The 144,179-nt window shown below is 40.4% G+C and overlaps 7 protein-coding genes across 14 annotated transcripts in view; 3 read left to right on the top strand and 4 right to left on the bottom strand.

Moving 5' to 3' along the window:
* The window catches only part of LOC143037901 (serine/threonine-protein kinase SBK1-like), a 55,782-nt gene extending 41,269 nt beyond the window's left edge, over positions 1-14,513 (top strand). The window contains exons 3-6 of the mRNA XM_076206551.1: positions 3,431-3,533; positions 7,384-7,686; positions 8,892-9,813; positions 13,359-14,513. Coding sequence (XP_076062666.1) covers positions 3,431-3,533; positions 7,384-7,686; positions 8,892-9,764 — 1,279 coding nt within the window. The 3' untranslated portion in view covers positions 9,765-9,813; positions 13,359-14,513. The remainder of the gene's footprint in view (positions 1-3,430; positions 3,534-7,383; positions 7,687-8,891; positions 9,814-13,358) is intronic.
* A 5,362-nt stretch (positions 14,514-19,875) lies between these two features.
* Positions 19,876-28,793, bottom strand: mip40 (Myb-interacting protein 40). Its single transcript, XM_076206552.1, has 6 exons — positions 28,656-28,793; positions 26,592-26,712; positions 24,914-25,129; positions 23,777-23,987; positions 20,845-20,990; positions 19,876-20,214 (listed from the first exon to the last, which is right to left on the bottom strand). The coding sequence occupies exons 1-6, from the start codon at positions 28,699-28,701 to the stop codon at positions 20,199-20,201; spliced, it is 756 nt and encodes a 251-aa protein (XP_076062667.1). The 5' UTR covers positions 28,702-28,793; the 3' UTR covers positions 19,876-20,198.
* Positions 28,794-29,158: 365 nt separating this feature from the next.
* LOC143037904 (uncharacterized) lies at positions 29,159-43,251 on the top strand. The gene is made up of 5 exons (XM_076206558.1): positions 29,159-29,365; positions 37,018-37,137; positions 37,371-37,855; positions 39,593-39,723; positions 41,483-43,251. Exons 1-5 carry the CDS (start codon positions 29,237-29,239, stop codon positions 41,602-41,604), a joined length of 987 nt encoding a protein of 328 aa, XP_076062673.1. The 5' UTR covers positions 29,159-29,236; the 3' UTR covers positions 41,605-43,251.
* Positions 43,252-43,423: 172 nt separating this feature from the next.
* LOC143037905 (solute carrier family 25 member 35-like) lies at positions 43,424-68,565 on the top strand. Of its 2 annotated transcripts, none has more exons than XM_076206559.1 (8): positions 43,424-43,609; positions 46,459-46,629; positions 47,341-47,550; positions 52,385-52,451; positions 55,804-55,955; positions 62,184-62,298; positions 67,820-68,001; positions 68,278-68,565. In XM_076206559.1, exons 2-8 carry the CDS (start codon positions 46,465-46,467, stop codon positions 68,296-68,298), a joined length of 912 nt encoding a protein of 303 aa, XP_076062674.1. In that variant the 5' UTR covers positions 43,424-43,609; positions 46,459-46,464; the 3' UTR covers positions 68,299-68,565. The 2 variants fall into 2 exon arrangements, with proteins under 2 accessions (XP_076062674.1, XP_076062675.1); XM_076206560.1 differs by lacking the exon at positions 43,424-43,609 and adding an exon at positions 43,648-43,839.
* On the bottom strand, positions 65,214-82,371 carry LOC143037903 (uncharacterized). Of its 5 annotated transcripts, none has more exons than XM_076206554.1 (3): positions 82,043-82,370; positions 77,962-78,055; positions 65,214-65,465 (listed from the first exon to the last, which is right to left on the bottom strand). In XM_076206554.1, the coding sequence occupies exons 1-3, from the start codon at positions 82,187-82,189 to the stop codon at positions 65,218-65,220; spliced, it is 489 nt and encodes a 162-aa protein (XP_076062669.1). In that variant the 5' UTR covers positions 82,190-82,370; the 3' UTR covers positions 65,214-65,217. The 5 variants fall into 5 exon arrangements, with proteins under 5 accessions (XP_076062669.1, XP_076062670.1, XP_076062671.1 ...); XM_076206556.1 differs by having other exon boundaries at positions 65,309-65,526; positions 82,043-82,371; XM_076206557.1 differs by lacking the exon at positions 65,214-65,465 and adding an exon at positions 68,321-68,457 and having other exon boundaries at positions 82,043-82,364.
* Positions 82,372-85,670: 3,299 nt separating this feature from the next.
* LOC143037906 (tRNA (guanine(37)-N(1))-methyltransferase) lies at positions 85,671-87,243 on the bottom strand. The gene has a single exon (XM_076206561.1). The coding sequence runs from the start codon at positions 87,034-87,036 to the stop codon at positions 85,699-85,701; it is 1,338 nt and encodes a 445-aa protein (XP_076062676.1). The 5' UTR covers positions 87,037-87,243; the 3' UTR covers positions 85,671-85,698.
* Positions 87,244-120,605: 33,362 nt separating this feature from the next.
* LOC143037907 (very long chain fatty acid elongase AAEL008004-like) overlaps positions 120,606-144,179 on the bottom strand; it is a 118,956-nt gene continuing 95,382 nt past the window's right edge. The window contains exons 4-11 of one of the 3 annotated variants that reach the window (XM_076206562.1): positions 143,180-143,370; positions 137,843-137,923; positions 132,317-132,397; positions 128,145-128,201; positions 127,707-127,812; positions 123,635-123,807; positions 122,579-122,698; positions 120,606-121,529 (exon numbers count right to left, since the gene is read on the bottom strand). In XM_076206562.1, the coding sequence (XP_076062677.1) occupies positions 121,248-121,529; positions 122,579-122,698; positions 123,635-123,807; positions 127,707-127,812; positions 128,145-128,201; positions 132,317-132,397; positions 137,843-137,923; positions 143,180-143,370 (1,091 nt within the window). In that variant the 3' untranslated portion in view covers positions 120,606-121,247. The remainder of the gene's footprint in view (positions 121,530-122,578; positions 122,699-123,634; positions 123,808-127,706; positions 127,813-128,144; positions 128,202-132,316; positions 132,398-137,842; positions 137,924-143,179; positions 143,371-144,179) is intronic. The other 2 variants (XM_076206563.1, XM_076206564.1) reach the window with 2 other exon arrangements.

The raw sequence follows: 144,179 nt of genomic DNA on the forward strand, positions 1-144,179 counted from the left end.
GAGGGGAGAGTGCCAGAGGATTGGAGGAGTGCCAGTATAGTTCCGCTTTACAAGGGAAAAAGGAACAGATGTGAGTAGTAATTTCAGAGGGATCAGTTGGTGATTTGTGAGAAATCTTTGGGCCTTTGTGGATTTGGAGAAGGTTAATGGTAGGGTAGACAGGAAGGCACTGAGTGGTATTGCAGATGTATGAGATTCAGGGAAAACAGCTAAGAGCAATTTAGAATTTTTAATAGATTAATAAAGCATGTGCCAGGATCAGAAGTGAAGAGGGCGAGTTGTTTGAGGTAAAGTTGGGGCTGCCTTATGTCACCATGAATGTTCAATGTATTAATGGTTTGGGTGGTACGGAAGGTAAATGCGAGAGTAATGAGCAGGAGATTGATGATGACTAGAGATAGTGGAGAGAAGTGAAAGGTGAGCCAGCTGTTGCTCGCAGATGACACTGCGCTTGTGGCAGGTTCAGAAGAAGGTTTAAGGTAGTTGGTGTCAGAGTTTGGGAAGGTATGCGATAGGAAAAAGTTGAAGGTAAATGTGGGTAAAAGTAGGGTGATGAGATGTACAAAGGAAGAGGACAGCAGCGAGTTGGAAGTAAATCTTAAAGGAGAGAAGCTGGAGGAAGTAAATAGTTTTAAGTATTTGGGGTTATTTGTGGCAGGAAATGGAGGAGCGGGGATAGAGGTAAATTGTAGATTAAGAGAACCAAATAAAAAAACTTTTAATTGGAAATTGTCATGAGAAATGGGCATCTGGGAATAAATGCAAAGAGAAGATTATGTGAAGGGGTGATTGTGCCTACGAATTTGAGAGAGGGAGAAAAGAGAAGTTTAAATGTGTTTGAGACGAAGTAACTGGGGAGTATGATAGGGGTCACAAGGTTGGATAGAGTGAGAAACGAGGAGGTGACGGGGAGAGAGTGGGCGGAAAGGTAACTGGCAGATAGGACTGATGAAAGGGAATTGGGATGATTTGGACAAATGGAAAGAATGGGTGAAGAAAGGTTAACAAAAGATGTGTGGAAAGGAGAGGTGGATGGAGTGAACTTGAGGGGACAACCGAGGATGAGATGAGTGGATGGGGTGGAAGGGGCTTTGAGCAAGGGGGGCATGTCTGTTGTGCAGGAAAGGGAGAAGGCAAGTGATAGGACTGGGTGGAGAATGGCTGTGTATAGATAATATTTTGATGCAGCCCAAGGGGATTTCTCCCGCTCTTTATTTTCCGCATGAAGGGACGGGGAGGGAGGAGGGGTCGCTGTGTAGGTGAAGCGGCCCTGATCTGAATGTGCTGTGTCTTGCTGCATTGCTTCTGACCCAGGCAGTGGGCAGGAGATGGAGATAATCCTTAATCCACTAGGAGCTAAGGGAAGAGGGAGGGAGGGGTGGTGGGTGGGAGTGGAACGGGTGGGAGTGCGTGTCTTGACTTGGCTACATCTCTTATAAAGGGGTAGAAGCCTTGGCATGTAGATAGATAGATAGAATTCTATATATATTTCTTTCCTTTTGTAGAAAGAAGCTACGTAGGAAAGATCAGGGAAAGTAACTAAAGTAGATGTTCCATGACATTTTGCCAAATTCCCACTTCGCCAAACTCCCGGTCCTAAGCTAAGTTCTGGGAATTTGGCGAGATGACTGATATAAGGGAGTTTGGCGAAATGCAACATGGCAAAACGTAAATTGGTGAATGTATTTCACCAGGAGGTGTTTGGCTGCGGCCCAAACCTTGCGGGGAGACCATTCTCAAGTTCAAAGATGTGTTGTTGTTTTTCTGTATTAAAAAAGTGGAGTTGTCTACACAGAGACACACGCACACCCAAAAGGACTGTGAAAGATCGATGGACTACATATCTTGAAAAGATAAACATTCTGACAGACAGACAGTTTGGCTTTAGATCTGGGAGGTCGTGTGGGTCGAACCTCTCAAGCTTTTACTCAAAAGCGATTGATGCACTGCAAGAGAAAGAGGAGTGGGTGGACTGTGTGTACCTCGACCTAGATAAGGCATTTGATAAAGTACCTCACAATCGACTTATGTGGAAATTGGAGCATGTCGGAGGACTGAGAGGCAAACTACTAGAATGGATGAGATTTTTTTTTTTTTTTTTTTTTTTTTTAAGAAAAGACATGAGGGTTTTAGTAAAGGATGTCAAAATGGAGAGTAGTTACGAGCGGAGTTCCACAAAGTTCAGTGTTTGCACCAATAATGTTTTTTGTCTATGTCAAAGACATAATGGAGGGAACAACAAGCTATGCCACCATATTTGCATATGACATAAAACTCATGACAATATTTTTGCATGGAGCCAAGAATGGGAAATGAACTTCAAAAAAAAAAAAAAAAAAAAGTTCTGGAAATGGGTAATAGGGGCAAAAGGCCATCCTTAAACTAATCCTTAGGAAGTGAACCCATTACAAAACCAAAAGAGGAGAAAGATTTGGAAGTCTTGAGGAAAGACAACCTGTCACATGACAGACATATCAGCAGAATTGTGAGAGAAACATACGGATTACTGCAGAAAGTTAAAGTGGCGTTTCACTATACAGATGAAGAGATGATGAAAAACTCGTCGAAACCCTGATCCGTCCAAGACTGGAATATGCGTCAGTGGTATGGTCCCCACACAGAGTAAAGGATATAAGCAAGATCGAGAGAATACAAAAAAACAACGATCAAACTGGTCCCCAGCCTGGCAGATAAATCATATGAGGAAAGACTAATAGCACTGGGCCAAGCAACTTTGAAAGATCGAAGAGGAAGAGGTGATTTGAATACAGTAAGGGGATAGATTGCATTGACAGAAGACATCTCCTGATTAAAGATGGGAGGGCTTTAAAGAGGTCATGAAATCAAATAAAAACTGCATTTCTAAAGGATGTGAACAAATAGTTTTCCATATACATCCATAAATACTTGGAGCTTAGGAAGTGATAAAACTCAAGATCAAACAATAGTTCAGATCTGAATGTGATAATTGGAAGTCAATTATATAGATCAAGTCGGAACTGTACATGAATATGAGTCTAGGTATGGTAAAGAAAAAAATAGAGAATAGGAGACGGGACCCAACGATCTTTGCTCCTTTCCTGTATACTACAATTAGGTAAACACACACACACACACACACACACACACACACACACACACACACACACACACACACAATGTGTGTGTGTGTGTGTGTGTGTGTGTGTGTGTGTGTGTGTGTGTGTGTGTGATGAGGGGGAGTTGGAGGGGGATTGAAGGTGGGTGCATGGAGAGTAAGGGGGTGAGTAGAATGAGGAGGGAGATCATAAATCCAAGGCACTAAAGTTTAGTGGAAGAGGGGGGGGGATCTCGTGCTAAAAGACCTTTTCGTGTCGTGGTCCTGTTTACAGTTCGTGGGACCATTTTTGTGCTTCTGATCAAAGCTCTTCTTCTTCTTCTTCTGCTTCAGAGTGATCATGATGGTGGGTGGCGGTGACCTGCACATCCCTGAGACCTCCCTCAGCGCCAACTACGACATCCTGACCACACTGCATCAGGGAACCATGGGCAAGGTAAGTCCCCGCCCACGTCCTCTTCCTACGTGACGCATGAACGTGATGGTATGAGCGATTGCAAAGGTTCTTGCTGACGTCATTACTCACTGTGACGATTTGATTGTGCTTCATGTGACCGATGTCAATTAAGAACGACCAGACACGTGGGTTGAAGCCTGGCGCCAACGGCAGTTTCACAGAAGGAGAAGAAGAAGAAGAAGAAGAAGAAGAAGAAGAAGAAGAAGAAGAAAGGCAAAAAGAGAAAGAAGAAGGGAGAAAAAGAAGAAGAAGAAGAAGAAGATGAGGAAGAAGAAGAAGGAGAATGACGAAAGGAGAAAAAAGAAGAAAGACAAAAAGAGAAAGAATGAGAAAAGAAAGACGGAGATGTGGAAGAAAAGAAAGGGGTCCAAGAAAAAAAGAGAAAACGAGATAGAATAAGAAAAGAGAGGAAGAAAAAATAACAAAGAAAGAGAAGAAGAAGCAGTTAATATTGATGATAACGAAGTGAGAACAGACAAAGAGAGGGGGAGAAAGGGGGGACATAAGGAGAAAGGCTGAGAGAGAGAGAGAGAGATGGAGAGAGAAAGAGAGAGAGAGAGAGGGAGAGAGAGGGAGAGAGAGAGAGAGAGAGAGAGAGAGAGAGAGAGAGAGAGAGAGAGAGAGAGAGGCGTGAGGGTACAAATTGATCGTAACCTAACATGTTATTTGTAAACAGAATTCAATACCGATCAAACTTGGGAGTCAGATTTTCGATGACTTTTCTTCATTTCTTCATTCATGTCAAGGAAAGCTACTCGTGTGTACCTCAGCAATTCATATCTCTCTCTCCTGTCGCTACAGGTTTTTATTTTATTTATTTATTCATTTATCTATTGTTAATCTATGTATATACCAATTTATTAATTAATATATTTATTCACTTATTTATTTATTCATTTGTTTATTTATAGATTGAGTTATTCAACTATCTACTTATTTATTTTTATTAGCTGACACATTTTGATTTACAAATGCACCAAGGCCTTTTTTCTCCTTTATTTTTGCATTTGTCTCATTTCCCAGTTTATGATAGGTTCCACCCATTCCCAATATACATACATATATATATATATATATACATATATATATATATATATATATATATATATATATATATATATATATATATATATATATATATCGCGGTCCTCACTCCCGTCCTCACCTCTTCTCTGGCCATCCCACGACCTTACTGTACCGCAAGTGGTCCCATGGGACACGCTCGCGCGACCCAGCCACATGACTCGACCCAGAACTTCCTTAAGGCCCACGGGTGGGACAAAGCCTCCTCGAGGAACACACGTACAGTAATAGCATCGGCCAGCGATGACTAACCTGCACCTCGACCAACCACGTGACGGTGAACACTGGATTCATTGAGGAACGCATACCCCATGTCTTCGTGAGTCACCGGCTTCAGAACGTTTTGCCTCCGACTTCCCGCGTATCACATCTGACCTCACGCCAATTAGGAACACGGGTCATGACCTGCCCGTGTGTATAAAGGCTGGATGAACGCCGAAGATGCAGATCGCTTCGGAGCATCATACATGAGCCTGTCTCGCGTTTCCTTGCTTTCTCAGCTTCACCCCTCCCCCGCAAGCAGATCAAGTTGGGACACGACTTGAAAGTCATAGGCGACCCACCTCTCGCCGTCCCCTCCACCTTTTATCGCCCTTAGAAGCGAGCTATCATTATTGGAGCCCAACATTCATTTCTAAACAAACAAATTAATTCTCTACATCAGAGTTTGCTTCAAGCAGTCTAATATATATACATACATATATATTTTTATATATATATATATATATATATATATATATATATATGTGTGTGTGTGTGTGTGTGTGTGTGTATATATATATATATGTATATATATATATATATATGTGTGTGTGTGTGTGTGTGTACATATATATATATATATATATATATATATATATATATATATGTATATATATATATATATGGACTTAATATCTCGCTATCGGATAAAAGAAAAATATTTGAAGATACGTATATTGCGATCACTAACTATACGTATCTTCAAATATTTTTATTCTTATAATGTGATATTCAGTCTTACCAATGTGTTAGAACATTCACTCGCTTTATATATATTCTATGTATGTTTAAGACAGACTGAATCTTTAGAAGCTCTGCCAAGGGATTCGAGCCCTGACCTGTGCGTGCTTAATCACGAAGCCAAGATGCTAGCAACTGAGCCACGTACGATGCTACAAAAGGACTGTACAAGTCCCCGAGCACACTCTACATGGCTACAGCAGACGTAGTCTCATTTTCATCAATTTCCCATTTAGGCAAGCCCTCTGACAAGTTGTGTATGTTTAAGACAGACTGAATCTTTAGAAACTCTGCCAAGAGATTCGAACATAATCACGAGGCCAAGACGCTAGTAATTCTCTTATGTGGCTTGAGTGTTAGTCGACTTCTTGGAGGTCCCAAGCTACCTTCCTGAACTGGTGAAGCACAAGCTCAAGCTAAAATTGATACCCTACATGAATGGGGAGTGTCTGAAGCAGTGGCAGCAATGTACTTTGACACAACAGCTGCTAACACAGGACGTCGGTGCAGTACATGTGTTCTGTTGGAACAAAAACTTGGTGGAGATTTGTCGTGGAGCTTCAAATTTTAGCAGCCGTTTTTGAAGCCACTATGGGAAGAAGATCTAGACCTGACGTTTTACTTTTCAAACGATTTCAAGCTCGATGAGAATCTATTGATCCTACATCTCTTGAAGCCAAGGATCGCAGAAGAGAGTATCGTGCAGTGATTACAGATGGCATTTGACATCAAACACTAAACGTTGCAACTGATCAACTAAAGAAGATGTAACCCCGTGATGATTACCTTGAGCTTCTGGAGCTTGTTTCTTGGAGACGTTCCACTTTGCAGTGTAAAATTCATGGCCCTGGACAGGTACATCATGCACGTTGGACTAGTAAACTTCTGTAGGTTTCCAAAATCTAAATATTTCTGAAATAGTCCGGACTCACGGCCAAAGAGGAGAAAATTTTAAGGAGCTTTGTGTTTTTAGAAATCTGGTTTATATTGAAGCATGGTTTACTGCCCCAAATGCATTAGAAGCAACTCGACGTGATTTGACTTTAATAAAGTCCCTTCTTCAACCTCCCAATACAGCAATCTTCAAAGCTACATCAAACAAGCTGTCGAAACATCTCTGATATCTGTCTCAGGAGCTAATAGCACTTTGTTTTTCGATGAGGCTATTACTTCCGAAGCAAAGCAGCACATGATTACCAAGCTTCAAGGTGAAGACAATGAAGAGAAACCTCTTTAAAGACCTCAGTATCAGGCTTCTTTCCTAAAAGAGAAACCTCGAAGATTTGATCACTTAAAAGACAATGAGATTCTTCGATAAGCTTCGATTGGATACTAACTTCCTCAACGAAAATCCAAGCTCCTGGTCGACAAGAGAGGGCTTCCAATTCGCTCAATCGATCGCAAGGAGCTTGAAAGTAGTCGACAATACAGAACGCAGAACAGAACAGCAGTATTTCTGGACCAAGTGTATCCTATTTACAGTCGAAGAGCTGTTACAAGAATATTTTCAAATTTTACCCCCATATAAGGGCCACCCTAATATATATATATATATATATATATATATATATATATATATATATATATATATATATAATGTTGTGACACCCCCCCCTAACTACATGTGTGTGTGTGAGAGAAAAAGGGGGAGAGGAAGGGAGGGAGAATGTTCACATTAACCTCAAACTATCAATGCCACCCGTAGACAGATGCCCCTCATTGACATCCCCCTCTTCACCCGCAGGTCTACCTGGCGGCTTGGGCGGGAGGCTCCTGTAGCGGCGGCGGTGGCGGCGGCGGTAGTGGCAGTGGCGTTGCCGGGGGCGGCGGCTGCGAGGAGGTGGTGGCCCTGAAGGCGGTGCACCGAGACGTGGTCAAACGCCGCCAGGTTCTTCGCGAGTACCACTACGCCTCGAGTCTCCTTCACCCGAACATTGCCCATACGACGGGCCCGCTCTTCCAGACGGACCTCTACCTGGTTTACCCTCTGGAGCACGCGCGTCTCGGCGATCTGGGGTCCCTCCTGCGCAGTCGGTCCCTTGAGGAGGTATGTGCTCCACAGCAGGAGGCCCCAGTAGCCCCCTGGAGACATCGCTTTCTGTTTGTTCCAACATGGCCGCGCGGTTTACTGGCATACGAGACTCATCTTCAGAATAACAGCTTTATCTAAGTTCACCCACTCACTCCTTCCATACCAAGAAGCACTTTGCCTTTTATTCCAATCACCACCAGGCTATTTCATTCACCTCCGTGGCACACCCTTGGAGCAAAGGAACTGTGGCTTGTCTAAGTTCCTCTTTTCCATTCATGCTGGGTGGTATTCATTTAATCCGGGCTGGTGTCAAACTATTTCCTCTTCTCTATGTGCCATCCCCGTATCACCAAATAGCTAAGAAGGAAGGAATGAGGAAATGATGGAGAAAGAATTTAACCTGAAAATTACAAAACAACTCCTCGGTTACTGCAGGGATGCAATTTTCCTTTTCACAAAATTTGAGTTGGCAATTACCATTATCATTATTTTTATTTTGGGGTGGGGATGGACCCTTCTAAGCCAAAAAGGGACCTTTACAGGATCATTTGAATTGCACCCGAACCCCAATCTTTATTCGCATTTACCGGAGTAAATTGTGTACAGTGTGTCACAGGAGAGTCGAAGTTGTCATAGGACTTGGAAACAGCCAAAACAAGAATATGGGATGTCATAGTGTTTTTGGGAGGCGAGGTTATGGACTTATAACATCACTAACATCATGCTGTCAGGTGTCGTTCATGGTTATATGTATATATTCTTTAAATATCTCAAGTCAGTGATTCTTGACTGGATTCCTCCATACGTTATTATTCTCAACCTCTTGGACAGCATTTCAACCCCCACCCCCGCTATTTCTGTGATTGTTCATTGGGAATCATTATAATCCAGATGGTAATTATTCCCTGTATTATTATCATTTGATCAGATGTTTCGTATTATAAATGGTAACAATAATCATATTGACTTTTTTCATCGTCTGATTCGTTTATTAATTTCTACTTTAAGCTCATCTCGCATTTGGGAACAGTGCCTTATTTGTGTGATGGCATTTTGTCAGATATCAGTTTATTACTACGAACAAAATGAGCTCATCTGTTTGAGTTACATTCTCTTGTATCACTTAAAAATCTGAATTTTAGTCGTTTCTATTTACAAAATGAACCGACATGACGTCATAGCCTTGCAACGTCTCTCTGATGTCCTTTTGTCTACCGCAGGGTCCAGTCAAGTGGATCGGAGAGCAGGTGGCATCAGCGCTCTGCTACATCCACAGCCACGGACTGGTGCACGGGAACATCTGTCCAGAGAATCTGCTCATCTTCAGGAAGGACCTTTCAGTCGTCAAGGTGACTGACTTCGGGTCCTCCTGTCGAATTGGAACGTTCATGAAACGACAGACGAGAAGCACCGCTTACACGCCTCCCGAACTGGCCCGCCTGGCAACAGGCGAGGGGTTCTACACCTCTCTTGCACAGGATACCTGGGCCCTTGGGGTCCTCCTCATCAACTGCCTCCATGGCAGCCCTCCCTGGGCCTCCACCGATCTCAACGATCCAGATTACTCGAACTTCCGGGACTGGCAGAAGCGGAAATCGACCCGCGTCCCCCGACTGTGCCGGAGGTTCACGGTCAGGCTCCTCCGCCTGCTGCGCCGCCTTCTGGAGCCCAAGGGTTATTCACGCTACGAAGCGAAAGAGGTGTTCAAGTACCTCGACGACGACTGGGTCATCAAAGCCCGAGGAAGGAGTGGCAGCAACGACCTGGAGGGGGAGGAGTGGCATGCCTCTCCCAGCGACTGCCTCCTGGAGGCTGCCGTCCGTGCAGCCCTCCCGATCTCAACCCCGAGCAAGATGGTCGGGAGCTCGCCCTCGGTGGCCTCCGTGCCCTCCGTGCCCCCGAGGGTGGCAAGCCCCCGCCGGTTCCTGACGGACCTCCTCAAGAGCCACGGCTTCAATTCGCCCTCCCCGGACCGCGGGCGTATCGGGCGCGTCCACGCCTGGCTCCACGGAATGTCCTCCACATCGTCCTCCTCGTCTTCGTCCTCGTCCTCGGCCACAACCACCTCCTTGTCCATGGGTTCTGTCGGCTGAACTCGTCAGGCTGCATGGGGCCTTGTTCCTCGGAGTTTTGTCTTTTAAGGTACAATAATATAGGATTTTATCTTCACACCTGGAGGGTGGGTTGTCATTGTTTGTATTTACCTAGTGTATTTACCTAGATGTATTTTGCGGGAAGGGGAGCTATGCTCGTAGTGTCCCGCCTTTGTATCTCGCAGTGTCTAGTTTGCTTTTAAACTCATGAATGGTTTTTGCGCATACTATTTCATTGTCCAGTTTGTTCCAATTGTCCACTACCCTATGTGGAAAACTGTTTTTCTTCATTTCTCTTCTGGAGCTATGTTTTTTTTCCATGTCCTCTTGGGTTTCTCTTGTCCCAGTATAGTAAGTCCTCTCTATCGAGTATCTATGTGCCTTTCATGATTCTGTAGATGGTCAGTAGGTCACCTCTCTCTCCTCTTTGCCCCAGCGTCGGTAACTGCAGTTTAGCCAATCTCTCTCCATATGATAGGTTTGCAAGTGCAGGTGCCATTTTTGTTGCTGCTCTCTGGATTATTTCTATTTTCTTTATATTCTTTTTGGTACTGGGTGACCACAATGTCGCTGCATATTCTAGTCTAGGCCTTATCAATGTAACCAATATTTTTTTATCATGTCTTCGTCCAAGTATGCAAATGACACTTTTATTGATCTTAGCAAGTTGTATGCCTCCCCGACAATTTTGTTAATCTGTTTGTCATAGGACAAGTCGTTTGTGATAATTACCCCCAAATCTTTTTCGGATCCTTCCTTCTTTACCTCCTTGGTTCCAATTGTATATTTTCCTGATATTCTGTTTTTGCTTTTTCCAAGCTCCATTATGCTACACTTCTTAGTATTAAAGTCCACTTCCCATTTCTGACTCCAGTTCCATACCTTATTCAGGTCTTCCTGCAGTGCTTCACAGTCCTTATCAGTTTCTACTTTCCTTAACAGTTTGGTGTCATCTGCAAAGAAGCTCATGTAAAATTTCACATCCTCATCCATGTCATTCAAATAAATAGCAAACATTATTGGTGCCAATACAGATCCTTGCGGTACTCCACTGATCACCTCTTTACAATCTGAATATTTTTCTCTGAGCACTAATCTCATTTTTCTACCAGTCAAGAAGTCCTCCATCCATTTTAGTAGGTTCCCTTGTATTCCTTCTATGTGTTCCAGTTTTTTTTTTTGTTTTTTTTTTTTTGTAATTTTCTGTGTGGTACTTTGTCAAAAGCTTTTTGCAAGTCAAGGAAGGCACAATCAGCCCATCCATTTCTTTCTTGTACTATGTCTATTAGTCTTGAGTAGAAGCATATTAAGTTTGTGGTGCATGATCTTCCTTTTCTGAACCCAAATTGTCTTGGGTTTATTATGTTGTTGTCTTCCAGATGTTTTACCCATCTATTCTTGATTATTTTCTCACAAATTTTGGCTATAGTGCTTGTTAGTGATACTGGCCTATAGTTGGTGGGTTCTTCTTTGTTTCCTCCTTTATATATTGGTACAATGTTAGCATTTTTCCAGTCTTTAGGTATCTTTCCTTCTTTGAGTGAGCTATCTATTATGTTGTGTATTTTGTCCACTAGTTCTTCTTTGCATTCCTTTAGAATCCAATTTGCAATTCCATCCAGGCCATGTGATTTTCTGACGTCAAGGTTTGATAGGTGTTCTGATATTTCTTTTTGTGTTGTTGTAAACTCACTCATGGGGGGAGATCGCTTGTTATTATCTTCATCACAATTTTGTACTTTTTCTTTGGTGAAGACAGATTTAAAGTGATTGTTCATGACTTTGGCCATTTCTAATTCTTTTGTGTATTCTATATTCCCTTGGCGTAGTTTCACCATTTCCTGTTTGTTTTTAAGTTTACCATTCACATATTGATAGAATAGTTTGGGTTGCTCTTTACATTTATCTATAATATCATTTTCATGGTTCCTTTTCTCCTCTCTTCTCACTTTAACATACTCATTTCTATAGTTTATATAAATTTGTCATTTACTAGGTTTTTTATCTTTTCTCCACCTTCTCCAAGCTCTGTGCCTTCTGTCTTTTGCCTCACTGCATCTTTTGTTGAACCAACATTTAATGTACACTCTCTCTTGCTTTTATCTTGGTACATGCCTGTTTACCACTTCATTGTAATTTTCCATCAAGATATTCCATTTCTCTTCCACTTTTGTCTCTTCCATGTAGAATTTTTCCCAATTTGCATTCTGGAAGAATATCTTTAGTTTTGCAAAATCCGTTTTGTTGTACATCAATCTTCCTTTCCTATGCTTTTCATTTCTCTCTATGTCTGTTTCTTCCTTTAGCACAGTTTTGATGAGTATATGGTCACCCTTTCCAATTGGTGTCTTGTAATGGATTTTGTCCACAATTTCAGGTTCGTTTGTAAATATTAAATCTAGTATTTTCACTGACCCATTGGGTCATTGTGTATTCCGTACTGCTGGACATGACCATATGGTCATGTCCAGCAGTACATTACCCCACAAGTCATCTCCTCCTTGCACTGTCATGTTTTCCCAACAAATTTCTTTGCAATTGAAGTCCCCCATAATTACCAGATTACCCCTGCCCATTAGTATCTCTTTTAGTGATTTCCTTGTATCTTCTAGCATTTTTGTATGCTCATTCTCTTTCCAAGTGTTCGTTTTTAGGGGCACATAGGTCACCACAAACTTTCTACTTTTCATATTCTTGTCTTCGACTTTTATCATGATCAGTTCAACATTACCTTTGCCCTCCACAATTTTTGTCACATTTAAGTCTTTCTTGGCCAAGAACATGATTCCTCCTCCCTGTTTCTTGTCCCTGTTTTTTATCCAGTAATTATATAGTCCTTGTCCAATATCGATGGATGGTATTTCACCTCTTAGTTTAGTCTCTACAATTCCCATTATGTTTGGTTTTTCTTCTAGCAGGTAATCATTGAGTTCGTTCAGACCTGAAATTAATCCGTCAATGTTAGTATAGGCCACTTTTAATTTTCTTCTTTCTCTATTTTTTTTTCTTTCTGTCTTTGGTTTGTTCGTTTTGATGTGCCATTTTCTCAATCTCATGTCGATTACTCTCCAACAGAATTCCTTGCTTTCTGTCTCCGTTCTCTTTGAGTTTTTTCCTTTGTTTCTTCTCTTAGTGACTTTTCTTTTTCTAATTCCTCAGTATTCATTTCTCTTTTTATCTTGTGTGTGTGTATGTGTGTGTGTGTGAGAGAGAGAGAGAGAGAGAGAGAGAGAGAGAGAATTTTTTTTAGCTTGGTTTGAATCAGGTGATGGACTCATAAACAACAGCCACTAACCTTACAGAAAAGAGGTCAGACCTCACATATTGCCGGAGACAGCTACTCTATAGATAGATATTCAGCAATGACCATCATTTATCTTTTTCTTTTTGTTGTTTTCGTCCTTTTTTTCATATCAAATCTAAATCTCATACCCTCAAAACCAGAACTCTTGTGCATTTGATCCTCAGTTTCTAGCTTAAAAAGAATTTGGTGCTATACAATTATATATGGTTTATTGTAAATGCATGTAATATATCTTTATATGACAATTCTTTTTATATTCCTGGAATTAATGTCAAATTCTATTGTTCCAGCTGTTGCTACTTCTGAAGAAGCCATCTGAAGGATGCATGCATGTAGTCCGTGGTACCTTCAGCATTGCCCAACACCTTAAGTAATTATATTGTTCTTCCAATAAAACTGCAACTGCTCTGATGGCACCTTGTTCAGCTGCTCATTTAGACTCAAGTACAAAAGGAAATGTACTGAATCAGCTGTACAGTGGAAAGATGTCATAGAATTATTACAGGTGTTATGGAGGATGCACCATGGAACAAGTAAAACTGACAATATGAAGTAATATTCACTAATCCCCATATTTACCTGCAGTGTACCTGTTTAGTGATGGAAGACATGAAAAAATATATCTCTGATCACTGGAATGTGTTCAGACATCTATGGAAAATGTATATGTGGGGACAGTCAGTGGTGGGTTTTGGAATGTGACAAGTGTTCTGCTGTACCAGGCCTTCACATGATGAGTCCACAGCTATAAGGCACACTTGTAGATTCAGGGCAGAAAAATGGACAGCCAGATATATATTCAACTTCAATATCATATGTTGTCCTCGGATTATACAATTGCAGTGTAATTATGTTTTCAACCACTGGTGTTATGTTGATAACTAGTTTGTTACTGTGTATGTGAAAGCAACTAGTGTCACACAAAGGAGCCCCACAGGCATAAACCTGGCACTGGTCACAATTTAAGATAATCAACATATGTCGAAATTCCCCTTGTAATAAGAAGTCCCTCTTTAACTCAATTTTTCTGATGTATGGGTAAGGTTTACTAACAGCTTTAATGATTTTAGTTAACCTTATCCTTAACCATCTCTCATTTTCATATCAGCTGTGGACTTCCTCCAATGTATGTCTTTAACAGACTCAGATTGTGGTGCGTGGTAAATGCCATCATAATAACTGTGGCCTTAACAAATGCGTCCAATCACTCTTATGGCTCTTGTTGAATGTGTCCAATCTTTAGTAAGTGTGTCATGATTTTCCTAAAGCAGATATTAAATGCCTCCATGTATTCTAGCTTCACTTAACAGATTTTTCTATTATTCCTACAACTATATAAAAAATATTATTCCTTCCTCTCAAGGTAAATCTTTTGTTTTATTCATTTCAAGGCTTTATCCAGCCATGTAACTATTTCAACTTTTCTTCTCAAATGCTTTCTGTTAACATTTAATGTTATTCTTTCAGCTATCAACAAATGTATTTAATAACTAACAAAGTGATTTCCAAACTTTTTGGCACTGTTACCCTTCATTCAGACCTGTGTGCATAGCACTCCCCCATTCTCAAAGTTTGTACTAGTTCCATATCCACATGTAGAGAATGATAGTTAAACCATGAATAGTTAAAGTTTATACAGTCATTAGAAAATTCAGTAATTCTCTAGGTGGAAAAACTCAGGTGTACTGATGGGAATATATATTCATTAACCTTTTCTCTCAGTTGAATAAAATCACCTGGCAGCAGCCATAATAAAGGCTTAACAAAGGGTTAATTGAGATATGTCCTTTTTATTGAACAAAAGGTTTCCTTTGACTGAATACGATTGCCAGGTAGGGGCCAGAATAAAGACACAAATCATCATTAATTGTAAGAGGAGAGAGCTATGGTGAACAGCTTGTACACCATTAGAAATCTCATTTATCCCCATTTTTGGAACTATTGTATTGACCAGAATGTTAACTATTAACTTTTGGCATATATGTACCCATAATCATTTAAATTTTCTTTTTTCAGTTTGTTATCCAAAATATCTAAGAACCTCACCAGTCTGGAAATCATTCTTTTCTTTATCTGTATTGTAGTGTTGCTAAACCATCCTCTTTCTTTTATACCTAAGAACCCAGTATGTTTCACCTTTACTAACACCTCCCTTATACAGCAGATAAACCCTTCATTCCTCAGGTGCTGATATAGGTAGGGCAAGTGAGTGGGTATTTTCTCATGGGTGTGTACTTTGACTCAGCCATTCCATGGGGAGAAGGGCAAAGGTACAAACATCCAGAGTAGATCTTCCCATGAAAGTGATCACAAACTTAATAATAATAGGTCCTTCCAACTACCCTCCCCCACTCAAAAAAAGGGAGGTGAGAAAGAAACATAGTTGCCATTTATTGCAATAAAATAAAGCCAGGAGGTGCTTGGATGAAATAGATGCCAACATCATCTTTGTCCTGTATGTATAGACCACTAAGACAAATGGCAGTCATTAGTGGCTGATTGGGACTGACATGAAGTCTATGCATGTTTAAGGCAAAATCAAAGTCTAGAATGCAACAGAATCAAACAAAACTTTAATGATTGTTGGCTTGGATTGCATAAATTTTATGTAGCCATTACTTGAGAAACTTAGTGACGACCTTACGGACAAAAGTTTCACAATATTTCTTTATAATTGGCGACTACTGTAATCTCCACTCACAGAGAAATGCTGGGTCATACTCACTTTCTACTATCCATTTTTTCTCCTACCCTCCTTCAGTCTCTCCTTTAACTCCACTTCTTTATTTTCCAGTAACACCATAGTGAGGCCTGAGGTTAGGGTCAATAAAGATACAACCCATGTACTCCCGGGTGTACCATAGAAGGAATACTAGAAGAGATAGGGGTCATTGAAGGTTAGCAATCTCATCTCCTGAAATAAAATTTGCTGTGGAAGTGTCCAGGGGATTACACTTACATGATCTGGACAGTTACCAGGTGATCTCTGGTTCAATGTAGCCACCCTGCTTTGCAGGTAATGGTGAAAAGAAAGATGAAATAGCTTTCTCTCAAATTAACAAAAAAAAAAGTCTAAAGGGGGTTGGTGCTCCTCAATGGTTTAACACAAGTCCATCAAAATTTTTTCGCATCTCATTATCAGTGTCTTCCCTTCATCTTTTTTCTCTTCTTCCTCAACTATTTCCAGACTTCTTACAAAATATTCATTAAACTTCCAAATTAAATGGTACATATATACATATATCAAAGGCTTTTTTTCCCCTTATAAGGGAGGTAGCCAAAAAACAAAGGCATAAAAACCATTCCCACCTATTCCATCCCTCTTATCTTGGCACCTCCTGGATGACAGGTCATCCCTACATCTCACCCACTGCCCTGGGTCAGAAGCAGTATTACAAGACACAGCACATCCACAGCAAGGCCACTTCATTAAATTGGCAACCCCCCCCCTCTCCGTCCCCTCATCAGATGGTATTTTTTTTTATCTTATTTTGGCTGCCATCATCCTATTTTGTTTAACTCTGGCATTCTTTCAGTATTGGAAGGGTTATAACCTATCTCAACCCCTTGCATACTTGGTCATATTTCTTCTTTTACTCTGACTGTTGCCAGCATATTTCTATTCATCTCAGTAGCATCCTTCCCCCGTTGGCAAGTAAGGTCAGAGAGTCAATCTATTGCCCTTGATCTTTCTTGCAGGAGACCTGTGGCCCTCCTGAAAACCAGCTATAAAAGTCTTGTTTGCCTCATAAGTCACTCAATGAAGAGACTTTATGTTGCTGTCAGAAAAGCGTGAATATAGGACAATGTAATATAATGTGGTCTCTGTTCTCTCCATGGTAGTTGCATCTGAGACAAATGGTGTCTGTTGCTGGGCCATTATTGTGTTGGTGCCATTGTAAGTCAGGGTGGTGACCTGAATGTAGACAAGCCTGTGCAATTCTTACTTGTCTTGGGGATGATTTCTCTATTGCGTTGAATTCTGGGAGAGTTTAATAAGGTATACAATCTGGCGGACTATTGTCAAGTTCTTGTTTTATTACCCGAGTGTACACATGTTTTTGTATGGATGTATTGTGGAGTACTGGGGTAGGTTATTACAGATATTTGAGTAGAATACAGCTGGGGTTGTATTATGTTGCATATGGACTTTATACAATGTGATGTACAGGGTGGATGGGTACAAGGGCTCTTGCAGTAGAATGTGTGTGCCTACCATTCTCATATGCTGCTCCATGGAGAGGATTTTTGTTTTTGAGTGTAGATATTCTATTGATGTTATTTTAGTGCAGCCAGTTATTATTCTTAACATTTTATTTTGTGTTGTTTGTGAGACGTCCTTTTTCTTAATTTGTGAAGGGGTGAAAGGAATGCAGTCTAAAGATGACAGGGTCAAAGAGAATTGTTTATTCCACTTAGATCAAAATAATATTGTGATATCTGTATCCTGTTAATAAGAATAATTGTAACACATGTTTGTTGACCTGTCCAATACGTAGACAGTGAAATGCTCCCTAATTTGGTCCTCTTTCATACCTCATGACTATGTGTTCAGTGTAACTATTTGGCCTTTGATATTCTAATTTATGTGAATATATAAGTAATATAAGGCATCATGTCCTAGTTACATTTAGACAAGTTATAGTAATTAATTTGTCACCATTATCCTGAAGACATGAATGATGTAATATTCAAGTGCTTGTTTTATAGGAACCTGTTTTATGTATATGTAACATGATATAAGGATTTCAAGTTTTTGGAATGCTTAACTGTATAGTACAAGCATCCAGTTCCACTGAAACAATGATGAGAGTATTTAATGTCATTCAAACTGATATTCCAATGGTGTCAGTACACACCTGATGAGAAATCTCCTTTATAAAGTTCCTTTTCTAAGCAGTTTATTTTCTTAGAACTGGAATAAAAGTGAAAATATATCCATTTCATTATATATATATATATATATATATATCAATATATGTATGCATTCCTTATGTCGCCATGTATTCAATACATGAACCAACATCAGTCAGCCTCAGAGAAATTAAAAGTAACAATGCTCAGCCTTAAGTGTCCACTACAGGACCACCTTCCTGTCCCTTGGAGGATGATACAGCCTCTGTACCTCACCCCAGTGGCTTAATCCAGCTTGGTAAGGTGGTATGGATGGTGAGACGTACATGCGAAGTGTCAAGTGTCGGAATGGCGGTGGTTGTGAATCGAGTCTAAAATCAGTGTAATCAGTTTGATCATACTGATTAGGATTTGAGTCAAATATCTTGGAAGGAAGCATTGCTGTATGAATTGAAATATCTTTCATTGACCAATCCGATCTGCCCAAGACTTACATGGCAGTGGTGTGGTCTCTACACACATGGAAGGATATGTACAAGATCAAAAGAATACAATGAAGAGCAACCAAATTGATCCCCAGCCAAGCAGACAAAGCATACAAAATAATTAGCTGCATAAAATGTCATCATTAAAAGAGATGATAGGCGACTTGATCAGTGTTTATGTTAATTAATCAATTGTTGCCTTGAGTTTCACTATGTGGAAAACCCATAGCCCTACAGTGGCTGGCAATGGTCCTTGGGCCCTCCTACAGATCTCTCCGGGAAGAAACTTTGGATTGCTGTCTGTGTTGTATTAGTATATGACTGTTTCTATGTCACTGGCTGAAACTAGTAAGGGGAAGGGAACAGCTGGAAGATATCAGTTCTTCATGGGTGAAAAACGGTAAGAAATATTTTAAAGTGTTAGAGAGAGATCATGGGCCCAATTCAGGGACTGAGTGTCAGCCCCTCAAGGCTGCACCTTCTGATAGAGGTGAAAGGGTTGATGGGTTCTGAAAATGGGCAGCTTTGCTATCTATCTTGCAGGACCACCATGTCCATTACCTGTATTGGTCCTTAGCATTCAGGTCTATGAAAGGAAGAAATAAAACTACCACAGAGGCTTGCTTCATTCAGGACAAGAAGGGGTTATGAGGTCATGTAAACATATTGAAAAATAATCTGCCTGAAGTTTATCATGAAGCACAATTTTCCATACAGAATAACCTGGAATAGCCCATAAAAAAGACATAGTCCAACACAAAATCATAAAGAACTTAAAGCTTGATATGATAGACTGAGAAATAAAAACAAATTACAAAACATGACTCCATAAGCATAGTTCTTTCCCTGTATACCACAATTTGGTAAATACAAATACAAAAGAGCAGCCTAAAAAAAGATCTAAATAACATTTCTGTCTAACAACATGTATTCATTGTCATTAAATGCATTTATTACATGTGGGGACGTTACGTGTTACTCAGTATATTATGTGTCTTATGTAACATCCAAATGCATCTCAGTCCCTTTAAACCATTTTGAACCTGAACTTCAAAATAAACGCTTGAGTTTCTTCTTTCATTACTTTCATAATTGAAGAAATATCATGTTTCTTGTTTTTGTTTTGTTTTTCTTATGACAAAATTAGTTACACTGAAACATGTCTGCAGGGCAGGGAAATTTGAGAAGCTACAAGTAAATATATGTGGCTTCTTTATTACTGTAGCATGTGAGTGGATCAATTCACTTTAGTGCTCATTTAACCTCCTGTTAGTCAGCTGTCATGAGTGGGTCCTACTTCACAAAAACTCCAAAACAATGTTGTAGTTCGACTTTATCTCCATGCCACTCAAAAAGTATATTTTACTAAATAAATGTTCCTTAAAAAAACTTGCTTGTATTTTCCATCCAACTCCTTACTTCTTCTCTCTTATATTATGGAGGGCATTAAGAATCAAATGCATACAAATAATTTTCTAAAATATTTATTCATATCATAACTACAAGATTTTGACATTCCATATATGCAGTTCAACAGACAAAGAAAACTTATTTTTGCCTTTGTCACGTAAGAATAAAAATTCTATTATTGTACAAATGACTGTATACCCTCAAGAAAAAATAATACTAACACCCTCTTTGCATCAATATCTTACACATTGTACTTTTTACAATATTACATGATATTGTGACAAATGTACATAGACTGGTTTTTGTCCTTTTATGTATTGACAAGTACAGCTTTCCCGTAAAAGAATGACAGTTGTCCAAAGCTAACAGTTTCCAAACAGTTCAGTTTTCTTGTGTTCTGAAAATAGTAAATACATAAATAAGTAATCACAACAAATGTTGGTTGCATATGTTATTGAAATTGGTGGAGTCAGAAATCTTGAACCTAGTTGAGAGCCCAAGTGACAGCTCCTCAGGTCAGCAACTCCAGATGGAGATGAGGGTACTGACAATTATGAAGATGGATGACAGGCGATGTTCCCTCTAATTTTTTGCTGTGAGTGTGTGCAGAAATTTGTTTGTGTGCAAACTTTGCCTTCTCTGTGTGCATCTGATCATTTAAACAAATATGCACAATTTGTAAGTTTGTATAACATATTACCTCCACCAAAGCAATTATTGTTTTGATGGTTGGCAAGTTACCATATTTTTAGAGCTTTTATAAGTTGATGTTTGGGTGGAAGTTCTTTACTGAATGGATTTTAATATAATTTGACAATTTTGTGTGCACTAGTTGTAAAACATATGCACACACATATGCACACAGCTTAGAGGGAACATTGGTGGTAGGGATATGATTCCCTCTCATTTCTGTCTTACAGAACCCATATTTGCATATACTCAACACTGGACCCTACAGTTTTCTGCACTTCATTTACAATTATTTCAGTGTGAATGACAATATGAAAAATTGTACTGCGGCTATTACCTATCAAACATTGATCTCAGAATTGTGTATGACTTGTGATAGCGTTGGTCATTTTCTCGGGCAACATTCCTCCAGGCAATGCGAATATTCTTCCAACGCTCCAAGTGATCTGCTAACATCTCACTCATAGAATTGGCTTCATCAATCTGAAAGACATTCATATCTGAAGAAGAGGCAACTATTCTATGATTTCCATCTTCCCATAACTTCTGGTTGGAATAAAGTTCATGGGAATTGATACGTCTAAAAACTCTTACTCTCTCATGTTTTGCATTTTTTGCCTGCATACATCCATACATATACCAAAGGCTTTTTCCCTCTTATAAGGGAGGTAGCCAAAAAACAATGGCATAAAAACCACTCCCACCCATTCCATCCCTAACATACTTCACTCCCCTCCACCCTTATATCTTGGCACCTCCTGGATGAGGGGTCATCCTTGCATCTCACCCACTGTCCTGGGTCAGAAGCAGTGTCACAAGACACAGCACATCCATAGCAAAGAGTTTTGCTTGCAATACATGCATAGTCTATCACAGAAGTTCAAGAGGTTGTAGGCATGATCCCCCACACCAAAAACCAAATTACTAATTCAATACTTACTGCTTTTTATATGAAATATTTTTGTCAGAACATGTTCTCTCAGATCTTTCCCACTTTACCTGAGAGAAAACTAGTCTGTTAGTGAATAGATCCTACCTCCATTCTTAAAAACTAGACCAAAACTGGAAGAGATGTTGTGAAACTACATATAATAAATTTTCCTACAGCATGCTGTCAAAGTGAGTAGATAATGTCCCAACTTGATATCTTCTGCCCCTGACTGCTGGTCTCAATATCTTCTACTAACCTAAAAAATAAAAGTTTAAAAGTGATCAATCAATCAGTTGCCCCTGATCTCTCTTGTAGAAGACCAGCAGCCTCCAGGAATCCAGCAATAGCCTCTGGGTGGGACTGTAATTAACTCAAGAGATACTGAGTTGTTATGTAGTGTGGGGCATAGTAGTATAAGATGTTCTATGTCTTCCATGTGGTTGTTGCATCTGGGGTAGTTTGAATTTGTGGCCAAACCTATTTTGTGTTGGACAGTACTGTCTTAATGACAGATGGTGTCCTAAGTGCAGGTGTGCTACTCATAGTGTGGTTCTTGTCTGGTGTGGGAGGAATTTGTCTGTGGGATTTATATCTAGGGGTTGTTATTGTTGAGTTTGGTGGTCTTTCTTGAAAGGTTTGTCTAGTTATCTGAGTGCAAATATATTTCTGTGTAGATGTTTTGTATGGTTGGTTGTGGTTGGAGATGTAATGTGAAGGGTATGTGTTCTTTAGGCTTATGGCATAGAATTGAGTCAGACTGGAGGGAAATGGGAGATGATCCAATTGTTGTTTGCTGATGAAACTATGCTTTTGGCTGGGTCAGATGAGAGTCTGAGACAGCTAGTACTTAGGATTGGGAAGAAGTTGAAATCAAATGCAATTAAGAGCGGAGATAAGATGTACAAAAGGTGAGGATGGCAGCAAACTAGAGATAAGTCTCATAGGAGAAAGGCTACAGGAATTGGATAGTTTTCAATAATTTGGGTTACATATAGCAAGGAATGGAGGTAAACTGTAGAGTGATAGAAGAAAGTAAATGTCTTGGAGGAGTGAAGTGTCAACAGAAATATGTATCTGGGGATGGAGAAGACTGCATGAAAGGGTGATTGTGCCTACAACACTGTATGGGGGCAGACTTTGAATTTACAGGAAACAGAAAGGAGAAATTTACCTGTGTTTGAGAAGTATGGTGGGAGTTATGAGAGTGGATAGAGTGAGAAATGAGGTGAGGAGGAGAATGGGGGTGAAAAGGGAGTTGGCAGATAGGGTAGATGAAAAAATACTGGGATGGTCTGGGCACATGGAAAGAATGAATGAAGGAAGACTAACAAAAAGAGTGTGGAAGGCAGAGGTGTATTGAGTGAACCTAAAGGTTAGAACAAGAATGAGATGGATGGATAGGGTGAAAAGGGCTTTGAGTAAATGGGGAATATCTGTTGAGCAGTAGAGGGAAATTGCAAGAGATAGATGTGAGTGGAAAATGGTTGTGAAGGGGAAATAATTTGATACGGTCTGAAGGGATTTCTACTCATTTTCTCTATTTCTGCATGAGGGGATGAAGAGGGAAGGTCACCATGTAAATGAAACAGCTGGCCCTGCTGTGGATGTATTGTCTTGCTTAATTGCTTCTAACTCAGGCAAGGATCCAAGATAATAGAAAAATGATTGACAAGTGGAAGTGAGATGGGTGGGGGTGGGTACATGTCTTGGCTGGCTACTTCTCTTGTAAGGGAGAAGAAGCCTATTGGTACATAGATTGATAGACAGAGATATTGGGCATGTGTAGGGGCCTGGACTGGTTTCTATATCTCTGGCTAATAGGTGTGGGAGGGCAGGCACTGAAGTACTGACTTTCTTATATGAAAAAATGGTGCATTATGAAGGTAAATTGTTGGTAAATTTGTAAGGTGAATAGAGTGAGTTTCCAGGCATCAGCCCCTTGAGGCCACACCTCCCTGTACAGGTGGGAATAGCGTGTCCACTTGTGATGAAGTGACATTGAACACAGTGGAGTGACAGTCATTTTCTCATCTACTTCGCCACTTCACTAGCAGAGAAGGTGTGGGTAGAGTAGGCACTGCATCTTCATATTTTTCATTGCATAAAACACTTTTTTATGCAAATATCATCTAAAAAATACATACATGTATTATTTGACATTTTGGCCAATTTTATCATCTTTTCCTAATCATATAAAACTAACACCACATAAGGGAATTTTGTTTAATATGAGGGATTACTGTAAATCCAAGTTCAAAACAAGAAAACAGAACCACCTGCATCCTTGACAATGGAATAAAATGGAACTGACTGAAACCACTGCTTTCTAATGACTTACTTTCCTTATTATTGGTTGATCCAATTGCTCAGGTATCCTTGGGTCTCTGGTCCTGATGACGTTTTCTTCCCACAATTCAGGTGGTGGCATTCGCTTGACAGTTGCAAGGGGTGTAACCTGGCCATCAGACAGGACTTCAGTCAAGTTATCAGGGTCCTGACTCGAGTCTCCGCTTTCCTGTGTTTCATCTGTTGGACTTTCAGGTTCTTGCCTTTTGAGCAGGAAGAGAAGGAGGAGATATACATATACAAGGATGCTTCTTCCCCGTCACAAGAGAGGTAGAGAGCCAAGGCATGCATTCATCCTCCAAAAATCCAACATGCAATTGTTTTCCTTTGATAAAATCTCTTTGCTCCTCGTGAATGAAGGTCCGTCACTGTTTCCTACCCACTGCCTGGGTCAGGAGCAATACAGCAAGACACAGGGCCGTACTTTTAAATCTTCTGCCAGGCTTAGCAGACATTCTCAAACAACAGAAAGTAGAACTTTAGCTGATTTTGTTACAGATTTTCTGATTTTATTGGCTTATTTGTGAGATCTACTGGTGATTTTCATACAATGAGTTAATAAAATTAGATTTTAGATCGGTAGAAAGAGTTTGCCAGTGTTGGCAAAAAGACTTAAAAGTATGGCCCACAGTACCTCCACAGCAAGGACTGACATTTGAAGTTGGTTTACCCTCACTGTTCCATTGGTGATACTCCCACCTCATCGTCACATGAGTACACAGAGAAGACAAAGAGAAATGATTTCAAGCCACAACAGTTTATCATGTAATAAAAACCATTCTCCACTCACTTCCCTCTTGTCCTCTCTCTTCCCTGCTCAACAGACATTCCCCTTATACTCAAGGCCACCTTCACCCCATTCACCCATCCCATTCTTGGTCTTCCCTACAAGTTCATTCCATCCAACTGTGCCTTACACATTCTTTTTGCTAGTCTTTCTTCACTCATTCTCTCCATATGTCCACTAACTTCATATATTTTCTAAAACTTTACTTGTATTCTCATCATTATCTTATGTTACCAATTCAAATTTTTGGTTTGTAATCTCAAGTAAAATGTTGTTTATCTCTTCCCCTTCTCTATCTTGTTTACTCTATTCCACCAAAGTATTTACACATGTACCACTTACTTGACATTAAGACTGGAGTTGTGCGGTTGATTGATCATCCATGCTCGACAAATTGGATAAAGAGGAGAAGTTTCATCAAACTGTGCCAAGTCAACACTACGGTCAAACATGCGCATCACAAAGGTGTGGTGGAAACCAACATCACGAGGTTCTGTTTCCTTGCGTCGCCGTTTGCGAGGAGGTCGAGTCCCCTTCAGAGTTGCAATAGAGCCTTTCCTATGAAGGGGAAAAAATGCTTAATGCAATCGTAACTGTACGATGATCAATGGAAGAAATATAATGTACAGAATTGTATAACAATACAGAAAATTATATACAGAAACCCATTTGTAATACCATCTACTGAAGTTTGATTCAACTATTATTGGATTCACCCAGCCCTTAAAAAAAATATATATATATATATATATATATATATATATATATATATATATATATATATATATATATATATATATATATATATATATATATATATTAATATAATGTCAAACAAAAGTGGGGCATGATGAAGGGCACATTAGAAACCATACTTCTTTGGAGAAATGAATTGTGAACCCTGGAGTCAATTCTATGGTATACATACATACCAAAAGGCTTTTTCCCTCTTACAAACATGGGATGGCATAAGATTCTATGGTAAAGAAAAGTAATGAAGGATATGGACTATCTGTGGTTTGTTTGTAGTACTGACAAATGGTGAAAGATTTTAAGTATGAACATACACAAAAAATGTAGGGAGGTGTGTGTAGAGGATATGATGAACACAGCCCTACTGAGGTAACACGGCCACATAATAATTATAGCTTCAAGTTAAACTGACTGGAAAGCCAAAGCCCTACAGCAAATGGCAATGGTCATTAGACTTTCAATAGATCTCTTTGGAAAAAATCTCATGGCTGATGTCTGCATTTTAATAGTGTGGACTGTTTCTATGGCAACAGCTTGCAGCAGGAGGAAGGGCACAGTTGCTAACTAATAGCTCTCCTTGTGTGAAAAGGTGAAATAAGGATACACACACACACATATATATATATATATATATATATATATATATATATATATATATATATATATATATATATATATATATGTATATGTGTGTGTGTGCATATGTAATACATATGTATATTTATATACATAAAACACATGCACACATACACAAACATCTGGCTTGATGGTGTGGTGGTACAGTGCTGGAACACTAATTCAGTGGTCCAAGTTTGACTCCCACCTGGGACTAAAAATTTCAGTTATCACTGCACCATCAGCCAGCACTCCAACTCTAGTGGGCAAGGAGTCAAGGGTGTGTGCATGTAAGGTCACAGAATTACCCAGAGATCAGGCCATACATACACTCTGAGCTCTCATCCAGGAGGGTAATAGCTGTCAATCACAAGTCCAACACATTATCCAAGATAGTGGTAAATCACATGGTGGCTAAGTGGATTGAAGTGCAAGAATCTGGTAACAGAAGTTAGACGAACAGTGTCTGAGTTCTGCTAAAGCCCGTAGGAAATTGAGCCTCAAATCTTCAAGCACATGCTAATAAAATGACTACAAAGAACTTTGACCTTTGTAGCTGAGACAAAAATCCTGGAGGTGAAACAAAAATGCACGTGGACTTAAGATACGTGCATACATTATAATAACTATAGTACACAAAACATTTCCTTACATGAGATTTCGTGTCTTGCTCTCTGAATCTGACTCATTGTCAGTATCTGATTCATCATCTTGAAGCAGAAGATCTTGCAGGGCTGATTCAAACCTGACACGTGCAACATCCACATCCCCACCTGAAAGTTTTGTTTTGTTTAACATTTACAAATAAAATATTATCTTATTTACCTATTTTGTTTGACAATAACAGGTTCATAAGGGAGTTAAAAGAAACAAGGGCTGGAATAAGATTCTGAAGAGAAGGGAAAAAGATAAAAGGATCTTCATTCTGAGTGTTGCAAATACCGACTCGTCAACATGATACCTTTTATTTAACGCAAGTAATTACTGAGTAATCAGTCTTACTAACTTTGTGCAATGCATGTTACAAAGTGGATTACACTGCATCTCAGCCCTATAAAGCAAAATTTTCATATGAGTAATATGATACTTGGGTTTTCTGAATACAATTTCAATAAAGAGACACCTGAGACAACAGAATATAATACAAGAATAAGAACAAATGCACACAAAAAAGTAACTGCATGGATTATCTTTGGTAAGTAAAAGTAGTTATTTCAAAGATAACTTTCTTAGTTATATGGAGTGATAAATAGAAAACTATGACATCAGCTGTTAGTAGTAGGGAAAAAAAAGAGACCATTCACCAGCTGTCAGCTCCCCATGTTTGAAAGCTTAAGAAATACAGCTGAACTTAATGAAGATAACATGGGCCTAGTCCAGAGACCAAGTGTCAGCTACTCAGGGTTGCACCTACTGATGGAGGTGAGGGGGTTGTCAGGTTTTGAAAATGGATTTTTTTTTTTTTTTTTTTTTTTTTTTTCCATCTTGCAGAACCAGCAAGTATCTGTCACTGGTCCCTCACACCTCGGATCTTATTTCATATTACTCAACCTTATTTGTCAAAAATTTACCATTTTCCCATTCATCAGCCTCTTGAATACAATGATCCCTATGTATGCATCATGAGCCACGAGTGGGGTATGCGAGAATGTCGGCGTTTGCTTTCTGATTATATTTATTTTTTTGGAGCCAAGTGACCCCTGTATTCTGTGAACAGGCTTGATCACATTCTTTTTGATATTATATTTATTTAGAGTGAAAGAGAATAAGTATAACAACAGTAACTTTATATTTTGCAATGTACGTATTGTGATACATCATTGAGTATCAGGCAACCTGATGTGTGTGCAAATATTTTACTTGTATTGAAGAGCTTAACGTAATGCATTGGAAGTATTTATGAGAAAATAACCTTCCTCTTTAATTTCAAGAAATTAAGAAGAAATACCCATAATATGGTATCATCTACATTTGGTACTTTTACTTTCCATGACGATACTGCACCATAGAGGTGTAGTAAGAGAGATGGTAATAAAAGATTCAAGAAGGATAGTAAAAAGAAAAGAGGGATATATCATAGAAGAAATTAATATTGGTCAACATTCCTCCTTGAATAGAGATTATTTGCTGGCCGTGAAAGAATGCTAGATGACACCGGTTCTTAGGAATGTTGCTAAAACCCTTAAAGTATGAACAGCAGAAAACTTATGCATCCAATTCCCCATGGAGAGCTGCAACTGCAGTATAAAATAATGGGTAAAATGCTAGAATAACAATGTAATTTGATACCAATAAAGCCTGAAATTGTACCATTGTTATAGCTTTAAAGTCAGAGTGTTTGACATTCTTTCATGGGTTTCAAGTAACAAGTAACTATAAGGAATTTACACATTAATAGGAACAGTATTATGTACAAGTAACAATACAATAACTTCCAGTTATTATACAAGTTATCTATCATCAAAAACTCAGGTGCATACTATTCTTACTCGCTGTCAAGTGTTTTCAGATACAATATTTAACATTGCTGTACTTTTTAAGTACTATGTAACTATGACTCAAATACAAAATACAAATACAAAATAATTATAATTATAATACAAAAAAATCCAAATAAGCAAGTTTATTCCTTGACCTACATCTTCTTTCAGCAGAATATGACCCAATGGTTGTACTTTCAGCTTCAATCCACTTGAAATGACTAATTTATTCTTACCCTGGTCATCTTTTTCAAGTTTGATACGGACAGCCGACGACGTCATGGTTAAGAACTTGTCAAAATTCGTGCAGGTTCATTTGGCAAGTACAGCCGCGCGTGCTTTGTTCGAATAGTATAAGACTGGCATGCCTCACTTAAAAATATTTCTATATTCTAAAACAATACACATTAATATTTCATATCTAATATCATATTATTTAAGGTGTAAATAAATAACCTGAATAGGTATTAAATACTTATATATGATAATGACATATATAGACAGATATATTTTAGGACTAAGTCACTTCAAAGAATAGAACAATTCAGATTCATGTTTACAAATAGACAGCAACTAGTATATATGTATAAAGGTAAATTTTATTCACGATCAATAAATGTTTTACCTTATATTGTAACTTAAGCATAAAATAATTTTGATTATATAGAATTATAGTTTTATATATCTTATATTATCACATATATTTATATCTATATCAGTTTCCCCTCCTGGCGCTCAAGACAAAAACAGGAAAAAACAATACTTCGTTGTACACAACTACCATGAGAAATAATATTAGTTTATCTCTATAGTTGGTATGGAACTAATAGGAGACTGGAAGCTGAGAAGATATGGAAGATGTGAGATTGACAAAGTATCTTCAAAATCCTCATGGAAAACCGTTGATAGTTGTGAAAACAACATCCTAATCTTCACTGTTTTCAAAGTGAGTGAAATCGATGTCGTTTCAGTATATACATCAGCCTCATTCTTCTTCCTTTATTCCATAGACTAAATACGTTTTTCGAGGATTGAACCCCTAACTGGTATGAACCATTTTATTTTATTGTTCCGTGAAGAACATTTATAGATGCCCTCATTTGTTCTCGTGCAACACATTCTTTTGTAATTAATGCTCCTAAAAATAACATGTACGTTGCTATGTATGTATATATATATATTATATAAGATAAGTGATAGTGGAGGTAAGTGTAAGGCGAGCCAGTTGTTGTTTGCTGATGACACTACGTTTGTAGCAGGGTCAGAGGAGGGTCTAAGATAGTGACGGAGATCGGGAAGGTATGTAAGAGGAGGAAGCTGGAAGTAAATGTGGGTAATACTAATAGCGAGGTGATGAGATGTACTAAGGGAGAGGGTGGGGTACGTATTACGTAAGAATGGCGAATCGGAATCGATTTGTTACGAAACTGAACATGTACTATGCTTTCTATGCTTTTAGATTATCGTCAAAATGAATCAGTAGGAGTGTTGTTTGATGATATTTAAGCAGGACATTTCAGATTGAAAACAGAAAACATTAATTAAAATCTGCCCCATTTCGTCAAACTGGAAAAGTCCTTGGCGATGGCGAATCGAGACATGTGAAGCAAGGTACGAAACGATATATTTTTTTTTAGCAATTTTTTTTTTTTTTAGCAAAAAGGTCAAACAACACTCCTATTAAATCATATTGACAATACAGTATTTAAAAGCACAGCATTATAGCATAACACAATTAGATGCTCTGTATTGTAACAAATCGGCTCCGTTTTTTTTCTGTTTTAATTTTGAAATGTCTTGCAGAAAAATGATCAAACACTCCTATTAAATTATTTTGACATACAGTTTAAGATCGCAGCATAACAAATAGAAGCTCGTTTTCTTGAACAATTGTACTTTATTTCCGTTTTCATTCTGAAATGTTTTGCACAAAATTTATCGAACAACACCATTGAATGAAATTATGCTCCGTTTCGTGACAAATCGGTTACGATTCACTAATTCCCACTTCGATTCGCCAAAACGTGTTCAATTCGATACCGCGGAGAGAGTGGCAGCAAGTTTGTACAGGAAGTACATATTTTTGGAATGAAAATTGTCACGTGAAATTGTCATCTGGGAATGGGTGCAAAGAGAAGATTATATGAAGGGGTGATTGTGCCGACGACACTGTATTGCCGAAGACTTGGAATATAAAATGCAGAAAGAAGTTTAAATTTTTTTGAGATGAAGTGTCTGAGAAGTATGGTGGTAGTTACAAGGTTGGATAGAGTGAGAAATGTGGAGATGGCTGAAGAAATATTATTGTAATGATTTGGGCACATGGAAAAAATGAGCAAAGGAAGATAAACAAAAAATGTGGAAAGCAAAGGTGGATAGCGTGAACTTGAGGGAACGACCAACAGTGAGATGGGGTGAAGGGACTTTGAGGAAGAGGGGAATGCCCATTTAGCAAAGGAGGGGAAGAGCAGGGTGGAGTGGTTTGAATGGAGAATGGTTGTGTATGTATGGTGTGTTAACGCGGCCCAAATGTATTTCTCCCCGTATTCTCTATTTTTTGCATGAGGGGACGGAGAATGGGGGTGGGGGGTCGCCGATTAACTGCTCGCGTCTAGTGTCCGCGCGGGGATTCGGTTGCAGTTCGAATCCTGGCTGCACCGCAGAGGTTAGGAAGGGCATCCACTCTGAGCAATTACCCTCCCCCCGCCGCCGAACGCTGTTTACCTTTAACCTGAGGTGACTTGGTGACTTCGCTGTGTGTGTGATGCATCAGTTTCCTCCGGGTATCGTCACTTCAAAAATGGCATCATAGCGCGGACTCGCCGTCTATCCTGCGTTCGAACAGTTCCGTACCACCGGCAAAGCTGAGGTCCAAGCGGGTACCAGCCACGCAAACAACGTAATAAAAATAATAATAAAACATAAGAAGTGAAAAGACCTTGCTGTGGATGTACTGTGTCTTGCTGCATTACTTCTGGCCCGGGCAGTGGGCAGGAGACACGGATGACCCTTCATCCATGAGGAGCTAAAATGAGAGGAAGACAATGGGTGGGGGTGGGTGTAAATTTTGGGTGGCTACCCCCCTTATAAGGGGAAGAGGCCTTTAATATATAAATAGATACACACATTTGTATTATATGTGTCTTAGTAACGTCATCGAAAGCGTGCTGTTCTCGCAATCGCTAAGTTGTGGGTTCGAATCCCGCACTTCTCTCCAATTCCCAGCAGTGACTGATACCTGCCCCAACAGTCCAAGCGCATACACATAGGGCAAAGTTGACGGCTTCGGCCGCAGTTACTCAGCGCCTCTTGGCGTATGCCCCTCACTACTACTACCACTTTGTATGGTTTTCATCTCTGGGTATCCATACCGACATTAGAAGAATGTTAATGTGCACGTAAATTGCCACAGGCAGTATAGTAATTCCGTGAACCCAGTAGGTAAATGGTGTAAGGAGCAACCCTGCCCTTGGAGATAATGAAGAAAACACCATTTGGATTATATGTTCAATGTATTTTCAAAGACACCAGATAAAAAATCGCAAGGGTTATTAGTTTACATACGCACATTATATACATATATATATATATATATATATATATATATATATATATATACACACACACTCTTACTCCAGTGGCTACCAGGACTGCAGTCCCTTCACCGCTTTCACTATGCCTCTCCAGACCAATCTGTCCTCCGCTGTTTCCTTCCAATTTTATAGGTCAGGGTTAATGCGGGCCACGTCATTCGCCACTCCATCGCTCCACCGGTACCTAGGTCTTCCCAGGGGGTGTCTACCCTTTATACTTCCCTCCATCACCATTTTTGGCCATTTTATTGGTTTCATCCTGGCACAGTGACCGGCCCACCTTGTCCTTCTCCCACTTGCAACATTATACAGCATTTGTTGTCCTGTCTGTTCTCTAATTTCCCTATTGTGGCTTCGTCTCCATTCTCCCGATTTCGCATCATACACTGGGCCCTGAATTCTTTTAATAATGGTGTTTTCAGAGACTTCAAGTTTTCTTTTTCTTTGTTTGGTTAATGTCCAAGTCTCACTGTTTGTCTAATTACAATGTTGTATGTTCTCGTTTTTTTGTTTTCTTGCTAACCTTTCTGCTTCTCATGATGGTAGAGAAAGCACGGTAGCATCTGTTTCCTGCTGCAATCCTTTCATTTATTTCAAAGTCCATCTCACTTCTTTCCGTTACAAGGGCTCCTAAATATTTTAATATGTCTGTATATTGCACATTTAGGGTTCCGACCTGCATGTTGCCTCTATTGCCGCCTTCTTTACTCATTTTCATGATTGCTGTCTTACTCTCGTTGCACACCAGGCCTACTTGCCCCGCTGTGTTCTTGAATGGTATGAACATTTCGTCAATCTCATCCATATTCTCGGCTATCATCACAACGGCATCTGCATAGGCTAAAAGTCCTATATTTCTTGTGTCAAATATCGCTCCTGGGTGGTTAAGACTCCCCCATGGCCGTCTTTTCCATCACGAGGTTGAAGAGTGTTGGAGATAGGATGCACCCTTGCCTCAGTCCACTAATTACCTCGAACTCTTCTGTTTCCTCCCCCCTACCTTTACCAAGCGTCTGCTATCTACATAGCATGCCTTTTTTAGAGAGGCCAGTTTCTCTGGTTCTTGAAGTTCTCTGAGGATCTGCCACATTGATTCTCGATGTATGCTATCATACGCCTGTTGGAAGTCTATGAATAGTTGGTAGAGATCTTTATCATATTCATAGTATTTCTCCGTTGTCTGCCTTACTGTGTGTATGTGATCTGTTGTGGACCTGTTTCGTCTGAATCCACATTGATATTCTCCAATTGCTGATTCAGCATAAGGTGTCAAACGTATATATATATATATATATATATATATATATATATATACATATATATATACATATATATATAAATATATATGTGTGTGTGTGTGTGTGTATCCTTATCGTACGTAATAATTGTATAATATCAGGTGATATGTGTTATCATCTCCCTGTTATCAGAGATTTAAAAAAGACAATAAGAAAAAGAAAACGACAATACGAAATGAACATCGCTGATAAATCCAAAGAGAATCCCAAAGAATTCTATAGTTACATTAGAGATAAAAAGGTTGTTAGGAATCACATTGGTCCACTATTATCTGCCGACGGTCAACTTGAATATTCAAATGAAGGAATGTGTAATATCTTAAACAATTATTTTAGCTCGGTATTCGTAAACGAAACACCTCAAAGTGAATTCCAAACTGAAACCTGTGAAAAGTCTGGGGTAAACTTACTCACTACGGTAAATATAACAAAAGAAAAAATTAAAAGGTGTATAGACAAACTCAAAGTTAATAAAACACCAGGGCTTGACGGTTGGCATCCAAGAATCTTAAAGGAAATGAAAAATGAGATTGTTGTTCCATTAGAAATTATTTTCAAGAAATCCATCATATCCGGAGATGTCCCAAGAGAATGGAAGCTAGCTAACGTTACTCCCATATTCAAAAAAGGTGACAAAAAGAAGCCAAATAACTATAGGCCTATAAGTTTGACTTCAATAGTAGGAAAAATAATGGAAACTATCATCAGAGATGCCATCGAACACCATTTAGAAAGTAACCGTTTGATAAATGATAGCCAGCATGGTTTCAGACGGAAACGTTCTTGCGTGACTAACTTACTCGAATTCTACAACACAGTTATCTCGAATTATGACAAAAGAAACAATATAGATTTAATATGTCTAGACTTTGCAAAAGATTTTGATAGCGTCCCAAACGAAAGACTACTTACTAAACTAGCTTTGCATGGAATAAGTGGTAGCCTATTAGGTTGGACTAGTAATTGGTTGAATGGTCGAAAACAGAGAGTTGTTTTAAATGGAAAAACTTCTGGATGGAAAAGTGTTGCAGGTGGAGTTCCTCAGGGTTCCGTTCTTGGGCCACTTCTATTCATAGTATATATAAATGATATAGACCATGGACTAAAATCTACTGTTTCCAAATTTGCTGATGATACAAAACTGTGCGGAGTGGCAAATGATCACTCAAACCAATTAGATATTCAAGAAGATTTAGATAAATCACAGCAATGGTCTGAAAAGTGGCTAATGAAATTGAACACAAGTAAATGCAAGGTGATGCACATAGGTAAAAATAACAGTAAGTACGATTACAAGTTATTTGGAAATTCGTTAACAAAAGTGGATAGTGACAAAGATCTCGGCGTAATTATCAGTAACGACCTCAAATCATCCAAGCAGTGTATTTCAGCCTCTGAGAAAGCAAATAAGATTCTAGGACTGATTGCGCGATCTTTTGATTTCAAAAGTCCATCACTCATTAATAAGCTATATAAATCGTTAGTTCGTCCACATTTGGAATATGCTGTTTCCGTATGGTCACCGAATCTCATTAAAGACATTGACAGACTGGAAACAGTACAACGGCGAGCCACAAAACGGATTCCAAACATAAAAAATAAATCATACGAAAATCGACTAAAACACATGAATCTGTTTTCCCTAAAAAAGCGTAGACTCAGAGGTGACTTGATACAGGTCTTTAAGATTTTAAAGGGAATTGACAACATCAAAAGTGACAAAATTTTCACATTGAATGAGAATCAGACAAGAAACAATGGTCTCAAACTGTCCGGAAATAGATTCAATTTGGAAGTAGGTAGAAACAACTTTGCCAACCGTGTAGTTAATGAATGGAATAAACTTCCTGCACAGGTAGTGCAATGTAGTTCAGTTCGAAGCTTTAAGAATCATTTAGATAAATACCTAAGTAAGATGTTGTAATGATTAATTATAATTTATCTTATATTATTTGTTTTTGTTTTGTTATCGTTTATCTGTCTGATTTTCATTTATTATTAGTTATATGTCAATTTATTATTATTTACTATTTACCTGTTTGTTTATTATTTAACTCTACCTATGCATTTATTTATGTATTTTATTTGTTATTTACATTATTATAGTTTTTATTTATTATTTTATTAATATGATTTTTTTTCGCATCCGACCTAGATATGGATCAAAAGGTCTCCTGTCGGCATGCTCCGCCTTTGTAATCCTTTGTAATCCTTCGCTACCTACTGTGCACACGCGCGCACTCGTGCTAGGCATCGAAGGGAGATGATAACATGGGCCGTCCCCATGGAGAAAATGTAGAGAGTATGTTTAATTCTACACTGGTGAATTAAAGTCGGGTAGTTTTCTTTACTGTGCCAGACAGCTTTCTACAAATACAAGGCAAGCTCCATTCAAACATCGGAGGGTTGCCAGAAATATTTTAGTGTACATTATTTACAGGGTTGCCAAAACATGGATATATATTAAAGGTTTCGTCGCTTAATCTTGAGCGACAGCGAGAGGCGCCGGATTAGGTTTTTGTCCGCCCAGGTATCGTGTGAGGAGCTTTGGTCAAATGGAGGGCTTCAGGTGGCTTGACCCGAGATGCACCGAGTCTAATCTTCGCTAAGGGGCGTCGCCAAGAAAAGTTGGTGAGCTGGGTCACTCGGACAATTGACTTTTCCCTCGGGAGATCCGTAGCATATGTGTGGGTGTGCACGCTAGGCATCGAAGGGAGATGATAACATATGTATGTAATCATAATCTTATTTCGTTACCCTGCAACTATTTGATTTTTTCATTTGATAACAGACTCAGGAATTATAGAATAGGATGTTTTATGAGCATGCATGAAACTTTAGGGAGTCGTTCAGTAATCAATCATGAAGTGTCCATTTCATGTGATCCATTTGATAGGTGTATTAAAAATGCAGGTGGTTTAATCGAAAACGCGTGGGTCTCGCATCTCTCTAGTCGTGGGTAATGCTACCCCATGGTGGCATTCCCGGCAACGAACCAGCCGACAAGGTAGCTCGGGAAGCTCATTATTTTATTCGTTTATTTTCATGTTTCCAGCCCTTTGCCTGCATCATATCTCCACTTCGTTCTAAGGCTAAACCACCTAAACACCTTATGTCTGCCACTGGCCCCCTTCCCACCAGCATGACCTACATTAAGCTGTACTGATGTGTTTAAGAGGTCATTCTCGTCTCGCCCCTGATTTCCTCGTGTTTGCTGGCGAACCTCTTCCTTTCTTTGCCTGGTACTCCTGTTTCCATATCCCACATTCTTCTTGAATGCCCTACTTACTCCACCTCTCGCAATCTCTCCAAACAACAACTTTATTACATTTTATTTTAGGGGAACTATCACCAATGTTCTTGTTTTTCCCACACACTTTCCTTCGAGAGACAAATGTCCTCATTTTCAAACTAATATCCCCATACAATACACACCTTTTAATGTAGTACTCCAACACTCGCACAGTTAAAAAAAATATCACACTTCACCAACGAACCAGTACCTACCATCTTGCTCCAAGGTTTCAAGCTATCAATCCGTTGCCCTAAGTCTCTTGCAGAAGACCTGGCGACAGTCTCCGAGGTTCTTTTATGATCTTCGATTTTGGCACGATACTGTTAAGGGCAGAAGGGCAGGTGAATTATTGACGGTGAAGGGTGGAAGTGCTGGTGAATTACTGGTGGTGAATTCGGATACAATATTTCAGAATGGCGTGATGACGGTCCGCGACAACACTGTAGTCTTGGAGTACCACAACCTGGCGAAGGACCGCCTGAAGGTTCTCCGGAGGCACGACGTCCTGCTCTTCGTGGTCGGAGGTCAGCAGGTGAGTCTTGGCTTCGCACGAAGTAGTAGCTGAGATACACTATGTGCTGGGAGGGTGTGATGTTATGTGTGGTAAGTATAAATGGTAGCAGAGTCAACCCTGAGGTATATTTGTAATTTAGGACTCAATTGTATGAATAGGTCCCATCTCACAAATGGTGCTCATTTAGGTTACAAAGGGTATTATTCCCAGTTATCAAGAGATGGGTACACTTAGTCGCGGTTTCCCTGCAGGGCGGCCCACGGAAGTGGCGTATCCAGGTTCGGCAAGAAAAGCACTTGGACACAGACGCCGTCACCGCAGCCGTGGCCTGCAGCCGGGCCTTGGCCCACTTCCTGCCAGTCACAGTGGTCGAGTCTGAAGGAGACATCCCCCCTGTCGAGTGGAAAACAGGCAAGAATGAGGACACCACGAACACCACTGGTTCGGGCTCAGTACCTGCCGGTTCCAACCCTGTCAGCTCAGACGCACCAGCTGCTGACACCAACTCCGACCCGGCCCCTGTCGGCACTGACCCTAGGTCGAGCCCTACCTGTGCCAACTCGAACTCGCCTCCTGCTGATACCGACTCTGGGTTGCCCACTGTCAGCACAGGTTCTGCATTATCCACTGCTGACGCCACGTCCGGGGCGACGACTGCCGGCGTCAGTACGGAGTCCGCGCCTCCTGCTGGGGATGCCGGATCAAGATCTTCAGCCACCACATCGTCATCTTCCACGTAAGTGGCACTTCTGACGACCTATAAGATGTTACCCTTGACAAGTTGGTGATAATAATAATAATTATCCATATACACAGTAACCACAAGCCTCATTCACATCACTCCACTTCGTATAGGATATTGACTGCCCAAGTCTTATGCAGTGCTCTAGGACAGGGGTTCCCAAACTTTTCAGCTCTTCGACCCCCTAGTAAAGTTTAAAAACCCCAAACTAATTCGCGAATTATGTCAGTTTATTATCATTATTGGTGTTGTTATTGATACTAGTAATATTACAATAGTTATCATCATCATCATTATCATTATTATTATTACTATTATTATTATTTTATTATTGTTATTATTATCATAATTTTAGTTATCAATAGTGTTATTATCATCATTTTGATCCGATATAAAAGGGATAAGTGGCAACATTCATCAAGGCGACGCCGTTCCAATAATGATAGAGACACTTTCACATATACATAAACATAAGTGTTTTAAAATAAATATCTATAATTTACCAATAGCTTTAGGAGTGATGTCATGTATATTCTTTATTATATTACTATAAGTAATATTCAAGCCAATAATATTACACAAGCTCGTCATCTTGATGTTCATTTACGATGTGGTTGTGTGTATGTGAGATTCTCCCTACATGCACAGAATGGGGAAGATTTGCGACTCAAAGTGAACTGACATTGTTTTTCTTTAAGTTTAGATATTGGTTGGTTGATTATTTTCACTCTTTCAGTACGGAAAGAGAACAGGGTCATTTCATGCTAACCATTTACTTTTAAAGACTGCCTTTCGACCCCATAGTAATTTACTGACCCCTTTCGACCCCCTAGTAATCTACTGAACCCTTTTTCGACCCCTTGGATGGTTTCATGAAGCCCCTGAGGGTCGATATCGACCCCGTAGCAATCCACTGACCCCCTTTCGACCCCTTGGCTATTTGTCGACCACTTTGGGAACCCCTGCTCTAGGGGCTTTAATAACCCCTACGGACCAGAGTATCACAGTGTCCTATTATGATTGGAGGTCATGAAAAAAACTCGTTAACTTCTTCTATCTTTCCGTTATTTTACCCGATTCAAATCTTCTTCGCGACCTCCAAGAATCTACTTCTTTGGCGTGATATTGTCCTCATTACAGGCGTAACATTACACACGCACACACACACAAGAATTTAAAAACAAACAAGATTCTGAGAGATATAAAGACGGGTCACATACGAGCATAGATCCCTTCCCGTGGCGCAGTGGTTAGAGTTCCCGGCTGCCACTACGGCGGTCCGGGTTGTTACTCCAACTCTCGTGGGCGGGGGGTTGGGTGTGTGCGTGTAAGGTCACAGCATTATCCATAGATCGGTCATATATGAGCTCTCTCCCGGGAGGGAAATAGCTGTCGATCACGAGTCCAACACGTGATCCAAGACCATGGTGAATTGCACATATTAGCCCTAAAGATCAAGCAGGATACAAGAAACCACAGACATAAGTCATGCAGATAACTTATCACATCATCAGAGCTACAAGACACTAACACAGATTTCAAGATTGGTCAAATTTAACACAGCACCTCGCTTCTAAGTAGATGACGGATTGAGTGATCCTAACTCAATCTAGAAAGGGTGGCAACACACATGATAGTGACTCAAGAAGAAAATAGAATTCAGGAGTAACTAAAACAGAGTAACTTTTTTTTTTTTTTTTTTTTTTTTTTTTTTTTTTTTTTTTTTTTTAGATTCCTGGAGGAGGGAGAGGCTGCCCCTTGGGATGACCACCCCACAACCCAGCTATTCGTCGACGGCGCCGTCAGCCTCGAGAACGTCCTTGAGGAAGTACTCAAGAGCGACGTGTTGGGAATACCTGAAGGTAATGCGAAGTTGATATAGGCATACGTTAACACGGCTCGACGGTGCAGTGGCACCGTTCTCGACAGCTAACTCAGCAGTCCGAGTTCGAGTCCCGCCCAGGGCGATTTCAGTGCGGCTATTGGCACAGACAGAGCTGGCTATGAAGAATGTATTAGCCACCATGGTTTTGGAACCAGGAACATTAACGGTTCCTGGTTCCAGAGACCAAGGAGATCGATTACATACTTGTTAATACTCTTCGGAATATCTTGCAATTTTCCCAAAGAATAGTTGGATCCGAGTGATCATCGTTATTCTGCACAGCTTAATGTCATCAGCAAAATAAAAAAAATGTCTAGCAGATTTTATTCCACCAGCAGGCCCCACAAAAAAAATATATATATATATATATACATATACCAAAGGCTTTTTCCCCTTACACGGGGGGTAGCCAAAAAGAAAAAGGCATAGAAATCACTCCCAGCCATTTAATTTTCCATATATTCCACTCCCCTCCACCCTCCTCCCTCCCTCCTATCTTGGCACCTCCTGGATGACGGGTCATCCCTGCATCCTGTCCACTGCCCTGGGTCAGAAGCAGTGTCACAAGACACAGCACATCCACAGCAAGACCGCTTCATAAATTCGGCGATCCCCCCCCCCCTCTCCGTCCCCTCATGCAGAAAAGGAGAAGACGGGGAGAAATCCCTTTGGGCTGCTTCAAAATTTTTCTCGTACTTCCTCATCCCCCACCCCCTCACCCTCATGCATCACAGCCTCATCTATACACAATCCTTCTCCATTCACCCCTATCTTCTGTCATCTCCCGTCCTTCCTCTACAGACATTCCTCTCTTTTGTAAAGCCCCTTTCACCCCATCCATCCATCTCATCCTAGGACACCCCCCTCATATTCACTCCTTCCACCTCCGCCTTCCACACTTCTTTTAATAATCTTTCTTCACTCATTCTTTCCATGTGTCCAAACCATCCTAATACTCTTTCATCAACCCTATCTCCCAGCTCCCTTTCCACCCCTGTTCTCCTCCTCACCTCCTCATTTCTCACTCCATCTAGCCTAGTAACCCCTATCATACTTCTCAGACATTTCGTCTCAAACACATTCAAACTCCTTCTCTCTTCCTCTTTCATGTTCCATGTTTCTGCCCCGTACATTGCTGTTGGCACAATCACTCCTTCATATAACCTCCTCTTAGCATCCATTCCCAGATGTCTATTTCTCATTACACTTTTTAATCCACCAAGGCATTTACTTGCTTCTCTCAATCTACATTCTACCTCCACCCCCACTCCTCCCTTTCCTGTCACATTCGCACCCAAGTATCTGAAACTATCCACTTCCTCCAGTTCCTCACCCTTATTGCTCACTCTCACTCTACTACTGTCACTCTCTCCCCTTGTACATCTCATCACCTTACTTTTGCCCACATTTATCTTCAGTTTCCTTCTTTCACACACCTCAAACTCTGTCACTAACTTCCTCAATCCCTCCTCTGATCCTGCTACAAGCGCAGTGTCGTCAGCAAACAACAGCTGGCTCACCTCCCACTTTTCTCAATTTTCTTTAATCATCTCGAACCCCTGACCCACTACCCTTGCATATATATATACATATATAAGAACTTGTCGTTCAAACAGTGTCATATGCGATTGTATTAGTGTATAGTTTATCGTTACATGTGATTCGATGTTATACTCATATAGTCGGCGCCATGGCCTTTATTGTCTTATGTGTTGTTTTCCTCTTCTCTCCTGCAGCCTACGCCTGTGGAGGACTCGCCGGAGGTCGCGGCTTGGAGAGTGTCCTGCGCCTCTGCTTGGCCGACCCGACCCTGCCGCAGCTCGTTGGCGTCGTGGAACAGCTCATGAAGGGGTTATAAGTACTTTGACCTTCTTCGGGAGGGAAGTCACAGACTCTGGACTTGCGTCAGGAAGGACGCGTCTCGCTCGCTTTCTCCCAAGCTCCTTGTAGAGGGTTTGTGACCCACAGGGTGCAGTCCGCCTGCCAAAGAGGGATTTCGGAGTTACTTGTACCGTCCTCCCGAGGTTCCTTCTTCAGGAGCAATCGGGAACCTCGTTCTCCGTCAGTAATGAGTTCGGAGAGGAACTTTTTTCTCCAAAACTGCTTATAGCCAAGGATTCTTTTGTGTATTCACCATTCACTATGTGATTCACCATGGTCTTGAATCAAGTGTTGGACTCGTGAGTGTGTGTGTGTGTGTTATGGGGATGAACTAAGAGGTATAAGGGAATGATTGTGCCCACGGCACAGTATGGGACGGAGACTTGGAATATGAAGGAGACAGAGATGAAGAGCTTAAATGTGTTTGAGAGAAGTATGGTAGGTGTTACGAAAGTCGTCAGAGTGAGAAATGTGGAGGTGAGGCAGAGAACAAAGTGGGAAGGTAGCTGTCAGATAGGGTGGATCAAAGTGGTTAGGTGGTTTGGACATATGAAAAGAATGATTGAAATAAAAACCGCAAAAACAGTGTGGAATACAGATGTAGATGAAATAAACTTGAGAAAACCAAGAATGAAGTGGATGGGCAGGGCAAAGTGGGCAATGAGTGCAAGAGGAATGTCTGTCGAGTAAGGAAGAGAGAGTGCAAAATATATGAGGGGATGGAGAATGTAAGTTGAAGAAAAGACTCATCCCGAGATGTTCTTCACGTCTGCTCCATAGATCATTTCGAGTCAATGCAGATGGGGGGAGGGGAGATCTTCCTGGTGAATTGGTGGGGGTAAACCAGCTTCGGTTCTTAGGCCCTGCTGTAAAGGTGCTGCATTATTTAGGATCTAGGAAATGTGTGTGTAGTAAGAGCTATTTCCTTCTCTAGTGAACAAACGGGTGAGGTATGGGAGGAGGGTACATGCATGCCTTGGATCCTCCCTTGTGAGGATGGTGGGCTTGTGGTATATAGATATATTATTAATATTATTGTCGTCATTATTATTATAATCATCATCGTCGTTAGTTTACCATCGCCTTTTTATTTGGCGGGTAGTTTGATTGCGTCCGGTTTGGCCAATCTCCGTAGCGATATTGGTACGATAACATCTAATCATGCCATTTTTCAACATTTTGCCGCAAAGAATAATTATTATTGCCCATATTTCCGTTATAAAACTAAAAGAAAGAGAGAGAGACGACGGTGATACACCGATTTTTATTTTTATCAACCTCTGCTGTACCGAGGAGATGCCGCGGACATGAAATATATGCTATGGAATACTCAGAATAAGAAAAGTTACATTTGGTACAAAAAGACTACAGAAATAGGCTATGGACCCCTTTAACACCGTTGGCATGCCATGAGAAGAATTAAATAACAAGACGGGAAATAAAGTAAATGGGAAAGTGCCGCCCAATATCGAAGAAGTTAGAGTAGCATGACTTTTTCTTGGAGGATAGCAATTACAGACTTTTCAATGTCATAGGTTGTTTTATTTAACACTGTGCGGCTCTTTACTTGTATTTTACTTTAATTTGTGTGTAACGAAAAATCAAGTTAAATGGGATATGATAAAACTAGAACATGGACTTTATTATGTAATTGTTCTGAATTGCATTCAATTTGTATTACATAATACTCTTTATTTCATTTTGGTGTGTTTGGGACATATGGAATACATACAAACGTATATTTAATAAATTACTTTGGTCCACAATAACTACAAATAAAATCAAATGAAATAATAGATCAATAACAGTGCTTTACATAGTTCATTAGCAAAGGTAACATGTCACAGACGAGGGGATCATTATATCAATTTATTCAAATATCCCTACTTGCTCACCATTAGATAAGTACAATTTGTTGCATCATAAGCATTCATCTCATACTCCTGTCGACTCGTGTGCTGGCAGCGCTGACGACGGGAGTGGTATGTACTTACTTGTTCAAGATTATAGATGCTTTATCTGTAGACATGTATATATAAAATGGATCATTATGTCTAATTTAAGGTATTTTATACTAAATATATTTTCCTATCCGCATATGTGTAAATGAAGAAATACATGATTGTGTCTATAATTTTCTTGAAAAAGTTGGTGTGTATGTAAACACTGATTACAGAACGTGCGTAACTTGAAAGGGACGTGAAATGTTAAGGTAAATTTTTACAATTAAAAGTTGTATTATTATTAACAAGGCTGTATCACAGTACCAGCGATATTGATAGGTAAGGTCGTGTATATTTTTAAGTATTGTATGAGGCAGAAGCCCTCTTTATTCAAAACTTCAAGAGATAAAATGGTGAAGAACAAGAAGCAGTAAGTTCCAGATTCAGGACACTAGGTAGTTGACACATGCTACGAAACTGTGGACAGAATAGTAAGTGTAATTGAAAACCCTTTGTCATGCTGACATTCCACGATATTCTTTAGGTAGCTTGATACTACGAACATCAGTGGGTACCATACAACTCTGAATATTCCTCTTTTTTTTGTGAGTGATTAAATTGTTGTAGAATGTAAAGGCATGCATTTACTGTAGATTACTACAAATACACACGTGAGCAGTGTCAGGGCCATAGCATGGCATAGGCAACAGAACCCTGGGATTCCTGCACAGGAACCTCAGGAGTTGCTTGCAGACATCAAAATTCTTGATTTCAAGAGATTCATTTGGCCACAGTTAAAGTATTGTCCATTATTTGATTATTTGTTTGTTATTATTTGTTTGTTATTATTTGCCAATTTATTATTTGCTTGATTTCCATTTATTATTTATTTGTCATTTGATCATTATTTACTATTTACCTGTTTGTTTATCATTTTACTATACCTATGTATTATTTATTTTATTTATTATTATTATAATTTTTATTTTATTTGATCTATTTTTATAATTTATATATATATATTTTCACATCCGACCTAGTTATGGACCAAAAGGTCTCCTGTCAGCATGCTCCGCCTTTGTAATCCTTTGTAAGATGGATCAGCTGTGATTACAGACACTACATCAGTCACGACTCACTAGGATAACACAAAACATTAAACTTGAACCACATGATACAAGAAGACAAAAACAGCAAATGATGTATAAAATCAAACAATTTAGTTGACAAAAAAGAAAGTTACACCCAGCAAATACACAAACAACGAGAGGCAATCATAACATGAAATATCACATATATCAAACAAGCACCAACATATTCAAGTGTGCATTCTACCCCTGTAGCATCAAAGAGTAGAGTCATCTCCCATCTCACATTATTAATAGTCCTACTCTTGATACTTTTAGGAATAGGACCACCCGGTACTACCTCCCTCTCCTTAATCCTAATCCTGACCTTCATTCTGATCCCACCTTTAACCCTTATCCTATCCTAACCTCATTCCTAATCCAAATTCTGTCCCTAACCCTTAATTCCCTCACTCAGTGCTTGCAAATCATACTGCCAGTGAGTGGCCCTATGCAGGTTCCTTTAAAGAAACTTAGAAAGAAAGAAATTGAAACTGCATGTTTAGGGATGCTACACATCACAATGGTTACTGTATTCTTGGTAAGTTCTTTTTGTTGTTCTAGTGTGTGAGTGACCTGTTCATTGACTCCACTGTGGGATCAAGTGGACCCCAGAAACAGAAACATCAGGAGGGGCCCATGATAATTGTGAGGCATAGACTTCAAAACATTTCCAAGAATTTAAGAGTCCTTCATGTAGAATTGTTCATATTTTGCCAAATACATCAGGGTTCTGTTATAATTTATTTTTTTATTCATTTTATTTTTATTTTATTATTCAAAATTTCTTCCATAGAGATCTGTTGGATGTCCTGAGGACTGTTGCCAACCACTGTGGGCAATATTTTTTTTGGTTTTCTTTTTTTTAACATGATAATCAGTATTTGTCTTGATAATGTAGCATCCTTAAACAAGCCTTTTGATAATTTGTTGATCTGTAGTAATCTACAGTAGTTGCACATTACAATGTGTGAGAGTAAAATATTTATCACTACTAAAGGACTTGAGAGCAATTTATATGATGATATGCTCTATAGATTTTACCCTGGTTAATGTATATTTGATTCCTTTGAAGAAACATCATTAGCAAAGGAGGTAACACTCGATCAACCCTTTACCATGGTAACATACGCTACAGATTCTGTTTTGGCCAGTGCTGGTCAGTTTTATTCAAGTTAGATAACATTATTGTAGTGAAGGAGTAGGCAGGTTGTGTATATGAGAAACAGCACAGTACAAAGAGTATATGTACCAGAATAAACTAATGTTAAGCCATTGTGCTCTCTTTCTCTCTCTCTCTCTCTCTCTCTCTCTCTCTCTCTCTCTCTCTCTCTCTCTCTCTCTCTCCTCCCCCTTCTCTCTCCCTCTCTCCTTCTCTCTCTCTCTCTCTCTCTCTCCCCCTTCTCTCTCTCTCTCTCACTCTCCTTCTCCCTCTCTCTCACTCTCCTTCTCCCTCTCTCTCACTCTCCTTCTCCCTCTCTCTCACTCTCCTTCTCCCTCTCTCTCACTCTCCTTCTCCCTCTCTCTCACTCTCCTTCTCTCTCTCTCTCTCTCACACTTCTCTCTCTCACTCTTCTCTCTCTCTTCTATCTTGCTGTTATCTCACTCTCTTATCTCATTCTCTCTCTCTTTCTCACTCTCTTTCTCGCATGTGAAAGGCAGTACATATTTATACTTAGTTGCATCTTTTGTGGTCACCCTTTCATATCCATGTTAATAAGAGAAGATAGTTAACCACCTTACTGTATTCCACATTTGCAGGGTGGCATGGATTTTTTGATAGGAGCCACTGCAGCTTGTGGAGCTGTGGTGTTCACAAACCCTTTTGATGTGTTGAAGACGCGCATGCAACTGCAAGGAGAACTGAAGTCAAGAGGACAGTATGCAGTCTTCTATAAGAATATACCACATGCTGCTGTGTCTATTGCCAAGGTCAGTTTTAATTATCTTTTCTTCTGAGTTTGATTCCCTCCTCATTTTATCTTCCTGCTCTTTCTTGTGCATTGTTTTCCAGTGATATGTACATACCAGATTGGGTGGCTGAGCATAGACTCACCCCACCTCCGTCCCACAACCACCCAAATCCCATTTGTCACCTCTCCCATCTTAGCACCTCATGGATGATGGGTCTTCCCTGTTTTCTGTCTACTAAAGTCAAATGCAGTGTAGTGAGACAGAGTACTTCCTCCACTGCTTCTTGAAGTGGCAATCCTGAACCTCCCCCCCCCCCACCTTCACTAAAAAAAAAAAATTATAGAGTAGATGAGAACATTTTGGGTTACATTATTTCTTCATCTATTTTTAGGCATTCTCTATTTACTCCTATCTTTTGCAATCTCGCTTCCTTGTCCATTCTTCTCATCATTGGTCTTCCTCACAAGTTCACTCCTTTCACTTTTGCTTTCTGCACTTTTACCAGGTGTTCTTTCTGTATTTCTCCTCTGCAAAGAGGCAAGGTGTGCTTTGATTCAATCACCCCTTTACAAGGGAGAAAAGGTTATGGTATATATACACAAGTTTTGTTGATTTTGAACAAATATAAAGTGCCAAGTATCCATTGATCTGTCATTACTTGTGTTTTAGTTCATCAGTATATTTGTGAACTTTCTTAATGTATCTTTTGTTTGTTTCTCTTTCCACTAGGCAGAAGGCCTTAGAAGCTTACAAAAGGGGCTTTTACCAGCTCTTGGCTATCAGTTCATCATGAATGGAACCAGATTTGGCTTATACAAAAGAATACTGGATTCAGGTATCATTTCCCATGCAGATGGTAGTGTGACAACTGTAGGCTGTGTGGCTGCAGGGGCCACTTGTGGAATGATTGCTGGCTTCACAGGCAGTCCTTTCTACTTGGTAAGCTAAAGATATCGCTGAAACTAATTCTATCTGTACTTTAGAGTTAAAGATATTGCTGAAACTAATTTGATCTGTACTTTAATTTTCTACTTCAGAAATGTAATTTCCTTTTCACTCCACTTTTATTTGTTCAAGAAGATCTTCCCCATTTCTGTACCAACACTTCTCTCATCTCAGCACCTCATAGTTGAAAGGTCTTCTCTGTCCTCCACCACAATGCTTGGGTCAGAGCCAGTAAATGGAGACACATAGTGGTATTCTTAAAAAAATTCTTATATAAAACTTTGGAAGGGAAAGATTTGTATAAGGAAAGAACTATTTTTAAGAATACTACCATAAGAATCTTACAGTAGTATTCTTAAAAATAATCCTTTCCTTCTATAAATCTTTCCCTTCCAAGGATTTATAAAAGATATATATACTTTTTTTTCTTTTTTTTTTATTATTATTATTATTATTATTATTTTATTATTATTATTTATTATTATTATTATTATTATTATTAATTATTATTATTATTATTATAATACATACATACATATACCAAGGCATTTTCCCCCTTCCAAGGGAGGTAGCCAAAAAGGGAAAGGCATAAAAACACTCCCACCCATTTCATCCCTAAATACACTCCACACCCCTCCCACCCTCCCTCTCATCTGAGCACCTCCTGGATGACGGGTCATCCCTGCACCCTGCCCCACCGCCCTGGGTCAGAAGCAGTGTCGCAAGACACAGCACATCCACAGCAAGGCCGCTTCATTTAATCGGCGACCCCCCCTCTCCGTCCCCCCTTGCATATAAGGAGAGGACGGGGAGAAATCCCTTCGGGCTGCGTCAAAATTTACTCATGCAATCACAACATCATCCATATACAACCATTCTCCACTCACCTCTGTCTTCCGTCCTCTCCCTTCCTTCCTCAACCGACATTCCCCTCTTCCCCAAAGCCCCCTTCACCCCATCCATCCACCTCATCCTAGGACGTCCCCTCATGTTCACTCCCTCCACATCTGCCTTCCATACCTCTTTTACTAGTCTTTCTTCACTCATTCTTTCCATGTGTCCAAACCATCCTAATACTCTTTCATCAACCCTATCTCCCAGCTCCTTTTTCACCCCTGTTCTCCTCCTCACCTCCTCATTTCTCACTATCCAGCCTAGTAACCCCCACCATACTTCTCAGACACCTCATCTCAAACACATTCAAACTCCTTCTCTCTTCTTCTCTTATGTTCCACGTTTCTGCCCCATACAGTGCTGTTGGCACAATCACTCCTTCATACAGTCTCCTCTTCGCATCCATTCCCAAATGTCTATTCCTCATTACACTCTTTAATCCACCAAGGCATTTACTCACTTCTCTCAATCTACATTCTACCTCCACCTTCACTCCACCTTTTCCTGCTACACTTGCACCCAAGTATCTAAAACTATCCACTTCCTTAATGTTCACTTCCAGTCTACTGCCACTTTCACCCCTTGTACATCTCATCACCTTACTTTTACCCACATTTATCTTTAGCTTTCTTCTATCACATACTCTCCCAAACTCTGCCACCAGCTTCCTCAATCCCTCCTCTGACCCTGCCACAAGCGCAGTGTCGTCCGCAAACAACAGCTGGCTCACCTCCCACTTTTCTCCATTTTCTTTAACCATCTCCAATCCCTGACCCACTACCCTAGCATTCACCTCTCGCACCACCCCATCCATGTATAAGTTGAACAGCCAGGGCGACATAACGCATCCTTGACGAAGTCCCACCTTTACTTCAAACCACTCACTCTCTCCATTTCTAATCCTGACACAAGCTCTACTACTCTCATAAAAACTCTTGACAGCTCCCAAAAGCTTTCCTCCTATCCCATAAATCTGCATAACCTCCCACAGTGCCTTTCTGTCTACCCTATCATAAGCCTTTTCCAGATCCATAAAAGCCCAAAAAACATCCTTCCCCTTTCCTATAGCTTTCTCACATATCTGTCTTACCACAAAGATCTGATCTACACAACCTCTACCTGTCCTAAATCCACACTGTTCCTCACCAATTACTCCTTCTGTTCCTCTCCTAATCCTCTCAATTAAGATCCTCCCATAAGCCTTCCCTACTACACTTAACAGGCTAATCCCTCTGAAACTACTACATTCACACTTGTCCCCTTTTCCCTTGTAAAGAGGAACTATACAGGCACTTCTCCAGTCCTCCGGTACTCTACCCTCTCTCCAGCAAACATTAAATAACCTCACCAACCAGTCCACCATCACTGAACCTCCCTTTTTCAGACATTCTGCATGGCATCCATCCAGACCAAGTGCCTTACCTGCTTTCATCATCTTTACAACTGCCTTCACCTCATCCTTCCTTATTTCTCCTCCATTCTCCTCACTCATCACTCTCATTTTCTTCGCATTTCCCACTGCAACTATCTTTCCTTCCCTATCCTCCTTCACATTTAGCAACTCCCTAAAATATTCTGCCCATCTTCCCCTTACTGCCATCTCTTCCATTATCATCTGTCCATCTGTACCTTTTACCTTTTCTTCCCTACTTGATTCGCCTCCTCTTCCTCTCTTAATTTCTTTCCAAAACATCTTTTTATTACTTTCAAAATTTTCTGTCATACTCCTACCCCATTTCACATCTGCTCTCCTCTTTGCCTCCTTTACCTTTTGCTTTACTTCTCTTTTCTTTTCTTTGTACGTCTCATATGACTCCCCCGTCCTCTTTTGTAACCAATCTGTGAATGCTCGCTTCTTCTCTTCTACAACCTTCTTTGTTTCCTCATCCCACCAATAATAATAATAATAATAATAATAATAATAATAATAATAATAATAATACCACCGATAGCTCCTTCATAGTAGGACCCAACAGTTGGAGCTGGTTTACCCTCACGGCTTTAGTATATAGTTCCCCCTTCCTCCTCCGTTCCATAAAAAGTACAGAGTAGACAAGCACATTTTTTCAGGTTGCATCATATCTTGTTACTTGAACTGTTTGTTCCTAGGACCCCACTCCACTACTGTTGTAGGGATCTGCAATGCCCCACCTTATTTTTGTATTTCTCTGTTTCTCTCTCACACTCTCACTCTCACACTCTCTCTCTATCTCTGTCTGTGTGTGTGTGTGTGTGTCCTTCAAATGGGTGACTGATGGAAGTGGGATGGGTGGGGGTGGGAGCATGCCTTGGCTGGCCACCGTTCAGGAAGAAGCCTTTGGTATGTAGATAGAAACTAGCCATATTTTATTGTTATTAATTGGTTTAATGGAGCATAGTGTAGAGAATAGGTGGGATATCAGGGAGAATTCATTTCCCTGCAGCCCATCTTCGTGAAATAGAAACATCCTTGTCCTCAGATGGAGGTGTAGTCCCAAGAGGCTGCCACTCGTCTCTAGAGACCCAAGATATCTGTCTGTAAACTGATTATTTTTCCCCAATTGTTCCTAAACTTATGCTACTCTTACCCTGTTTACTCCTGTACCTCATAAAATATTTTCAAATAACACCCTCCCAACCTTTCCAACTACATTTAACAGATTTATCCCTTTGGGGAAGAGGGGAATGTCTGTTGAGGAAGGACGGGAGAGGACAGAAGACAGGGGTGAATGGAGAATGGTTGTATATGGAAGATGTTGTAATGCATGAGGTGGAATGGACGGGGGGGATGGGGGGTGAGGTAATGTGTGTGAGCAAAATTTTGACGCAGCCCAAAGGGATTTCTCCCAGTCTTCTCCTTTATATGGGGGGACGGAGAGGGGGGGGGTCACCGATTTAATGAAGCGCCTTGCTGTGGAAGTACTGTGTCTTGCGACACTGCCTCTGACCCAGGGCAGTGGACAAGGTGCAGGGATGACCCGTCATCTAGGAGGTGCTAAGATGGGAGGGAGGGTGGAGGGGTGTGGAGTGTTTTCAGGGATGGAATGGGTGGGAATGATTTTATGCCTTTTCCTTTTTGGCTACCTCCCTAGTAAGGGGGAAGCCTTGGTATATGTATGTATCCCTTTAAATGTACTACAATCATACTTCTTCACAATTTAATTGTATAATGGAACTATACATGCACTCCTCCAATCCACCATACATTTCCCTCCTTTAGACACACATTAAAAAATCTTACCAGTCATGTCACTATGACTACTTCATTAGGTAGCTATGATAGCATTTGTTGTCTTGATCTTTGCTGACTGCAAACCTGTAGCCCCGCTGCTGCTGCTGGTAGTGACCATTGGTTTCTTTTGTAAGCCTCTGGGAAGAAGCTCTGGACTGATGTCTGTATTGTATTAATGTGGGACTTACTAGATTCTTGTAGTAGTAGTAGTAGTGGTAAGAGGACAAGGAGGAAGAACAGTCAGTTCTCTTTGTGTGAAAAGGTGTAGGGAACCGATTCTGAGCCCAGCGCATCGGCTCTGTACCTTCAGGTAAAGTAAGATGTTGACAGGTTTTGAAGTTGGGTGGCAAGAAGATGACCATCCTACATGACCATTATATGTGACCACATTGTGCAGGTAACTGTTGTTGGTCACATAGAATTGTTGGTTACCACAGTTACAAAAGTAATTTTATATCTTGATAAGTCCATGGGGTAGTATAGAAGCTCCATAATGTCAAGTCTTGAACCTTGCTGATCAGTGGATGCACTGAGAAAAGTATATAGAGTTTGATTCTTGGCTATAGCTCCCATTTTTAGGATAACAAAAATGAAGATCTTCATACACTCATGTGCACATGCTCTCTCACTCTTCTCTTCTCTCTCACCTCCTTTCTTCTCTCTCACCTCTCTTCTCTCTCTCTTTTTCATTCTCACTCTCTCTATCTCCATCTTTTTGTACAGGTGAAGACACAGTTACAGTCTCAAGCCAGTAGCAGCATCGCAGTGGGCTACCAACATGAACATAGAGGTGAGTCATCCTAACTAGTCCTAATCTACATTGGGAAGGTGGTGTAAGGGGCTGCACAATCAGGTGGCAGCACAGAGGTAGTGGAAGGGGGATGGAGCCTAAATAGCATTGTTCCCCCAGAGAAGAAGAATCCACCAATCCACTGTTCAGAACATCTTACAAAACCCCTCTTTCCCGTAGAGGTATGGCCTTGATATGTCAATGCTTAGTCTCGGGAATAGCATCAGTGTTCATTTACTCTTTGATAACACACCAGCACCTCTCCATCCTGTCTGCTGTTTATTTCTCTGAATATTCATTTCTTTTCTTTGCCTAACCCTGTGGTGGGGGAAAAGAATGCTGACACCAAGTCTTCCCACTTGAGTCATATGAGGCAGCAAAAAACAGGACAGGGATAGGACTAGGAATCCTGCTACCTGTAGCCCCAAAGGGGACATTCCTAAAAAAAGTAAAGGCCTAAGAGGATCTAGGAGTTTTCCAACCAGTACCCTAAAGTTTGGGTCTTTTAATGTGTGTGGATGTGGTACACATGAGAGTAAAAGGGAAGAGATAGGCAGTATGTTTGTGAGAAGAAAGATGGATGTGTTGGCATTGAGTGAAACTAAGTTGAAAGGGAGGGGCGAGAGTGAGTTTGGGAGTGTAGTTGGGAGGTTCTCAGGAGTGAAGAGAGGATGAAGGAGAGAAGGGGTGGCTATACTAGTAAGTGAAGAGATAGGTAAGCATGTAGTGGAGTGGAAGGAGGTTTCTTCAAGGTTAATGTGGATGAAGGTGAAGCTGGGAAGGGAGATGTGGGTTTTTGTAAGTGCATATGGGTCTGGTAGTGAGAAGAGTGTAGAGGAAAGGGAGGATTTTTGGATGAATTTAACCCCTTCCATACGGTGCCACATAGGCGGCATGAGGAGCAAGTGGATACGCGAGGCTGCCATATCGGCGTCTTGATTATATTTATTGTAGTTGCCCCTGCGTAATGACATACTCTCTAAACTGTCTTCATCACATTTTCTATGGTTATCAAAATTCACCGGGGGAAAGAGAGAACGATCGATTTAAGCGGTGACTATATTTTATTATGCGAGTATTATTACGACACATTGTACGTCTGGCAGCTAATGCTGCCCGTGAGATTTTGAACCGTACTGAGTGCATAGAGGGATTAGGGAGAAATGTCAATGTAGTTGTATTGGGAGACCTTAACCTCTTCACTCCAGGCCAAAATGTCGCGGGCAGCATTAGCTGCCAGACGTGCGATGTTGCATCATAATACTCGCATTATAAAAAATAAAGTTACCGCTGTATATTGCTCGTTCTGTTTCACCTGTGAATTTTGATAACAATAGAAAATATGATGAAGCCAGTTTACAGAGTATGGGGGTCACGCAGGTACAACTACAATACAGGTAAACGTCGACTTACGATGGCATTAGGTTTCGATAGAGCCATCGTAAGACGATCTCATCGTAAGTCGATCCCCACTCTGTTCCGTGGTCACTGTACCTAGCCTACCTGTATATTAACCACCAGAGATACTGAATATAGCCTATTAAACATGTACAGTAGTTTATTTAATTATTTTTATCCTTTTTACCATATTCAAACACTAAAATATGTATTTTCAGTACGGACCTTAAATCTCGCGGGCAGCAGCCAATGCCAGCCGTACGACGTGACGTAATAATACTCGCATCATAAAATATAGTCACCGCTTATATCGATCGTTCTCTCTTTCACCCGCGAATTTTGAAAACCACAGAGAATGGGATTTAGGCCACATTTGAGAGAATGTAAAAACACAGGGGCGACTACAATAAATATAATCAAGACGCCGATATGGCAGCGTCGCGAATCCACTTGCTCCTCATGACGCCTACGTGTGCGGCACCGTATGGAAGGGGTTAAATTATCATATCGTCGTCGTCGTCGTCGTCATCGTAAAGTCGAACAATCGTAAGTCGCGGCCATCGTAAGTCGACGTTTACCTGTATATATAATCAAGACGCCAACATCGGCATCCTCGCATACCCACTTGCTCCTCATGACGGCTATGTAGGCGTCATCGTATCGAAGGGGTTAATGCTGGGATAGGAAATGAACTAATAGATGGAATGATTGGGAAGTATGGAGTTCCAGAAAAAATTGTAGTGGAGAGTTGGTGGTGGAGATGTCTCGAAAGAGAGTTGATGATAGCAAATATAGTGTTTAAGAAGAAAGTCAAGCATAAGTACACATGGGAGAGGGTGGTGGATGGAAGGCTGGTAGATAGAGCATTAATGGACTATATAGTGGTAACCAGGAGTATAGTAGGAAGAGTTAAGGATGTACATGTACTGAGGAGAGTGGGGGAATATCAGATCATTTTTTGGTAGAAGGTAAGTTGAGAGTGAAGGATAGGTGGAGAAAGACGAAAAGGGCAAAAGGTAGAGAGGTACTTAGAATGAACTGCTTAAATGAGAAAGAAAAAGAGGAGTATAAGAAGTTGAGAGAGGAGTGGGAGAGAAGGATAGGGTAGAACTAGGAGTGGAGGAGGAATGAGGGTGGTTCAAGGAGGGAGTCATAAGGTGTTCAAAGATGGTGTATGGAACAATGAGGATGGGAGGGAATAGAAGGAAAGGTAGTGAGTAGTGGGATGAGGAAGCAAAGAAGGTTGTAGAAGAGAAGATGTAGGCTTTCATAGATTGGTTACTAATTAGGACGAAGAAATCATATGAGAGGTACAAAGTAAAGAGAAGAAAAGTAAAACATAAGATAAAGGAGACAAAGAGGAGAGCAGATGTGAAATGAGGTAAGAGTATAATAAAATTTTGAAATTAATAAAAAAATGTTTTGGAAAGAAATTAAGAGAGGAAGAGGAGGCAAATGAAGGTGCAAATGGAGATATGATAATGGAAGAGAAGGCAGTGAGAGGAAGGTGGAATCAGGTGGGTTGAAATATTAAACATGCCACTAATTTGATCTAATGTGTTGGATCCTTGGATGATGACTGCTTCCAAACATATTCTCTGGATTTTATTGGGTTTGTGTATTAGTATTTCTGCTTTTTCACAGTCTGTCAGTGCCTCATTCTATTATGGAAGACCTGTGATTATCTATCCATATACTTAAGGGCTTTTTCCACCTTACCAGAGAGGTAGCCAAGTCAAAAGGCATATACCCACTCCACTCCCACCCACTCCACTCCCATTCACCACCCCTTCCCCCCTCCCATCTTAGCTCCTCATGGATGATAGATCATCCCTGTATTCCATCCACTGCCCTGGGTCAGAGGCAGTGATTATAAACTAGAATTTTATTTTACATACTGTATATTTTACATATTTTCATTGTATAGGGTGGATGACTTGATAATCATTTGCAGGTGTGATATCTGCCTTTTCAACTATTATCAGGCAGGAAGGAGTAGTAGGACTTTGGCGGGGAGCAACTACATCTTTGCCCAGGGTGGGCACAGGCTCAGCAGCACAGCTCTTCAGTTTCTCAAAGAGCAAGGATTGGCTGCACTCACTTGAGGTAAGGAGATATCTGGCTAGTAGTGAAATGATATGCTTATTTGTTGTTTTAGAGCTAGTTAAGTGTCTATGTAATCTTGACTCTTGTCACTCATACAATTCCAGTATCGTACTTTGTAGGTACAACAACCAGTACTCCAGAATACTCGTACATCTTTATAAAAACACACAATCACGCACACAGACCATAAAGCAAACACTTGAGACATATTCCCAAACTCAGTACTACACTGTACTCCCCCAGACATTATTCCTGTGGAGAAATCATTCCCCTGTCATGCAAGGATTACACCAGCATGGCTCCATTGAAGCCACCAACCACCACCAAAGAAATACCAACACAGAATTGGCCTGGCCACAGATTCAAATTGCCCTAGATGCAATCACTACACAGAAAATATTGAATGCTCTCCTATCACTGCCCTACTTTCACCGTGTCCAGACAACAGCACAGCCCTTCCTTCTTGAATGATATAAGAGCAAAGCCAGAACCTGTTGTAATTTGTTTGTGGACTGTGTCCTACAAGAGGAACTTGAGACAATATATTAATTGATCACTTATGAAGTGAACACCACCTTTACACTTGTCATTTCACTATAAGTAGATATTTCCTCTAACATAAACAAAATTATGTGTGGTTCTGGTCTGTAGGAGTGCCCCATATGGACCCTAAAGTATCAGCTGCATACTACTGCCCAAATTATACTGCACAAAAACATGCAGCCAATACCTCAGAGAGGATATTAAGTCATAAATTATCATGTATTAAATCATAACTTTTATACGTAATTATAGGTTTTATTATATATATATATATACAGTATATATATATATATATATATATATATATATATATATATATATATATATATATGAGCAGTCACTGTGATTGGTCCAGTCATAAGTCACTGTGATTGGTCCAGCCATAACTCAATGTGATTGGTCCAGCCATATGTCACTGTGATTGGTCAAGCCATAAGTCACTGTGATTGGTCAAGCCATAAGTCACTCTGATTGGTCCAGCCATAAGTCACTCTAATTGGTCCAGCCTTAAGGCACTGTGATTGGCCCAGCCATAAGTCACTGTGATTGGTCAAGCCCAAAGTCGCTGTGATTGGTCCAGCCATTGTCACTGTGATTGGTCCAACCATAAGTCACTGTGATTGGTCCAACCATAAGTCACTGTGATTGGTCCAGCCATATGGCACTGTGATTGGCCCAGCCATAAGTCACTGATTTGTCCAGCCATAAGTCACTGTGATTGGTCCAGCCATAACTCAATGTGATTGGTCCAGCCATATGTCACTGTGATTGGTCCAGCCATAAGTCACTGTGATTGGTCCACCCATAAATCACTGTGATTAGTCCACCCATAATTCACTGTTATTGGTCCAGCCATAAGTCACTGCGATTGGCCCAGACATAAGTAGCTGTGATTGGTCCAGCCATAAGTCACTGTGATTGGTCCAGACATAAGTCGCTGTGATTGGTCCAGCCATAAGTCACTGTTATTGGTCAAGCCATAACTCAATGTGATTGGTCAAGCCAAAAGGCACTGTGATTGCTCCAGCCATAAGTCACTGTGATTGGTCCAGCCATAAGTCAATGTGATTGGTCCAGCCATAAGTAATTGTGATTGGTCCAGCCAAAAGTCACTGTGATTGGTCCAGCCATAAGTCACTGTGATTGGTCCAGCCAAAAGTCGCTGTGATTGGTCCAGCCAAAAGTCGCTGTGATTGGTCCAGCCATTGTCACTGTGATTGGTCCAGCCATAAGTCACTGTGATTGGTCCACCCATAAGTCACTGTGATTGGTCCACCCATAAGTCACTGTGATTAGTCCACCCATAATTCACTGTTATTGGTCCAGCCATAAGTCACTGTGATTGGTCCAGACATAAGTCGCTGTGATTGGTCCAGCCGTAAGTCACTGTTATTGATCAAACCATAAATCAATGTGATTGGTCAAGCCATAAGTCACTGTTATTGGTCCAGTCAAAAGTCACTGTGATTGGTTCAGCTATAAGTCACTGTGATTGGTCCAGCCACAAGTCAATGTGATTGGTCCAGCCATAAGGCACTGTGATTGGTCCAGCCATAAGTCGCTGTGATTGGTCCAGCCAAAAGTCGCTGTGATTGGTCCAGCCATAAGTCACTGTGATTGGCCCAGACATAAGTCGCTATGATTGGTCCAGCCATAAGTCACTGTTATTGGTCAAGCCATAACTCAATGTGACTGGTCCAGCCAAAAGGCACTGTGATTGCTCCAGCCATAAGTCACTGTGATTGGTCCAGTCAAAAGTCACTGTGATTGGTTCAGCCATAAGTCACTGATTGATCCAGCCATAAGTCAATGTGATTGGTCCAGCCATAAGGCACTGTGATTGGTCCAGCCATAAGTCACTATGATTGGTCAAGCCAAAAGTCGCTGTGATTGGTCCAGCCATAAGTCACTGTGATTGGTCCAGCCAAAAGTCGCTGTGATTGGTCCAGCCATTGTCACTGTGATGGGTCCTGCCATAAGTCACTGTGATTGGTCCAGCCATATGGCACTGTGATTGGCCCAGCCATAAGTCACTGATTGGTCTAGCCATAAGTCACTGTGATTGGTCCAGCCATAAGTCACTGTGATTGGTCCAGCCATAACTCACCGTGATTGGCCCAGCCATAAGTCACTGTGATTGGTCCAGCCATAAGTCACTGTGATTGGTCCACCCATAATTCACTGTGATTAGTCCAGCCATAAGTCACTGTGATTGCCCCAAACATAAGTCGCTGTGATTGGTCCAGCCATAAGTCGCTGTGATTGGTCCAGACATAAGTCACTGTGATTGGTCCAGCCATAAGTCGCTGTTATTGGTCAAGCCATAACTCAATGTGATTGGTCAAGCCAAAAGGCACTGTGATTGTTCCAGCCATAAGTCACTGTGATTGGCCAGTCAAAAGTCACTGTTATTGGTTCAGCCATAAGTCACTGTGATTGGTCCAGCCATAAGGCACTGTGATTGGTCCAGCCGTATGTCACTGTGGTCCAGCCATAAGTCAATATGATTGGCCCAGCCATAAGCCAATGTGATTGGTCCAGCCATAAAACACTGTGATTGGCCCAGCCATAAGACACTGTGATTGGTCCAGCCATAAGTCACTGTGATTGGTCCAGCTATAAGTCACTGTGATTGGTCCAGACATAAGTCGCTGAGATTGGTCCAGACATAAGTCGCTGTGATTGGTCAAGCCATAACTCAATGTGATTGGTCAAGCCAAAGGGCACTGTGATTGCTCCAGCCATAAGTCACTGTGATTGGTCCAGTCAAAAGTAAATGTGATTGGTTCAGCCATAAGTCACTGTGATTGGTCCAGCCATAAGTCACTGTGATTGGTCCAGCCATAAGGCACTGTGATTGGTCCAGCCATAAGTCAATGTGATTGGTCCAGCCATATGTCACTGTGATTGGTCCAGCCATAAGGCAACATGATTGGCCCAGCCATAAGCCAATGTGATTGGTCCAGCCATAAGGCACTGTGATTGGCCCAGCCATAAGGCACTGTGATTGGTCCAGCCATTAGTCACTGTGATTGGTTAAGCCATAAGTCACTGTGATTGGCCAAGCCATAAGGCACTGTGATTGGCCTAGCCATAAGGTACTATGATTGGTCCAGCCATAAGGCACTGTGATTGGCCCAGCCATAAGGCACTGTGATTGGTCCAGCCATAAGTCACCGTGATTGGCCCAGCCATAAATCACTGTGATTGGTCCAGTCATAAGTCACTGTGATTGGTCCAGCCATAAGTCAGTGATTGGTCCAGCCATAAGTCACTGTGATTGGCCCAGCCATAAGGCACTGTGATTGGTCCAGCCAAAAGTCACTGTGATTGGTCCAGCCATAAGTCACTGTGATTGGCCCAGCCATAAGACACTGTGATTGGTCCAGCCATAAGTCACTGTGATTGGTCCTGCCATAAGGCACTGTGATTGGCCCAACCATAAGGCACTGTGATTGGCCCAACCATAAGGCACTGTGATTGGCCCAACCATAAGGCACTGTGATTGGCCCAGCCATAAGGCACTGTGATTGGTCCAGCCATAAGTCACAGTGATTGGTCCAGACATAAGGCACTGTGATTGGTCCAGCCAAAAGGCACTGTGATTGGTCGAGGCATAAGTCACTGTGATTGGCCCAGCCATAAGTCACTGTGATTGGTCCAGCCATAATCACAGTGATTGGTCCAGCCATAAGTCACTGTGATTGGTCCAGCCATAAGTCACTGTGATTGGTCCAGCCATAAGTCACCGTGATTGGTCCAGCCATAAGTCACTGTGATTGGTCCAGCCATAAGTCACTGTGATTTGTCAAGCCATAAGTCACCGTGATTGGTCCAGCCATAAGTCACCGTGATTGGCCCAGCCATAAGTCACTGTGATTGGTCCAGCCATAAGGCACTTTGATTGATCCAGCCATAAGGCACTGTGATTGGTCCAGCCATAAGGCACTGTGATTGGTCCAGCCATAAGTCACTGTGATTGGTCCAGCCATATGTCTCTGTGATTGATTCAGCCATAAGTCACTGTGATTGGTCCAGCCATAAGGCAATGTGATTGGTCCAGCCATAAGGCACTGTGATTGGTCCAGCCATAAGGCACTGTGATTGGTCCAGCCATAAGGCACTGTGATTGGTCCAATCATAAGGCACTGTGATTGATCCAGCCATAAGGCACTGTGATTGGTCCAGCCATAAGGCACTGTGATTGGTCCAGCCATAAGTCTGTGATTGGTTCAGCCAGAAGTAATTGTGATTGGTCCAGCCATCAGGCACTGTGATTGGTCCAGCCATAAGGCACTGATTGGTCCAGCCATAAGGCACTGTGATTGGTCCAGCCATAAGTCATTGTGATTGGTCCAGCCATAAGTCATTCTGATTGGCCCAGCCATAAGACACTGTGATTGGTCCAGCCATAAGTCACTGATTGGTCCTGCCATAAGTCACTGATTGGTTCAGCCGTAAGTCACCATGATTGGTCCTGCCATAAGTCAATGTGATTGGTCCAGCCATAAGTCACTGATTGGTCCAGCCATAAGTCACTGTGATTGGTCAAGCCATAAGTCACTGTGATTGGTCCAGCCATAAGTCATTGATTGGTCCAGCCAAAAAGCACTGTGATTGGTCCAGCCATAAGTCACTGTGATTGGTCCAGCCATACGTCACTGTGATTGGTCCAGCCATAAGGTACCGTGATTGGTCCAGCCATAAGGCACCATGATTGGTCCAGCCCTAAGGCACTGTGATTGGTCCAGCCTTAAGGCACTGTGACTGGTCCAGCCATAAGGCACTGTGATTGGTCCAGCCATAAGGCACTGTGATTGATCCAGCCATAAATCAGTGATTGGTCCAGCCATATGTCACTGTTATTGGTCCAGCCATAAGTCACTGTGATTGGTCCAGCCATAAGTCACTGTGATTGGTCCAGCCATAAGTCACTGTGATTGGTCCAGTAAGGCACTGTGATTGGTCCAGCCATAAGTCACTATGATTGGTCCAGCCATAAGTCACCATGATTGGTCCAGCCATAAATCACTGTGGTCCAGCCATAAGTCACTGTGATTGGCCCAGCCATAAGTCACTGTGATAGGTCCAGCTATAAGGCACTGTGATTGGTCCAGCCATAAGTCACTTTGATTGGTCCAGCCATAAGTCACTGTGATTGGTCCAGCCATATGGCACTGTGATTGGCCCAGCCATAAGTCACTGTGATTGGTCTAGCCATAAGTCACTGTGATTGGTCCAGCCATAAGTCACTGTGATTGGTCCAGCCATAAGTCATTGTGATTGGTCCAGCCATAAGTCATTGTGATTGGTCCAGCCATAAGTCACTGTGATTGGTCCAGCCATAAGTCACAGAGCAGTGATACTGAAATTGTTTCAGCCCTGGGCAGGATTCAAAACTGCAGCTCAATGGAGGTTTTCATAATTAACCTTGGATCATGTGTTTATGTGTACGTTTAGATCTATATGAACGAGTGCGTGGAGGTGTCTTAGAAAACTGGAGTGTGAAGGGAAAACTTTAATTTTTCTTTGGTGTGTGTGTGTGTGATTCACCATGATCTTGGATCACGTGTTGGACTCGTGTGTATGTGATTCACCATGGTCTTGCATGTGCACTGTTCCATGTGTGTTTAGAATTTTTCTTATTTTTTTCCAGCAAGGTTTATAAGATTTCTTTCTCGGCAGGTCGTCGAACGAGACAGCTGGCAGAGTACACTGGTTGGAGCAATGCTGAGTGGGATTGTCATCGTCAGTTGCATGTGTCCCTTTGATGTCATTGCCACAAGGCTCTATAACCAAGGTGCAGAGCTTGATTTAGTTTTTTATTATTTATGATATTTCATTTATTTATTTATTTTCACATAGTAGGGCCTGTGTTAATTAGAATTGGAGAGAGTGAGTGGTTCAAGGTAAATGTGGGACTTTGCCAGGGATGTGTCATGTTGCCTTGGCTGTTGAATGTATACATGGATGGGGTGGTGTGAAAGGAAATGCAAAGGCAATAGGTTGGGGATTGGAGATATAGAAAATGGAGAAAAATGGGAGATAATTTGTTTGCTAACAACACTGCATCTGTATCAGGATAAGAGGAGGGATTAAAGATGTTAGTGACGGGGTGTGGGCTGTGTGGGAAAGAAGGAAGTTGAAGATAAATGTGGGTAAAAGTAAGGTGACAAGATGTACAAGGAGAGAGAATGGCAGCAAATTGAAAGGAAGTCTTAAGGGAGAGAGGCTGGAGGAAGTGGATAGTTTTAGATACTTGTTGGCAAATGTGGTGGGAAAGGGAGGAGTGGAGGTGGAGGTAGAATGTAGATTAAGAGAAGCAAGTAAATGTCTTGGGGGATGAGAAATGGAAATTTGGGAATGGATGCTAAGAAGAGATTGTATGAAGGAGTGATTGTGCCACCAGCACTGTATGGGTCAGAAACATGGAATGTCTTAGAAGTATGGTAGGAGTACTAGGCTGGGTAGAGTGAAAAACAAGGATGTGAGGAGGATAGCAGGGGTGGAAAAGAGGTTGGGAGGTAGGATTGAAAAAGTATTGGGATGGTTTGGACACATGGAAAGAATGAGTAAGGAAAGATTATTAAAAGAAGTATGGAAGGCAGAGGGGGACAGAATGAACATGAGATGACCAAGGATGAGATGGATGGATGGGGTAAAAGGAGCATTGGGAAAGAGCATAATATCAGCTGAGGAAGGAAGGGGGAAGACAGTAGATTGGGGTGAATGGAGAATGGTGTATGGGTGTTGCTGTGATGCATGAAAGGGAGTGGGTGGGGGATGGGGTGGGGGAGTATGTGTGAATGGTATTTTGATGCAGCCCAAAGGGATTTCTCCCTGTCTTCTCTTTTTCTGCATGAGGGGACATAAGATATATGTAGACAAGCTACCTAGAAGAGGTTACTCAAACACAGAATATTATTGTCTTCCTCTTTATTGGAAGTAGTTGTGAATGGTGCCGGGAGAGAGCGCTCCTAACTGTGAACAGGAAGGAATATGCTTACTGTGGTGTGAGGTTGGCCGCTGGGCAAGTGTCCCAGACAGCCCTTGACCCTTGCCTTTATAGGGTAGTCTGCAACCCATTGCCATTGGTGCCGAAAATCTCCTTCCTTTCTCCTCTCCTCATTTTTCTGTTTCCTCCTTCTACACTTTCTCCCTCAGGCTGCTTCTTGTATTTTTTTCAACAAGTACCCTCGCTGCAGCCTTCATGACTGGATCAAATCCAGTTGAGATGTTTTGTACTGAGGCTTCTGGCATCTCTGGCACTGAATGCCCTGGCCTAGCTGACTGTAGGCTGCATGGGTTTGAGCAGCTTGAGGCACCCCACTAAGCATTCCCTGCTTGGAGTGGCATGGCTTGGCACGGTGCCACATGGACCCTTGCTCCATGCTGGATGTGGCACCATGACAACCCCTCCCTCCATTTCGAAAGCATGCTTGCCGGCTGCTGAGTAATGAAAAAATTGAGACATACCTGTTGCAAGGTAGTTGACCCAGGTTGACTCTCTTGCAGCAGCAGTCGAAACTTGATGAAAAAACCTTGCCCTACATGAAAAGAAATTAAAAAGTGACAGTGTTATTTGGTGCCAAAAGGGGAAGTTGCAGGAACTGGATGGAGTCCATAGAAAATATTGGGAGGGTCTGCAACTATGGTGAAGGGTCCACACACCATTCACTTTTAGCTGGAGATGGGTGGTATGGAAAAGGATTTCAGTGTAATATATAATTCTTTTATATTGATATTTATATTTATTATTATTATTATTTGTTTATATATATATATATATATATTTTATCCATTATCACCATTTGTTTCTGTAATCAATCATTTCCTGTTTTTATGGTATGTGATATTGTATATGTATTCTTTCATCTTAATATTATCAACGGAAGGGTCCTTGTATGCAGTGGCCATACATTGGTTCAAAAGGAGAGTAACCAGTGGAGGATTGAGGTGCGTTCCTGTAGACGAATAGAAGTGCAGGCAGGTAGCGGTCCCAGTCCTTTGGACATTTGCTGGCGAGCTTACGGAGCATGGTTTTCAATGTGCTGTTGAAACGCTCCACCAGGCTATTGGACTGAGTGTGGTAAGGGGTGTCAATTGGTGGTTGATACCCATTAGCTTCAGGAGCACAGTGAACATAGTGCTCATGAACTAGGTACTGTTGTAGGTGGTCAGGGTTTGGGGAAAGCCTACCCTGGAGTAGATGTCGAACAGGGCCTCTGCAATGGTGTTGGCATCAATGTGGAGAAGGATGGTGGTGGTGGCGTACCTTTTTGTCTGGGCCACTGCAGTAAGGAGGTAGCGGTGTCCTCTTCAGAACAGAAGAGAGAGGGATCCTGCAAGGTCCACAGAAAGTGAGAAGAAGGGCTCAGTAGCAAGGGCAACTTGTGCCAGCAGGGATTTTGCAGGTCGTCTTCGGGCATGGAGCTGACAGGTAGAACAAGAAAGACGGTACCGACTAGTATCTGCATACATACCTGGCCAGTAGAAATCACACTGGAGGTGTGCCAATGTTTGTTTTCTTCTAAGAATAATATCCTGCCAGTGGATTTTCATGTACCAGCTGGAGGACTTCCTAATGGCAGGATTCCGGAACGGGCAGCTGGAAGGTTTCATGGCCTTCCCGTAGGGTCCTGCAGTAGAGTAGATCATTCCATAGCAAGTAAGTGCTGAGTGCATCATGGGTCCTGGAATGCTCTTGGGCCTCGGAGGCTCATTGGTACAACCGTTGGACGCCTGAACAAGTCTTTTGTTCATCCAGGAACTCCGGTTTGTAGGTTAAAGACGGTGTTGAAAGGGGAGCCTCCTCTTTGGCCTGGGCATAGACGGAGTCCCATGTAGTCACATGGCAGCCAGTCTCGATGCACTCTTCTCCCTCTGTGGGACTGGTGCCGCCCTGTTTGTCTTGGTTGACATCAAGGATGCTGTCCACCTCAGGAGGCCATTCAAAGGACATTGTACCTGGGACGTGTCCAAGGATTGTGTATAGTGGCTTCAGTAGCATAACTGCAATGGTATCTCCCTGAAAATAAGGACACTTTAACATTATTCTAATTAATGGGTGTGTCGTCAGGGCCCCAAAGGCATTGCAGACTGACATTGTGCCCACCTTGTTGACTAGGGTCGATGAGGACCTCTACTACAAAGATGGAGTCAGATCTCGAGTCCAGTATCATGGTCACATCCTGTCCTCCAAAGGTTCTGGTACAGGTCTTCAAAGTTGTTGTCGTTCCCTAGACTGTCTGTCCGAGCAGTCCCGTCTCCCCAAGGGGTTTTCCCACAAATCCTTTATAGAGTGTATGTTGTGTTGTTTGCGTGCATGATTGTGTATAATGCAGTCTTCCATTATGTGTTGTAAGGTATGGGGTGAAGTGTTACATCCTGGGCAGCTGTTCACAATGCAGTCATCCAGCCTCTTCTGGTAGCTTAGAAGTGCTGGGTGGTGGCCGCACCGCAGTCTGGCCAGGTGGACTTTGTCCTTTCATGGGAGAGAGGATTCAGAAGGGTGATATCAGGAGGTCTGGCATGCAGCAGTGTGTTGTCTTTCAGTGTGTTAATGGAGCGGTGAGTGATATGATTATGAATATGTTTCTGATGGTCGCATCTGTCTAGTCTGTTGTATTACATGGGTGGCACACAGAGTTGCCAACATTCTCGGCCATGGGTTCTGCTGCAGGGCCCGGCATTCCTGAGTTGTATGGTAGCAGCTTGGCCCATGGAAATCACAGCCTGGCGGGTTTCTGCTGGTATTCGCTGATTGAATGGAAGCAACATGGACTAGGGACTTGGCTGATTACTGTACAGCGAGTCCTCGTTATACGGTACATATGCATTCCTGAAAACCTTACCACAAATTGAAATTACCGTATACCGAACCCAAGTTTCGACTTATGGCAGATGTACCTTCTCCCTGCTCTTTCCTCTTCAAAATATCTAATTTTACCTCCAAAACATGAGTGAATACTGAATCTGTGAATTTTTCTTATCATTGAATCGAGGGTAGTAATTACCAAATACCGTAACTGTGAATTTACCAGATAAAGAATTACCGTATAAGGAGGATTCACTGTATATGGTGCTGGGCATCTAGTGACCTGTAGAAGTGTGTTAGAGGTTTGTGAGGTACCCAGTTTCGGCACAGTTGTTGTAAGGTAGTGTGCAGGCATGTGGTCAGGTATTGGTTCCCAACTATGATCAGGACACCACTCAGGCCAAAGGTACAGGTGCAACAGGCAAAAATATAAAAAACTCCCCCAGTTCCTCATGGATAAATGGTCACCCATTCCCCTCCACACTGTTGGTTTAAAGGCAGCACAAGAAGACACTGCAACTCCACAGCAGGACCTGACAGCCAAAGCTGGTTTACCCCCACAGCTTCATTACATGGTGACCCCCCCCAATCCTATCATTCACTCAACAAAACAGACAAGAAATCCCTCTAGGCCTTATTTCTTCATCCTTCTTCCACTCTTCATGCACACCTACCTTTGACCTTTCCCTTCCTTGGTTGGCAGACCTCTTACATCCAATCTTCATCCATCCACATCAGTCTTGATCTTTCACTCAAATTCTCTCCTTCAACCTCTTTCCACACTCTTTTTGCCAGTCTTTCTTACTCGTTCTTTCCACGTGATCAAACCATCCCTACGCTATCCACCTGCTCTCTTTCCAGCCCCATTTTTGCTTCATCTCCACATTTTTTGGGCTATCGATCTTTGTAACCCCCATTTTACTTCTTATTTAAACACTAAGACAAGAGGGAGGAAAGGGTGGTGGATTGGAGTGGAATGGGTGGGAGTGGTTATATTCCTTTTGACTTCCTCCCTGGGAAGGGAAAGGAGAGAAAGCCCTTGAAAACAGTACAGAGTAAGACACTAAGGAAAATAACACATCCAACACACCTGCACACTGAAACTAAAATTCTTCCCATACAATATCACATGAAAATGATAGGTACATAATCCTTTGCTAAAACCCTAATCACCCATACATCTCATTACATCACACAAACGCCAACAGCAGAATGTAAAAACAGCAGCATACTACTCAAACATGTACAACCTTCCACCTGTATCACACAGTACATTCACACTCTGATCTTCCCTAGACAGCAACATATTTCTTCCCTGAGTAAATTATGGGCCCTCCCAGAGCCCATTACTGGCTACCTGGGAGCTATGGGTTTCCTGCAAAAGAGACCAGGGGCAACAGATATATGGCGTATATTGCGTATATGCATAGAATTGTATATGCGTATAATTGTATGTGCATCAGTATGTTAACAATATTATGCCAATGTTTACATGTAATTCCAGGTGTAGATAAACACGGCAAAGGTGTGCTCTACAGTGGTATTGTTGACTGTACTTTGAAAATGCTAAAGACAGAGGGTGTGCGAGGCTTCTACAAGGGTTGGTCTGCCATTTACTTTAGGATTGGACCACACAGTTTCCTCAACCTCGTTTTTTGGGATTCTTTACACCGGCTGTATGATCAGGTGAGTTTCTATGGCATATCATTGTGTTTTGTTCCATTGAATTAAGATCTCTACTCGTACACGACACATTAGACATGGAATATATAATCCTACACTTCCATATATTCACACAATACAGATACTAGTACAGTATTATTTCTTCAGATCTGTGAGGCATCGTTGGGTTCACTGTTGAATACTTTGGGGATGCAGGTCAACTTCAGGAAAAGGCCTAAGGTAGCAGATTGATAAATTTTGTTATTAAATGTTCTTATACTTTCTTTAATTCCTTTTCAGTTCAAGAAGACATCTTCGTGATACAGTGTTTTGGAATTGCAGTTTCTAGACCACGGTTGAAGTTAATGGAAACCTGATTACTTCTGAAGATAATCATGTCATCAGCAAGAAACCTGCAAAGTCAATCTCTTGGTCTAAAGGGTTGAGACATTTCCCTAACTTTTTCAGCCTCAACAAAATCTGCCAAGGATGAGAGAGATTTATGAAAATTAGCTTTAACTCTTGAAGCAACTAACTTAAATGATGAAAGTCTTAAAATCCAGTAAAAAAAAAAAAAAAAAAAAAAAAGTGGAGATAGGTCTGCAGAAAGTTGGATAGAAAATTTTGTTGGTAGGTGCTTGAACAGGTAGCTAAGTCATAAAATGCATCAAAATGGTTAATCAGGGACCTGCCTCAAGCTGAGTAGAATTGCCTCGTGATGATAATTATGCCATTAGGTTGAGGGGTTGAATAAAGATATCTTGGAGTCCTTTGGAACCCAGAATTCAATTTTGTTTAAATGGATTAATATGGTACAACTTGAACAAAATCTGTAAGGGACATTATTGGGCTGACTGGGTTAATGAAGAGAATCCTAGCCCCCTTAATGGTCACACCCTAATTGCATAAACCACAAAATTTGTGGTCATCATTGGATTAGAGGCATTTTACTGGCTCAAATTTTAGTTTTGATAATTTCTTCTATTGCATCTGACCCAGGCAGCGGGCTGGTGGCAAGATTGACCCTTCATATACGAGGAGCATGAAATAGGTGGTGGATGGGTGTGTACCTTGGCTCGCTACCTCCCTTATATGGGAGAAGAGGCCCTTGGTATACAGGTACAGTAAGTCCTCATTATACGGTACATATGCATTCCTGAAAACCTTACCACAAATTTAAATTACCGTATACCGAACGCAGGAAGAGACTGATTGTTGTGGTGGCCGCACGGTGTGGTGGCACTGCAGTACGGTGTAAACAAAACACGAGCGGATACCGTATGTTTGAATTTTTCTTACTGTAAATAGAATCGAGGGTAGTAATTGCCAAATATTGTAACTGAATTTACCGGATAAAGAATTACCGTATAAGGAGGACTCACTGTATATATTTGCATTTATAAAATTACCAGTATCAGGAGAATAGGTATCTAGCATTGTAATATTAACATGTTTCTAACAGTATTGACACAGTTCAACATTATTTTTACAAAGAGACGTTAGGTACATAGTATCTAGAACTTGTTCCAAGGTTTCTCAGGGTTACCATTTCCTGTGCCTTGTTGAGGTGGCAAAGAGTAGGGCTGCATCAGGGTTGTGTTCAACATGTACATGGATGGGGTGGTACAGGAGGTAAATGTGAGGGTGTTGGGCAGGGGATTGGAAATGGTTAGTGAAGGTGGTGGGAGGTGAGCCAGTTTTTTGTTGGGTCAGAGGAGGGTCTAAGCATGACTGATTTGTGAGGGCATGTGTAAGGAGAAAGTTGAAAGTAAATTTGGGAAAATGTGAGGTGATGAGATGTACAAGGCAGTAAGTTGGAGGTAAGAGAGGCTAAGGAAATGGAGTTTCAAATAATTAGGGTCAAATGTACCGGAGAGGAGATGAAAAGTGTCAAGAAAAATAGGTAACTAGGGATGGACACAAAATGAAGTGGTTGTACCTATGACACCATGAGACAGAAAGAAGGAATTTAAATGTGTGTGAGGTGTTACAGAGATTGTGTGAGAAAGGAGGTAAGGCAGAACAGGGATAGAAAGGGAAGGCAGGAAGGGTTGATCAAAGAATAATTGGACAGTTTAGGCATATGGAAAGACTGAGTAAAGAAATAGTAGCAAAAAGAGTATGGAGAACAGAGGAGAATGTAATGAACTTAAGGGCCCTTAAGACCAAGGATGGATGGACAGGGTGAGAGGGGCCTTAGGTTAAAGGTGAATATTTTTTTAGTAGAGAAGGAAGAGGGCAGTAGACAAAGGTATTTCTCCTTGTCTTCTTTAATCATTCATGAGTTGTTGTTGTCGTTCCCTAGACTGTCTGTCTGAGCAGTCCCGTCTCCCCAAGGAATGCCACAGCCGAAACTGGGTTTTCCCACAAATCCTTTATAGAGTGTATGTTGTGTTGTTTGCGTGCATGATTGTGTGTAATGCAGTGTTCCATTATGTGTTGTATGGTATGGGGTGAAGTGTTACATCCTGGGCAGCTGTTCACAATGCGGTCATCCAGCCTCTTCTGGTAACTTAGAAGTGCTGGGTGGTGGGCACACCGCAGTCTGGCCAGGTGGACTCTGTCCTTTCGTGGGAGAGAAGATTCAGAAGGGTGGATATCAGGGGATCTGGCATGCAGCAGTGTGTTGTTGTTGTTGTCGTTCCCTAGACTGTCTGTCCAAGCAGTCCCGTCTCCCCAAGGAATGCTACAGCCAAAACTGGGTTTTCCCACAAATCCTTTATAGAGTGTATGTTGTGTTGTTGTTGTCGTTCCCTAGACTGTCTGTCCGAGCAGTCCCGTCTCCCCAAGGAAGGCCACAGCCGAAACTGGGTTTTCCCACAAATCCTTTATAGAGTGTATGTTGTGTTGTTTGCGTGCATGATTGTGTATAATGCAGTCTTCCATTATGTGTTGTATGGTATGGGGTGAAGTGTTGCATCCTGGGCAGCTGTTCACAACACGGTCGTCCAGCCTCTTCTGGTAGCAGTCTGGCCAAGTGGACTCTGTCCTTTCATGGGAGAGAGGATTCAGAAGGTGGATATCAGGGGGTCTGGCATGCAGCAGTGTCTTGTCTTTCAGTGTGTTAATGGAGCGGTGAGTGATATGATTATGAATATGTTTCCGGAGGCTGGTATTTGGTGGTTGTGGAGGAAGAGAAGAGAGTATCTGTGTGTAATAAAGGTCTTTGGGTGTAGTTTTAATGTTTCTTGGTGTGTGTGGGTGTTCTGCTATGTAGTGTAGCGGGTGTGATGTGTTTGTGGTGGCTGCAGCAAGTGTTTGTGTGCCTCTCATGTCGAGGTGGTCCTTGACTTTGAGGACTTTTGTTTCATGGTGTAAATGGTCTGTAGGTGTTGTATTTGTGCAGCCTGTAATTGTTTTTAGGGCTTTGTTTTGTATGATTTGAAGGGTGTTGTGGTGTGTGTCACTGAGATTAGGAGCCCATGCAGGACTCGCATAATTCATCACTGAGCGTATGCATTGTTTGTATATTGTTATATTAGTTTCTTTGTTTTGTCCAAATGTTGTTCCAGTGATTGACTTAACCCCTTCCATACGGTGCCGCACACGTAGGCGTCATGAGGAGCAAGTGGATTCGCGACGCTGCCATATCGGCGTCTTGATTATATTTATTGTAGTCGCCCCTGTGTTTTTACATTCTCCCAAATGCGCCCTTAATCCCATTCTCTGTGGTTTTCAAAATTCGCGGGTGAAAGAGAGAACGATCGATATAAGCGGCGACTATATTTTATGATGCGAATATTATTTCGTTACGTCGTACGGCTGGCATTGGCTGCTGCCCGCGAGATTTAAGTCCCGTATTGAAGTGGTTAAGTGCGTTAAGTCTAGGTGTGCATTTGTTTTTTATGTTTGTGAGGTGTTGTTTGAAAGACATGGATGTATCGTATGTTACACCAAGAATTTTCGGTGTGTTTGTGTGTGGTATTAGAGTGTTGTTGATGTAGAGATGAGGTATGTATTTGTGTTCTTTTGTCCAGTTGGTGAGAAGTGTTGCTGTAGATTTGGTTGGAGCTATTTTGAGTCTGTTTGTGATGAACCATGTGTTGAGTGTGTCAAGGTAAGGCTGGATTATTTCTGCAGCTTTGTGTTACGATGTGTGCATGTGATTGTTATGTCATCTGCGTAGGAAGAGATTTGTATTTCTGAGGTGTCTGGTGTGGGTAAGTCATGCATGTATAGATTAAATAATGTGGGGGATAGAACTGAGCCCTGTGGTACTCCGTTCTTAATGTTTCTGATGTGCGATGATTGGCCATTATATGACACATGAGCATTCCTGCCTGCCAGATAATTGGCCAGCCATCTTTTGGTGTTATTGTGCATGTCTGTGTTATATATTTTATTTGTTAGGTTGTGGCGGGGGCCTATCTGAATTGATGCCATCTAAAATTCTTTGTGTGAGGTTTGTCAGAAGAGTGTTTGTGGAGTGTAGTGGCCTAAAACCGTGTTGTGAGTCAGCAAGGGGAATATATGGTGTGACAAGTTTAAGTATTAGGCGTTCAATGACTTTAGAGGGGGTGCAGAGAAGTGTGATTGGGCGGTGCAATGTTGGGATTGTTGGGTCTTTGTTCGGTTTTGGAATGGTGATTATTTTACCATGCTTCCAGATGTCAGGTATAGTGTTGTGTGAATAGCTGTAGTTTGCAATGTTTGTGAGTGCGTGTATACCTTGTGGTCCAATGTGTTTTAGGTGGATGTTGCTTATGTTATCAGGGCCACAGGCAGATGAGTGCTTGAGATTATGCATTATGAGTTTTGTCTGACCGTCTATGAAGGGTGTATATATAGTCTGAGTCTGTGGGGAAGTCTTTCTTACGTCGAATGGTGCGTCGGTCGTCAGGGTGAGATGTAAGATGGCTCGTCTGTGCAAAATGACATATGAGTGCGTTTGCTTGTTGTCTGTTTGAGGGTAGATTATCTGTTGTTGTGATTATTGCTGCGCGAGAGCGTGTAGTGTTAGTGTTGGATAGTGTAATGCTGTTGAGTGTTTTGTACAATTTGCTGGTGTTTGTTTTGTGATCAAGTGTATTGATAAAGTTTTGCCAATTTTGTGTTTTTTGTTCATGTATTTTATTGGCAATCACAGTGTTTAGTGTTTGTATTTGGTCTGCTATGTTTTGAGGGATAGGTGTGGGGGTATCGTGTTTAAGTGTGTCACGTTGTCTGATAAGGCTTTGGATTTCTGGTGTGAAGTTGGGGTTGTGTGATTTTCTGTTGCCTCTAGGGATATATCTCTTGTCTGCGTTTTGTATGATTGTATTAAAAGCGTGCACAGCATTGTTTATGTTTGTGATTGGTGTACTGTTAAGTGTTTCAAAATGTTGTTCTGTCTCTTCAGTAAAAGCTTCCCAGTTAGCTCTCTTGTAATTGGTGTAAGTGTGTCTGTGGCCAGCTGGGGTGCATCTTGTTTTGGTGGTGATGATTGGAAGGTGGTCAGAGCCAAGGGCTCCGACCACTCTCCATGATGTTGTTGGGGTTAGGCAGGGGGAGCAAAAGGTGATATCAGGAGAGGAGGGAGTGTAGAGGGCTTGGTATGTTCTTATGTGTATGATTATGCGTGTTGTTAATGATAGTCAATGAGTCGAATTGAGTCTGTATATCAAGCCCTCTGTCTGTGTCAGGGTTGTCGACATACCAGGCAGACGACTTGGCGTTGAAGTCACCACCCATGATCAGGTCGGGGATTGAGGTTAGTTGGCTAAGTTGAGGTCTGAAGGTGTTTGGAACTGTGGGGGATGATTGGGGGGGAATGTACATGTTAACTATTGTCAGTGTTGAATTGTTGCCTGTGCGGATTCGAATGGATTGGGTTTCTGTTGTGTTATCTGTGGTAGGGAGGAGAATTTTGGTTGTGGCACTTGTGTCCACAAAACAGATGGAGTGGTGGATCAGGGTGATGAGTCCACCGCCATTGCCGTCAGTCCGGTCTTGTCTGATGGTGGTGTAATTATGAAATGATGGTGTTTTGTGTGAGTGTCTTAGTTTTGTTTCTTGTAAAATCGCAATGTGTATGTTGTGTTGTTTAAGAAAGTGTTCAAGTTCATGTTTTTTAGTGTTAATACCGTCAATGTTGTGTTGTAATATGTTGATGTTGTGTGTTTTGTATGTGTTGTATGTTGCCGTTTGGGGTTGAGGTTGGGGTGGTAGTGGGGAAGGTGTAGGATCTGGGTCAGAGGGGGGGAAAGGAGAGATCGGGGACAAAGGAAGGGGAGTACTAATCGGGGGTAAGGGCAAAGGGAAATTGGGAGTGGGTAAGGGTGTTGGCTGTGGTTGGGGAGGTGGGAGTGGGGTTACTGGAGGGCAGGTAGAACATGTCCAAGTGTTTGTGTATTGGTTTGTGTCAGCAAGTGTTGTACAAGTGAGGTGGGCCCAGTTTTTGCACATATTACACTGAACTGAGCCCTTTGTCTGTCTGCTCGAAGTAATGGGTTTAGAGCATGTTGGGCATGTGTATTTTGTGGTGGTCCCAGGATTGCTCTCTACATCTCCGGCTAAAAGTAGAAGAAGAGGGGTGATCGCCGGAAAATCACCCCTCAGTGCAGAAAAAACGTAACATTGTATGTTGGAAAAAAGGATTGTGGTACTCCCCCAGGTAGGCGTAGCTCCTCTTTGGGGATCGGTGCCATCTGCGTAGAGCTGATGGCCAGGGGTGGTTGCTGCTGATTGGCCCCCAACTCTTGGGGTTGGGGGGTGGTCCCACGACGTAGACGTTGCATTATACACAATCATGCACGCAAATATGTTGTGTTGTTTGCGTGCATGATTGTGTATAATGCAGTCTTCCATTATGTGTTGTATGGTATGGGGTGAAGTGTTACAACCTGGGCAGCTGTTCACAATGCGGTCATCCAGCCTCTTCTGGTAGCTTAGAAGTGCTGGGTGGTGGGCGCACCGCAGTCTGGCCAAGTGGACTCTGTCCTTTCGTGGGAGAGAGGATTCATAAGGGTGGATATCAGGGGGTCTGGCATGCAGCAGTGTCTTGTCTTTCAGTGTGTTAATGGAGCGGTGAGTGATATGATTATGAATATGTTTCCGGAGGCTGGTATTTGGTGGTTGTGGAGGAAGAGAAGAGAGTATTTGTGTGTAATAAAGGTCTTTGGGTGTTGTTTTAATGTTTCTTGGTGTGTGTGGGTGTTCTGCTATGTAGTGTAGTGGGTGTGATGTGTTTGTGGTGGCTGCAGCAAGTGTTTGTGTGCCTCTCATGTCAAGGTGGTCCTTGACTTTGAGGACTTTTGTTTCATGGTGTAAATGGTCTGTTGGTGTTGTATTTGTGCAGCCTGTAATTGTTTTTAGGGGTTTGTTTTGTATGATTTGAAGGGTGTTGTGGTGTGTCTCACTGAGATTAGGAGCCCATGCAGGACTCGCATAATTCAACACTGAGCGTATGCATTGTTTGTATATTGTTGTATTAGTTTCTTTGTTTTGTCCAAATGTCGTTCCAGTGATTGACTTAAGTGCGATAAGTCTAGGTGTGCATTTGTTTTTTATGTTTGTGATGTGTTGTTTGAAAGACATGGATGTATCGTATGTTACACCAAGAATTTTCGGTGTGTTTGTGTGTGGTATTAGAGTGTTGTTGATGTAGAGATGAGGTATATATTTGTGTTCTATTGTCCAGTTGGTGAGAAGTGTTGCTGTAGATTTGGTTGGAGCTATTTTGAGTCTGTTTGTGATGAACCATGTGTTGAGTGTATCAAGGTATGGCTGGATTATTTCTGCAGCTTTGTCTGTGTTACGATGTGTGCATGTAATTGTTATGTCGTCTGCGTAGGAAGAGATTTGTATTTCTGAGTTGTCTGGTGTGGGTAAGTCATGCATGTATAGATTAAATAGTGTGGGGGATAGAACTGAGCCCTGTGGTACTCCATTCTTAATGTTTCTGATGTGCGATGATTGGCCATTATATGACACGTAAGCATTCCTACCTGCCAGATAATTGGCCAGCCATCTTTTGGTGTTATTGTGCATGTCTGTGTTATATATTTTATTTGTTAGGTTGTGGCGGGGGATAGCATCAAAAGCTTTACTAATGTCTAATGTTATGAGAAGTGTTCTGTGGTGGGGCCTATCTGAATTGATGCCATTCTAAAATTCTTTGTGTGAGGTTTATCAGAAGAGTGTTTGTGGAGTGTAGTGGCCTAAAACCGTGTTGTGAGTCAGCAAGGGGAATATGTGGTGTGACAAGTTTAAGTATTAGGCGTTCAATGACTTTAGAGGGGGTGCAGAGAAGTGTGATTGGGCGGTGCGATGTTGGGATTGTTGGGTCTTTGTTCGGTTTTGGAATGGTGATTATTTTACCATGCTTCCAGATGTCAGGTATAGTGTTGTGTGAATAGCTGTAGTTTGCAATGTTTGTGAGTGCGTGTATACCTTGTGGTCCAATGTGTTTTAGGTGGATGTTGCTTATGTTATCAGGGCCACAGGCAGATGAGTGCTTGAGATTATGTATTATGAGTTTTGTCTGACTGTCTATGAAGGGTGTATAGTCTGAGTCTGTGGGGAAGTCTTTCTTACGTCAAATGGTGCGTCGGTCGTCAGGGTGAGAAGTGAGATGGCTTGTCTGTGCAAAATGACGTATGAGTGCGTTTGCTTGTTGTCTGTTTGAGGGTAGATTATCTGTTGTTGTGATTATTGCTGCATGACAGCGTGTAGTGTTACTGTTGGATAGTGTAATGCTGTGTGTTTTGTACAATTTGCTGGTGTTTGTTTTGTGATCAAGTGCATTGATAAAGTTTTGCCAATTTTGTGTTTTTTGTTTGTGTATTTTATTAGCAATCACAGTGTTTAGTGTTTGTATTTGGTCTGCTATGTTTTGAGGGATAGGTGTGGGGGTATCATGTTTAAGTGTGTCACGTTGTCTGATGAGGTCTTGGATTTCTGGTGTGAAGTTGGGGTTGTGTGATTTTCTGTTGCCTCTAGGGATGTATCTCTTGTCTGCGTTTTGTATGATTGTATTAAAAGTGTGCACAGCATTGTTTATGTTTGATTGGTGTACTGTTAAGTGTTTCAAAATGTTGTTCTGTCTCTTTAGTAAAAGCTTCCCAGTTAGCTCTCTTGTAATTGGTGTATGTGTGTCTGTGGCCAACTGGGGTGCATCTTGTTTTGGTGGTGATGATGATTGGAAGGTGGTCAGAACCAAGGGTTCCGACCACTCTCCATGATGTTGTTGGGGTTAGGCAGGGGGAGCAGAAGGTGATATCAGGAGAGGAGGGAGTGTAGAGGGCTTGGTACATGGATGTATCGTATGTTACACCAAGAATTTTTGGTGTGTTTGTGTGTGGTATTAGAGTGTTGTTGATATAGAGACGAGGTATGTATTTGTGTTCTTTTGTCCAGTTGGTAAGAAGTGTTGCTGTAGATTTGGTTGGAGCTATTTTGAGTCTGTTTGTGATGACATGTGTTGAGTGTATCAAGGTATGGCTGGATTATTTCTGCAGCTTTGTCTGTGTTACGATGTGTGCATGTGATTGTTATGTCGTCTGCATAGGAAGAGATTTGTATTTCTGAGGTGTCTGGTGTGGGTAAGTCATCCATGTATAGATTAAAGATTGTGGGGGATAGAACAGAGCCCTGTGGTACTCCATTCTTTATGTTTCTGATGTGCGATGATTGGCCATTATATGACACATAAGCATTCCTACCTGCCAGATAATTGGCCAGCCATCTTTTGGTGTTATTGTGCATGTCTGTGTTATATATTTTATTTGTTAGGTTGTGGCGGGGCATATCATCAAAAGCTTTACTAATGTCTAATGTTATAAGAAGTGTTCTGTGGTGGGGCCTATCTGAATTGATGCCATCTAAAATTCTTTGTGTGAGGTTTATCAGAAGAGTGTTTGTGGAGTGTAGTGGTCTAAAACCGTGTTGTGAGTCAGCAAGGGGAATGTGTGGTGTGACAAGTTGAAGTATTAGGCGTTCAATGACTTTCACTCATGAGTTGATGTGGAAGGTCACCATGTAATGAAGCAGTAGGGGTAAACAAACTTTGGTTGTTGGGATCTGCTCTGGAGATGCTGTATTGCCTCTGACCCAGGCAGTGGGGGTTAGGGTTGAGGGCTGGCTCTTCATTTACAAGGACCTAAAATAAAGGGGAAAACAAATGAGTGTGGGATGGATGGATGCCTTGACTGGCTACCTCCCTCCCTCCCTTATATGGAGGAAGAGACCACTTGGGGTATGTATGTACCCTTTTCTAATAAAAAAAAAAAAAAAGTGATGATAAATAGAAATAAAATCTTGTATAATGCTTAGTTGTTGTTGTTGTTGTTGTCGTTCCCTAGACTGTCTGTCCGAGCAGTCCCGTCTCCCCAAGGAAGGCCACAGCCGAAACTGGGTTTTCCCACAAATCCTTTATAGAGTGTATGTTGTGTTGTTTGCGTGCATGATTGTGTATAATGCAGTCTTCCATTATGTGTTGTATGGTATGGGGTGAAGTGTTACATCCTGGGCAGCTGTTCACAACACGGTCGTCCAGCCTCTTCTGGTAGCTTAGAAGTGCTGGGTGGTGACCGCATCGCAGTCTGGCCAAGTGGACTCTGTCCTTACGTGGGAGAGAGGATTCAGAAGGGTGGATATCAGGGGGTCTGGCATGTAGCAGTGTGTTGTCTTTCAGTGTGTTAATGGAGCGGTGATTGATATGATTATGAATATGTTTCCGGAGGCTGGTATTTGGTGGTTGTGGAGGAAGAGAAGAGAGTATCTGTGTGTAATAAAGGTCTATGGGTGTAGTTTTAATGTTTCTTGGTGTGTGTGGGTGTTCTGCTATGTAGTGTAGCGGGTGTGATGTGTTTGTGGTGGCTGCAGCAAGTGTTTGTGTGCCTCTCATGTCGAGGTGGTCCTTGACTTTGAGGACTTTTGTTTCATGGTGTAAATGGTCTGTAGGTGATGTATTTGTGCAGCCTGTAATTGTTTTTAGGGCTTTGTTTTGTATGATTTGAAGGGTGTTGTGGTGTGTCTCACTGAGATTAGGAGCCCATGCAGGACTCGCATAATTCATCACTGAGCGTATGCATTGTTTGTATATTGTTATATTAGTTTCTTTGTTTTGTCCAAATGTTGTTCCAGTGATTGACTTGAGTGCGTTAAGTCTAGGTGTGCATTTGTTTTTTATGTTTGTGAGGTGTTGTTTGAAAGACATGGATGTATCGTATGTTACACCGAGAATTTTCGGTGTGTTTGTGTGTGGTATTAGAGTGTTGTTGATGTAGAGATGAGGTATGTATTTGTGTTCTTTTGTCCAGTTGGTGAGAAGTGTTGCTGTAGATTTGGTTGGAGCTATTTTGAGTCTGTTTGTGATGAACCATGTGTTGAGTGTGTCAAGGTAAGGCTGGATTATTTCTGCAGCTTTGTCTGTGTTACGATGTGTGCATGTGATTGTTATGTCGTCTGCGTAGGAAGAGATTTGTATTTCTGAGGTGTCTGGCGTGGGTAAGTCATGCATGTATAGATTAAATAATGTGGGGGATAGAACTGAGCCCTGTGGTACTCCATTCTTAATGTTTCTGATGTGCGATGATTGGCCATTATATGACACGTAAGCATTCCTACCTGCCAGATAATTGGCCAGCCATCTTTTGGTGTTATTGTGCATGTCTGTGTTATATATTTTATTTGTTAGGTATAATGCTTAGTAGCTCTAATAGGTTGAAATAGGGATTATACCAGATGTACAATTTTCATTAAGACATTGCTCAATAGAATTGTAACATTTCAATTTATGCACATGTATTTTATAAGGTTATGTTCTGGGTATCAGTACCAAGAACTACAGACGACAGCTTTGAGCATTTTATATATATATATGAAAGAGAGGTGAAGGTAAACACCTGAAACAGTTGTATTTACCATCTGCACCTCTCATACCTATCAGAATGTATGTATATATATGTTTCCAAGAAAGTATTTACCAATATCAGCGGCACTCTGGTTAGTGCAAGAATTATTGTAGCATGTCTGACATCTTTAATATGTAAGGTGATACATAACATCACCAGTTTTAGGCAATAGGCCTGCTGGCCTAGGTCTTAAGATACCAGGGAAATCAAAGGTTTCTGGTAATGTAAATTCTTGTTATGGTGTACTATACATGCAGTTGTTCATTGAATGATATTTATTCAGACTTAAAGAAATACAGTTATATTATCAGAAAAGGACTTTACTACCTAAAAGTATTGTGTAAGAATCTCTTACAGATTGTTGTAAATTAATGCATATGATGTATGCTAATATTAATTAATTGTTGATCAAGTTATTAACTGCAGAATTACAGTGGCTTACAGAAGTCCTTGGGCCTTCCCCTAGATCTCTCTAGGAATAAACTTTGTACTATTGTGTTGGGTTAGTGTGGGTCAATTTCTATGTAACCAGTTTATGGTAGTAGGAGGGGAATAATAGAAGGATGTCAGTTCATTTTGAGAGAAAGATCTTAGGTCCGGTCCAGGGACTTAGTGGCATTAACCTCCAAATGATTGGGTTTGAAGATGAGCAGGAGGTTTTCTGATGTCCATATTGCAGGATCACCACTACCAGGTTCCTTTCATTGTTTCCTAGAACCAATGAAAGTAACCTGAAAGCCTAAAAGTAATTTGTCCCAGATTGGGAAATAAATAAATTTGTTAACTTTAGAAACTTGTATCCAGTGATGACTTCTAAAGTAAACCTAATCCTTTACCATAAGAATTTTATTGACAAAATGATAAATAAATGTGATGACTGGAAAAATAACCTCTCACAAATCTTGTGGTCAATTGATTTGACGTCAACTTGCCATGACAAAAGTCATGCCCTAAGACAGGTAGCTGGAACCAAGGGGCCCAAGCTAGAAGAGAGGCCCCAAATGGATTTATGCTATTGACATCTCAGCAGGGAGCACCATGACCAGATAGGTCCTGGAGGGTCATCAAAACCATCCACCAAAAAAGTTAAAAACTTTTAGGTCAGCCAATACTAGCTAAAGCCGAGCTACTTACAGACACACACACTGGGGCAACTTGTGATCAAATTTGCCAACCTCAATTGGCCATAAAACATTAATCTCAAGGCTGATTTAACCACAATTCATATCAATGATTCTTGCTCAGAGCCTCTCAAGGTAAGTAGCTGTAGCCAAGCACATGGATCTAGCCCAGCTATAGTTGAGGATTTTTTTTTTTCCTTCCTCTGCTGTGTGATGTGAGCCAGTTGTTTGTGGATGATGCTGCATTTGTGATTGTTTCTGAGAAGAGAGACTGAAGCAATTGGTAGCAAACTGAAGGGGTGCATGAAAGGAAGAGAAAACTGAGAACAAATGTGGGCAAAGGTAAGGCCAGACATACAATGAGAGATGGTGGTGGATTGGATGTGAGTTTGGAGGAAATAAAGGATTTTAAGTATATTTGTAGCGCATGTAATGGTGGATTTATACTATAAAGAATTATTGGTTGTTATGGACATTGGTTTGCTGATATTTCTTTCCTATGGAACAGAGGAAACAAGTATATGTCTGGAATGAAGAGTGTTATAAGAAATAGATATTTCAGGATACATGCAAGGAGATTATTTGAGGGAAAAGAAGAAATGGACAAGACTGAACTTAAAAGGAAAACTATAAAGGAGCAATGGATGCAACAATAATGTCTATCAAGCAAGGAGTGAATGGAGAGTGGTTCTAAATGAATGAAGAAATGATGTGGCTTAAAGGGATGTCCTTGTCCAGGTTTCAAGTTGATGGGGGGAGGAGAATAAACCAGCTTCAGGTGTCAGGCCCTACTGAGGTGTTGTGTCTTACTGCATTGCTTATGACCTACGCGATGTGGCTGGGAACATCTTTATTCACAATGTGCTACAACGGGGATGATGAATGGGTTTTGGGAGGGTGTATCCAGTCCCTTTATAAGGGTTAGAGGGTTCTTTACTGCATATGTGCTATTGCATGTTACCTCTTCAGGTTACACCTTTAGCCAGATCAATTCCCAAGTGAAATATGTAGAAGCTTCCCACCCTCGTGCCTCCCAGCCTGTGGGCTAAAGCATGGCCAAATTGGAGCAAGTCACCAAAATGACCCCCAAAAGTATTCCAAAGACCTTACCTGTTGATTTTGGCCAAATTCCAAGAGCCAACAATTTGACCACACCATGCCTGAGCATAAGACATGCCCAAGGCCCCTCCAAGTAGATAGCTGGTTCCTGGACTCCGGGAAGTGTATACAAAATTGAGGCTCAAGCTTCCTCTCCATAGTGAAACACACTTGGTCTCATTTTTTCAAAATTGTGACTTAAAAAAAAAAAAAATCCCATGGATTGTGGCCAAATCTTGAGGTCTGAGAAAAGGGAAAGAAGAAAAAATAGGAGGATAGAGAAAGACATTATATATGATATACATATAATATATAATATACATAATATACGCCATATATATAATATAATATACGCATGTACGCAATATACATAATATACTCAATATACGCCATATATATAATATATATAATATACGCCATATATATAATACACGCCATATACGCAATATACATATATATATATATAATATACAACATATATATAATATACGTCATGTATATAATATATACAATATACGCTATATAATATATATAACATACACCATATACATTATATAATATACGCTGTATACGCCAAAATGACCCCCAAAAGTATTGATTTTGGCCAAATTCCAAGAGCCAACAATTTGACCACACCATGCCTGAGCATAAGACATGCCCAGGGCCCCTCCAAGTGGATAGCTGGTTCCTGGACTCCGGGAAGTGTATACAAAATTGAGGCTCAAGCTTCCTCTCCATAGTGAAACACACTTGGCCTCCTTTTTTCAAAATTGTGACAAAAAAAAAAAAAAAAAAAAAAAAAAAATCCCATGGATTGTGGCCAAATCTTGAGGTCCGAGAAAAGGGAAAGAAGAAAAAATAGGAGGATAGAGAAAGACATTATATATAATATACATATAATATATAATATACATAATATACGCCATATATATAATATACACCATATATATAATATAATATACGCCATATAATATACGCATGTACGCAATATACATAATATACGCAATATACATATACTCAATATACGCCATATATATATAATATACGTCATATATATAACCATATACGCAATATACACCATATATATGCCATATATATATATATATATATATAATATACGCCATATATATAATATACATCATGTATATAATATATACAATATACGCTATATAATATATATAACATACGCCATATACATATAATATACGCCGTATATAAAATATATATAATATACGCCATATATACAATATACGCCACTTATATGATATATGCCATATATATATGTATAATATGCACCATATATATAATATACGCCATATATATATAATAGACGACATATATTTAATATATATATAATATACGTAATATACATAATATACGCAATATACATACATACATACATACATATACCAAGGCTTTTTCCCCCTTCCAAGGGAGGTAGCCAAAAAGGGAAAGGCATAAAAACACTCCCACCCATTTCATCCCTAAATACACTCCACACCCCTCCCACCCTTCCTCTCATCTGAGCACCTCCTGGATGACGGGTCATCCCTGCACCCTGCCCACCGCCCTGGGTCAGAAGCAGTGTCGCAGGACACAGCACATCCACAGCAAGGCCGCTTCATTTAATCGGCGACCCCCCCTCTCCGTCCCCCCTTGCATATAAGGAGAGGACGGGGAGAAATCCCTTCGGGCTGCGTCAAAACTCACTCACACACACTACCCCACCCCCCACCCCCCCGCCCATTTCTCCCCATGCAGTCACAACATCATCCATATACAACCATTCTCCACTCACCTCTGTCTTCCGTCCTCTCCCTTCCTTCCTCAACAGACATTCCCCTCTTCCCCAAAGCCCCCTTCACCCCATCCATCCACCTCATCCTAGGACGTCCCCTCATGTTCACTCCCTCCACATCTGCCTTCCATACCTCTTTTACTAGTCTTTCTTTACTCATTCTTTCCATGTGTCCAAACCATCCTAATATTCTTTCATCAACCCTATCTCCCAAATCCTTTTTCACCCCTGTTCTCCTCCTCACCTCCTCATTTCTCACTCTATCTAGCCTAGTAACCCCCACCATACTTCTCAGACACCTCATCTCAAACACATTCAAACTCCTTCTCTCTTCTTCTCTTATGTTCCACGTTTCTGCCCCATACAGTGCTGTTGGCACAATCACTCCTTCATACAGTCTCCTCTTCGCATCCATTCCCAAATGTCTATTTCTCATTACACTCTTTAAACCACCAAGGCATTTACTCGCTTCTCTCAATCTACATTCTACCTCCACCTTCACTCCACCTTTTCCTGCTACACTTGCACCCAAGTATCTAAAACTATCCACTTCCTCCAGTCGCTCTCCCTTAATGTTCACTTCCAGTCTACTGCCACTTTCACCCCTTCTACATCTCATCACCTTACTTTTACCCATAATATACGCAATATGCATAATATACGCAATATACATAATATACGCAATATACATAATATATGCAATATACACTAATTGTTTATATTGTATAATTGTATATATATATATATATATATATATATATATATACATATATATATATACATATTATATATATATATATATATGGCGCATGTTATATATATGGAGTATGTTATATATATTATATATATGGCGTATATATATCATATATATGGCGTATGTTATATACATCATATATATATAGCGTGTGTTATATATATTATATATATGGCGTATGTTATATTATATATATGGCGTATGTTATATATATTATATATATGTCGTATGTTATATATGCGTATATTTTATATATATATGCGTATATTCATAAATGTGTAAATACGTATATGCGTATAATTGTATATGCTTATAATTGTATATTATATATATATGGAGTATATTATACATATGGTGTATATTATACATATGGTGTATATTATATATATGGCGTATATAATATATATTATATATGGCGTATATGCGTATACATATATGAGTGTATGCGTATATGCGTAAATGCGTATCTGTATATATACGTAAATGCATACATACCCATTTACGCTTATGTGCCATATATATGAAATATACAACACGATATATATATAATATATATAACACGCCATATATATAATATACATAACACACACACACATATATATATATATATATATATATATATATATACAACATATGGCATATATAATATACATGACATATATATAACGTATATGTGTAAATGCGTACATACGTATATGCGTATATACCCATTTACGCATATGCGCCATATATATGAAATATATAACATAAGCCATATATATAATATACATAATATATAATTATATATATAACATATGGCGTATATAATATACATAACATATATGAAATATATATGTGGCGTATATGTGTAATTGCGTATATGCGTAAAAACTTATATGCTTATTTGCATAAATGTGTATATGCGTACATGTATATTTGCGTAAATGCGTATATGCGTGAATTTCTTCTGAGGAGCAACAGGTAGGTTGTAGATGCATAAAGGAAGTCACAGCTTACAGTACTACCTGGCTGACAGCAATTAGCCTAGGATGTGCTTGATTCCAATAATTTGGATCAAAAGGACAGTGGTATTATGACAATTCAAAAAGTATCTTTTAGATTTATATTTTACAAGTGTCAACTACAGTCTTCCTTTTTCAATCTCTTCACATTATATATATCTGGTACTGACTGACAAAGTAATTCTAGGGGTAAACACATACTCACTCTCATCATAACCTTATTTGGTGCCACACTTCTTACATTAACTACTTCTTTAATATACGGTTTTATATCCTCTATGCTACTATAAGTCCTTTTGTCACTGTTTTGGTTCCCCTCTTGTATACACCCAAGTTGTTCTGCTACCATTTGTATTGCCACAGACTCTTTTGCCTCTGGACAGAACATGTAAACATGGACTGTTGGCAATATCAAACTTTCAATTTTCTTTATGCATTTAGGAATATCTTCTTCACTGATGAGATCAACAAATGATGGGAGGAATTCTACTGCCATAGCAGGCAAGTTCATGGTGATGTGTATGTTACCATTGAAATCCCGGTCATTCCATACTTGTAATAAGTCCTCTTTTAACTGGGTTCTAATGAATTCTTTTCCATCTACATTGTGACACAAAACTCTATCATTAACCTTGTTGATTTTGCAATTTGTGTTCAGCCATTTAAATGAATCTGGGTTGAGGTCATTAGCAACAACTCTACACTTTTTCCTAGCTGCTGGGATTGTAAAGGGCCCTACACCTGCCATTACATCGTATAACACATCACCATCTTTTAATTTGTTCACTATCCTTTCATGTTCTGTACTTAACCGTGGATTCCAATACACTTTAGCAAAATCAAACTGGAATGTCCTCCCATTTTCTTTTACAGTTGAAACTGTATCTCCTTCCCCTGCCACAACTTCCATGCTGAAATTACGGAAAGTGTTATCAATTACATTGGTCTTATTGACAACCATAGTGATACCAGGAACCTTGTCCAACATAACCTGACCAATAAGGAATCTGAAAGGTAGCAAATGATCCCTAAGGTTAAGGTGAATCATGTGCCCAATTCTAGAGTAGCTTGTGGCTCCCTCTTGATCTTCAGGCAAAACAGCGGTTAAAATGTCATCAGGTTTCCAGTTCTCATATCTCAGAGTTATTTTCTGATGAGGTAACCCCTCTTCTGTATTTACATCAAGAGCAGTAACAGCTTCTGCAATATCATCCCATCGACTCACAAGTAAAGGATTTAAAAGAATGTGTCGCACCGTTTCATTTTCAACATCTTGCACTGGTTTTAACTTGTCCATTTTCAGTAACACCTTTTTCAAATGCTTCAATGCCATACCAATCTTCTCATTTTCTACAATAAAGTATGGGACCTCTATTGTTTTCTGAAACTGGTTTCTATCCAGTTCTGTCATTCCCTGTACTGATTTTGGTGGTTTCAACATACTCACATCCATCTTCAATTGCAATGCTCTCAAGTTTATTGTGTAACCAGTATCTAATACACTGATGTCTACTCTACCCTCTTGAAAAAGATGTTCACTATTGATACTATTCTTTTTTCTAACTTTTGCATACTTTCTATGCTTTGAAATCAAACATGGGTAACTTATGGAGAAATGTTTGTGTTGGGGCTGTATGCTGGTAACCAACACTGCCTGCTTCACTTTCACAAAACTGGACAGTGAAGATCCAAATTTTGCCTGAAAATTTTGTGATGCACATTTACTCCAGCTACAGGCTAATTTACTGGCTACCAAACACCTGAAAAGAGAAAAGAATAACATTAAAGAAAAGCACAACTTCATTTGATCCTTTGGGAATAGCAATGCAAATCATATATTAACCACTCCTCGTTTAACGACCTACTCGGTTAGCAACGACGCGGAGTTACGACGGGCTTTATGACAGACCAATATTCCTTTAACGTAAATCTCCCGAAGTTACGACGTCGTGTACGATAATTAAGTTGGCTGAGGCAAATTTGTATTACGTTATAAATGAACTTGTACAGTGGATATTAGCTGTGAGGTAAAGTGTTCTGAAGCTTAGGTCTACATTACCATCCTGCAAGCTGCACAAACTACCTGGGGTACAGTATATACCGGTATTGGTAAATTTCTAGTTTCGACCATGAGCGCAATATAGCAATAGAAAATGAATCATTAATTTTGTAAATTATAATGCATCAACGTAATATACAATTTTGTGAGCGGAAATTTAAAAAAATGCGAAAACAGATTTCGTAAGTAACGAAGTCATGTCGGAAGAATGGTACACCATGTTTGTTATGATAGATTCCGACATTGAAGAAATGAAAGGTTGATAAATTCATCTAACCTAAACTAACCTAACTTGCAAATTAAATGTCATCTGGCTCGTCCTCGTTGTCGTCGTTGTGAGAGACGTTGGCGGGCTTTTCAACCACTATCTCAGCTTGCGGGGTATACAAAGTTATTGCAGCTTGAAGGAATGCATGTATCTCCGCACCATAACATTCCTTCAAAAAAATATACCTGGCGATATAGTCGGAAGTACCGAGGCCGTCAATTGACAGACGACAAGATGGCGTCCTGATCCTATGCTACCGACTTCGTTCATTAGCATATTACGTTGATACATTTTAATTTACAAAATTAATAATTAATTTTCTATTGCTATATTGCACCCATGGTCGAAACTAAAAAAATACCCCGGTATCTAATATGGAATGTCAGCATACGCGGATTTGGTCATATACGGTAATTTCAGGAACCTAACCACCGTAAATAAACAGTAAATAAAGCTTTAATGTACTGTATAAAAGAGGGAAAATACACGAAAATAAAGATACATGTATTGCTGGACATTGTACATACAGTACATGTACGTATATGTATACACTTTCGCTTAACGACCAATTCGGTTAACGACGGCAACGCTGGTCCCAATTGTCGTCGTTAAACGAGGAGTGGTACTATAAAGACACTATAGAAAACTGTACAATTTACTCATTCACCTAACATTCCAAAAATTAAGTTTCAACATCTATGTCAAAATTGGTACCATTAAGCATGAGTTTCATGGGTGCATATGTGCACAATATCCATGTCTGACAGGTATGAGACCAAAGAGGGGCCTGTAAACTTCTGAAGGATCCCAATACCTTTTTCTCATCACAGCTTCCGTTTGTGCTTGTTAAGTATTACAAAGTACATACCTTTGACATGGCTACCTCCTTATAAGATGCAGGGATTTCAGATTCTATTAATTGTATATGTATGTTTATAAGGTTTGGAACACATAATGAATCTAGACATAGGCCATAAGACATACCACCCTTCTAGCACCTCCCCCCCAAAAAAACTGCATATGTGACATTTCCCAGGGGTGGAACCACCTTTCCCATCCTACCACACCCAGTTTAGCAGGAGGTGTGTGCCCAAGCTAGGGAGTAGATAGTCTGGCTCCATGAAGACGGAACTAGAGATTGTTTATTGACAAAAATTCCATACGTTTGAGTAACTGGGAGAAATGGGGTAGTCCCATGATGCAGAGAATGTGGAGGGTTGGGAATACCCAATGTGAGTAACTCGATTGTAATAGCTAATGACATACGAGGGATTAGATGTGTATAGTCATAGTCAAGGGGAGTATTGAGACAATGGTCTGGCCAGGCTTGAGCCTGTTGAGGAGGTAGCCATTCTAAGATGAGACTCCCCTCAGTACAGGTCGGTTCATTATTTGTGCTCCTCACCCAGAGGAGGAATAAAGTATGTCAATACTGATATATTGTTAAATAGTACTCAAAGTTTTTTGTTATTTATTTCAGTATTATTTTAGTTGTGCACATCTACGTGATACAGCATTTGAAAATTAAATATAAATTTTGTAAATTACAATACATGACCATAGTATACTATTTTCTTGGCACAAATAAATAACAAAAAAACCTTGCTACAAGCAAATCTACTAACGAACAAAGCCACTAGGATACAGTACAGATACCATGCTGTCATCTGTCCAGTCCAGTCACTGTCAATTAGATCAGTGGTTCTCAAACTATGGGTCGTGAGATCAATTTTGATGGGTCACAGGGACAAAGGAAAATCCTCACGTATTCAGAGTATTTCAAATACTTGATTAATTACTTTTTTCTTTTAATCGCACATTACTTATGTAATGTGTGTTCATCCTTTGTTATTTTAGTTTTGTTAAAGAAAAGCTGTACGCATTATTTTTTTCTCTTTACTTTATTCTGGGTCGCAAAGGATTGAACTGTTCCAAATAGGGTCGCTCACAAAAAAGTTTGTGTTATTAGTGTAAAAGATTGCATATAGTTCAATTATTTGAAGTATTTTCTTTTAAATGTGTGATTTTCATGTAATTTGTATATGCAACACCCTAGATATTCACAGCACCCTTGATATACGCAGCACCTTTGATATACGCAGCACCCTTGATATACGAAGCACCCCTGATATACGCAACAAACTTGATATACGCAACACACTTCATATACGCAACACCCTTAATATATGCAACACCCTTAATATACGCAACACCCTTAATATACGCAACACCCTTGATATACGCAACACCCTTCATATACGCAACACCCCTATATATGCAACACCCTTGATATACGCAACACCCTTGATATATGCAACACTCTTGATATACGCAACACCCTTGATATACGCAACACCCTTAATACACGCAACACTCTTGATATATGCAACAGCCTTGATATACGCAACAGCCTTGATATACGCAACACCCATGATATACGCAACAACCTTGATATACACAACACCCATGATATACACAACACCCATGGTATAAGCAACACCCATGATATACGCAACACCAATGATATACGCAACACCCTTGATATACGCGACACACTTGATATACACAACATCCTTGATATACGCAACACGCAACACCCTCGATATACACAACACCCTTGTTATATGCAACACCCTTGATATACGCAATATCCTTGATATACGCAAATCCCTTTATATACGCAACACCTTGATGCATGCAACACCCTTGATATACGCAACACACTTGATATACGGAACACCCTTGATATACGCAACACCCTTGATATACTCAACATTTTTGATATACGCATCATCCTTGATATACGCAACACACTTGATATACGCAACACACTTGATATAGGCAACACACTTTATATATGCAACACCCTTCATATATGCAACACCCTTGAAATACGCAACACCCCTGATTTATGCAACATCCTTGATATACGCAACACGCTTGATATATGCAACACACAACACCCTTGATATACACAACACCCTTGGTATACGCAACACCCTTGATATACGCAATATCCTGATATACGCATAACCCTTGATATATGCAACACCTTGATATACGCAACACCCTTGATATACGCAACACACTTGATATACGCAACACACTTGATATACGCAACACACTTGATATACGCAACACACTTGATATACACAACACACTTTATATACGCAACACCCTTCATATATGCAACACCCTTGAAATACGCAACACCCCTGATTTATGCAACACCCTTGATATACGCAACACCCTTGATATACGCAACATCCTTGATATACTCAACACCCTTGACATACGCAAAACCCTTGATATAGGCAACACCCTTGACATACGCAAAACCCTTGATATACGTAACACCCTTGATATACGCAACACCCTTGATATACGCAACACCCACGATATACGCAAAACCCTTTATTTACGCAACACCCACCATATACGCAACACCCTTGATATACACAGTACCCTTGATATACAGAGTACCCTTGATATGCGCACCACCCTTGATATATGCAGCACACTTGATATACGCAACACACTTGATATACGCAACACCCTTGATATATGCAACACCCTTAATATACGCAACACCCTTTATATACGCAACACCCATGATGTACGCAAATCCCTTGATATACGCAACATCCTTGATATACGTAACACCCTTGATATACGCAACACCTTTGATATATGCAACACCCTTGATATACACAACACACTTCATGTACACAACACCAATGATATACACAACACCCTTGATATACGCAACATTCTTGATATACGCAACACCCTTGATATACGCAACAACCTAGATATACGCAACACACTTGATATACGCAACATACTTGATATACGCAACATATTTGATATACGCAACACATTTGATATATGCAACACACTTGATATATGGAACACCCTTGGTATACGCAACACTCTTGGTATATGCAACACACAATATACGCAAAACACTTGATATACACAACATCCTTGACATACGCAACACCCTTGATATACGCGACACATTTGATATACGCAACACACTTGATATATGCGACACACTTGATATACGCTACACACTTGATATACGCGACATACTTGACATACGCAACAAACTTTACATACGCAACACACTTGATATACGCAACACCCTTGATATACGCAACACCCTTGATATACGCAACACCCTTTATATACGCAACACCCTTGATATACGCAACACCCTTGATATACGCAACACCCTTGATATACGAAACATACTTGATATATGCAACATCCTTGATATACGCAACACCATTGATATACGCAACACCCATGATGTACGCAACACCCTTGATATACGCAGCACCCTTGATATACGCAACACCCTTGATATACGCAACACCATTGATATACACAACACCCTTGATATACGCAACACCCTTGATATAGACAACACCCTTGATATGCGCAACTCCCTTGATATACGCTTCATAGACAGCTCTAAGCATAGTTTAAAAAGTGTATTGTTGCACAACGGGAATTTGTATGGCTCTGTCCCACTTGCCCACTCAACAACTCTTACAGAAAAATATGAATAAATCAAGTTAGTTTTAAAGAAGATACGGTACCATGATCATAAATGGGTCATCTGTGTTGACTTGAAGATGGTGAATTTTCTCATGGGACAGCAATCTGGTTATACCAAATACCCATGCTTTCTTTGCATGTGGGACAGCAGAGACCAAGTAAACCACTATGTTAAGAAAACTGGCCGCCTCGAACAAATATGGTTCCATGTAGAGCTGTCAATATATTGGAAGAACCTTTAGTTGAGCGAGATAAGATCATTTTCCCCCCTTTGCACATCAAACTTGGACTGATCAAGCAGTTCGTCAAAGCTCTTGACAAAAATGGGGTGTGTTTCAAATATATCTGCTATGTATTTCCAGAGCTGACGATTGAAAAACTGAAAGCAGGGATTTTTGATGGACCACAAATCCGTAAGCTCTTGAAGGACACAAACTTCATGAAAACGATGAGTGAACCTGAAGCATCAGCATGGCGTGCATTTGTTGAAGTAGTGCAAAATTTCCTTGGGAACCACAAAAGTGACAACTATAAGGATCTTGTTGCCAACTTAATATCAACTTTTGGTGAAATTGGTGGAAATCTGAGCATCAAAATGCATTTTCTTTTCAGTCACCTTGATCGTTTTCCTGAAAATCTTGGAGATGTTAGCGATGAACAAGGCGAACGAATTCATCAGGACATCAAGGAGATGGAAACTCGGTACCAAGGACGTTGGGACTCTGTGATGATGGCAGACTACTGCTGGTGTTTAAAACGAGATTCACCAGCAGTTCAACATTCACAGCGCACAAAGAAACGTAAATTTATTCCTTGAATTTTCTGCCATACAGCTTTTATTTTATTTTTATATTTGTGCTCTTTTCTGTATAATGGCCTCGCTATTTCTTCCTATGTTTTGCTCATGTATGAATAAAATACTTTGTTAAGGAAACAGTCTTGTTTAATTCCAAAAGCCACCAAATATCAATTGTCGTATACTACTGTCTAATACGGTGTCACTAATTTCAGAGAAAACAGAGAAACAGAGAAAACAGAGAAAATGCAAAAAAAGGACGGGTTTTGCTCAAATGCACACTTCTATATATGTATGGTTGCATATAGTTGAATTATTTAAACTTTTTTTCTTTAAAATGTGTGATTTTCATGTAATTTCACCAAAGAGAAGTTATGTTTTAGTCTCTGCAGTATGACCGACCACAGCTACATATACCGTAACAAATTAGCATATGGTTGCATTATTTGAACTATTTTCTTTAAAAGGTGTGATTTTCATGTAATTTGACCAAAGAGAAGTAACGTTTTTAATCCTCTGCAAAATTACCGACCCCAGCTACGATTCGTGGTTACGATTCGTGGTTACCGCTAGCCTGCCATCTATGTTCCGCGAATGCAGATCATCACTGAGCGTCAGAGTTGCCAGATTGGCGTTTTCAATGCCAAATTTTGTATCTTTGGAATGTTTTTACCGTGTTTGGCAGGAAAATTTGTTGGGTGGCATTTTTGGGGGGCGTTTTTAAATACCCGGTCGTGATTAGAGATCACTTTTACTTATATCAAGAATTAAATGATGATGTATATATGAATTATATAAATTTATCTTGGTTATATCATGCGGGAAATGTTGCAAAGATTTTGTGCCTAGCCAAAGGATGTTTCAGCTCTTCTTTAGTGAAAATATGTAAGAACGGAGTAGCTCATCAAACATTTCTAAATCTGATGATGCTTTTGATTATATTTAGACACAATAGAAAAGTCACATGTATTTTTATTCATGTTGAAAGTAGATTTATTTCAGAGTATGTTGGTTTATTACAGTACCACTAGAATTAAATGATGGTGTACATGAGTGATATAAATTGATCTTGGTCATATCATGTGACATTGTTTTATATTGGCTAGTCAACAGTAAAAATTATTTTTATATTGTAATTGTAGTTATACACATTATTTTTAACTACTTGATCTTGGTTATATCATGTGGTATTGTTTTATATTGGCTAGTCAACCGTAAAAAATAGTTTTCATGTAATTGTAGTTATACACATTATTTTTAACTACACATGTAAAACCAAAATGCAAAAAAGAAAAAATCTTAGACAATGTAATGGTTGGCATTTTGGGGCATGTTTTAAAAACAATTTGGCAGTTTTTGGCAGCATTTTGTCAGAAGTTGGTATTTTTCCTGGTAGAAAACCTGGCAACCCTGCTAAGCGTGGTTGATGGAGTTGGCCAAAAACATAATACTTTTAGAATTTCTTGTGAGGTTCGAACATGTGGGGCATATTTGCATACTAACTTGAATAAATGTAGAGTGATTTTTTTTTGTTAACTATTGTTGTTTATTTCTTTATAATACAAAGGTTGCTTAATATTCCATGCAATTAAATAAAAAAAAATCATTAAATTTTATTTGAAATGCGCTATACAAAATTTATATTCTATGAAATATGACATTGCATACATGGTATTATGCAAAGTAGACCACTTGAAAAAAGAAACTAACGAAGCAGAGCGCTTTCGTATATCACATATTCAATACAAAAAGTACATAGTTGAATAGAAATACATATTTTGTATATACATGAAAAAGGAATACAAAAACTCCATTAAATATTGACGTCAACTTCGCCGTGTTCCATCATGCCAACCAAGAAGACCACAGAATGGACTGGGATAACGCACCAGTTATATTCAAATCCCATTGTAGCTTTCAAAGTGGTACCATCGCAAATGCCAAGATATTCCGCAAACTACGTTCCAAGAACTCGGTGAGATGTCCCTTGATAATACTGGTGCAACTCTTGCGTAACGAACGGGTGCTTCGAGGATAAACTGTTGTTTTTTTGTATAACCATAGTAGTTTGTTGCAGGAAGCACAAAAAGGGAACAAATATTTTTGCACAATACACCAAGTACATCAACACCTATAACCTTGGGCAAGTTTGAATTTAAGATTTGTTATATTCTTGGGGGTGTTTCTCGGCGTGTTTCAAGTATCGGTTATCGCTTATCGCCCCCCCCCCCAATAACAATCCTGGATCCGTGCCTGGGTGGTATGGATCAAACTTCACTCTATTTAGAAACACTATTGTGTTTTTAGTGTAATAGACTGCATATAGTTGAATTATTTTCTTTAAAAGGTGTAATTTCCATATAATATGATCAAAGAGAAGTTACGTTTTTATCCGCAGAGATATGATAGATTCTGAATGGAGAACATTCACACTCGATTGCTCATCACATCAATTACGCCCTGTCATTTACCCTAGTCCCTATCTCTGATTGACGTGCTAACCACACCGCAATTACCGAAAGTACTGCTACCCGAGACTTCCCCCTTCTTGAGAAATCTCGCCCTGGCAGGATTATGTCCCGGTCTCACGCGTTTAGGCGCACTCGGGCCTCGTGTTCTATAATTGTTGCGAGATTACAAAGGCGGAGCATGCCGACAGGAGACCTTTTGGCCCATATCTAGGACGGATGCGAGAAAAAATCATAATAGTACAAAATAAATAAATAAAAACTATAATAATGTAGATAACAAATAGAATACATAAATAAATGCAAAGGTATAGTTAGATAATAAACAGGTTTCGTGCGTTAAGCGACTTATTTGGCACCAAAAGGATTTTTTTATGTTCATTCATCCATCCATCCATAAATAAATAAATAAAGGTAAATAAAGTATAAATAAAGAATGGCCAAAGTAGTTATGTTGGTGCTCAAAAAATAATAATGGCATTTTGGTGTTCTAAATTTTAAGTAAACAAAGAAACGAGTTAAGCGTAAACATGTCCAGCTTCAGAATAAACTAAATACTTTGCGAGCAGCATCGCGATGGCATATCAGATGCCAATGTCGTGTTTGAAGAAGTCTGCGATCATGAACTAAAAGTTTCAATAAACTGTGTTTCTCATGATGATATCTGTGCTAGAACGTTGACAACTACCCGTAATTCTACTCGTCTTACATAATTGTAAACTTATTAAAGTGAATGATTATATTACATTGTATTGAAAAATGTATATCATATGTAAAGAATTACATAGTAAAGAATTATCTATACATAAATTTCAATCGTTCTTGAATGATTGTATTACATTGTATTGAAAATAATGCATATCATATGTGTCTATAAATAATAAAGAATTGTATAGACATGAATTTCAATCTATCTTTTTTTCTTAATATAGATATTTTAAGCTGATTATCCTATTATAACTTGAAGATGAGGACTAATTGTCCAGAAGACTAAATGCCTGAAGACCAGTTATTTTGCAAAGGAAGACCAATTGTCCGAAGACTAAATGTCCGAAGACTAAATGTCCAAATACTAAATGTCCAAAGACTAAATTTTAGTCCGAAGACTAAATTTTAGTCCGAAGACTAAATTTTAGCCCGAAGACTAAATTTTAGCCCGAAGACTAAATTTTAGTCCGAAGACTAAATTTTAGTCCGAAGACTAAATTTTAGTCCGAAGACTAAATTTTAGTCCGAAGACTAAATTTTAGTCCGAAGACTAAATTTTAGTCCGAAGACTGAATTTTAGTCCGAAGACTGAATTTTAGTCCGAAGACTAAATTTTAGTCCGAAGACTAAATTTTAGTCCGAAGACTAAATTTTAGTCCGAAGACTAAATTTTAGTCCGAAGACTAAATTTTAGTCCGAAGACTAAATTTTAGTCCGAAGACTAAATTTTAGTCCGAAGACTAAATTTTAGTCCGAAGACTAAATTTTAGTCCGAAGACTAAATTTTAGTCCGAAGACTAAATTTTAGTCCGAAGACTAAATTTTAGTCCGAAGACTAAATTTTAGTCCGAAGACTAAATTTTAGTCCGAAGACTAAATTTTAGTCCGAAGACTAAATTTTAGTCCGAAGACTAAATTTTAGTCCGAAGACTAAATTTTAGTCCGAAGACTAAATTTTAGTCCGAAGACTAAATTTTAGTCCGAAGACTAAATTTTAGTCCGAAGACTAAATTTTAGTCCGAAGACTAAATTTTAGTCCGAAGACTAAATTTTAGTCCGAAGACTAAATTTTAGTCCGAAGACTAAATTTTAGTCCGAAGACTAAATTTTAGTCCGAAGACTAAATTTTAGTCCGAAGACTAAATTTTAGTCCGAAGACTAAATTTTAGTCCGAAGACTAAATTTTAGTCCGAAGACTAAATTTTAGTCCGAAGACTAAATTTTAGTCCGAAGACTAAATTTTAGTCCGAAGACTAAATTTTAGTCCGAAGACTAAATTTTAGTCCGAAGACTAAATTTTAGTCCGAAGACTAAATTTTAGTCCGAAGACTAAATTTTAGTCCGAAGACTAAATTTTAGTCCGAAGACTAAATTTTAGTCCGAAGACTAAATTTTAGTCCGAAGACTAAATTTTAGTCCGAAGACTAAATTTTAGTCCGAAGACTAAATTTTAGTCCGAAGACTAAATTTTAGTCCGAAGACTAAATTTTAGTCCGAAGACTAAATTTTAGTCCGAAGACTAAATTTTAGTCCGAAGACTAAATTTTAGTCCGAAGACTAAATTTTAGTCCGAAGACTAAATTTTAGTCCGAAGACTAAATTTTAGTCCGAAGACTAAATTTTAGTCCGAAGACTAAATTTTAGTCCGAAGACTAAATTTTAGTCCGAAGACTAAATTTTAGTCCGAAGACTAAATTTTAGTCCGAAGACTAAATTTTAGTCCGAAGACTAAATTTTAGTCCGAAGACTAAATTTTAGTCCGAAGACTAAATTTTAGTCCGAAGACTAAATTTTAGTCCGAAGACTAAATTTTAGTCCGAAGACTAAATTTTAGTCCGAAGACTAAATTTTAGTCCGAAGACTAAATTTTAGTCCGAAGACTAAATTTTAGTCCGAAGACTAAATTTTAGTCCGAAGACTAAATTTTAGTCCGAAGACTAAATTTTAGTCCGAAGACTAAATTTTAGTCCGAAGACTAAATTTTAGTCCGAAGACTAAATTTTAGTCCGAAGACTAAATTTTAGTCCGAAGACTAAATTTTAGTCCGAAGACTAAATTTTAGTCCGAAGACTAAATTTTAGTCCGAAGACTAAATTTTAGTCCGAAGACTAAATTTTAGTCCGAAGACTAAATTTTAGTCCGAAGACTAAATTTTAGTCCGAAGACTAAATTTTAGTCCGAAGACTAAATTTTAGTCCGAAGACTAAATTTTAGTCCGAAGACTAAATTTTAGTCCGAAGACTAAATTTTAGTCCGAAGACTAAATTTTAGTCCGAAGACTAAATTTTAGTCCGAAGACTAAATTTTAGTCCGAAGACTAAATTTTAGTCCGAAGACTAAATTTTAGTCCGAAGACTAAATTTTAGTCCGAAGACTAAATTTTAGTCCGAAGACTAAATTTTAGTCCGAAGACTAAATTTTAGTCCGAAGACTAAATTTTAGTCCGAAGACTAAATTTTAGTCCGAAGACTAAATTTTAGTCCGAAGACTAAATTTTAGTCCGAAGACTAAATTTTAGTCCGAAGACTAAATTTTAGTCCGAAGACTAAATTTTAGTCCGAAGACTAAATTTTAGTCCGAAGACTAAATTTTAGTCCGAAGACTAAATTTTAGTCCGAAGACTAAATTTTAGTCCGAAGACTAAATGTCCGAAGACTAAATGTCCGAAGACTAAATGTCCGAAGACTAAATGTCCGAAGACTAAATGTCCGAAGACTAAATGTCCAAAGACTAAATGTGACAATGGTTAATCAATTAATAAAGGTTTATTGTATAAATTATGTACATGGATATATAAATTTATATACAATGCGGGTAACAGCACGCCAGTGGGGGAGTTATCGTGCCCTAGTGGGTGGAAGGTGAGTGCGTGGGCTGTAAAGGGCCACTTGTCCACGGATCCATGACAAATTACCTCCTAAACCACCCATAATACCTCCATACGGAAACAGCATATTCTATATGTGGACGAACTAACCCAAAAAGTGAAATACCTACAGTCAAGCAGAAATTCGGGTGAAGCCCTTCTGGTAAGATTACAAAGGATTACAAAGGCGGAGCATGCCGACAGGAGACCTTTTGGTCCATATCTAGGCGGGTACGGACAGTTGCTCACTGGATAATTGCTCACCGGATAATTGCTCACCGGACAATCGCTCACCGGAGAAGTGACAAATAGGACACTTGCTCACCAAAGATTTTTTTTTACTTCTCTTGAACTTAATAACAAACAATATACAGGATTTTTTGTTATATTTAGGTTTATTACAGCAATAATACAAACTTTCATATTTTAGTTTTTAATAATTATAAAATTCAATACAAATTTCTCCCATCAATATATATTTACCGCCAGGTGTATGTTATCCCATGTACATTCAAAATCCCACAAAACAAAATCCCATAAGTCAAAATCCCACATTCAATATCCCATTGTTCAAAATCCCACACTTCATGGTCAAAATCCCACATGTATTTTAATTCAATGTTTTATGACATGTAGAACAAATTCCATATGGAAATGTGTCTAAATTTCAGTTCACCGGTGCAAGTCTATATCTATTTTGTTATAGTTATTATTATATATTAATTATAATATTGAGTCAATATAAAATGTTAATTGAAGAATTAGGATTAATTAATTGACAGGAAAATTAGTGAGTGTTGTATCGATTTCAGTTTACATGTACAAGTTATTGATCAATACGTGGTGTTAATTGTTATCACCATTAGTCGCGTTTGATCAAAAAACATAAGTGAAAAGGACATTGATTTCAGTTCACAGCCTAAATCTAAATAAGTTTTTTGTTATTTTTTTACACAAAGAAACAATATTGTGATAATGTGCATCAGAATCCCCAATCATCACCACCACTAAACAACTCTTTACTGAATCCCCAGTCCCAAGTGAACACCCCCCATCCTCATGTCGTTGATATACTGTGGGTACTGTTTGGACCTTTCCTTGCCAAAATAATTAAAAATTATTTGTTTTATTTATTAATATTTTATTGATTATTACATGCAAACTTTATAAACCTCAATCATATTATCACAGCACTTAATCGTACAGATTGCATAAAGAATTCAAATAATTCATAAGCATCGTACATATTAGCATTCATGTCATATCACAACAAAATCCATACATTGAAATCATAGCGACAAGTAAACTATACTAGAAAATCATACATATGCATTCAAAATTTAGTACAGAATCATACATAGGATTAAACATCATATTGTACTCAAGATTGTACATAAGCACTCACATCAGAGGGCAATATAATTGAAAATATATTCAAATAAGTCATTCAGATAGAATACTGAAGGTAGTTAACATAACCGGCGCATATTACATGAAATCCCCTCTAGATGGAATAAGATGGAATTGTGTGAAGAGTCGATTAATGATAAATGATCAAAGAGTAACTGATTAGTGATTGGTAACTTATTTGTGAATGTGAACTGAATTCAATGAACTCAAGTTAGTTGCCTTGTTGTGCCATACCCTTTAATCTATCTAATTTGTTGAATTCCAACAAATTAACAATAATTTCTAAAAGCCCAGCTACCTGAAGTCAATTTTAATTAATTGTTTCCAATTCTTTGATGTTATTAACATACCTACAAAACATTGATCGGTTCCACATCTATATCCAACTATATGGCAATAATATGAAACATTTTTTGATATTATAGTTATGTATGATAAGATAGTATGGGATTTTGATCAATGATATATGGGATTATGAATTATGGGATTTTGATTGTAGGTTTTCGACATGTGGGATTTTGTAACTGTGGGATTATGACATGGATTCATGTTATCCGTGCACCACTGGGATCCAGTGCTGTTTCATGCGTGTATGCTCTTCTTTCGGCTAAGCATCAGTCTGTCTATGGATATTGTTTGTGTATTATTGCTGTAATAAACCTAAATATAACTAAAAAATCCTGTATATTGTTTGTTATCAAGTTCAAGAAAAGTAAAAAAAAATCTTTGGTGAGCAAGTGTCCTATTTGTCACTTCTCCGGTGAGCGATTGTCCGGTGAGCAATTATCCGGTGAGCAACTATCCGGTGAGCAACTATCCAGTGAGCAACTGTCCTACACCCATATCTAGGTCGGGTGCGAAAAAATAATAATAATAATAAATTAATAAATAAAAACTATAATAATGTAAACAACAAATAAAATACATAAATAAATGCATAGGTATAGTTAAGTAATAAACAAACAGGTAAATAGTAAATGATAATAAATTAACATATAACTAATGATAAATGAAAATCAAACAAACAAATGATGACAAAACAAAAACAAATCATATGAAATAAATCATAATCATTACAGCATCTTGCTTAGGTGTTTATCTAAATGATTCTTAAAGCTTCGAACTGAACTACATTGCACTACCTGTGCAGGAAGTTTATTCCATTCATTAATTACACGGTTGGCGAAGTTTTTTCTACCTACTTCCAAATTGAATCTATTTCCGGACAGTTTGAGACCATTGTTTCTTGTCTGATTCTCATTCAATGTGAAAGTTCTGTCACTTTTGATGTTGTCAATTCCCTTTAGAATTTTAAAGGCCTGTATCAAGTCACCTCTGAGTCTACCCTTTTTTAGGGAAAACAGATTTTTTTAAATCAGTTTTGTGGCTCGCCGTTGTACTTTTTCCAGTCTGTCAATGCCTTTAATGAGATTCGGTGACCATACGGAAACAGTATATTCCAAATGTGGACGAACTAACGATTTATATAGCTTATTAATGAGTGATGGACTTTTGAAGTCAAAAGATCGCGCAATCAGTCCTAGAATCTTATTTGCTTTCTCAGAGGCTGAAATACGCTCATTGGTTGATTTGAGATCGTTACTGATAATTACGCCGAGATCTTTTTCACTATCCACTTTTGTTAACGAATTTCCAAATAACTTGTAATCGTTCTCACTGTTATTTTTACCTATGTGCATTACCTTGCATTTACTTGTGTTCATTAGCCATTTTTCAGACCATTGCTGTAATTCATCTAAATCTTCTTGAATATCTAATTGGTTTAAGTGATCATTTGCCATTCCGCACAGTTTTGTATCATCAGCAAATTTGGAAACAGTAGTCCATTGTCTATATCATTTATATATACTATGAATAAAAGTGGCCCAAGAACGGAACCCTGAGGAACTCCACTTGTAATATTTTTCCGTCTAGAAGTTTTTCCATTTAAAACAACTCTCTGTTTTCGATCATTCAACCAATTACTAGATGAAGTCCCTAAACACACCTATGCAAAAACATAAAGTTCGGGTGAAACCCTTCTGTGTGCCCTTTATAATTGTAACACTGATAGTCCTTCATTGTTCTTTGTCTTGGTTATGTGAAACTATCCAAAAATAAATTGATATTCGTATAAAATCATTGATTCTTTGCTTACTTACACAACATTTTTGTAACATTTGTAACATTTTGTAACATTTTAGTTATTTGGATTATTTTTATTTCATCATTATATATTTTTCAGTTTTTTTTCCTTATTCATAGAGAATCAGAAACAATGCATGTCTGATGCTGTGTGATTCTCATATGTATGTCTGAAAGTAATTTATCATCTTTTTGTATTCGTCACGTGACATAGTAAAACCCAACTAATATAAATTATTCATGCCTAATTTAACATTTTCATGCCTGCTGTTCAAAAGAATCATCTTTTATTATTTTTTCTTGGTTTGAGATCGTAATATACAACACGAATTATGCTGTGCCCAAATGTCGCACCCAGTACTTTGTGACCAAATGTCGTGTGCCTAAATGTCCTGTGCCCAAATATCCTGTGCCCAAATGTCTGGATACCCACGAACATCCCACGTAGAGTCGTTGTTCTTGCCTTTATAGATTGTTGTCCGCACTCGTAAATTCGTGGCTAGGTGCTAATTCCCGCACAGTGCTACCGAAAAAAGAGTTGAACTGGCAATTCCATCCCCGGTTACATGAATCGTTCGGTTCTTCACACCACCACACTTGTCAAGGACTGCAACGGCATTCGTATCAGGTTCCAGATGAGCTTCAAACTTGCCTAAGGTTATAGGTGTTGATGTACTTGGTGTATTACGCAAAAATATTTGTTCCCTTTTTACGCTTCCTGCAACAAACTACTATGGTTATACAAAAAAGCAACAGTTTATCCTCGAAGCACCCGTTCGTTACGCAAGAGTTGCACCAGTACCCAAGGGACATCTCACCGAGTTCTTGGAACGTAGTTTGCGGAATATCTTGGCATTTGCGATGGTACCACTTTGAAAGCTACAATGGGATTTGAATATAATTGGTGCGTTATCCCAGTCCATTCTGTGGTCTTCTTGGTTGGCATGATGGAACACGGCGAAGTTGACGTCAATATTTAATGGAGTTTTTGTATTCCTTTTTTATGTATATATAAAATATGTATTTCTATTCAACTATGTCCTCTTTGCATTGAATATGTAATATACGAAAGCGCTCTGCTTCGTTAGTTTCTTTTTTCAAGTGGTCTACTTTGCGTAATACAATGTACGCAATATCATATTTCATAGCTTATAAATTTTGTATAGCGTATCTTAAATAAAATTCAATGAAAATTTTGTATTTAATTGTATGCAATATTAATGTAATCTTTGTATTGTAAAGAAATAAACAACAGTTTTTAAAATAAAAATGTTCACTCTACCACATGTTCGAACCTCACAAGAAATTCTAAAATTATTATGTTTTTGGCCAACTTCATCAACCACGCTTAGCAGGGTTGCCAGGTTTTCTACCAGGAAAAATGCCAAATTCTGACAAAATGCTGCAAAAATGTTTTTAAAACATGCCCCAAAAATGCCAACCATTACATTTTCTAAGATTTTTTTGTATTTTGGTTTTACATGTGGTTAAAAATAATGTATATAACTACAATTACAATATGAAAAATAGTTTTTTACGGTTGACTAGCCAATATAATACAATACCACATGATATAACCAAGATCAACTAGTTAAAGATAATGTGTATAACTACAATTACAATATAAAATATTTTTCTACTGTTGACTAGCCAATGTAAAACAATGTCACATGATATGACCAAGATCAATTTATATCATTCATGTACATCATCATTTAATTCTAGCGGTACTGTAATAAACCAACATACTATGAAATAAATCTACTTCAAGACTGTGTGAAAAGGAAAGAAAAATATGAACTTCCAAAATAAAATATATTATACTCCGTATTATGTGAGAAAGAAAAAATACCAATAACTAAAATAAAATGTATTACTCCATACATTACGTTTAAGTTCCTAAGTAAACTTTTTGGTATCCTCTACAATCAATTAAACCAGTTTATTAAACAACCTCCTAGAGACTCAGATGTACATAAATAGAAAATACATTTGTGACTTTTCTATTGTGTCTAAATATAATCAAAAGCATCATCAGATTTAGAAATGTTTGATGCACTACTGCGTTATTACATATTTTCACTAAAGAAGAGCTGAAACATCCTCTGGCTAGGCACAAAATCTTTACATTTCCCACATAACCAAGTTAAATTTATATCATTCACATACATCATCATTTAATTCTTGATACAAGTAAAAGAGTGATCTCTAATCACGCCCCCCAAAAATGCCAAATTCCCAAAAATGCCACCCAACAAAATTTCCTGCCAAACACAGTAAAAAACATTCCAAAGATACAAAATTTGGCATTAAAAACGCCAATCTGGCAACTCTGACGCTCAGTGATGATCTGCATTCGCAGAACATAGATGGCAGGCTAGCGGTAACCATGAATCGTAACCACGAATCGTAGCTGGGGTCGGTAATTTTGCAGAGGATAAAAACGTTACTTCTCTTTGATCAAATTACATGAAAATCACACCTTTTAAAGAAAATAGTTCAAACAATGCAACCATATGCTAATTTGTTACGGTATATGTAGCTGTGGTCGGTCATACTGCAGAGACTAAAACATAACTTCTCTTTGGTGAAATTACATAAAAATCCACACATTTTAAAGAAAAGAGTTTAAGTAATTCAACTATATGTAGTCTATTACACTAATAACACAACAATAAGAAACTTAAAAGTGTAGTTTGATCCATACCACCAGTAATCATAGACGGCGGGCTGGACGAGTCGTAGCCGGGGTCGGTAAAATTGCAGATGATAAAAACGTAAGTTCTCTTTGATCATATTACATGGAAATCACACACTTTAAAGAAAATAGTTCAAATAATGCAACCATACATATATAGAAGTGTGCATTTGAGCAAAACCCGTCCTTTTTTGTATTTTCTCTGTTTTCCCTGTTTTCTCTGTTTCTCTGCAATTAGTGAGACCCGTCTAATACTATTCGAGAAGATTTTGAGGATTTTTATCATCCAACGTAACTAAAATGGAAATAAGAAGTCAAAAAACTAGACCTGATAGGGAAAAACTGAATTAATTTTTTAATTTAGCAGGCAATACCACATAAGAATTCGCTAAAATTTCTCAAACACCAGGCAAAAAAAAAATTTTTTGTTGCCCAGTGTTATCTATGTTAGGAGCTGTTGGACAACGTAAAATTCGTGTTAAAATGTAAGTGTTTCTGTGATCCTGGAATTTTAACAACTATAATACAAATGGAGTCTATAACTGACATCATAAACACATTTAAGACACGAGAAACTGGAAACAACATTTACTAACCTTCTCAACTTTGACAAATTTACGTGCATGTTTTGGTTAAAGATCCACAATATAATTTATTTAGTATCAAATAGTTAGAATAATTTATTATACATGAAACATCAACATTTTATAAAAAGAATGTTAATTTGGATTGTATTCATACATTAATTTTAAATGTATTATTAAAATTTGCACTTATAATCCCTTTAATATTTTTTCCGATTCCTTTGAAATTTATGATGACACAAACTGCTGTTAAAAAAAAAGTAGATGAGGAGATTAAGTCCATTCAAGAAATTTAGACGGCTCTTACAAATAGATCAAATACAATTTGAAAATAAGTTAATATAAATTGTCAAGTACAGCGTATAGTTGATAGGATGTTATCGGAATCAAGTAGCTTTGCACAACACGTCCTCCATATAAGTTAATCAATAAATTATCCAAATGAAGGTCACTGTTGAACATAGGGCTCTCCCAGGTTCTGCCATACCTCGCACGACTGTGCCAACCTATAGCACGGCACTCCTACAAACTTCACCTCGTTTCTCCACCTTACGTTTGTCCATAAAGGGATGTGAATGAAAGTGTGATGATCAGGGGACTGGATATGGTTAGTGTCTTAGAGAGAGTAAAAAGAAGTGGATCAAATTTTTGTGGTAAGTCTGACATATGAGAAACTTTAGGAAAAGATGAAAATGTTTTTGGGCTTTATGGATTTAGAAATGGCTTATGACAAGGTAGACAGGAAGGCACTATGGGAGCGGTCAAGCTTTTTTAGAAATGGAGAGAGTGAGTGGTTTGAGGTAAAGGTGGGACTTCGCCAGGGATGTGTTATGTCACCTTGGTTGTTCAATTTATAGATGGATGTACTGGTGCGAGAGGTAAATGTAAGGGTAATGGGCCGGGGACTGCAGACGGTTAAACAAAATCGAGAAAAATGGGAGATAAGCCAGTTGTTGTTTGCTGATGACAATGCGCTTGTAGCAGAGCCAGAGGAGGGATTAAGATAGTGACGGAGTTTGGGAAGGTGTATGAAGGATGCTGAAGATAAATATGGGTAAAAGTAAGGTGATGAGATGCACAGGGGGTGGGAGGTTTTTGGCAGTAAATTGGAAGTGAATATTAAGGGATAGAGACTGGAGGACGTGGATAGGTTGATACTTGGGTGTGAATGTGGCGGGAAAGGGAGGAGTAGAAGTAGAGGTAGAATGTAGATTGAGAGAAGCAAGTAAATGCCCTGGGTAATTAAAAAGTGTAATGAGAAATAAACGTTTGGGAATTGATGTAAGAGGGCAGTGGGCCAGATACAGGGATGACCTGTCATCCAGGAGGAGCCAAGAAAAGAGGGAGGAAGGGGGATAGATGGGAGTGAATTACGTGGGGATGGAATGGGTGGGAGTGGATTTTATGCGTTTGACCCTGGCTACCTCCCTTGTCAGGGGAAAAAGCCGTTGGTATATGTGTATGTTATCATTATTATTGTCATGATAAAGCGGCCTTGCTGTGGATGTGCTGTGTCTTGCTGCATTGTTTCTGACACAGGGTAGTGGGCGAGATGCAGGAATGACCCGTCATCCAGGAGGAGCCAAGAAAAGAGGGAGTGGTGATGTATATATATATATATATATATATATATATATATATATATATATATATATATATATATATATATATATATATACATAAACATGTAAATAACTAGTAATAACATTTGGATAAGCTTAAACAAGTCCCACAAGAAAGAATCACAAAGAAATATGAAAAATGCATGAATTTTGATCACAATCAGAAATTCCTCTTCAGTACAAAGACAAAATAGAAAAGCAGGTGTATATATATACAAAAGGAATCAAGTCACATTGGTCAAAGGGGACAAGTGACCTAGGGAGAGGATGAAATTCCCGGAACTGTCCATGCAAAAGGATTCAACTACTTAGGCAATTTTGAAAAAAACGTCAAACTCTCTGCGTGAATAACCGATGCATGCCCACCACATAGTTTTATTTGTACAAGTCTGTTTGACATGAGAAATATTTATTGGTAAAATTTTGTTTTGTTGTTTATTAAGACATTATTGTCATCGCTGACTTTATTTTTCATATCTATCGTTTAGCACTTCTTGGTGGGGGCAGGAAATAACAAGTGTTTCATATCCCAAGCTACAGGCCTGGCGTGACCCCCTCCTACCTCCATTTCTCTAAACCCCTCCAATTTCCCTTCTCCTCCCTCACCTCTCCCTTGCCAATGCGGTCGATGCTTGGTCGTGATAAGGCGACCGAACAAGCCTCGCCACTCAGCAACATTGCAGAGAACCTGCAGTAGGGCTGCCGTGGAGGAGGAGGTGAATGTGTGGGGTACGGGGGAGTGAATTCACCTTGACACACTGACGTCAACTAGAGGGAAGTGACGGTCGTGGGGTGAGGGTGGGAAGGGTCATGATGGTAAAGCGACATGACGGCATAAGGTCTCGGTTGATGGAGGCTCTATTCGGATCCGCCCCGCCCTCTTCAGTGGAGCAAAATCGCCTGGTGATAGCCAGAACAAAGACAAAAAACAGGACAGGTACGCCACTGTGTTGACATCACGAAGAGTACCGTCTAGGCGTCAAGTGATTAATCAAATTGGGTTAATCCTCTGACCTCTATGGTGGAGTTACTGGGCTGAATAAATTCGCATGGCGACAACCAAAATGAACCCGAAAGTAGAATACAAGGTTGAAAGAGAGAGAGGTAGGGGCCAGGGGTGGAGTTGTGGTTAGGGAGAAAGCGATGAAAGTTAGATTCTGGATGATGTGCGGAAGGGTTTAGTATTATGAAGAGGAGGTAATTCCCCAGAACCCTTCAGGCAGAGATCGTCACGGCTAAGCCCTTTACTGATCAGAGTTCTTCTGACCTGAATAGAATCCTCCTGCATCGTCCAGCATAAAACCCATTAAGATGACAGTCCGTAATAAGCAAATTCGACTACAAGTTATCAACTTGTGAAGGAAGATACATTGGCAATGATAAACAATGACAGAATGCGCTCATTACTACTAAGAGAGTTGTACCGTTGAACTTGTAACACAAGCGAGTGATGTCGAATGGATGGGTGAATTAGAAGGGTTAGGTTAGGTTAGGTCAAGTTTTGTTAGAAGACAGTGTTACGAGGATCATGGGTATCTCATAAGCAATCTCTGTCCGTCTCTAATTAAGAGCAGGAGGAATGTCATGGGTTCCTGTAAGAATGGGCGTGACTCATGTCTTGATATCTTAGAAAAAATCTCTTGTGACTAAAACTCGGGGCACATCGTGATTTAGGTTCAAGAAAGACCTCGAGGCCAAGTAGGAGTGACAACAACTCCAAAGAGTGCCACGAGGTTCATGAATGTTATAAAGAACTTGATGCCAGCAACACCCACCAGCCACCATATTGCTACATAGCTTAAATGATGTCATGACACTCAAACGTATAATATCTTACGTAAATATACATGCACGATTTCATGTACACACTTATGCATACACACAAACACACGCAAACATACACACGCAGACTACACATGAAAGATAAATGTGTGCACGAATACACGCACATGTGCACACACATACACACTTAAAACGCGGTATCCTAACAACAGCGAGGCAAAACAAGGAGCAGCGACGGGTCCAGCCAGCACGACCGCAGTACTTGGACATACGCATCGATAGCTGCCAGGTCGCGGGTCGGTGCTTGGGCCGAGAGAACGAGCATTCGGGCATGGCAGTCCGCAGACATGGCCCGTGAACTATGTCTAGTGTCCGCGGGCATGGTGTCCAAGTCCAGGGGATGCCTCCGGGGTCCGGTGGCCTTCACCGTGCCCCTAGAGGTCGTCCAGGAGGACGAAGGGAGCTTGGACGACGAAGGGAACATGGACGACGAGAAGGACGTCCCACTTCGAGTGTCACCGTTGTCTGTCCTCCGGCCGGCCCTGGCCTTCGTCGGCCTCGACCTGGTGGCCAGAGAGGGGAAGGACCTCTTCTACATCCCTGTCCACCGCCTCCTGCTCTTCGTCTTCTGGCTGGTGGCCGTCGTGGCTCTCCGGACCTGGTGGCTCGTGGAAGCTTGGAACCAGCGGCTCTCGGAAGGGACTGCCGGGGCGGAGGCTCTTCCAGCGTGGTGGAGGGGCGGCGTCGAAGGCCTTCAGGTGTGCGGGGCCACCGTCTGGGTCGGGGCCATGCTCACCACCTTCAGGAACCGTTCGACGGTTCCCGGGTACTCGGAGGAACTTGCGGAGCATGTCCGCCAGGTCTCCTACCTGCGGATGGTGGTCTTCTTCGTAGGAGGACTCCTCTATGCCGTTCTCTTCCTGGCAACGCACCTGGCCTGGGAGGACTCGCCTCTCGCAGAAGGTATCGCCGCTCTTCGCGCCCTTCTGGCCACCCTGGGGATCCCCGTTGTCCCTTTGCTCATCGACCTCCACTTCGTCTGCTTCACCCGCGCCCTCGTCCACGCCTACGATGAGACCGGGGTGAGGGTGGCCCTCTCACGACTCCCCAGGTCGTCCGACGGGCACGCCTTCATGGCCAGAGAGTGCGGGCGCCTTGAGGAGATCCGTCGAGCCCACCTTCAGGTACTGCGGGGGGTACATGGGGAGGAGGGGGAGGGGTACAGCCATGGGCAAAAGTCTTGAAACATCCTAACTAGAGAGAGAGTGAGAGAGAAAGAGAGAGAGAGAGTGAATGGATGAGGAACGATGTTCATACCGTGATATGTTAATGCAGACCTTGTGAAAACAACAAACTTATATTTCTCTTTCTTCACGACAAAAGGAAGACGAGACAGCCAACCCATCCCAACTCTTGAAAAGTTCCCAGGAAACACCTACTTAGAGAAAACATATTTGACGGTCGACGTCACCAAAGGAGTGCTAATGACGTCATTCGGTCGGGCAAAACAACGAATGACGTCTGCTTAACGACGTCAATCCAATACTCGATGAGCCTCTTGCACCGACAAGAGAGATCTGCAAGGTTTCACTGGATCCTCGGTCACGTCGGAATTCCAGGGAACAAACACGATTGTGGGTGCTGCTGCCAAGGCAGTGACGAGGTTCACCAGGATCACACTGCCCCTATCACCCACGATCACATAGATCAATGACGTCGCCATCAAGAAGGCCAGATTGATGGCCAGGGCCGACCATAGCAGCCTCATTGCTACTTCAGCCTCAGCACGCTGGTACTACTTCGTCACTAAGTACGACGTCATCCACCTACCTCCTGGTAGGAGGGCGGACTCTATCTTCCACGGGATACGCCTTGGGTATCGTTGTGGATGGCAAGTGTTTAACGCAGAGAAAGAGACAATCACGGGCACTGCAAATTTTGTGGAGCTTCGGTGCAACAGCCCCACCTGCTACTCACCTCGGAAGAAATGGCGCGACACAGACATATCTTACCCCTTGCTCTGTTTAGGGTCAAAGGGTGCCCTCCCTTTCTGATCTTCTCTGGGCACCGTCAGTGGCGTGACGTGGAGACCATCTCCTGACTTCATGTATAAACTCTTCCGGACCGCTGCAAGATCGAGGCTCGGGCTGCTAGACCCGCAATCCAAAAAAAGCAACAACAAAAAAGAGAATTACATCATCTTTTAATTCTTTTGCTACAAAGGGAGTTTCTTTAAGCCGAATAAAATTACTGAAATCACAAAATGCAGTGAAAGGGTTAATGTTATGTCTCCTTTGTGTTTCGATTCTAAGTAGACGAAATTTCAAATCCTCCCTATAGGTATTTGTAGTCAAATGGTGCGAACATATTTCTGCTTTGGTAGCTGAAATTTCCAATTTCTCCTCATGTTTCTGGTGTTCTAGCATTCACACATCTGACACTTATTCAGAAGTTAGATAAGTGAGATTGCAAAGGGGAAACTGGTTTCGCGTTCATAACTGCGACCGTTTTCTGTCAGCTCTGTTCATGTCATCACATATAACAAGCGATATTACGTCACGATGGCTGTGTGCCGGCCGACCTAAATTGATCTTGATTAGAATGAAAATATTTTCGATTAAGTACGTCACGTTGTTGAGGAAATAAATGCTGGCGGTGTGGGAGGTGAGGTTTAGGAGATGCATGGGTTGGTATCTTCGAACTTCTTGATTTCTGACATGTTTTGCCCTTCTGTTGCTGTTCTCTCTAAACCGTTTTCTCTTTTTCCAGTTGCATTGGAGTTTTCATTTCCTTCTTTCTTGGATTGTATTCTAACTTTGGGATTTTTTTCTTTTCTAGAGTGACAATGACAAGACCAATTTCACTTGTCACTTTTTGGTAAACACTAGTTTATATTTTACCATATTCAGTCACCTTTCCTATTTCAGTATATCGAAATATATATATGACTAGATAAACACCATATGAGGACGGAGCCTTTATTTGTACGACGTTTCGCTTATTACAGCTTTTTCAAGTACAAGTTGAGATACAAATGCTTTAAGAACCACCAACTTGGAAATAGTGTGCCAGACAAGCAGAACAATAAAAGACATCACGAAGACGGAAACACACAACAACCAGACACCGAGCACCAAAGCCGGTGTTTATCGTATTCCGTGTTCAGGATGTGATAAAGTTTACATCGGAGAAACGTCACGCGACCTGAATACACGAATACGTGAACACCGTTACGACGTCAGGCATGATGTCACCACCAATGCATGTGTGACACATAGAAACAAGGAAAACCATCTTATGGACTGGAAGAATGCAGAGCTGCTGATGCGGGAACCAGACAAAATCCGCAGGAAGTGTTTAGAAGCAGCAATCATTCAAGGAACGAACACTATTGAACAAAACAGGGGCATGTTTAACATATCTCCTCACATTATTCCCCTAATACCCATGGCCAGCAAAATATTAGATACTTAAACCACCCTTTGTGGACATTTCGCTCACGGACGTTTGGGCCAGCATTTTCATCCTTTCCCAGTGTCCAATCCCCCCACCCTCCTCCTCTTCCTCCTCCTCCTCCTCTTCCCTCCTCCCTTCTTTTTTTCTCTCCCCGTTCCCTCCTTTCCCCTTATTTAATCTCAAGCATATGTATCTCAACTTGTACTTGAAAAAGCTGTAATAAGCGAAACGTCGTACAAATAAAGGCTCCGTCCTCATATGGTGTTTATCTAGTCAATCTTGTCGGCAGACTGCCACTTTTAAGCATATATATATATATATATATATATATATATATATATATATATATATATATATATATATATATATGTATATATGTATATGTATATATATATATATGTATATGTATATATATATAATATATATATGTATATATTATATATATATACACATATATCACGGTAAAACCACTGTTGGAGTAGAAAAGACTGGAGACTGGGAATCTATATATTTCGATTGCAAACAGTTTGCAATCGAAATATATAGATTCCCCGTCTCCAGTCTTTTCTACTCCAACAGTGGTTTTAACGTGATTGACAAATGTGTGATTACATTTTTCGCGTATAATTTACATATATAAATATATATATATATACATATATATACATATACATATATACATATACATATATATATACATATATATATATATATATATATATATATATATATATATATATACATATATACACCAAGGGAGGTAGCTAAGTCAGGGCACGTACCTATTCCCATCCATTTCACTACCCTCTGCCACCCTTTCCATCTCAGCTCCTCATGGATGACGGGTCATCTCTGCATCCTGCCAACTGCCCTGAGTCAAATGCAATGCAGCAAGATACAGTACATCCACAGCAAGGCCGCTTCACTTAATCGGTGGCCCCACCTTTCCATCCCCTCATACAAAAAAAAGAGATGGTGAGAAATCCCTTTGGGCTGCATCAAAATAATATTCACATATAATCACCCTCTACCCCCCATCCCTCCATTCCTTGCATAATAGTATCATCCATACACAGTCATTCTCCACTCAACCCTATATTCAGCCTTCTCCCTTCCTTGCTCAACAGACATTACCCTCTTGCTCAATGCTCCCTTCACCCCATTCATTCATCTCATCTTCAATCATCCCCTCAAGTTCACTCCCTCCACCTCTGCCTTCCACACATCTTTAATTAATATTTCATCATTCATTCTGTCCATGTGTCCAAACCATCCCAATAATCTTTCATCAGTCCTATCTGCCATCTCATTTTCTACTTCAGTCCTCCACCTCATCTCATTGTTTCTCACTCCATCCAATTTAGTAACCCCTACTATACTTCGCAGACATTTCATCTCAAACACATTTAAAATTTTCCTCTCTGCCTTTCTTAAATTCAAAGTCTCTGCCCATTAAAATGCCATTGGCATAATCACACCTTCATATAATCTCCTCTTTGCATTGATTCCCAGTCGCCTATTTGTCATTACACTTTTTAACCCCCCCCAAGACATTTACTTGCTTCTCTCAATCTACAATTTACCTCCATCTCCATTCCTCCCTTTTCTGCCACATGCAACCCCAGATACCTAAAGTTATCCACTTCTTCCAGCTTCTCTCCTTTTAGACTTGTTTCCAACTCACTGTCATTCTCTACCCATGTACATCTCATCACCTTACTTTTACCTATATTTACCTTCGACGTGGAACATAAGAGAAGAAGAGAGAAGGAGTTTGAATGTGTTTGAGATGAGGTGTCTGAGAAGTATGGCGGGGGTTACTAGGCTAGATAGAGTGAGAAATGAGGAGGTGAGGAGGAGAACAGGGGTGAAAAAGGATTTGGGAGAGAGGGTTGATGAAAGAATATTAGGATGGTTTGGACACATGGAAAGAATGAGTGAAGAAAGACTAGTAAAAGAGGTATGGAAGGCAGATGTGGAGGGAGTGAACATGAGGGGACGTCCTAGGATGAGGTGGATGGATGGGGTGAAGGGGGCTTTGGGGAAGAGGGGAATGTCTGTTGAGGAAGGAAGGGAGAGGACGGAAGACAGAGGTGAGTGGAGAATGGTTGTATATGGATGATGTTGTGACTGCATGAGGAGGAATGGGCGGGGGGGTGGGGGGGTAGTATGTGTGAGTAAATTTTGACGCAGCCCGAAGGGATTTCTCCCCGTCCTCTCCTTATATGCAAAGGGGGACGGAGAGGGGGGGTCGCCGATTAAATGAAGCGGCCTTGCTGTGGATGTACTGTGTCTTGCGACACTGCTTCTGACCCAGGGCGGTGGGCGGGGTGCAGGGATGACCCGTCATCCAGGAGGTGCTCAGATGAGAGGAAGGGTGGGAGGGGTGTGGAGTGTATTTGGGGATGAAATGGGTGGGAGTGTTTTTATGCCTTTCCCTTTTTGGCTACCTCCCTTGGAAGGGGGAAAAAGCCTTGGTATATGTATGTATGTACCTTCGACTTTCCCCTATCACCTTTCCAAACTCTGTCAATGACTCCCTTAATCCCTCCTCCGACCCTGCCACAAAGGCAGTGTTGTCAGCAAACAACAACTGGCTCACCTCCCACCTTACTCCATTTTCTTTAACCATCTCCAGTCCCTTGCCTTTACCTTCCACACCACCCCATCCATGTACACATTGAATAGCCATGGTAACATGACACAGCCCTGACATAGTCTCACCTTTACCTCAAACCACTCACTCTCCATTTCCCATTCTAACACAGTCTCTACTAATCTTGTAAAAACTCTTGACTGCCCTTAACAGTTTTCCCCCAAACCAACATATCTGTAAAACTTCCCACAGTGCCTTCCTGTCTACCCTGTCATAAGCCTTTTCCAAATCCATAAAGGCACCCAAAAAATCCTTAAAAACATCCAGTTTTTGGAACATAGAAAATAAGATATATCACAAAAGCGTGGAGGGGAGGATGGAAGAGCTATATCCTCCCTCCCAGGATTGTGGTCAAGGTGGTGCTGGCATGACCAATCCCAGGATAATAGGGAGGAGGAAGTCCTTGGATTTGACAAATCCATTTATTACCTACTGCTAACTTGGTGATGATTTGAGGTTCAGATAGTTTGTACATTACTGTTTCTACATGCTGCACCACTTCTTTGTGGGTAACAATAAATAAGTATTTTTCAGCTAATCAGTCTTTAGCCACAAAGTGAAGTGAATAGGTAGAAAGGAATATCCTCACTCTTTTCCTTCCCATCACATTTATTCATTCCCACTTATACCAAACAAAGGTTGCACATCATTTCCTTCTCAAGAATAGTACATACTGGAATCTAGTATAGAGGGTCTTAATTCTCCAGTACGTCCAACAGTGCTGACTTTAATCACGTCTATTTTTTCCACAGTACACAAAAATTAAATATAAATGAAGAAAGATAAGAGTGGTAGACATATCTAAACTCACTCTGTACTTGGTATCTACTTTATTAATTTCCGAGATACCCTTCTGTAGTAAAGGGATTTGTAGCCAGTCAAAGTTTACCCCTTTGCTTCTGGGTGGTATTCTTCATTTTGATCTGGTTGCTACAAGGCTACTTTATTTTTCTCCATGACGCCTCATAGTAGCAAATCAACAAGATGTGAACATCAAACCATGTGTCTTCAACCAGAAGGGAGACTTAGAACAAGATAAAATTACAAAGGATTTTACAAAGGTGGAGCATGTTGACAGGAGACCTTTTGGTCCATATCTAGGTTGGATGTTGATCAATTGAGATGGATGGATATCCCATTTATTTGCCACACAAGTATTTTGTAACTCATTGAAACCAAAATGGACAGACATTTTACTTGACTGCTGCAGTGATTTCCCGAAAAGAAATTAAAAAAGTTAAAATTCCATTTCATGGCATATCTAAAGTCATTAAAGTTTTGTCCAGGCCCTGCCAGCTTGTCATACCTTGGTAATCATCCTTTCAAGTAAAAAGTTTGTCTGTAGTTGTAGGATGTCTCTCCAGATTTCTCTTCAGTACTTAGTGCTGCAGCCAGAGTAGTTCTTTACAGTTTGGCTCTAGTTTCTTACTAAGGGAGTATTTTGCAATAGAATTCTGCATTAAATAAATATGTGCACTCTGGCAGTAATACTAAGGTATTGAAAAGAAATTCAAAAGGAGGACATGCATGGCTTGATACAAACTGACTTCCTTGCCTCCCTTCCATTCCTGCAGCAAATGACACTTGAAGACTCAACCTGGCGACTGGGTGAACGAGTTGGTGTGACCTACTTGGATCGTCTCTCATTTGCTGCCCTCACCGCACATCTCAAGATCAATCATGCCCATACGCCCTTACGCCTGGGCTGGCTGACTGGGATGAGCAGCCAGGTTGGGCGGTTGGTCATTGGGATTGTATTATGTCTAGGGATATCTTGTGTGACATTACGGCTAGGTCTCGGGGACTCGGGTCACATGGCACGGATCACTGGGGTGTCTTGTAACATAAGTAAGGAAGTGCAAAATTCTTGATTGTGTCCGAATCTTCCTGTATAGGTACGAGTGACTCCCCTCCTCCAAACACAATCTTCTTCAGTCTTGTTTACTTCCCACCCTCTCATAAGGATCAAGTATCCTCCTCTGGAGGGTTTTGCATATTTTTTCTACTTATTTAACATTTTTAATGTTATCCATGATTTTTAATGTTATCCATGATTTCAGGTATCCTGTGCTCAACTATATTTCCTCTCCTGTAGAGATAGTTTTAAGTCTTTTCTTAAATTATTAGTTTTAATGTTGGTTTTATTTCCAACAAAATGAATATGAATTAAACCATAGATTTCTTTACCAAGAAACCATTGTCCATTCTGTACCTGATTTTTTCTGTTTCTTCTTGATATAATGAGCATTTGATGTGTCATGTGCCTGTTATCTACATAGTTCTTAATTGTGCAGTTTATACATATAATCTCTAGTGATGATAATGAATGGGTATTAAAGAAAATGTATTTAAGTTAGATACTAAAATATCTTGGTATTAAGTGGATAGTGAAAGAATTTTCAATATTTTTCTAATATCATTACACAGTGGTTTTAATCATAAGTTTAGAGGTGGATGGAGTGAACTTGAGGGGACAACTGAGGATGAGATGGACAGATGGGGTGAAAGGGGGCTTTGAGCAAGTGGGGAATGTTTCTCGAGCTGGGAAATGAGAAGACATGAGATAGGGGTGAGTGGAGAATGGTTGTGTATGGATGATATTTTGATGCAGCCCAATGGGATTTCTCCCTATCTTCTCTATTTTCCACAACATTCATAGACTATAAATTGGCAAGAATGCATACAGGAAATAGAAAAAAAATTAGACTTTCAACACAAACCAATTTCCCTCCATAGATAGAGCAGTAAATGAAATATCAATAACCATTCACAAGGCCACTAAAAGATACCATTTAAGAAGCTACAGAAAAAAAATACAGCCCCACCTACACACAGGCAGCCAGCCTCAAAGAAAAGAAAAATAAACTAAAACGTAGACAATATCTAACACAAGAAAAAGAACTACTATAACAATTAAACAGCCATGACAGAACTAATAAACAAGAAGTTAAATGGGAAAATGTATACAATTAAAACAGATGGGGGAATTTTTTTTAAAAACATTAAGAACTCAAAATTGAACCCAACCCTACCCAAGAAACAGTTGGAGTAACCCAAGGACGTACTCGTACATAATCACCATATTGAATCATAACTAACCTACCCACTCCCACAAGCCAACATGGATTCAGTGCCAGTCCACCAGCACACTACTTGTAATAATATACAACAGTCTACCACCTGTACCACACAATACATTCACAATAAGACCACAAAAACTCTGCAAGACAGATCACCATACTGCCTGTAACATGAAACACCCACTGACATCAGCCCCACAGAAAAAGATCTTCCAAGATAAACAAGAATCATGCTAGTATCCTTGCATTCAGGTCTACTTAAGCTGTACCAGCACAAAATAGGTCTGGTTACATAAACTTCCCCAGACACAACTGGTGGTTGTTGTGAATTACCTGGTAGCTGTCGGTTTCCTATAAGAGAGCCTTGGGTCAACCGATTCATTGTTTTATTATTCTAAACCTCTCATGCTCCCCTGGGACTTCTGAAGGGAGAACAGGGATAAAGGCTGATTGATCTCGTGCTTCCTTCACCCCCACCTTTTTTCTTTACAACCATTTCTCATATGCTCACATCTTTGCCTCCACTACCAATTTCACCACTTAATCCCACCATTTACTGCCTTTTTTGTTCCCTCCTGTTCTCTTCATCCCATACACTTTTCATATTTCAGCATTTCCTATTTGATACATAACCATTTTGACTGCTCATTTTTCCTTTAGTCAAACATTGCAAAAATACTCCCTAATAGACTGCCAAATTCTCTACTTCACCCAGAAATCATTCCAGCAGAGAAATAATTCCAAAGACAAGCAAGAAATGCACTTGCACACTACATTTAGATAATTTACATTGAAACAGTATTGACAGAAAATTGGCCTGGCATACATATACCAAGGGCTTTTCCCCCCTTACCAGGAAGGAAGTTAAAATAAATAGGTGTAATTCCACTCCCATGCACCACCCCTCCCTCCCTCATTCCCTCTCATCTCGGCTCCTCATGGATGACGAGTTATCCTTGCATCTCTCCTATCACCCTGGGTCACATCCACAGCAAGGCTGCTTCATTTAATTGCCGAACGCTGCCTAATCATTCACATATAACCACTTCCTAACCCCATGCCCCATGCTTCACAGCATCATCCACACACAGCCATTCTCCACCCATCCCCATCCCTCCCTCAACAGATCGACACCCCTTCCCACTCAATGCCCCCTTCACCCCATCCATCCATGGCTGTCCCTCTCCACCTTCCACACCTCTTCCACCAGTAGCCCCCTACTCACTCCTTCCAAGTGTCCAAACCATCCCAACATTCTCCCACCAACCCTTTCTCCCCCACTCCTCTCACTCCACCCAACCCTGCAACCCCCATGACACCTCTCATACTTTTCCTACAAGTCTTGGCAACACATAAATGCAAGCACCACATAGAGAAAGAACACTTGTCCATCACACTGTATGAGAACTCCACAAAATCTCTGTTGAGACTTACAAGTTGAATAAGTGACTGGCTGGTTTCCTGTGGCCACGACAGGTCTCATAGAAGATATACCCAAAGAATCCTTTTCATTATTCCTTTAGGTCCCTTCTTGTCATCCCATTTCTGCCTACTTTTGTTCTCTGCATCAATACTTACAAAAATTTTTTTGGTATTCCTTATCAGAAATACTTTAAACTTTTACCAGTTCACATGGCATGGAGCATTCATTTTCTGTGATCAAATCTTCACGTTGGTACCATACAACCCATTCCACAATTCCCTGAACTTGCCTTTGCCTCCCATATCTTTTATAAAGCTTCTGTAGCTACTCTACTTTTTCTGTCTGCTGGCAAGCTATTTTTTTAATTTCTGTTAGCCCATTCAAGATCTGTTCTAATGTACAGTATGTCAACATGACAAAAATAAAAAGCTGAAGTAATTTCTATGTGCATTTTATTCCAAAAAGGATATTTTATTTACATTTACAGTGGACCCAAATACCTTCTAGACAGCTATGTGAGAGCTTTTCCGCATAACCTACTTACCTACAGTACATTAATGTAACTGCTCATTTTCCTTTCCAATCATCACAGTGACATCAGTTTTCCTCTGAATGAGCAAAATAAATAAAAGAAATAATGAAATACCTTTCACTCTTACCATGCTACCACTCTCCCAATCCCAGCCCAATATGCTGAGAAACACTCCACAATAGTCTTAAACACAAAGGGTTCCATAGGGTCACTTTTATTTGTCACAACCCAAACAATCAGTGCACAACTTGATTATCCGAGTCTTGTGTAGTATTTTGTATATAAATCTACAGGAAAAAATGGATCACCCAGTTTCACTGCTACTGTAATTACAAAGCTATATTACAGTGTATTAAAAAAGGAGGCATTGAGGTACATTCCACCTGCATCAAATCCAAGAGACCTTAAACATAAATGATCAAGGTTAAACACATCACAAGTGAGCAACCACTAAAGTACGTTCAGGTGCACCTAAAAGAAATGGTTCAAAACGTCTCAGACACTTTGAGGAAGGCTTTCATATATTGCTGTTCTCTTTCCAGCTTTCAATCTAGTTTATCTTGAAAACGTGATCTTGTGTTGCCTGCAGAGCTGCCCGAGAATTCGATGACATCGCTGTCAACTTGTCTGGTCTTGGTTCCGATGTGTGCAACACTGTTGGCATGTCCATTGGCGTGTCCGTTGGCGTGTCCGTTAGCATGACCATTGGCATGGCCGTTGGCATGGCCATTACTGTACTTGCCAGCATGGCCATTTGCAAATCCATTGGCAGCACCATTCTTCAGAGCACCATTAGACATCTTGGCAGCAATGTTATTCTTTGCAGACTGAAAGATATGTCACAATGTTGTAATAATTTACTATGTAATACATACATACATATACCAAGGCTTTTTCCCCCTTACAAAGGAGGTAGCCAAAAAGGACAAGGCATAAAATCATTCCCACCCATTCCATCCCTGAAAACACTCCACACTCCCTCTCATCTTAGCACCTCCTAGATGACGGGTCATCCCTGCACCCTGTCCACTGCCCTGGGTCAGAAGCAGTGTCGCAAGACGCAGCACATCCACAACAAGGCCGCTTCATTAAATCGGCGACCCCCCCCTCTCCGTCCCCCCATATAAAGGAGAGGACGGGGAGAAATCCCTTCGGGCTGCATCAAAATTTTTGCTCACACACACTACCTCACCCCCCATTCCCCCGTCCATTCCACCTCATGCATCACAACATTTTCCATATACAACCATTCTCCATACACCCGTCTTCTGTCCTCTCCCGTCCTTCCCCTCTTCCCCAAAGCCCCCTTCACCCCATCCATCCATCTCATCCTAGGACATAAACAGTATAAAACTGTTCTGATAATATTTCAGCATTACCTACTACAACAGTAATACATATTCCTAAGACCATTCTCAGGTATGCAGTTACCATGCCTACAATAGGCTGACCAGTTTCAATCCCAGCAAGCCTCATCAGTATACAGTTCAAACCAAATCAAATATATTTCCATAATCTAATTCATTGATGCAGATAAATCAACTCAAATTAGCAACTGTATCTCCTATCATCATAACACAACTCTATAATTCACCTACATATCCTTCATTCCCTGATGCATGTGAATTAAAATACCAAGTTCTCAGTTTCCTCCTGCTATTAATCTCTAAACCCTTTAAACTCTCCTCCAAATAAACTTAGGCATATAATATTACAATTTGATAATCAAATGTAAAACTGTGGGTAATATGAGATATAGGGAAGTGGCTTCCTATAATTGCATGAAATTTAATACAGCATATTTCCACTTGTTTCTTAATTCTGGGAAGAGCTTAATCCTTACCAAACTCTTGTCTATGCATGTCTCCTTTCTTACCTTTCTCTTGTTGACGTAGGCCTGCTTGTAGAAATCGGAGAACAGGAAGAAGAAGAGAACTGCATGGCCACCAATCCACCACATGAAAGCACGCGGGTAGTTGCACTCAATGAAGACCAGCTGGCAGAAGAAATCAAAAGGATTAATTATCTGCATCATAAACTCAAATCTACCTGGTCAACTTAGGTGCTCCCTTGCCAGTTTTGAGGGAAAATCGTTTCTCGTATGCATTCCCTGCATGTGCATGTATCTTCTATGTTTGTGTCCCAGTTTGTCCTTCTCCCCACCCTTCGAATGTCATAGAATCTCTAAGAACAAAAAGAAAACATATGGAAAGGCTGGGATGGTGCTAAATAGCCTTTCACCCATCCAATCTTATGCCCTCTGAATTAGCAAATTAACTTTATATCCAAGTTGTTGCCAGATAGTTTTATGCAGCAATATCTTTAATTTTTCTATTAATTTGACAGTTAAAAAAAAAAAAAAAAAAAAATTAGTTTCAACCAAAAACTAAATTTAGTTTCAACCAAAAACTAAATCTAGTTTCAACCAAAAACTAAATTTAGTTTCAACCAAAAACTAAATTTAGTTTCAACCAAAAACTAAATTTGTTTCAACCAAAAACTAAATTTGTTTTAACCAAAAATTAAATTTGTTTTAACCAAAAACTAAATTCGTTTTAACAAAAAAAGTGCATAAAAGACCTGGCCACAGATTCAAACTGCCCCAGATATAACCACTGTGCAGAGGACACCTCAACTACAATGACCCACACTAACAATTACTAGAAAGCAACAATATATCTTCCCCGAGTGACTTGTGGATCCACCCATAAACTATTGTCAGTTGCTTGAAGGATGAAGGTCTTCTCCTAGATAAACCAGGAGCAATGGATTGATTGATATTTACAAATAAAGTCAAGCTAAACTAAGTGGTGAGTTGATAATAGTGTCACTTTTTTTTCCAAAGCAAATATAAACATATGTATATGAAAAATATATAAACATACAATAAAAAGGTATATATATGCACAGAAGTATGCAAGTAATAACACACCTGGAATGCATGGCAGAAGATGGCAACAAACTGGATCATCTGGAGGGCAGTAAGGTACTTCTTCCACCACAGGAAGCGGCGGTAACGGTCACCAAGAGCAGACAGTAGATAGTACGTGTACATGACGATATGGACAAAAGTGTTGAGCAGCCCAAAGAAAGTGCTATGACCACCTGTAACACAGGATCCAATTTTAGATACATGTTGCACTTTGAAGGTGAATACGGTTATATGATACCTGGATCTGGAGCAAGATTTTTGCTAAAGAGTAATATAAAAATTTAATGTTTGCTGGAGAGAGGGTAGAGTACCGGAGGACTGGAGGAGTGCCTGTATAGTTCCTCTTTACAAGGGAAAAGGGGACAAGTGTGAATGTAGTAGTTTCAGAGGGATTAGCCTGTTAAGTGTTGTAGGGAAGGCTTATGGGAGGATCTTAATTGAGAGGATTAGGAGAGGAACAGAAGGAGTAATTGGTGAGGAACAGTGTGGATTTAGGACAGGTAGAGGTTGTGTAGATCAGATCTTTGTGGTAAGACATATGTGAGAAAGCTATAGGAAAGGGGAAGGATGTTTTTTGGGCTTTTATGGATCTGGAAAAGGCTTATGATAGGGTAGACAGAAAGGCACTGTGGGAGGTTATGCAGATTTATGGGATAGGAGGAAAGCTTTTGGGAGCTGTCAAGAGTTTTTATGAGAGTAGTAGAGCTTGTGTCAGGATTAGAAATGGAGAGAGTGAGTGGTTTGAAGTAAAGGTGGGACTTCGTCAAGGATGCGTTATGTCGCCCTGGCTGTTCAACTTATACATGGATGGGGTGGTGCGAGAGGTGAATGCTAGGGTAGTGGGTCAGGGATTGGAGATGGTTAAAGAAAATGGAGAAAAGTGGGAGGTGAGCCAGCTGTTGTTTGCGGACGACACTGCGCTTGTGGCAGGGTCAGAGGAGGGATTGAGGAAGCTGGTGGCAGAGTTTGGGAGAGTATGTGATAGAAGAAAGCTAAAGATGAATGTGGGTAAAAGTAAGGTGATGAGATGTACAAGGGGTGAAAGTGGCAGTAGACTGGAAGTGAACATTAAGGGAGAGTGACTGGAGGAAGTGGATAGTTTTAGATACTTGGGTGCAAGTGTAGCAGGAAAAGGTGGAGTGAAGGTGGAGGTAGAATGTAGATTGAGAGAAGCGAGTAAATGCCTTGGTGGATTAAAGAGTGTAATGAGGAATAGACATTTGGGAATGGATGCGAAGAGGAGACTGTATGAAGGAGTGATTGTGCCAACAGCACTGTATGGGGCAGAAACGTGGAACATAAAACGAGAAGAAGAGAGAAGGAGTTTGAATGTGTTTGAGATGAGGTGTCCGAGAAGTATGGTGGGGGTTACTAGGCTGGATAGAGTGAGAAATGAGGAGGTGAGGAGGAGAACAGGGGTAAAAAGGATTTGGGTGATAGGGTTGATGAAAGAATATTAGGATGGTTTGGACACATGGAAAGAATGAGTGAAGAAAGACTAGTAAAAGAGGTATGGAAGGCAGATGTGGAGGGAGTGAACATGAGGGGACGTCCTAGGATGAGGTGGATGGATGGGGTGAAGGGGGCTTTGGGGAAGAGGGGAATGTCTGTTGAGGAAGGAAGGGAGAGGACGGAAGACAGAGGTGAGTGGAGAATGGTTGTATATAGATGATGTTGTGATTGCATGAGGAGGAATGGGCGGGGGGGTGGGGTAGTATGTGCGAGTAAATTTTGACGCAGCCCGAAGGGATTTCTCCCCGTCCTCTCCTTATATGCAAGGGGGGACGGAGAGGGGGGGTCGCCAATTAAATGAAGCGGCCTTGCTGTGGATGTGCTGTGTCTTGCGACACTGCTTCTGACCCAGGGCGGTGGGCAGGGTGCAGGGATGACCCGTCATCCAGGAGGTGCTCAGATGAGAGGGAGGGTGGGAGGGGTGTGGAGTGTATTTGGGGATGAAATGGGTGGGAGTGTTTTTATGCCTTTCCCTCTTTGGCTACCTCCCTTGGAAGGGGGAAAAAGCCTTGGTATATGTATGTATGTATGTAATATAAAAATTGGAACACACGAGAGGACTTCCTGAAGAATAGATTAACAAGGACAGTAGTGAATTATCAGTGTTATTATTGTTATTATGGTCAACTGTTTACCAGTACTTCTATCCTTGTAGACAATATTGCATCTCCAATGTACATTAGGTTTCATACATTGGTCTAGTTTGTCAAGGGTGGGCCTATATGGAGGCATAGTTTTCTTTGGTTGTGGAAATGTTGGTGACCTGTGTCAAAGATTGTTTGGTTGGGCATCAAAATTTGGTTAGGAGTCCCTTTTTTTTGTAGGAAGTTGTGGATGGATCATTGAGGTATTGGTGTTTTATCACCCAAAATTTGGTGTAGTATGACTTGTTTGACAGGGCAGATGGAAGAGTAGGTGGTTGTTGTGGAGAATTGTGTAAATCAGGGCATTCCAGTGGTGTATGTAGTGACTTATGAGGAGGCTCCACCTTTGCAGGTGGGAGAGCTGTGTCAGAAGGTGGCCTTGTGTGAGACAAGACTGTCCTATTCTTAAGAGTAGTGCCATTTCTGAATGCTGGTGAAGGAAGTCTTGGGTTAAAGAGGAACACTGTTGAGCAGGGGAAGGAGAGGGCAGGAGATGTGTGTGTGTGGGGAATGGTTGCAAATGGATAATAAACTGATGGATCCTGAATGGATTTATCCTTGTCTCCTCTATTTACTGGTGAGGGAACCAGTTAAGTGGGTCACCACATCAATGAAACAGTGAGGGTAAACCAACTTAACCTGTTGTTGTTATTCCCTAGCCTGTCTGGCAGTGGACCTGTCTCCCTTAGGAACACCATGGTTGGAACAGTTTTCCCACAAATCCCTTATACAGTGTATGTTGTGTTGTTGGCATGAACAATTGTGTATAATACAGTTTTCTACAATGTGTTATTTAGTTTAGGGTGAAGTGTTACATCCTGGATAGTTATCTGCAATGCAGTCATCCAGCCCCTTCTGGTAACCTAAAAGGCCTGGATGGTGGGCAAATCAAAGCTTGGCTAGGTGGACTCCTCTTGGGGGAAGAGAGGATTCAGAGGGATGGATATCAGGGGGTCAGGTATGCAGCAACGTGTTGTCTTTCAGTTTATTGATAGAGCAGTGAGTGATATGATTATGGATATGCTTCTGGAGGCAGGTATCTGGTGGTTGCGGAGGAAGAGAAGAGAGTATTTGTGTGTGGTATAGCTGTGGAGCCCCGATTTGATTGTGCTGTTTTGCTACATTGCTTCTGACCCAGGCTAGGTTGGGTATAGATGGCCCTTTATCCACAAGGAGGTAAATTTATTTTACACGGTTAACAAACGAGTGTTGGATGGGTGGAGGGTGGGTGTATGGCTCAGCTGGCTACCTACCTTATGAGGGTATATAAATACATAATGGATGCCAAGATTATGATATCAATTAAGGATGAGAATGCAAGAGATTGCATGAAGATCTAGGATATATACAAATGGAGCCAGAAATTGAAAAATAATTTCTAGTAATAATTTCCAAGTATTGGAAATGGGTGGAAAAAAAAAGTAAATAAATAAATACAAAATAAAATAAAGAAAAAATAAATAAAGAGAAAATAATTTACATACAAATTGGGAATTAAGTTGTTATAAAACAATGAGAGAGAGAAAAGTGTAGAAAATTGATTGTCACTGGAAAAACATGTCAATATTACAGGATATATGAATTGCTGATGAACATAAAAGTGGCACACCACATGGAAGAGTATATGATGAAACTTGTCAAAAACCTGATATACCTCAGGGTATGCTGTGGTTCCCAAGGGTAGAGAGGAGGAAGAGGAGGAAGAGGAGGAGGAGGAGGAGGAGGAGGAGAGACATAAATTGGAGAATCCAGAAAGCAGCAACTAAAATGGTTCCAAGTCTAGTTGATGAAACAGACGAAGAAAGACTAAATATAATAGAAAAGGAAAATGATGAAATAAAAAAAAAGTGCAAGCATTTGAGATATATAAAAATACAGCTTTCCATGCATATATACAGAATTTTGTCACACATTACCTGGTGTGAATTTGACTCCAATCCAGACACTGATAGGCATGCACCCATGGTGGATCACATGCAGAGTGGAAACGTGCTCGAACTTCTTCCTCATCACAAAGAAAATCTGCCAAAAACAAACAAAATTATGAGAACCATTATTCCACAATAACATCCCCAAAGAGAGGGAAGAATTTGAAAGGCTCTATCTCTCTCTCTCTTCCCCCACTCCACTTTACCCTCCTGGGTCTTCCCAGAGGAGGAGAGGGAGAAATCTTTATATGAAGAGGTTTAGCAAAGACCGAGTTACTTTAATATAATATTTCTCCACACTTTTATCAATCCCTAATAAGAAAAGTTCTACATACAAGGGTTAAACAAAAATTTCAAGCTAAAATATTCCAACTCCATGGGTCTACTGACAAAATAATATATACAAATAAAAAAATTAATACTTACTGTGTCAAAGAACTCAGTGAATTTGGAGAAGTAGTACCACCATGAGGCATGCATCATCTGCAGATCCAGCAAGAAATAAAAAATATATCAGTACCTTGTCTAGATATCATACGAAGGGTTGGGGTGTGGATAGGAGAACAAGGCAGGTAGGTGCATGTTCATGTTCAAGCAATTTTTTAATTGCATTTGGAAATGTAAAGAAGCAGGGTTACAGGAAGCTTGGTATATACCCGATACATGTACAAAAGCTAGAAGAATTAGCAAATGTGTTGGTAATTGTGAAAGGGGATGATGGGGAACTTTTGGTCTAAAATATAAATCACGTCATAGAAATTATATATATATAATATATATATATATTACAAACATATGACACTACACCTAACACAGACACATAGACTAAGAAACTATTGTTAGGCAGTTATGCATACATGCACACATGCTAAAGCAGACATGCAGACAAGACAGTGACCTATACTAAAACAAACAATAGTTTGTAGGATGCTATCACACACTGACCCTTTCTGTATGAGGAAATACTTATCCACTCTTCATCACCAGGCTCTTTTACTCATTGTTGTCACAAACCTCAGTAACAAAAGTTAAATGTACCACAAACTTTTTCTTTACTTATCCTTTTATCCTGGCTGTTCTGTTCAGCTTCATGGCGCCCCTTCTTAGCCAACGGGTTAGGGAAGGCAAATTACAAAATACTACTCATTTTCAGGAGGGGTTAGGCTCTTCCCACAGCAGAGTGATGACAGAAGTAGCCTGAGCTTCACCATGTGGAAACCCATAGAACCAGAGACTGACAACAGGCCCTCCCATATATCTCGAGAAGAAATTTTGAACTGTAGTCTTGGTTGTATTAATGAAGGATATATCTATGCAACTTATAGTGCAAGGAGTGGGCAGCAGTTACTTGTTTACTCTTCATACATAGGTGTAGGAAATACAGTTCAAGTTGAGAGATCCTGCTAACAGGTTTTGAAGATGGTCAGCAGGTAGACTATTATCTCCAATGTTTGTCTCTCAGCACCACAACTTACAGATACCTGCTGTTGGTCTCAAACTCTACATAATATTCTATGGGGCTTTTTCCATGCAATCTAGAATTACAACAATTTTGAATGGGAAACATGCCAATAGTAGATCATTCGGTTCATACAGAGGCTGGGTGCAGTTAACAACCAGTGGAGAGACAGAAAAGATAAGGGAAAAGAAAAGAATATTAAGAGTTATTTGACTGAATATTAAAATATCAAATATTTTGTATACAACAATTTCTGTTTAAGGTTTGGTCTATTCACCAACTACACATTTGTCCAAATTATTTCTATTAATTTCTTAATAACAACTAGGACCTAGTAATACAAGCCTATGATCTTGTTTAAAAATCTTTTTCCAACTCTCAATATGATTAATTCCTTTTAAATCTTTGAAATATTGTACAGCGCCCTGAGTCTGCTCAAACAGGCAATTTGTAGCCTTGGTGTTCATATAGGGGACCCATTACCCAAAGGTTTCTGGCCACAGCTACTAGAATGGCCCTTAGATCACACACAAGTGAAGAAATTTATTAATGTGCAAGTGTTGGGCAATGTAAGATGATGCATTCCATCCTCTGTGTGGCGACTCCATCAGGGGCATACAATGACATGTTAATCAATGGTGGATGTGAGGAATAACAATGCCAGAATGTAATGGGTGACATTAGGTCCTACACAAATGGTAAAGAACATGCTCCAAATGCAATCACCACACAGTAGTCACCGAGCACATCATCCTACACTGCCTTGCTCTCACCCTATTGAGACAGTTCCTTGAGGAACAAGTGGGCTAAGGAAGATGCCATTGCAAGAGACCTGGGGTAGTGGATTGACTGAACATATGGGCAGGTTTATCCATGTGCAAAATAAGATGGACTAGAAAATCAAAACACTTTCATAGCAGATAAACAATGGCCTTAATTTGTCAGCATATAGATTTAACCCAGAAGTAGAATATTTTCTCAAATGTGTAGACAATGAATGGAATAAACTTCTTGTAGAGACAATAGCATATATCACATGTCAAATTTTGAGATTCAGTTGGACAGATGCGTGTAATACTCAGCAATATCTCCTACTGGCTTTGCTTGTTTTTGTGTTAATTATTTTCTGCATTTGATCTATTGTTAAGCTTTGTGACTAATTATTTCACCAATATACAAGAAATTTAGTTGGAAACCATTGAACGAGGTGAGAAAGCTGAAAAAGATGTAAAGAGATGTTGAAGACAGGAATGGAAGGCAGATTTGGAAGTCAAAGCTGTAGAACTGTGTACATCAAAGAATTATTGTGTGTGTGAGGATAGACAAGTTGAAATATCAACATTGGAGAGAGGTGAAATGAACAGAGTTAAATGGGTACAAATTAGTAATGTAGTGGTAAAGGTGATAAATGGAAAAGAAGTGAAACTGAATGATGTGAATATGGAAATTATTAAAAACAGTAGATTAGGTGGTTAGTAAGGTTGTATAAAGTAAGCCAGGAGAAAAATAGTATGTCAAAGTAGTATCTTTTTACATATCCAGGTAAGATCCAGGCAGAATCATAATACAGAGCTTATAAAATTAGTATAATGCAGCTTGTTACACTAACGTGGACAGTCCCCACCTTGGTAGGAAACCCAGGGTTGGGGGGTCCTATTCTGCCAGACACATGTGGCCTGCTTTCATTGCAAGAATAATGTGAACTTGTATTAGGGAGGTGTTGGGACTGGATTTATATGTATCTGCACACATTGTCTGAAGGCATCAGGTGCATCGGACAGGGTGCACACGTGTGTTTGCACTACCAACACCCATTTTTGTGTCCACCATAGAATTTGAACTCCAGCCTCTCACATGCAAGGTGAGCATATTAACACAGAGCCATCTAGGGTCCCAGATTATATGAGAGGGATGGTGTAGTTCTTATAAAGAAAAGGGTTGTGCATTTCAGATATTCACTAAAACAGGCCATGAGTAAGCATGTGAGAAAAGGAAACTTGTACCCATGTTCTGTGGATTGGGAGGATGGTGTGTGACAATAGATAGGAGAGGAGAAACCGTACATGACAAGGGGGGGAAAAATTAAAGAGACAGAGGAGCTCTTATAATGGGTGCAAATTTTGTTCAAGTAGAAAATAAGGGAGTAAGGTAGGAGGTGCCCAGAGAGTAATGGGGAAATAAAATGTCAGTGAAAACAATGAAGTCATGTATGAAACAGTAATTATGCTATCTTATGAGAGTAAGGGTTGCTACAGAAAACTTGTATGGGGCAGTGAAAACAAAATGTTTCAGGCCTATGTATGGAATTATGAAATATAAAAGGCATGGAATGTTAGACTTCATAAATAGAATATGGTATAGATGAAATTCATGAGGTGTATGGATCCCAATTACACCATTCATCCATGAGGTGCCAAGATGGGAGGGGGGTCAGATGGGTTGATGTGTATAAGGTGGGGTGGCCACTTGAAGTGGCCACCCCCTTTATAAGGTATTATGAGAAGAGACCAACCTGTGGGGGGGTCTGGTCATGTTAGGAGAACAAAAGAGTATTGGTGGTGCTGGGAGCAAGTAAGGGATAGACCAAAGAGATGATGGGTGGATGGGATGAATGAAAAACCATAAAAGGTTATGGTCGGTGTGTGTGGTCACTGGAGGTGACTTGTAGTGTTATTGGTTACCGGGCAAGTGGGAGGTTCCAGGTTTGATTCCTGGGCAGTGCCATCTTTCCAGTAATGGTCCCCCCATCTATCTATCTCAACAGTCAGGATGTTATATAAATGAAGATGTTCTTGGATGATAGTGACTTGAAAGAAGAGCGAGTGCACTGAGAAAGAACTGGCAAATATTGCAGGGGGGAAAAATATGGTGCAATTTTCATACAATTTAACTGGAAGAAGCAAGAAAGGCAAGTATCTTTTTCACCCATGCTTGGCTAACATGCTTTGCAACTACAAGGTGGAAATAAAGTATATGTATACATATACATAAATACTTTAGTTTTTGTGATACAACACCAAGTGATTTTGTTACTGTTAAGGAATATTGTCATAAGTTTATAGAGAGGAAAGACAGGAAGTGACAGAGGAAGGGTAGGAAGAAGTGGGTGGGAAGGCGAGGGTTTGGTATTTGTTCTTACCCGTGTGGCAATGCTATTGTTTGAGTAGTCGACGGGTTGGCATCGGTATGAATACCCGCGGAACCATCCACCCATGCCAAACTGCAATCAAAACAATAAGTCCTGGAGATTTGTCTCAAGATTTGTCATTGTCACACACAGTCTCCGGGGACTGGTTGCTGAGGTAGGATGGCAGTCAACGATGGAAGGTCTTGGTGGTTTAGGTGAATGTGTACTCATTCACACACAAATAATTTAATTTACATATAAACCACCTGTCAGTTATGAATATAGAGAGATCTGAAGAAACAATTTCATCATTACATGTTTGTTGATAGGCTTACAAGAAACTCAGTGTTCACATTATGTTTATGGATCCCTTGCCATTAGTGTATCTGCATGAAGAACAGGTCATTCACAGTTGTAGTCATCCTTCCCTTCCCAAACATGCAGCACAGCAGGTCTGTTGCACTGACTGTCACTGTCAAACACTGAAAGACAAGTATGTTAGTTCTTCATTACACACGTACAGGAACAACAGGAACCTGTGCTGGGTACTCCCCCAGGTAGGCGTAGCTCCTCCTTGGGGATCGGTGCCATCTGCGTAGAGCTGATGGCCAGGGGTGGTTGCTGCTGATTGGCCCCCAACTCTTGGGGTTGGGGGGTGGTCCCACGACGTAGACATTGCAGCTCCAGGACATTGGACCACAAGGTATACACGCACTCACAAACATTGCAAACTACAGCTATTCACACAACACTATACCTGACATCTGGAAGCATGGTAAAATAATCACCATTCCAAAACCGAACAAAGACCCAACAATCCCAACATCGCACCGCCCAATCACACTTCTCTGCACCCCCTCTAAAGTCATTGAATGCCTAATACTTAAACTTGTCACACCATATATTCCCCTTGCTGACTCACAACACGGTTTTAGGCCACTACACTCCACAAACACTCTTCTGACAAACCTCACACAAAGAATTTTAGATGGCATCAATTCAGATAGGCCCCACCACAGAACACTTCTTATAACATTGGACATTAGTAAAGCTTTTGATGCTATCCCCCGCCACAACCTAACAAATAAAATATATAACACAGACATGCACAATAACACCAAAAGATGGCTGGCCAATTATCTGGCAGGCAGGAATGCTCATGTGTCATATAATGGCCAATCATCGCACATAAGAAACATTAAGAACGGAGTACCATAGGGCTCAGTTCTATCCCCCACATTATTTAATCTATACCTGCATGACTTACCCACACCAGACACCTCAGAAATACAAATCTCTTCCTACGCAGACGACATAACAATCACATGCACACATCGTAACACAGACAAAGCTGCAGAAATAATCCAGCCTTACCTTGACACACTCAACACATGGTTCATCACAAACAGACTCAAAATAGCTCCAACCAAATCTACAGCAACACTTCTCACCAACTGGACAAAAGAACACAAATACATACCTCATCTCTACATCAACAACACTCTAATACCACACACAAACACACCGAAAATTCTTGGTGTAACATACGATACATCCATGTCTTTCAAACAACACCTCACAAACATAAAAAACAAATGCACACCTAGACTTAACGCACTTAAGTCAATCACTGGAACAACATTTGGACAAAACAAAGAAACTAATATAACAATATACAAACAATGCATACGCTCAGTGATGAATTATGCGAGTCCTGCATGGGCTCCTAATCTCAGTGAGACACACCACAACACCCTTCAAATCATACAAAACAAAGCCCTAAAAACAATTACAGGCTGCACAAATACATCACCTACAGACCATTTACACCATGAAACAAAAGTCCTCAAAGTCAAGGACCACCTCGACATGAGAGGCACACAAACACTTGCTGCAGCCACCACAAACACATCACACCCGCTACACTACATAGCAGAACACCCACACACACCAAGAAACATTAAAACTACACCCAAAGACCTTTATTACGCACAGATACTCTCTTCTCTTCCTCCACAACCACCAAATACCAGCCTCCGGAAACATATTCATAATCATATCACTCACCGCTCCATTAACACACTGAAAGACAACACACTGCTGCATGCCAGACCCCCTGATATCCACCCTTCTGAATCCTCTCTCCCACGAAAGGACAGAGTCCACTTGGCCAGACTGCGATGCGGTCACCACCCAGCACTTCTAAGCTACCAGAAGAGGCTGGACGACCGTGTTGTGAACAGCTGCCCAGGATGCATCACTTCACCCCATACCATACAACACATAATGGAAGACTGCATTATACACAATCATGCACGCAAACAACACAACATACACTCTATAAAGGATTTGTGGGAAAACCCAGTTTCGGCTGTGGCCTTCCTTGGGGAGACGGGACTGCTTGGACAGACAGTCTAGGGAACGACAACAACAACAACAACCTGTGCTGGGAGAATGTTGGCATGAGAGTCTATCTGTATACCAAAAGGCTTCTTCCCTTTTACAATGGAGGTACTCAGCCAAGGCTTCACCTACTCCAATCACCCATCTGTACTCCCATCCAATACCAAATCGTTTTCTTTTTCTATCTTGGCTCATTGTGGATGAAAGGTCATCACTGTCTCCTGCCCAATGCCCTGGCCAGAAGCAATGCAGCAAGGCACAGTACAACCAAAATAGGGACTAACTACTTCATTTACATGAACTCTCCCTCTTCATCCCCTCATGTGAAAACAGAAAAAACAAAAATCCCTTAGTAGCAAATCAATTTACAGACCACTTACACCTATATTTACCTTCTCCATTCCCTGTTCAAAAGATATTACCCTTTTACTCAAGATTCCCTTCACCCAACCATCCATCTCATCCTCAGTCATCCCCTCAAGTTCACTCCATCCACCTTTGCCTTCCACACCCTTTTTGCTAGTCTTTTCTCACTCCTTTCCATGTGCCTAAATCATTTCTGTATTCTTTCATCAGTCCTATCTACAAGCTCCCTTTCAAGCCATGCTCTCCTCCTTACCTCGTCATTTCTCACTATCCATCCTCACAATCCCAACTGTATTTCTAAAACACATTTAGACTTCTACTTTCTACCACCCTTGAATTCCAAATTCCTTTCATACAATATTTTTGCATCCATCTCCAAATAAAAACACTTCCCTTCACCACGTATTTTCATGCCTCACTGCTTGCAAGCAAAGTATCTCCTTCCCTCTTTCACTCTCTCATCACTCTCCCCACCATAATCCCAAACTGAAAATCACCCCTCCTGTCAACTTGGTTCCAGTTAATGCTAACACGTCCATCTTTCTTCTCACAAACAGACAATCTCTTCCCTTTAATTCTCATCTGGACCACAGCCATATACATTTAATGATCCAATTTTTAGAGTTCTTATACTTCTCCTCCCAGACTCCTTTATGCCTTGACTTTTCATTGGATGACCATGTAGGATCACTAGTCCTATCTGTTCCACTTAAGTCATCTTTTACAACATCCAAGGGGAACATTGGTAGAATTCTTTATTATCTCCTAGAGTCCTACCACAAGGAGCAGGAAGAGGTATAGTCATAGAAGTGGTAAAGGAGAGTTGCAAGGGAACAGCATAAAGAAGGGCCAGTAGTAGTACAAAAATAGCTTCATTCATCTATGCGTAGAGATTTACTCTGACAAATGTGTGGCTTCAGTCCTTAGGAGTGGCCCAAAATAGTCCCTAAAACATTGGCTGTATGATATCATTTAGTCAATACCCCAGTGGGAGGAAAATGGGTTTGTTAGATAAATAGGTCATGACACATAGTTAAGCAACACAAAAAAGTATACTAACTATACCTCTCACTTGTGTGAAATGGGAGTATGTCATTAATTTTAAGGTAAAAAATAAAATAAAATAAATATATAATAATAAAATATCATGGATAAAGCAAAACTTGTCATCTTGATCATAGGCTGGACCACATTACACTACAAGAAGTCAAAGCTGAAAAGTTTGGTCATTAACAAGTGAAAGAATAACAAGGTTGTGAAACTGGTTATACGATACACTATGTTCTTTGTCCCTGAAGATATGTTAGTCTTTTGTTCATGGCTCAATTTCAGTTTCCCTGTTCAGTCATGCTGTGTGGGTCCCAAAATTAACTAGGAATAACCAAGAATTTAAAAGAAAAAGTATGTAATTTTATGCCTCACAGTGATATTCTTAATGTGCTCCTATGCCTTGATGAAACAAGTGTTTGAAGGCACTAATACTGCTGTTTCATTTCATTCATGTAGTAAAGAATGTAATCCAGTATACAAAACTAATACCATTTTGTATATAAACTCCCTCTATATTACATTCTATCCTTGAACAACAAAAGTATGGGAAGGGTGAAATTGTTACTCTGCTCTTTATTTAAATATAAACTCAACATTTGTATTTTTTTCTGTATGGGACAGAAACGTGGAACATAAGAGAAGAAGAGAGAAGGAGTTTGAATGTGTTTGAGATGAGGTGTCCGAGAAGTATGGTGGGGGTTACTAGGCTAGATAGAGTGAGAAATGAGGAGGTGAGGAGGAGAACAGGGGTGAAAAAGGATTTGGGAGATAGGGTTGATGAAAGAATATTAGGATGGTTTGGACACATGGAAAGAATGAGTGAAGAAAGACTAGTAAAAGAGGTATGGAAGGCAGATGTGGAGGGAGTGAACATGAGGGGACGTCCTAGGATGAGGTGGATGGATGGGGTGAAGGGGGCTTTGGGGAAGAGGGGAATGTCTGTTGAGGAAGGAAGGGAGAGGACGGAAGACAGAGGTGAGTGGAGAATGGTTGTATATGGATGATGTTGTGACTGCATGAGGAGGAATGGGCGGGGAAGTGGGGGGTGGGGTAGTATGTGTGAGTAAATTTTGACGCAGCCCGAAGGGATTTCTCCCCGTCCTCGCCTTATATGCAAAGGGGGACGGAGAGGGGGGGTCGCCGATTAAATGAAGCGGCCTTGCTGTGGATGTACTGTGTCTTGCGACACTGCTTCTGACCCAGGGCGGTGGGCAAGGTGCAGGGATGACCCGTCATCCAGGAGGTGCTCAGATGAGAGGAAGGGTGGGAGGGGTGTGGAGTGTATTTAGGGATGAAATGGGTGGGAGTGTTTTTATGCCTTTCCCTTTTTGGCTACCTCCCTTGGAAGGGGGAAAAAGCCTTGGTATATGTATGTATGTATGTATTCTGTTCTACCTTTTAATTCTTTACCTTTCAATCTTCCCTAATCTGTGAACCTTCTCCACTCCTTCTCTTATGTCTATTATCTGGCTTGAGTACCCTTGTATGTTACATTTCTATCTTACGTGTTTCAGTCCATTTCCAATTTTCCTTGTATTCATATTATATCTATGAGGGTCCTGTTCATTGTTTCCCCAATACTTACCATTTTGGTACACCATCCCTGTTACATTAAAAAGAATACACATATATACTTGAAGACTGTGCACCTATAGCCTTTCCCAGAGAAGATCAAATGGACAACAAAACTTAACACTAAGTTTGTTGTCTATCACTTACACGGACGGACTGGGGACTGTTGGTATAATCAATGGGTTGACAGCTGAGGGAGTACCCTCTGAACCAACCTCCCATACCGAGCTGGAACCAAACATAAAACAACAAAGAAACATGAGTAAAGATTGGGAAGCAAAAACAGGGTTATGTGACTACTCAGATATAATGTAACCAAGTTCAACACATTAGGGAGTTGCTTTGGTGGCAGTAGTTTAGAAGTTTGTTCTAGAATGACTAAAATAGTTTTTGTTGTGTGTTGGGAGGACGATCTATATGACGATTCAGTTACTCAGTCAAACCTTTCCCTGAATTCACCAATCAGGAAAACATTGGCTTTTATAAACAATACACCGCTGCTTCATATTGAAAATCATATTCCTGTTGCTGAAATGATGTAATCTGTTGCAAGATTATCTGGAAATATCCATACAAAAACTATAAAGAAGCACGAATAATGCTGCTTGGTTCTACTAGGTAATAGCAAGTTGTCTCTTAAAAATACCAAACTTCAAAAATGCTCCTACTATATTTTTAAACTGCTTGATTATTGCATATTATGCTATTCAAAAGTGTCTTAAGGAATGATAATGATGCTCCTTGCAAAGAGCATTATTGCAGTCAAAGTCTGAATTCTTTGTAAAATACTTGAGGGAGCCTTTACGACTTTATATTTATTGCAGAGCACACTTGATGCAGTTTGTTTGGCACTGTCCATGTAGACCAAACAGAGAAATATTTTTGCTGTAGATTGTAAAGCTGATTGTAATTTGTAAAAGTCTGGATTTTGTAAAACAGAAATTAAAATGTAAAACCTCTTTTGTAGACAAGATTTTTATATGGTTGTTTAAAGAAAAAATAAACTGTTATAACAATCACTACACATGTAGTTAAAGTTTGGTTTTCTTTTAAGAGCCACCAAAAACAATAAAAAATAAAAAATGAAATAAAAATATAAAGACAAATAAGTAAATAAAAAATAAATAAATAGATGAATAAATCATCACTGCTGAATGAAGAACCTGTGACATAACTACATTAAGGTGATTGCTCCAATAGCCTAGGTACAGCATGTTTACCTGAAAAATACTGCTAAGTTATGAATATAAATTAAAGGTCAGTAGGAATATAGATACAACCTGGAAAAAAATGGGGGTATTCATGAATATGCTGGAAAAGAAGTTAAATAATTAAAATCTTGTAAGCCAGCATCTGGATTGCCAAGCCTGTATCTATGTTGTCATGTTACAAAACTGGATTGACAACTCCAACACAATGTCCAGGTCCTCCTTGTTTCATAACATCAATGGTATCAACAGCAAGCATGTAGGCATTACCTTAAATCCTGTGATACTGTGGGGACTGACAGAAAAAAAAGTTAATTTAGTTTGTTCATCTTGTTCAACATTTAGTCAAAGATCAGTTATTTATGGCTTCCATATAACACACAAAAGACTTGTATATTTGTACTATGCGTATCTTAGTCTTGTATTCTCACCCCACTAAGTGAACTGTAACTTGCCCCTTTTTTAACCAAAATTTTGTACAGTATTTATATATATTTTTTTTTAACAAAAAGTGAGGTCAGAATCAAGCTACTAGGGAGGCTGGAACTACTATCCCCACCACATCAATTGTCCTTGGCTTAGCACAAAGGAATTAAGGTACTTTTTAGGTAAACAGGGGATTCAACCTTTGTGCCTTGGCCACATAATTTATGAGAACCCAAAAACTTTTCAGCTGGAGAACAATAGATACAATTCCTGGAGAAAAGATAGATAAAATGGACAGAGTGACAAAGGTGTAAGCGGATCCAAGTGAGGGTAAGTCCAAAGTAATCCAACTGAAAATTAGAACTAATGGACAATACAGAAGAAATTTAGCATATGCTCCCCCCATAACAAGAGCTTGGAATGAAGCTGAATATCAAGAAATGTTGTCAGACATCTTTCCTCCTAAAAAAAATATTGAATAAAGTAACAATAGTCCTTACTGGAGATTTAATTGCAGTGAGGTCCACTGGGTGGAGCAGGAAGTAGCAAGATAGAATCCTGGGGAAATACCCAGTTAAGAATAGTGATTGAGAAAACAATGACCCAGTGGGTAAAGGAAGTGACTCAGTTAAGAGACGACTTTCCCACAAGATTAGGTTTGCTACTTACCCACGAGCCAGACATCATCAGTTCCCTGAACTACTTTTACCCCTTTGGGAAAGTGACCATGTAACATTTAAATTTCAGCTGGAGGATGAGGAAATAGAGCCAAGGAATGAATCACACAGGTAAGGGAGACAATTTTGGGAAGGAAGATTACTCAGGCTTGAAGAAATTCTTTGAAGCAGCAGAATGGTATGAAATCCTGAATATCATGTGAATAAGGAGGAAATGGGAATTTTTTTTACATTTACAACCTGGACAAACATGTGCCGCAGACTAGTAGAAGGAAGAAGCGCAAACAAGAGTGGTTCAACAAAAGCTGCAAGACAACAAAAAGGCCAGGAACATGGCTTGGGGAAAATAGAGGAAGAGAAGCATTAAAACAAAAGAAATTTAAAAATAAGCTAGAATTCTCAAGGAGGAAAGCAATTTTGAAAAGGGTGCTATTGGTAAATGCAAAGTGAACTAAAACCATTTTACAGGTTTATCAATAGTAAATTGAGAAACTGAAGTGATCATGCTGATAGTGGGTGGTGAGGTCTTTGAAGAGACCTCAGCTATGGAAGAAATAATGGATGAAAGTTTCCAATGTCTTTACAAAAGAGACCAGGTTTCTTGAGGAAAATATGGTGAGCAAGAATTTGGGTTTAAGAGATAAATTGTATAATAATGATATTGGAAAATAGGGCTATAGTCCAAATTGGATCCATATTCTACTTTCAACCTAGGTGTGCTTATTGACAAGTAAAAGACAGACCTATGAGCACTGCTCTTTTCCTGTATACTACAGTTAGGTAAATACATATATACACATCAAATTGACAATGAAGGGGTAAAGCATACAAATGGCGATTAAATGCGACAAGCACTGCGAACGACAGAAGTCCTGAATCGATTTTGGACACCTCAATAATCCCACTGTTTACTTTATTAGACTATTGATGTGAAGTGGGGACAGGTTCAGTTTCTCTCCTGGGAGCCATGAATACTATATTCACAAACATGATAGAAAAGGATACGTCTCGCAAAGGGGGGGGGGGAGGATACAAGAGCTGAAAAAAGTGCATGTAAACATGTATTTCCATACTGGATAAACGTGAACCTCCACAGTATCAGTCTCAGGTGAAGATTAAAACAAGTTGTCTTAGTGTTTTGCAATGACCTTGAAAAACCACAGGACTCGTGGATCCCCCACCCACTCGTGACCTAACACTGTCCAACCTTCTTGCACTCCCCTCAAGCATCCCTGCCACCGTCTTGACACCACTTACATCCCCCCCCTACACCACCACTGACACCACACACCAGCACCATTCTCGATGGCGCCATCAGTATCTCATCAGCGTCTGAGGCTCATTCGATAGTCGCAAGGGCTTCATTAGTGCCCAAGACTCTGTGCGGGGTTTCATTAAAGCCGGCGTCGTGTCAAGGGGTTATTGCTTGGTGACGCATCCACGCTGTTCGTTGGGACTTTGCGTTGCTGTGCGAATCCGTTAGAGCCTTGGGGAGACTATTCATTCGTTTGTTTACCCATTTACTTATGTTTGTTTATTTATTTATTTATCTACTTACTCTGTTGATTTACTTATTAAATTAAGTTTCATTTAATCGTTTAATGAACATGAAGTTCCTCGATGGCCCCTTCGTCCACCACTAACCGACGCTTCATTTGCGTCTCGTCGAGGCTTCGTGAAGCTGGTGCTTCCTAAACGACTTCGGAAATTAACAGGTGCTGTGGCACTTTTTATTTACAGCTGCAATTAGTGGCTATAATTAGCGTTTCTAGTTGGTGATAACTCCATAGCGTTTTCGCTTGAGTGCTGCTGCTGGACAAGACGTTGTACCTCAATCTCACGATCATGCCTAAGTGAGGCATACAAGGGAGGAGGGGAGTGGTGGTGAAGGAAGCAGAAGTGAAGTGGAAAAAACGTGAGAGAGTGAGGTTTGGAGGTTGTAGATGAGTAGGGCGTGGGTTAGTTGGGAGAGGTTGGAAGGGGAACTGGAGGAGTCCTGAGAGGTGTGGACGCGGTTAGTGGCAAAGCCGTGCGAGTGTAGGAGGAGGTCGAGTTGACCTGGCGACAAAATAAAGGTGATTTGGGGCTGTGTTCCCAAGGAGGGACGCAGGAAATGGATGGAACAGGGTGGGGTGGGGGTGGAGAGGTTGGACAGAGGAGTCGGGGGGAAACTGCTCGAGGGAAGGGAGGAGAAGGAAAAGGAGGAAAGACGAGGAGAAGGGAGGTGGGGGGAGGAAGAACATGGCCAGGAAAATGGCGGAGAGCGACTGCAAAGGAAGACGGCGGGAAAAACTGGTTCCACGACGGGGCGAAGTAGCATGACGGGTGAAGTGGGCAAGAGTGATAGCGAAAGAGACAGACAGACTGAGGAGACTGAAGTGGCATGACAGGCGAAGTGGGCAAAAGAGGGTGAAAGAGACAAAGAGAGAGGAAGGGGGCTGGGGGTTGTGAGAAAGAGGTATAGATCATTAGGAGGAAACTGGAAAGGAAAGACAGACAGAGAGAGAAAGAGAGGGAGGGGACTGGGGTTGTGAGAATGAGGTGGGAACATTAGGAGGAAACTGGAAAGAGGCAGAACGAGAATCCCTGGCTCCCCCGCAAGAACTACCGGCGCCCCTCTTCTTCCAGACGATATATGGATTGGCGGCAACAGCTGAGCGACGAGCAGACCAGCTGGCTCCAGCTGTCCGTCTTGGGCCTGGCTCACGTTGGGAGAATCCTGCCGGCTACGACCCAACCCACTGGTGACTCAAAAGACTCATCCCCTTACTCGTCTCACCCGTTAGTCCTAGCTTCACCCGGTAGCCGGTTCCACCCAACCCAATTTTTTTTGCCAGTTCGCATAACTCACTGATGGTCCAACTCGAAGCTAACCTGATACCTACTTGCACGCCTTACACTTTTCTTCCAGCTGACTCCTGAAGAGACTTTCTTCAGCTCTTAGGACTGACTTGTCCATCGGCGTGTTTAACACCTTTGCTAAATAAACACGACCGAGTACACACATTCCACCCACACAAACACACATGCCCCAAGAATCAACGTAACGTTAGGCTATATTGGCGCGTCTAAACCTGAGACTGTATACAATGTCATCCAACCCAAACGTATCGTAACCCGACATCGAAGACTTCGAGGGCTCGGCAGGCCGGCCACCGGCCACGACGACCCACCTCGTAGAAGATCCAAGCGGAGAAGACGACCTGAAAGGCGTTGTACACGATGAGGACTTCGCGAAGGTGGATGGGTTGCCTGTCACGCATAAGTCGAGGTCCCAGGATCTTCACGACGTAGATGTAAGCAGCGATGGCAACCAGTGTCGGCATGGGAGAGTCCATCAGGAACCAGCCGTCGAGGCGCTGGTCTGAAAAACACGACATAGAAAAAAAAAAGTTGGAAACGGGAGAGACATTGTAGGTATGGGGCGTGCGGAGTCAACATTATGTTTCTCAAAGACAGGATTTTATTTTCTTATTTATTTATTATTTTATCTATTTATTTATTTATTTTCATTTGGCACGGACAAGCCAACGTGGAGCCGACCCTCTCCACCTCCAAAACGAGTTTCAGGGAAGTGGAGGTGCTCTCTCCACCCCAAGCCATCCACCCCGAAAATTCAGGATGACGTGCGTGGCATTTAATCACGCAAGAGGGGCGTGCCCCGGGAGTGCACACTGATCGTGAGATAGCGTGAGCAGACCCTCAAAATGAGACTCACGCCAGGTCCGGATAACACGCCCTCCTCCTGCCCTCGACCCCGCTTCAGCAAGATATTCCTCACTTCTTCCCGGTGTCGTCAGGACTCTCACTAGCTCTTGTCTTCAGGGAGGAGGAGGAGGAGGTGGAGGAGGAGGAGGTGGAGGAGGAGGAGGAAGGCAGAGAGAGAGCCAGCCCACGAATATAATAACACTTCCCTTCTTTACGGGCGGGTCATAACCCTAAGTCCCAAGCGCCTCATCTTAGCTTTAGTGCACTCGCAAGGTCATTTCCCATTTCGCCAAATTACGTTTTGCCAAACCACATAAAAATCGTAATTTCCATCGCCGAGGTCGTGTCAATTTAGGTCAGCTTGGCTCAGATCATGTCAGTTCAGGTCAGCTTGGATTTATCTAAAGACTTAAGCGTAATAAAAATTTTGGCAAAATAATTTGGCGTAATGGAAACGATTCATTT

Source organism: Oratosquilla oratoria, chromosome 23 (genome assembly GCF_046742065.1).
Source record: "Oratosquilla oratoria isolate Oo_2021 chromosome 23, ASM4674206v1, whole genome shotgun sequence".
In the NCBI taxonomy this organism is placed as follows: Eukaryota; Metazoa; Arthropoda; class Malacostraca; order Stomatopoda; family Squillidae; genus Oratosquilla; species Oratosquilla oratoria.

Excerpts from the sequence above, each read along its gene's own strand:
- mip40 (XM_076206552.1), bottom strand. The coding sequence starts at position 28,701 with ATGACGTCGTCGGCTGTCCGTATCAAACTTGAAAAAGATGACCAGG. Across the intron at positions 23,988-24,913 it reads AACTCCAGTCTTAATGTCAA|GCAAGAACCTGAAAGTCCAA; the intron begins GTAAGTGGTACA and ends CCTGCTCAAAAG. Across the intron at positions 20,991-23,776 it reads ATCAACCAATAATAAGGAAA|ATTGATGAAGCCAATTCTAT; the intron begins GTAAGTCATTAG and ends AATGTCTTTCAG.
- LOC143037904 (XM_076206558.1), top strand. The coding sequence starts at position 29,237 with ATGGAACTAATAGGAGACTGGAAGCTGAGAAGATATGGAAGATGTGAG. Across the intron at positions 37,856-39,592 it reads ACCACATCGTCATCTTCCAC|ATTCCTGGAGGAGGGAGAGG; the intron begins GTAAGTGGCACT and ends TTTTTTTTTTAG. Across the intron at positions 39,724-41,482 it reads CGTGTTGGGAATACCTGAAG|CCTACGCCTGTGGAGGACTC; the intron begins GTAATGCGAAGT and ends TCTCTCCTGCAG.
- LOC143037905 (XM_076206559.1), top strand. The coding sequence starts at position 46,465 with ATGGATTTTTTGATAGGAGCCACTGCAGCTTGTGGAGCTGTGGTGTTC. Across the intron at positions 46,630-47,340 it reads CTGCTGTGTCTATTGCCAAG|GCAGAAGGCCTTAGAAGCTT; the intron begins GTCAGTTTTAAT and ends TCTTTCCACTAG. Across the intron at positions 62,299-67,819 it reads CACAAGGCTCTATAACCAAG|GTGTAGATAAACACGGCAAA; the intron begins GTGCAGAGCTTG and ends ATGTAATTCCAG.
- LOC143037903 (XM_076206553.1), bottom strand. The coding sequence starts at position 75,945 with ATGCACAATAACACCAAAAGATGGCTGGCCAATTATCTGGCAGGTAGG.
- LOC143037906 (XM_076206561.1), bottom strand. The coding sequence starts at position 87,036 with ATGGATGTGAGTATGTTGAAACCACCAAAATCAGTACAGGGAATGACA.